This window comes from Arvicola amphibius, chromosome 7 (assembly GCF_903992535.2).
Source record: "Arvicola amphibius chromosome 7, mArvAmp1.2, whole genome shotgun sequence".
Classification (NCBI taxonomy): Eukaryota; Metazoa; Chordata; class Mammalia; order Rodentia; family Cricetidae; genus Arvicola; species Arvicola amphibius.
The window spans coordinates 17,706,386-17,850,564 of record NC_052053.1 but is presented as its reverse complement, the minus strand read 5'-3'; the positions used below and the strand labels follow the sequence as shown (position 1 = coordinate 17,850,564).

The 144,179-nt window shown below is 41.4% G+C and overlaps 2 protein-coding genes across 3 annotated transcripts in view; one reads left to right on the top strand and one right to left on the bottom strand.

Moving 5' to 3' along the window:
- The window catches only part of LOC119819248 (60S ribosomal protein L26), a 513-nt gene extending 470 nt beyond the window's left edge, over positions 1-43 (bottom strand). Inside the window, exon 1 of the mRNA XM_038337340.1 lies at positions 1-43. This exon is cut by the window's left edge and continues 470 nt beyond it. Coding sequence (XP_038193268.1) covers positions 1-14 — 14 coding nt within the window. The 5' untranslated portion in view covers positions 15-43.
- Positions 44-33,084: 33,041 nt separating this feature from the next.
- Csrnp3 (cysteine and serine rich nuclear protein 3) lies at positions 33,085-110,355 on the top strand. 2 transcript variants are annotated; one of them, XM_038337907.1, is made up of 4 exons: positions 33,085-33,262; positions 93,060-93,319; positions 106,656-106,952; positions 109,303-110,355. In XM_038337907.1, exons 1-4 carry the CDS (start codon positions 33,115-33,117, stop codon positions 110,353-110,355), a joined length of 1,758 nt encoding a protein of 585 aa, XP_038193835.1. In that variant the 5' UTR covers positions 33,085-33,114. The 2 variants fall into 2 exon arrangements, with proteins under 2 accessions (XP_038193835.1, XP_038193833.1); XM_038337905.1 differs by lacking the exon at positions 93,060-93,319 and having other exon boundaries at positions 33,146-33,262.
- Positions 110,356-144,179: the final 33,824 nt, after the last annotated feature.

The following is a 144,179-nucleotide window of genomic DNA, read 5'->3' as shown; positions in this document are numbered from 1 at the left end:
GGATTGAACTTCATTTTGGCGGCTGCGATCCAGCGATGGCCGCAAGAGGCTCCAGCTTTCTTTCTTCCAGCATTCAGTCTAATTCTCCCTGCCTACCTAAGTTCTGCCCTATCAACAGGCCAAGGCAGCTTCTTTATTCATTAATGGTAATCACAGCACATAGATGGAACTCCCACATCACCGAGATAGGGTTTCTCTGTCCTAGCTGTCCTGGAACTAGCTCTTATAGACCAGGCTGGCCTTGAACTCACCGAGCTCCACTTGCCTCTGCCTCCTGAGTGCTGGGATTAAAGGCATGCACCTGACTGAGGGAGACTCTTAATAGAGGGTTAGACATTAGTCAGACAAAGGAGATTGCCTTTTTAGGTAGTCGGAATAGCATGTGTGGTACCATGGAAGTCTACTGTTGACTCTTTAGTTCTCTATCACTTGGGAATAGGTTCTACAATGGTAAGACCGAGGCCAGAAATGGAGGCAGTATCGTAGAGGGCTGTGTGACTATGCTAACTACTCAAAGAAGGCTTCTCTCTGGTTGAGATTAGCTTTAGATCTCATCGCCACACACTGTGAATGTTGATCAAGGACTCAACCAGGGCCCTGATCCAGTTAAGCAAAGCAGGCTGGACTAGGCATTCTGTGAGACATGTACAAGTGAGAAACATTTGGAGGAAAAGTGATGATGGACAGTAAATAAGTCTAACTAGAGCCAGGGCTGGACAATGCTGGGAGTGGCTACCAGTATCTTAGGATCAGAAAATAGGGGTGATATTGCTGGACCAGGATGGGGTGCTACAACCAGTCATCTGGAATGACTTCAGGTCACTGTTTTGAATGCTGACTTTGAGATGCCCTAGGGAAACCCAGGTTGGTAAAAAGAAGTCTGCAAATCTAAAGAGCAGCAGAAAGGAGTATTCCTGGAATAGGAAGGAGTGAGTCCAGACTCACCAAAGCAACCAAGAATGAAAAGCTGGAAAAATAGAAGACAACTAAGGGAATTTAAGTGAATGAGGGACGGGAATGAAATATCAAGACGAGGTCTTCAGAAACAATAGAAAGACACAGTATGTACTCTGGGAACGTCAGAGTCAAAGGAATTGTGTTGGAGTCATTGTGTAATGAATAGGAGACAGGACATCACAAGTCTCAGGAACGTGGGATGTGCAGAGTAAAGAACAGAGCAATGCTGAGATAGCCACATAAGGAGAGCTTTGTTTTCCCTTCCAAACAAGACGAACAGATCTGCTGTGGATGCACTGAGACAGTCCCCTGGCTGCTCCCAGTGACCGGATTCCTAAAAATGCAGTTGCATTGACCGCTTTTTCTGTTCTTCGTAATTAGCATCCACTTCCTGGTCAGTGTTCAGTCATTGTTAAATGTTACTGCATACCTTGAGAGAGAGTAGGCTAGCAAAGAACAGTAGAAAACCTAGGGAAACATGACGACCTTTTAAAGCAAGGATCAGCAGCTCTGGTGTGTGGCCCAAATGTGTCTTCCCTATGCTTTTGTATGTTTAGTCAAAATGAAATGGTTTTTAAAACAAAACAGAGGACATTTCATGACAAATGAAATTTGAATGAAATTCGAATTTTATTGTGTTTACATGAAAGTTTACTCGAAGCTGGTCGTATCCATTTATATACATAATCTGCATATTTGTACATTTGTTTACATATACCTACTTTGGCATTACCCCAGAATTAGGTGGTCACAACAACTGCTGTATGCCTTTTAAAAGTCTAAACTGTTACCTATCTGTCTTATTACAATACAACACCTGTGAAAGGAGAGGGAGGGGTGGTTCCAGAAAACAGACGGAGGTGGTACCAAAGGTGTGCAAGGGAAGCTTAGCTGTGATTGCAGAGGATGCTTCAGCCTAGGAAGCCAGAGGAAAGGCTGATGAGATTGTAGGTACCCAGGCAGGTTTATAGGTGCTGGAGGAGAAGGATGAGGAGGGCCCCTCCCCCACCCAAGTTGAGGTGTTGAGCTGTCGTTGATCATGTCCTTCTAGAGGACAAAAACGCTCCTGTTCTTCCCTGCCTTCCCACAGCCTTCAACACACGGACTTCCTTTCAGCCACTCTCGCTAAATATTTAATTGAATCCCAGGTGAAGCTCTATTATAAGCACATTCCTAGAAACCTCTGCCCTTAGGGCCTTGTATTGAATTCTCTTATTAGCTAGGTTCACATTTATTAAAGTTTGATGTTATGTTTAGAGGAGTAAAGAAAATGGAAGCTGGCTTCTTATATAGTTAAGTTTCCTTTCACTAAATGGAGTCAATATAGTCACAGAGAGTTAATATTCTTATTAAAATTGACCATTTTTTTCAGTATAAATGGTTTTGTAAGTCATCAAGAGTTTAGGAAGCAGGTGATATCAAAATAGAAAGCATTAGTGCAGATTCTCTTTAAAGATCACTGACGATGTAAATAAATCGGCACAAGGAGAGTTGCAAGCTTAAGAGGGGAGCAAAAAAAAAAAAAAAAAAAAAACCTGGTACAGAGCAGGAGGGACGAGAAAAACTCTTTTTTTGGGCCACATAGAATTCACTCTTAAGGTGTTCATTAAGGGATTGCATTTGCTCATTCTCTGAAGCACTAATCAGTGTCTTACTCTCCCATGTTAATCTATTACCAGTCTGGATCTTAAAAGTAGCTATTGCCTTATCTAAAAGTGTCACCGGGACTCTGAATGACCTGCTTGAGACTCACCTTGGGTCTCGGTACACAGCTTCTCAAAAGGCTTTACACAGCCATCAAACCATTTCTTCTGCCTCCAGGAATGATTATGTCTTCAAATACCCATTTAGAAATGGATGTTCACAGTAAACACTATCCAGGAAAGAAACCAATCATTTCATTGTTTAACAAAGGGGAAGTGTCCACATAAAATGATTGAGTTTGTAAGATACAAACACTAAATTATGTGGATATGGATATGTTCACCCCAGTTTCCTGACAACCACAATGCTTAGTTCCCTGAAACGAAAGCATTCTGTATTCACCCGAAGGTGCCAGTGATTTAAGTATTGCTCAGTCTTATGGTGAATTTGCTCATTAATTTCACACTCCTTTATTTGATGTCCATCATTCTCCCCAGTAAATCTTTTTATCTCCGAGGGAGTTGGCCCTGGATGACCTATAATGGCATTCATCTTAGCACACCTATCTTCAACACTAATCTGCTTGTAGACTTAGATTGCCGAAAGGAAAGCCTCTAGAGCAGTGATTCTCAACCTGTGGACCATGACCCTTTGGCAAACTTCCATCTTCAAAAGTGTTTGCATTACGATTCATAACAGTAACAAAATTACAGTTGTGAAGTAGCAACAGAAATAATTTTATGGTTGGGAGCTGTATTAAAAGGCCGCAGCATTTGGAAGGTTGAGAACCACTGATCTGAAGTGACTGATTAGAGTTTCACTTCCTTGTGGCAGATAATGTGTCTAAATAGTCTATAATAGTAGCCCAGCATACTACATAATAGTAACCAGGCACATTTCCACACCTCCACGTCTTAGCCTGTAATCCATAGGTTAAGTTTGTAATCCACAAACTCCTCTGTCTCTTCTACAGTATAACAAGATCTTGCAGTAAAGAAATGTGTTAGACAGGGGAGAAGGGAAGAAGGATGGGAAGGAGAGAGAGATAATAATTATAACTAAAAATTTATATAATCTAAATTAAAATTGTATTAGTTCTTTACTTATATCCTCTTTATGTTCTGCTTGTTGCATCGTGTGGCAAAAACTGTAGTAATATTTAAAATGGACAGTTTACTTTTTAAAACCAACCCAAGGTCAAAGGCCCAGAGGGGTTTTCTATTACTTGTCTTCAGAATCTCATAAACTCTCTTATTATTTTACACATAAATTTCCCTCACCTCCACAGTGCAGTAATGGAGCTTTCTCCTTAAACTACTCCAAAGTAGGACTATAGATGTAAATGGGTTATTGCAAGGTTTACTCCAGCAGAAAAAAAAAATTGCACACTCTTGTTTCTAAAGCAACATTGAACCAGCCTGCTGCTGGCCTCTGTAATGTAGGATGGAACAATTATTTTTTTCCCACCAGAATTCAAGTCAACCACTGTGTTCTGAACACCAAGGGCTACTTCTCTGTCCATCACCTTTCCTGTGCTTTGTCCTGTAATGTTCTGCAGCTCAGCCAAGCTGTACACCAGTCTCTGTCTGCCTGGAAGCCACTTGGCTCATCCTGAGCGCTTCTGTCTCTTTCCATCCCAGATGGCATCCACCAAGACTACAGAAAGCACAACTACAATTATGTAGCATTTGGTACCCAACAGAGCTTTCTATTTCAAATCCTTGTGACTTTCATTGAGAAAGAAAGAAACACAGAAGTAGGTATATCAGAAAGCGGGTCAGATATCTTTGTATAACATCATAAATTACTCCATCCCGTAGTTGATCCGTCTTTTTCTTCTCCTTCTGTACTTGGCTAAACAGTTACTTCTTTAATCATTTGTCTTTACTCTTTCAAAAAATCAGATTTATTTATTTTATTTTTATGTGTATGGATGCTTCGCTTACATGTATGTATTTGAGCCATGTACATCCTGGTGTCCATAAGGTCAGAAGAAGGTGTTAGATCCCCTGGAACTGAAGTTTTCAGATGGTTGTTAACTGACATGTGGGTGCTGGGAACCAAACCCTGGTCTTCTGCAATAGCAACAAGTGCTCTTAACTGCCAAGCCAACTGTCTGGGCCCATTGTTTTTAATCTTTGGGATGTTTATTTCAATAGTATTCACGAGGAGCCATTAGAAAGGCACATGGTGCTATAGTTCTTTTATTTAGGTAGAGTTGTCATCCAGTTGCGCGTACTATATTTAGGGACAGGAAACATGCCTTTAAGTACTGTATATGTGTCTCTCATAAAGCGAGTACTGTGATTCCTTTTCCTGGTGAGGATTTTTATCTGTCAGATTCTGTATTGAAAGAAACTTTGTTTCCTGTACTTGTTAAGAAGAAAGTCTACCCAGATTAAAAGAGCATTAGTTGCATCAGGGAATTGGTCACATGTAATCCCAGTACCTCACTTCCAGCTGTGAAAGCCCAATACACTTAAGAGTGGCTCTTCTACCCTGTAGGACTACTTAAGGACAGAGTAAATGTTTAAATCTCAAGGAAAAGTGGGGATCCATTGAAAGATGGGGCAATTCGTGTTAGGAAGCACACACCCTGTAAAACACTGCGTGAAATGGGACTCATAGAGACCGTGGTGGGCAACTCTTTTTTTTTCCTAAATTCTCTCCAGAAATAACTTTTACTTCTCCAATTCTGTAACCATTTTTTTTTATGTTCTAGATATTCTTCAAATGTCATTTCAACTTTAGCTGTTGGTTCACTGGGTCCAAGATAGACTGTTCATTTAGATTTCACTCTCCTTGCAGATACCCTCAAATCACATTTACTCCTACACATTATCTTCTAGGAGCGCAAGGCCAATGTTTACAAAATTATTGTAATTCATGCCACAGTGGAATGTCTGTTGTTCAAGACAATTTTCTCTAGCGCTGAACGACTTAATATAGTCTATATAGTACACCCTGTCCTTTGCTTCCGGAGAAAAGAATCAACAGCATGAATTACAGAAACAAAAACTTCTATTTTATAAAGTCCTTTCTTCTCCTGCTTTTCTGATCCAGCTCTTGCAGATATGCTTGAGGAGGGGATTCTCATTGTTAAGCAATGTCTCGGTGATATTAAATACCAGTAAACTCCATGGAAACTGATTCCAAGTGCGTCTGAAATATTGCTTTTCTCCGCGTAGGAGTCACCAACAGTTTTATTTAACGCATGCCATAAACTTAAAGGACACCTCCATTGACAGAACTACCAATGTTCTGAGTGACTTGCGTATTGGCAGGCGTGTTGCTCTACAGTGCGGAAGGCTTGTTAGAAAAGCCGGAACACCCCACGATGTGTGCATACCTCCACTCAATACCCAGTGACTCCAAAGAGCTTGTCAGGGAGTGATGTGCGCAAAGTCACAGGGACTGTTCACGGAATTGAGAGCAGGTTGAAACACATCTTTTCCTTATTTGAAAAAGAAAAGAAAAGAAAAAAAAAGGAAGGGGAAAAATGTTGACAGTCAGATTGGTGGTGATGACTGGTGCCCAAGACATATTGTCAGTAGGAAAATGTTTTTGCTGTTACCAGCTGCAGCATGGCTGTAGGAAGAAAAAAAACCGCAATGCAATTCTTGTAACCCTGTCCTTTGGAAGAAACAAGGGTTTGCAATGTCTCCAGCATTCCGTGTGTTTTCTTTAGACAAGTGTGGGATACACTGAACAGGGAGTCAGTGTGAAACAGTTCTGTCCTCTTAACAACCTGAAGCTTTCTGCCAGCAGTATCTAATATCCTAAAGACATCTGTCTCCATGTTGTTGTATGCCTTTTGTTTGTTTCAAAATAGAAGCTCCCAAGAACTTACTACTTAGTTTTCAGCACCTTTAACCGGCAAGTCTCAAGATGGTTTCTGTGTCTGCGAATACAGAGTCAGGCAGGTCCCTTGACATAGACACCCCTGTTTCTGAGTGTTTCTAGAAATATGAAATCATTTGCATATTGTGCAAAGGAAGAGTTCAATGAACGAAAGAAGAAACCATGAGAAATAGGACCAGTAAGTGCAGGAAATCAGATGATCATACATCTTATAGTACTGTTACCACTGTGCTGCCCCCTGACATGGCACTTCTAGGGGTCTCCCTCTTAGTTATAGCCGAAGATTGATTGAGCAATGCTAATCTAAAAATGTCTCTCATGCTGTTGCCTGGGAAACAGCCCCCAACTACGCAGCAACGATTGGTTCTTTTTTCAGTATCAATTAGTAACCGTAACTGAACTCACTGCTCATCACGTTCAGCTTCAGAAATCTTCAGCATCAGATCTCCCCGGACTAGACAGAAAGGAAAAGCTGACCCGAGGAACCTCAGCCTCCAGGGCACTCTCCAAGCACAATGGAGCCTTGGCAGGAAGACACTTTTTTTTCCCCAATTAGGCACTTTTACCCCGGGTCTTTTTTTTTTTTCAGCTGTTAAATTTTAACTGGAACTTTAAAATATCCAGCTGTAGATTATCTAAATTATCTAATTAATTCTCTACATTCTCAAGCTCTCCTTCTCCCTTAAATAAGTATCATACCCCCCCAGGTGCCCTGACCATTTCCCCCAACATTTTTTTGGCGAGTTCAACCTTTCTCCTTCTTAACTCAGGCAGATAAACTGCTTTATTATGATATTGTGGCCCCATAGCCGTCAGAAGTGCCACTCACTGAGTTTTTTGTATGCCATATCGGGTCACCCTTTTCATTCCTTGCAACTCCAGGAAGGAGGAGTGGGCGCTAACCTGCTCTGCAGCCCCTGTGAGGGGACCTTAGTGAGACACACTGGTGTTTGGTTCCTTGTAGAAAATGTTGAAGAGGAGTACTCATCAATCAAAAGCAATCTGGTCCTTAGGGAGCCTAGCAGACAGCTATAGTAAGCTTCCGATCTAGCCCAAGGGTAGAGTGTTGGCGTCAGGAATTAATTCCTTTCATTTCTAAAAGCTTAAATTCATAGCCATTGAAACTGTTTAAAGGCACATTCTGATTTTTTTTTTTTTTTTTTTGGTTTTTTGAGACAGGGTTTCCCTGTTTCTAGAGCCTGTCCTGGAACTAGCTCTTGTAGACCAGGCTGGCCTCGAACTCACAGAGATCCGCCTGCCTCTGCCTCCCGAGTGCTGGGATTAAAACATTCTGATTTTTAAATGCTTCTCTTGCTAAGATAATTTTAGTATAACTAACTTCAACACAATAACAATTTGAATACTGTTTCATCTTATATTGCATCACTAGCAGTAAAGCTAGGAAAATATAGAAAAGGTACAGGTAAGAAACACCAAAACCATCCATCACCTCATTCCAAGAGATTGCTGTTGTTTTAAAAAATGATTTTATTGGATTTTTTCATTTAGTTTATGGTTATATATTTAAAACACAGCAGTCTCTCGGTGTTAATGGAATGAAGATTCTGGGACCACACTTGGGACAGCAGGATGTGGGATGCTGTAGAACCTTGCCACTAATAAAATGGTGCTGTATTTGCACAGAGCCTTCCTCCTATGATATACTCGATCATTTCTAGATTTCTTATAATACCCAACACAATGTAATGCTATGCACATAGTATTTAGGGAGCAATTATGGAAAAAAAGAATCTGTCCAAGTTTAGTACAAATGAGTTTTTTCCTAAGTGTTTCTGTGTTTGGAAGGCGTCTGTAATTGGGAACCAGTGAATACAGAGAGCCAATTGTACTATGACCACAGTGTGTATATTGTTTTATTCTCATTCATAATCACTAATTCTTTTATGTTTCTCTCCAGTTTTCTTTTATGCACACTAGTTGCAATTACATCTACTGTATTTATTTTGACATTAATTTTATTCTATAAACATTTTTATTATATTTGCATCCTCATAGCTGTGGTTTTAATGGCTATCTGATAGTCTACAGTATGGAGACTATATTTTAAATATATTTGCATGCTTCCAATTTTTAGCTATTATAAATGTGCTGTATTCAAATACCTTTGTATTCAAAACTACATTCTTTTTGTCCATTATATCTTGCTGTCCCATGATTCCAGATTTCTAAACTGTCATAATTGGACTGATATATGTAAGCATAAGCTTCCACAGGTCGAAGACATATGTATGAATATAACAAATTTGTTAAACTGTGAGTGGCCATGAACAGTAGCAATTGTTAAGCCTAATATTATCTTACCCATTTTTATTACATGTTCCATAGATAGCCATCAGGAATTAAAGAGGTAAAGATGGCCAACAAACAGTGGTCAGCTAAATTTACCGAGGTCATAATATTCTAGTACAACATAGTCCTCTAGGAAGTTTCTCTTCTGCTTTCATGGTCTACACATGTGACTCTGTATTTCCATATATACTCTAGGAACCGCACATGAGTGAAGACATGGGATAATTGTCTCTCTATGGCTGGCTCAGTTTAGTCACCAAGATTATCTCGAGTGGCTTCCGTTTTCCAACAGCCAATATAATTTTGTCTTTATGGCAAAAATAATCTATTGAGTATCTAGCACATTTGTTTTCTAACCATTCCTCTTGGACCCCCTAGGCTGGTCCCGTGACTCAGCTTCTGTGAATAGTGCTGTAGTAATAGCATTGATGTGATGTACTGTGATATTTGTGATATGCTGATGTGGAATCCTTCAGGTAAATATCCAGGAGTGCTAGAGGCATGTCATATAGTAGATCTATTTTTTTCTTTTGCATTTCTGAGGGCCCTCTATACTGAGTACCCAAAGAGCTGGACTGGTTTGCATTTTCGTTAGTAATATATGAGGGCTCCCTCTTGCCAACATCTTCACCAGTATTTATTGTTAAAATGAATACATTTTATCAGTTTGTTTATAAGGTTATTTTTCTTCAATGTCTTGCTGGTTTCCCAAATTAATACAAGTGAAAAAAGAAATCTGTGGTTTAGACAGATTTCCTAAATTAAACACTACACGATCCAACCTTAAGGAGCAGACATATTCCTTTACCCATATGTAGCATATTTGTGACTCTAACAGACACACCCCAGTATCAGAAGGATGCATAATTTCTTCCCCCCATAAATAAAACCGAGAGCCAAATATGCTTGGATTGTGGTTTCATGTAATGGTGCTCTCTGATAAAAATAGACATGAATAATGAATACTAAATAGGAACCTGACTTTATGAAGAAGAAAGAAAGAGCATGCTTCATACCAAGCAGCCTGCCACTAGCGCAGCCACGGAGGCAAGCTCATTAGTACATTTGCCTAAAGGAGAAATCTAATTTACTTCTTGCATTTATTCAGCTTGTATGTTAACGTAAAGCATGGAGATGGATTTCTTGATCAGGAGTATGGTTTTAATCTGCCTGAGCTACTCTTATATAATGGTGTCTTATATACTCATCCCAGTTGCATTTAGTTGATGACATTCTAGATGTGAAGTGTTGTGGAAAAGGCAGCCTTGCTTTGTTCATTTTTTAATCCTTAATAAAGTCACTAAGAGAAAGTCTGTATTCTTAAAAGTTAGTTGTGATGGAGCCACTTGGTGTCTAAGTAATAGATTTTTCTCTGCAGGCTTCCTCTGCTGTGCCTGTGCACTGAGAGACAAAAATGGTGTCTTCTATTCCTTATAAGCCTGTCCTTGCCTGATGCATGAAAATGACTTAAGAATAGCATTGAATATGTCTCCATCTAAGTGTCTTGTATTTTTAGCCTTGGTTCATGTTACCATCTTTCTTTTCCCTAAATTAAAAACCCTGCTCATTGAGTTTTCTTTCCTTCCGCCCAGTTTGTCTGCCAAGTTCATTGCCTAGTCTTCTTCTCTACCCCAAGACTACCACCCTATTCATTCAGAGCTTTATATCTTTTTTTTCTGAAATAATTTAACAATCTCTCAGGTCCTTTCTATAATTCATTCTTTGAAGAGTTTCCAGAGCCTCGTAAAAACAGATGTAACCAAGCCCCCTTCGCTATCTTGTATGGTGCAGATCTGTGCGAAGAGGGGCTCTAAGAATCCCGATGGCAAAGGCTTGGTCCCGCCAGCCCGACCATCCTTGGACTGCCTTCCCCAGTGTTCTCCACAGGTGTATCAGTCATTCCTCATGATTTTGTTACGTCTTCTGCAAAGCCTGTCATCACAACAGGGTACCGTGCCCCGAGCCAGGCTGGATTGAAACTCAAGTTAGGCTTCCTGGACTGACTGTGCTACTTACCTAGCCTGAGACCCAGTCATGTCATCTATAAAAAAGAGAGATCAAGAAAACCCTATCGTAGACTTGTTTCAATGATTTATGTGAATTAATTATTAGTCATAAAACAGTCATTATTTGTTAACTATGCAAATTAGGTGAATTTGGATACTGTTGTCCACTCTTGTCTTTATGTTCTCATGCGTTCTTCAGTTATAAAATGTCTCCATCGTCCGTCTACTGATCCTTCGTATCTGGTTCTGTACGTAGATGGAAAAATCACTGGGTCACTGGCTACACTGTTTATCTCTCTTAACATGCCAGAAAATAAAACTCGTTCCAAACATTGATAGTCAGTAAATATAAAATAGATGCTGCCATCAAATCTACATCTGCTTATGTACTTGCATTAATGATTCCATATAAATAATAATCCAAGGCTGTTTCTGTATGTACTCATTTTATATACAAAAACAATTTATTTGATTGGTCAGGTATTTGTGGGTTTGTGTTAAAGAAAACCAAAATAACAACAACAAAAACCATCTTTCTCTTAGTCTTGTCTCCAAAGCAGTCTGGGGTATCTTTAGTTACGGAATATAATGACCTCATCGACTTGAAAAATTCATCCATTCTATTCCGTTCTTCCTTTTGTTTTCTCTGAACTGTTCAGTTCGTGGTTGATTTTAGGTTGTCCCATTTAATTCCATATTTTGTTTTGTCCCAAGTTAGATATGTAAATCAGCCTGAGAAGAGATTGCTATTACCCTTGCTGATGCCACTACGACATAAGTGTATCCTTTGTGTTCCTGGGAGGTTTGCTTCATTTGGTCTTTTCTCTTAACAAATGTTGTTTTCTAATGCCTTTGCGAGAGTAGAAGGAAGGATCAGAGCAAATCTGGACACTTCATTCTTTGCGCCACTTTGCATACGGATTTCCTTGCAGCCAGGTTCGGATGATTTATGTTCGTATTGTAGCTGCTGTGGTTGGAGCTATAGAGCAGTTCCAGCCATTTAACCTATGCCCTTCAGAGCGTCCATTCACTGACTGCTAAATTCAACATCTGCTGCTTTCATAGTCTAATGTCCAAACAGAAGGCAAAGCTACAAGGATAAACTCTACGTTTCTTTGCTTTGACAGGTAGCAGTGGGTGGAGTGTGTGTTAGCCGGTATTTCTGAGAATATGTTAACCCTAACGCTACATTATCAACATTACATTTTTCTTTTCTGCCGAGCCAGAATGTATTCTTTTCCCTCCCTTAGCCTCTCCCTGGGTGATAGAATCAGACATAAAAAAATTAATGTAAATACTATTCTGTGCAGTTTTTATTCAAAGAAGGTTGTTTTGGCCTCCCAAACACGATAGTAATATTTGACATGAAATATTTTCAGATTATTTGAAAGTTGACCCTCTGAGGGCAGTACAAATCAAAATACGTGCAAAATTACCGAACATGATAAAGTTAGCTTAATTAATGTTCTCTAGTCTGGTTACGACCTGTAGCTTAGCCTTTGAACCCTTAGCCTTTGGAGCCATCAGTGAGGTCAAGGCCAGTTTATCTTACCAGGTTTAAGATTCCACTGTGCTAGACTCTTGCCTCAGGTAGCACCTTTAGTTCAAGCTCACTGTTTCTGCCCATGTCTTCCAAGACTTGGTTGCTGGTCCAGTACTCCATCGAGCTACCCAATGGCAAGCCGTCTTCTTTGCCTGTCGCTCTGAACTTACCTCTCTCTCCTCCTCTGCTCACCTCACATCGGCGTGTACACACCAGAAATACCCTCCTCTCAAGCTTCATGCTGCTCAGAGGGGCCACCCCCTTGCTTCTTTGGTTTTAACTTTTGAACACGTGCCTGCATCTCCTATCTCACCAAGTCATCTCCAATTTCCTTGTATTATAGTTTATAAAGCTGTGCCCTTGTCTCTGTGTATTCTCCAAGGTGACATTTATGTTGTAATTCCTTTTCCCCTATAGGGCCTCTGGGTGGCTTCCTAATCATCCTAATGGTAGACTTGGGGTAAGCAATCCCTGTACATAGTAGCTCAGAGAACTTGGGAGTTAAGTGTTTCCAATTGAAGCCAGGGGTTTTTGAAGATCTATCCTTACAATGTTCAGACTGATGGAAAGGAATTCAGTAGAGGCAGCCACAAGGGAAGGGGAGGGAGTTACGCTGTACTTATTCACTAAAGAATAGCAAAAAATTTGCAACCATCATACACATACACAATTTTATTATGAAAGATTTGCTTTCTCTTTTAGATTATGATATCCGAAAGGGAAATTTTCAATAGATTACTCAATAAATTATTTTATATTGCATCAATGTTTTTCTGATTTTAATAAGAGTATCTACATACATAAATTATACTGATTTGACATAAAGTACATATTGAATTGATAAGATGTTTGGAATTGAAATAGTGTTCCTGTGTCTCAGCCTATCATATTCTCTACAGCAATTTTCTTATTGACTTTTTTTTTAAAGATAGAAAGACTCTGATCTTCTGGAGAACAGTTAATAGTTCATTTTCATATGCCTAGCAACTGTCTCAGAGTGTGAGACATGGTGCCTTCCAATAAATGTTTGTCGAATTGAACTCACTTATTCCTGGATTTTTAAGTTGATATGGTGAACTTACTGACTTCCCAGAACAGACTGGGAGGAGACACAGGGCAACTGCATCAAGGGAGAAATCAACAGGAGGTGTTGGGGTAGATGCCAGGGTAATGCAGCCTCGAAACCCAGACACTTGGGGAGATAACCTTCCTTCTCAGCGGATGATCCTTTTAGCAGAACTTGACGCCTGTGTTACATTGGAAGCCAGAAACAAGCGTCTTAGATTTCCATTGATAACCTCTGCCGATTTTGAAGGAAAAAGTATGAAACCAATTGATTCTATGATTTCGATTTGCCCCCAGAGGAAAATGAACCTAGTAAGAATTAATAGCAAGAGTTGAACTCTCTTTTCCAGTCCACAACTTTCAATATCATGAATTAAGACACCCCTTTAATCTTGGATGCAGTGTACTGTTTTAAGCTGTGAGCTTGTGTTTCTCTGTCAATTTCAAATCTGAAGAACTCTTGGCTGGTGGAAGCGTTACACAAGCAGAAGCGCCGTTGTTGATTGTGTGATGTGAGCATCTCTGCTGCAGGTCTCTTGCCATGCTGCAGACAGAGAATTCCAGAGTTTTGATTGTAATGATATGCTTGGTTTGTGACTTGTTTTAATCATGAGGCAAGTTTCTGAGGTTCCAAATTACCTCTTAAATGTCTCCCATTTTTTTTATACATTAGACAAAGGATGATCTCTTCTTCCAAAAGTCCCCTTTGTACTTGATGTAAAAATAATTTATTGTAATTATTGCAATCAGTTGTTAAAATTTTATGACCTATGTTTTCTTATTATTAATATTTAACCAGTGCTTGCTTAAATCCAACTTAGAGAGTTGAAACATAGAAGTATTACTGTATATTTCAAAACTCGCTCACCAAAAAGGTGCTTTTTCCTGCTTTCTAGACTTGAAAATTGGGTCCAAGAGCTTCAGTAACTTACCAAGGCCATTTAAGACAATAGCAACCTGGGTTATTACTATTGTGTGAGCCAGTCTTCCTCTTTCTAGATCTCCGTGGCTCTGGCATCTACCTTTAATTTTCTTATTTTTTTATTTTTCACATTTAACATATTTTACATTTTTACATTTAACATATTGTGTTGATAGTCTTCCTCCCAGCGAGTCTTCTTTTTTCCCTAGGAATTTATTTGTAGCTATTTTTATATTGATTTCTCTTATTTTTAGTTCTCACATTAAATTATTTCTTTTCATTACCTGTACACTAAATTCAGACACAGACAGATTTTTTTCCCTCCTCCTTCTCACCCTCAGACCCCCCCCCCCCCCCCCCGCCCCGGGGAACACCGAAGGAACTCTGAGGTAATTTGATTTTTTTAAACAGGTTCTCTCATTGCACTTAGCAACCATTTTATCGCACTGTTTTGAAGTGATGCAGTAAAAGAAGAAATGGCTGCCTTTTGTTTATTTCCTTGTACGTCCACATGACGCCATTAAAGGTGTTCATATGATGCCACAGGAGCCTTTTGTTTGCATTTTTGCTTATGACCCCAGGTTCTGTATGTTTAGTGTTGCTCTTGTTGTACACAGGAAGATGAACATGGGTGATCTGGGACAAATCCTTGAAAATGGTGGCACTTGAGTGTTTCTTTCATGCTAAGAACAACCTATTACTTAAGCCATGAGACATTCCAGATCAGTAATCACCCTTCAAATAATATAAAAAATGTTAAAAATTGTTTTACTTAAGTACTAATTTTTAACCACCCTACTTATTCTGCATTGTTTTTTTTTTTTTTTAATTAGCTGACAGAATGTTCACACTGCAATGTTCTTCTCTTAGGACCTAAGAGTCTATTGATTGAAGTTAATGTGAATGTGTGTATATTGATAAACATATGAACATATGCATGTGTGTACCTTCATTCTTTTTAAGATTCAAGGCTGACATTTTTATTAGGGTCATGACAATGCCCTGTATATCCATATACTGGTGCAGGAAACTTTTTATGATTATTTTATGGTGCTTCTGGCATTTCCTTCTGTGATCTTCATTGAATTTTCATGTATTTGCCATAAGATAATCACTGACATTTGTGACTGAAAAGCTTTCAAATATCAATTCAAGTTAGACAGACTACCAATAAACTGTCTCATAAATGTGTGGAATGTTTAATCAAATCCTGTCAACTAAGCAGGCTTTTGTTTGTTTGTTTGAAGATCTGTAATTGATTTTCAAGTTTTGAGAATTTATTTTTGGGAAGCTAGTGTGATTGTGTGCAGACATACACAGTATACACGCATTAAAACAACATCGGAGCCGCTAAAGGTTCCTGTAAATGCTGAGCCATCCTCTCCAGAAGTACTCGTTAGCACTAAAATCAGAAAAGGTAAACCATATGCTTTATGGAGGTAAGCTGTCTAAAATAAGTTACTGCCATCTTAAGAATTAGTATGAACCATCTGTTCTTTGACTTGAGATCTTCATTGTTCGTTGTAGTCAGCTGTTCTAGGGATGTGTCATCTTTTGCGAAGATAAATTAATTACCTACCTCATTTATATCCTTCAATAAAAAGACCCTAACCCTCTCATCTTCCTTATCAAAAAGAATTGGCATCTATTTTTATTCACATATAATATCGTTTAGAGATGGGGATTTTACTAAAAGAAATTCTCAGGGAACCAGCGTCCAGCCTTTTAGTGGGGGTTGTGGGACCAAGAAAAGAAATGGTTGCTATTAAAGGGTTAAACTGTACTGTAACTTGGTTCTTTAGAACAGGACTCTTCAGTAATATTAATGCAACAGTATTCTCAGAAACGGAAGGTAGGAAAAGGCTTGAGCAAGTTTGCTTCCCATAAACTCTTACTCAACCTCCAATTAGCATAAAATCTAGCCCCCCCCCCCCTTTTTTAATGGCTGGCGAATAATTTTCAATACTAATAAAATGTCGTGTAGGGATTTCCCTAAATTGTGCTGCATGAATGTCTTAGGGCAGTTCCCTAATCTGTTATTTCTTCCTCCTAGTCGAGTCAGCTGATAAAAATATCCATAGGCACAGTGAAGTCAGTGGCAAGCCTGGCTTTCTCAGGCAGAAAGAACTCCATGTGATCACATCTAGGCAGCCTCACCGAGGCTGAGGCCGAGCGTGCAGCAGGAGGTAATGGGTCTTTGTGCGAGCAAAGCTCTTGTCTCGGAACAATAAAGCATATGGTACCGGCAATAAAACACGGGGCTGGGAAATGTAAGAAGATTCCACTGAACCAGGAAGAGCGATGCCTTCTGTGATGCTGACACGTACTATAAAATGATAATCGATTTATTTGGATTCTAATGAATAGAGAGTGCCAGGACTCGCTCGACTACGGCTGTTTGAACAGGTCGGTGACTTTTATAAATCCTCCCCTCTCCCCCTCTCTTGTATGTGATTGCATTTAAATTAGGTTGGGCTGATGTGTGTTCTGCCTTAAACAGCAACTTTACAAGGTATTTGCAATGTGTAATAGGAGGGATGCACTTGAACTGATCCAGCAAGACTGAATTTTTGATGAAGTCAAATATAACAGAAATGCTGATATTATTATATTGAACTGAAGAGTTATTCTATTTAAAGATTGATAGGTTAGAAAATTTTCATTTAATAATTTCTAATACTTTAGGGATGCAGAAATATATAAAACAGAATGGCTAATACATAGCTGCTATAAAAAAGCTTCACTTTTTCATGTTAAAAATTCCTTATTGCCGTAGTTTATATTTATTGTAGAAGACGAATCATTCAGAATTTGCTAGTGTTTTTCAATATACTGCATGATATTTATATAAAATGTATAATTTTTTAAATAAAAATTTTAAAAGAAAAAATTGCAAATGTTATTTAAAGATATTTATACCTTAGTAATATATCCACACTAATATTTGCTTTTTCTAAAACCTTTTATATATTAAAAATCTTTTATATAATAGATATTAGTTATAAATATGTGAAGAAAAGCAAATTAACTTAATTTTAAAAACAGGATTGAATTAATCATTTGATTATCAGTATTTCCATTGATTCACCATTTCAGAAAAGGAAATCTATGCCTTTGTGGGTATTTATAAAATATCTGCACACATAATGTTTATCTGGAGAATAACTAGATCTTGGGTTTATGAGTAATTAAGAAGTTTGTATTTCAAATAGACAGATTGCTCTGTGTATGAATTTGAGGCCAGGAGTAAACTCTAGCAGATAACAGCTCACCACTCAAAATCACTGGAAAAGACCAGCCATACCTTGAGGTGACTCTTCGAGCTGAAATATGCAGTTTAACTTTGTCCTACGTTTTTACCGCTGTGTCGTTTAAAGGCATCCTGGGACCTAAATTCCTTACAATTAATATTTGGGTTCCATTTAGGCTGATGATCTCTAACGCACTTAGGCACATTTAACATTTTTCCGAATTACTAAAGTGACTGCATCTATGTGTATATAGTAAATTGATGTCTGTAAATGTTGTTTAAACCACAACAACAACAACAAAAAAAAAACCGCCCCATATGCCGGATTATGCATGCGATACATATTACACTTAAAAAAAAAAAAGAGCCATGTCTCCAAAACAAGCGAAGTTAATGACAATTTAAAATTGGCCCACTACACGTATTTAAATGAAGTATTTGACTATTTGGGTTTCCTTGGTTACCAGAGTCGCTGCAGACAGCTTATGGTGGGGAGACGGTAAACAAGTAGCATAAGACAGAAACAACCACTAAAATCTTTCATCCATTAATGGACCTAGGGGCTGTGATGTTGACAGCCTGGTGAAGCATGCCCACTCCCAATTGCGGGTCCCGGTGCTCGGGGATGCAGGTACCCTGGCTGAACCGCAGCTCCACAATTCCTTACCCAGCATTCCGCTCTGGCTGCTGGAGCATTGCTGGAGCCTTATGCAAATGAGACCAGCGCAGGCTTTGACTGCAGAAGAGGTGGGGGCAGAAGGGAGTTCAAAGGTCACGGGGCTGGCTGAAAGCTGGATCAGTTGCCCGGAAAAAAAAAAAAAAAAAAAAAAAAAAAAATGATCCTGGGCTTCTGCAGCCGTGTTTTGCAGCTGTTAAAGGAAGTGCGCTTTATTTCTGAAGATTTTACAGCGTGTGCCGTAGTCATTTAAAGTACATGCAGGTACGGTGACATTTCGTGATGCGCCTGATTTTATTTCTTTTAAAGACACTGATGGTGATTGGTTATTTAAATTCTCTGTGGCAGTTGGCAGGATGTTGCTGGTTTTCAGGCACCCTTGCTAGTTCCTTCTTTTTATTATCATTATTGTTTTTTTTTCCTCCTAGTGTTTCTCAATTTGGGGGTTTTTTGTTCTGATAGACTATTTCATGAGAGAAACAGGCTTGGGTTTCTAAATAATCTGCCTTTTGGGTATGTGTTAATTTTGGAGAGCTAGCTGGTTGAAATATCTAGATACATAATAACGCTTAAAACTTTCAGTGGATTTTTTTAATTTTAAGGAAATATATTTTAAATAAGAACTGAGCTCCAGCCTAAGATTTTTGTGAGGTATGTGGAATTAAATAATGAAGTTCTTTTGTTCATAGCTGCAAAACACCATGAGGATAATTTAAGAAGTTATGTTTTAATTTTAATACAGGGTTTGGTTTTAAGAATCTTTACTCTGTTGCATTGTTAAAAATATTACTAGAGAAGTGATTACTAATTTTTGGTTTAAGTTCCCGTGATCCTTTTCATTTTTTAATTGTTATTAGATTTCTTTGGACTTTTCAGACAATGTTGCTTATATTTAACACATTCCACTGCCTATGACTTTGCCTTTTAGTTAAATCAGGATCCTAAGGGGATCCTCATGAGTGTCATAGCAGGATGAATCCCGCCTCCCCTCCACTAATATCACACTTTTGTAGAATGTGTGATTACATCATAGTAAATCTGCCCCACACCAAACAAGTGTGTAGTCACATTCCTTGTTCACACTGCTCTTTAATTTTCACACCATATTTTAAAGTAAATTTAAAACAGCACAATCCAACTATGCTCATTCACTTCGTTAAAAAAATATACATGTATCGGTTCAATAGCTGCAATGTTGATGAGGAAAGTATGTTATTTTCATTTGTGTTGACTGCGCGTCTGTCTCTATTACAGGTCTATTTATTACATTGTGTGTGTGCGTGTGTGTGTGTGCGCGCACACACATGCATGCATGCATGCATTGTGCATGCTGGGTATATGAAGGTACAAAATAGGCATTTAGCCATGAAACTACTGCTTTACACATTACACATCCACATTTATGTAAAAAGTTTTAAGATGAAATTTATACTGCTTACCTCTAAGGAACTAGTACATATTTAGAAAGACAATTATTGTTCTTATACCTAGAATAGGGAGTTAGTTTTATTGTAAAGATTGAAATGGGGTAGTTTGATAACAGCACCTTCCAACTAAAATTAAGAGAGGTTTGAGTGGAGCACACAAGCAGGATGTATGGACATTTAATCAGTGAAGGACAGTTATTTCAAATATTTATGAAATTCACAGTGTAGTGATTATTCATTGCCAGATTCTCACCCTTTATCACTCACTGGGGACAGTGTGACATTTGTCCAGGACACTTAGTTAAGTTTATGAAATGGAATTCACGTTTTCATTTTTAAAAGTGCAAAAATTGCAGGTTCTTTTTTTCTCCTGAATACTTCTTATTGTGAAACTTTTCGATAGCTTAAGCTACAGGAAATACATTTTAAGTAAATTACTTCCTTTTTTCCATTGACCAGAATATGCTGACCTCTGATCTCAACATCATTTACAGATGTTTATGAAAATTACTAAACACTGCATGTATACATGTATGGATTCTATGCACTATAGTACACATATATCTATTACTTGTATCATTTTGTGTGTGTGTGTGTGTATATATATATATATATATTACCTAATGAAGAAGCTAAACAGAATCTTTCAGAAAGTTTAGGCATACTTGACGGACAATTTAAAAAATTTTGTTAATTTAGATAGTGCCAGTAGTTTGGTGCCTACACACCCTGTGTGTGTTATAGGCAGAGGAAAGAAGGAAAGAAATAAGGTTAATATTAATATAGGCAGTGAAATGCCTTTAACTTTGGGCCTGTAGCAGTTACCAGTGAGCATATTTTGACTATAGAAATAAAAATACAGTGTGGGCAAAGAAACAGAGCCCATGAAGCGTCTTCGAGAAAACATGATAATAGATATATGAGGATTAAAGAGAATTGTTGTGCTTCTGTGAGCCACGAGAGAGCTATTTATGTCCTGCAGCTAATTTATGGCTTTGAATATCCTGGGTAATTTATGTCTCAATGCAAATTCGCTCTAAACTTTGAAGTCTTTTTGCATTGGCTAATCCATCCTACTTCCATATTGATCCCAGCAGCTTGCATGTAGTATGCTCACGGTCTAGGCTTCTAAATGTATATAGAAAAATGTATTTATGTAAATACAATTCAGATTAAACTTGAGAAGTAGATGAGTAAAGAGAGGAGTCTAAACACAAACCCTTGGGGGTAGATAGGTAGTGTGTGTGACGAAGCAATGTCATATCCAACTTCAAAGGAATCTTTAAAGATTTTTTTTTTCCAAAAAACAGATTTTTTTTTCCTGATTTCTGACCCCAAGTCTGTCTTTGTCATTGAAACTAGAGACCGTATTGTAAAAGGTTTTAGGGCAAACATGTGCTCAGTCTAGGAGCATGGAGCAGAGCCTAAGAATCTACAAATAGCTGTTGTCTCTCAAAATCGGGTGTGTAGGTGTTCAGTTTTATGATCCCCGTGTTTGTCCAGTCCTTGAACTGCCGTCTTTGAAATGGAAAGAACAAAGTGACTTAGCACCCATAGGGAAGTATTCAACATCATTACTGAGTGTTCAAAGCAACCACATTATTTTAACATGGCAGTTCTTAAGAAGCAATCAAAACAAGAGATTGCCTTTTGATTGCCTCTTTTAGAATTTAAATAAAATTGAATCATTTTGTTGAAAAATATAAGCTCAATGCAATTATATAAGGATTTTAAGGGTCTTATTAGAACCATAGCAATATTACAGAGACATCTTATGTAGATGGAAATGAGACTATTTTCCAAATAACAGGAGTTCATAACTCTCAGGGTCTGTTTTTTTGTTTTTTTTTCTTTCCAGCACTAATAGCTTTTGTGGAAACAAACACAATACACATCATTCTGCTTGTTGAGCAAAATAAAAATAAGTCTGAACTTTTCCTCCTGATATCAGGACAATTAGTTCATAGCCTTTATCTATTCACCTGCTCTGAAACACAAAACTGCAGCCTGATTGTCCTCCAGCACCAAGTTGCTTCCTAGCAGTATACTCTTACATTCATATTTTGATACTCTTGTGAATTGTATTGTCCCTGTACCAGGTTAATTTTTATTTTAAACATAATAATTATTCCACAAGGCAACCATTCAAAAATGAGCCCTGTGGTCAATTTCTTTGTGGTTTTACACTAAGTTCTCAAGTGTAGAGACTTTGTTGAGTAAGGAAAGGAAATTAACATCTCACCATACTCCCATGTCCCATATCCCATGTACTGATATTCCTACACAAACATACTCACACAAATGTACACACACACTTATATGCACACACACAGTATAATAGGCACAGAATATAGAGAATAAGCAAATTTGTTTTTATTTTGTTCTCGGGGTAATTTTTTAATAAATGAGAAGCTACTCCTGTCGTTATAGAAGGCTGTCATATTAGACTATTGACAATAACTCGACAGTATTTTATATCTAACAGGGAATGAGTGCTCTTAAGTACATAATAAAAACATAAAGACCAATTTTTATTGCCATTGACTCGTTATTAGAGCCAGATGTACCTCTGTTACCAGTTTTTGGAGCTGCGTTTTCCAAGTCTGGTGACATATTCACAGACATCTCACCAATGGGATGGAGGAGGTTGCTTGGCGACCTCCATGCAAGCTTAGGAATCCATCCATACATTGAGTTGCCCTTGAACCTGTTGAGGCTCACTTTGTTCTAGTCTGAAGGAACAGCTGACGACAAGCCATTTAAAAGTTAATACAGCTGAACCGGAATATGGGTTATGTTATTTACTACTCTTTTTCTAGATATGTAAATACACCCTCCAGAAATGTGTGAATCTGAAAGAACATGGATGCTGTGAGCTTACTGTGGAAACAAATATTTAAGAATGAAAATAGGCCGGACATTTGCAGCTTAGGGCTGAAAGCCAGTTGTTCCTTGGTAGAGAGCAAAGATCCCTATCTCACCTGAGGTGGTGAGTCACTTTAAAGACTGGCCAGAGTCCTTTCTCTTATCCGGATGTTTGAAATTCCCTTTCTTTTCTGTGTAGTCTTGCTGATCCATTACCAGGGCATGGATGGGTGTGACCCTGAAGCCCGGCCTTGTCTGTTTCTCAGACCTATTTTAGATTCTGAGGAAAACGGTGTTGATTTTAAATTCTGTTCTTTCATACTTGTCTGATAATTCTTCTGAAAGAAAACACTTTCAGAGCTCTTAGGTACTCTTTATCTACACAGGTTCATCTATTTTATTATTCTGTTAGAAACTTTCTAAAAACTGAGGGAAATTTTCAAATGCTAAGTAGGAAAAGTAGAGTTGGATTTCAGTGCCAAGATAATAATAATTCTAAATTACGCCATGCCTGTGTGGTAATTTATTTTTTCTTCTTAATATTCTTAGTCTTCACAGTTGCTCAAGACATTAGGCTGAGTACTGGTCCTTGGTCCTAATAGCAAGCATTGAAAATCAATTTTTTATTGACTTCACTTGATACGTTTGCTGTTAGAATGGAAAAATTAGCTGACAACAGGCAGATGAACATTTTTCAACAGTTTTAAAAGCCTCTCATTTTCTTGGTTGGTTCTCTCTGCCCTTGCTAACTAAAACGTCAAACACTTTTTAAAAGGTTGGCTTTGGAGAAAGAGTTTTGACTCTTAGACCAGCATCTGATCAACTAAACTAATTTCCTAAAGAACGGATGGTCAAATCTTGAGGGAAAAGCCTTGAAAAACCGTGGTCTGGAAGGCCAGCAACCTCAGTGGCACACAAAGGCAGGTAACATGGGGAGCTTCTTAGACAAGTGTTCCAGGCACAGTCAAGGAAACAAGTCAATGAGACATTTGTTCTGCTCATTGAAAAGAAAGGCAATGTGAAGAGTTAGACACCAGCTCTTCCTTGGAGGCCACAGCCTTTGTCATTTAGGCCTAAGCCGTGGAAGTGACTGTCTCAGAACCTCTTCCTAGTCCCACCATGCCCTTTATTTTTGATAGAACTGTTAACTACACTTGACAAGTAACACTCAAAATTATGCCACTTGTTAACAGTTGACCCAGATATGATAGTCCACATGCTGAGAGCACCGGAGTACATATTAGTCCACAGCAGCTTGTAATTCAGGTGTGATCTGGTGTCAGGTGAGCAGCAGTTATAACAGTGTTCGTCCTGCTCAGGTCCTGGCAGCACAAAGAAGTCCCTTCAACTCAGTTTGCTACTGACTAAGGAATGTTTTGTTTTGTTTTGTTTTTTCTGAGAACAACAGACTCTGTTCTAAAATTTTGAGCAAATGATCTATAGAGATGTCTGAAAACTTGGTGTCCGTTATTAAAACTACCTAGTGGAGTTGGAAGGAAGGCTATGGAAGAGGCATACAAATAGTCCGTTTGGTTTATGGTAGATGTGCAATGAATTCCGACTGGAATTATTTTATGTGGAACGAGACAACATAAGCATAACCATCTCTTAGGAAAGGCAGATGTTTGGGGAATAATACTTCAATCTAGAACATTCTTTTTTTAAAAAATATTTTATTTATTATGTATACAGTATTCTGTCTGCGTGTATGTCTGCAGGCCAGAAGAGGGCACCAGATGTCATTATAGATGGTTCTGAGCCACCATGTGGTTGCCGGGAATTGAACTCAGGACCTTTGGAAGAGCAGGCAATGCTCTTAACCTCTGAGCCATCTCTCCAGCCCCCAATCTAGAACATTCTTATCCCTAAACCAAAAATTTATAGACTCATAAATGTATAAACACCGGTCTGGGGGTGGTTGGTTAAGAATGCTGTGGGCCGATGAGACAATAATGAAATCCAAGGAATATTCTGGGAGATATAGCAGGCTCTTTCCATGCATGCCAGGAGCTATGATATAAGGCTGTAGTGCTAGGCTATGGTTCAGTGGTAGAACACTTGCTTAGTTCACATGAAGCACTGGCTTTGATCCCCAGCTCCCCCTCCAGAGCACAGCAACTTGAGGGAGCTGCCCAGAGCTTGTCCCACAGATTGAATAACTCACTAACCTGGCAAAGCAAATGGGGACAAAGGATTCTCAAACTTCTTTTGACTCTGTGAGCCAATGTGTTCATTTCTCCAAGTTTATTATTCATCAAAGTAGACGGAAAGAGGGTTAATAACCATAGCACAGCTTGCTAACCTGGGAACCCATGAATAGATGTCATGCATGTTTGTGCTTCTATGCACTTTTCCTCCGAAAGTAGGGCCCATTGCTTCCTTTACATTCTTTAACTTCACATTATCAGATGGCAAAAATGTTGATGTAAAGATGTCGATCAGCATAAGAACTAAAATCTTGAACTCAAAGTCACAGACAACTCTGGCTCGGGGGTTCCTACATAACTGGGGAACCCCACAATCGTTTCTCTAGCAAAAATATTTATTAGGCAGGAGTGTTGCCAGAGTTCTTGGCTTACACAGACACCTGGGCAAGAGAGGTGTTGGCTGACTTGTGTTGCTCACGCTGGCAACTCACCAGCAGCATTTTTCACATTGGTAGTGCCCCCACAGAAACACCTACAGGGTTTTACCTTAGCAAAGTGCTGCCAAAGCCTGCTCCTCTTGGCAACACATAAGCTGTTTTCTTGCCAAATGGGCTCAGACAGAAATGGCCCTTGGATCAGAGCGGAAAATAATTCTACTTTCTTAGGAAGGCACAGATATTTTCTCAAAATGTATAGAGTGATACGTGTCTAAGGCATCCTCATGCTCTTATAGTTATCACTGACAGAGTAGCCTAGAATGACGACACACGAAACCTAAATGTTGTTTCTGAAGAAGCATCCTCTGTGCACACATGTGCTTTCTTTCTTTTAATAAATGCTGATTCACGGTAGTCAACACATGGATGTTTGGAAAAGCAAGAAAGAGCACGGTGCAGACATACACTGAGTTCTAATCCCAGATGGTTGAGCATCCTCAAAAAGTAACTAATTTGGGGTCGCATGGCACAGTCAAGAAATTCAAATTGTCTTCATCTTTCCCTATTCCTTCATGCAACTGTTGTGCCTTACGTTTTCCCCCTAACTTACAGGTTTTGTACTTCTAAAAGAGAAACATAAATATGACGGGAAGAAATATCGCTAAACAGTAGACACAAAAATAAATAAAGCCAGCGCCCCCACCAACACTTCTCTACTGGGTTTATCAATGCCTTCAGCCACAGTGTAGACGCGTCTGTAGGGGAAGCATTGAGGCTGGGATATGGTGCCCATGAGAAGGTGAAGCATTGAGGCTGGGAAATGGTGCCCATGAGAAGGTGAAGCATTGAGGCTGGGAAATGGTGCCCATGAGAAGGTGAAGCATTGAGGCTGGGAAATGGTGCCCATGAGAAGGTGAAGCATTGAGGCTGGGAAATGGTGCCCATGAGAAGGTCTTCAAATCCCCAGCATTTGAGTGATGGTAGAGAAGGGTGGCGCCACCAAATTCTTGGTACTGAAGCAGTGGTTTCTGCTTTGTACTGATCTCAGATCTGCAGACCACTAATACAAGACCGTGAAAACCCAGTGAACAAGGAAAAGAAAGAGATGAGAAAAATTAATTTTTAAGATCCAAAGAAAATATTTTAGAACCAAATGAAAGACTTTGAAAAAGAAGGAGAAAAAAACATTTCCAGCTATTATGATTTTTGACAAAAAATAATTTCTTTTTAGATTAAATAATGATGATCTTATTTGACAGAAACTGAGGACTTTAGTCATTTTTGATTAATAGGATCACATAAGGGGAAAACATCAGAAATTAATTATAGTTCTAAAGATTAGGTGTGAAAAGGATTTGGTACAAACCAGCAGTTAAAAAGTTATCCACACATTTAGGACCATTTGGTGAAATGCAGCGATTACCTCAAAGAGTAATGTTACAGTAAAACCTTCACACGGAGAATTGAGTGAACCACTGTCAATGGGGTCCCGTGGACAGTCTGGTTGCTCGTGTGTCCTGGTGGCTCACTGCTTGTTTACTTCTTACTCGAGTTGTCCCTCTTTCTGTGACAAAGGAGCCTCTCCACCGTGTGAGCATCACTCACCGTGTTTGTGGTGTCTCTCACCCCATCCTTCGAACTGGCTGAGGCAACCAGAAGAAACATTAACATCACTATCATCCTGGGTCATGTTAAAGAACAGAATCTTGAACTGTAACTTCATCCAGGCCCTGTTTTCTGAACCCCACGGAAACTAGAGCAAGTACCCTCTCCTGACCAAGTTCGTTGAACGAGAACTTGGTTGTAGTGTCTAAGCATTTTGTATTTGTCAAAGAATTTGTTAAAAGAATGCAATGAAAAAAATTTGATTTGTTCTTTGACTAGTCCTGACCCAACCCCCCAAATAAAATAAAATAAAATAAAATAAAATAAAATAAAGCCCTTATTTACACACTGCAATGCAGGTCCTCTGACTGGTTCTGTCATTGCTGCTGCAGAAGAAAGAAAATGGATTTTTGTTATTAATCTTTGTGATTAAAGGTTACTTTCTTCTTTCAATTGTTTGCAAAATTAGCAGTGCAGAGATTCCAACACTCCCCCAGGTAAACATGAACAAAGGTTTCTAAATGACGGCCATTGTTCCTGATAAAGTGTTCCCTAAATATTAACCATGTTCTTAACCCTTTCATAGAACAAAGACTGACTCCATCAGATGAATCTGTTCCTCCTTGTCCTGCCCCTCCGTCCATCAGGACAGGCGAGAGACCGCTCAGTCTTCTCAACAGCCGCAGCTTTCAACATGCGGGGTCGAACCAACCTTTCACAGGGTTTACCTATCAGCTCTTCTTACATACAATTCATAATAGTAGCAAAAGTACAGTTATGAAGTAGCAACGGATTAATTTTAGAGGTGGGGGTCACCACAGCACCAGGAAGGGTATAAAAGGGTGGCAGCCTCGGGAAGGTTGAGGACCGCGGTGATAAAGAAACCCAGGCCAGGCCTCTGTTAGGTCACAGTTCATTTGTTCCTGCTGCAGTGACAGGCAGGCCTGCCCTACGCTGAGAACCAACATTCTCCTCGTCACTTCCCCCATCGTTTATAGATTGGTGATTCACCCTAATGCCTTTACCTTTTTTTTCCTGATGGATTCTGTCCTTGTTTGTGGAAGACAGGAGGACAGTGTTGCTGTAAAGGGTTCCATGCCTCAGCTCATGTTTCCTACATAGATAATTTTGGTTGGTTACACATTGTTTGCTTCCTTACCAGGAACAATTAGGATTGTCAGATTAAAATGCAGAAGGTTCAGTTAAGATGAATTTCAAATGAACAAAAATAATTTAGGCAAAAGTGTGTTTGAAATGCCGTCCATTTTCCTTTTTTGAAATTCAAGTAAAACTGGGCGTAATACATCTTTGCTTATTAAATCTGGCAATTTTAAATTCTAGAGTGCCACATTTGCAGATTAGATAGCCTGGTCCTCATTAGAATGGGGTTGATTTATTTATTGTTAAGGTATATCTTCTGGGTTTTTTTTTTTTCCCCTCTGATCTCCCCACGCTCTTTCTTATGTAAGTAAGTTAGAAATATGTTAAGGGTAATAACGTTTATTTTTTCTTCATTATTATTTCAGAGTGTGTTTTCATCAATGTGTTCATAGAAGTCTGAACAGTGCTTATATCGAATACAATGTGAAATAAATAGCTTATATAACTTAAGAACAGTATGCTAGTAAACATGTTTGTTAATGTTTTAACATAAAGCAGTTCTTAATTAGATTTGGGAGCAAAATAAGGGGTTGTTGCTGGATGTGATTGCATGAGACTTTAACCCACAGCACTTGGGAGGCAGAAGCAAGCGGATCTGTTGAGTTCTGAGTTAGCTGGGTAAAAGAGTTCGAGGTCAGCCAGGGCTATAGAGTGAGACCGTGTCAAAGATAAGAAGTTTTACAAATAGAGAATAGAGATATAGGTTAAGAATCTAGTCAGCTAAATTTCAGGCTTATGATGATAAATTAAAAAAAAATAGGGTAAGTGAAAAGAAGTATCAGATAGCAGAACACTGGCTTTCAGTCGGAGTTGCCTTCCACAGTGAGAGCTCCTGGATTAGTATCCATCCCCTTTCTGCCAGCTGATCAAGAAATTGTCTGATTAGAGGGCAACATCCCTGACCCAGGAGATCCCCAAAATAAATCAGCTTTTAGCACATTGAATTCAAGCTACGAGACCTGCAGACAAGTTACTGGACCCTAGTCATGGTGACCGCAAAGCTTAGCCAAGGTATCAAAGACTTTCTGTAGCCCCGAGTCTGGTCATGCTCTGATCGCAAGTTTCCCTTTTCCGCATCTCATCTTGCATTGGTCATCTTACCACTGGTCCGGGAGATTTGAAAGTATCTTTTGCGCATTCCCGCTTATAATTGGCTTCATAAAGGGGGGCATTTTAATGTTGGTTTCATCTCATTTTGATATGCATTTAATCAAATATTGCAGGTGTGTTGTTACAGGACATGGAGCCATGAATTGGGTGAATACCTGTTTTCCCTTCCTGGAGTTTTCTGTCTAGAAGGGTAAACAGAGATGATGTAATTAAGGCTTAGAAGTGAGGAATTTCATTCAGACTCTGACCATGTATCCACTGTGCACCTGTCACATAGAAGGTACTCTTCTAACCTTGGAACATCAGTAAGGAAGCCAAGGATCCTCCCCTTCTCTCTGTTATCAGAGGCTACGATGCTAACATATGTAGAGACACATAGATACCAGTTAGAGATTTGGAGAAGTAGTAAATGCTGAAGAAAAAGACGAAAATGTAGTTAAGAGGACAATTATCCAAAGTAACTTAGAAGACAGAGAAGTACAAGGTTTAAGGCATTGAAACATCCTTAGAACTGAAATATCAGTGAAGCAGAGGCCCCCAAATCACTGACACAGCTGGTCAAGCTAGAAGGTTGAGTTTTTTTTTTTTTTTTATTTATTTATTATGTATACAATATTCTGTCTGTGTGTTTGTCTGCAGGCCAGAAGAGGGCACCAGTCCTCATTGTAGATGGTTGTGGGCCACCATGTGGTTGCTGGGAATTGAACTCAGGACCTTTGGAAGAGCAGGCAATGCTCTTAACCACTGAGCCATCTCTCCAGCCCGAAGGTTGAGTTTTTAAAGGCACTGGGGGGATTTGAACTTGTAAGATGACCTGAAGTCGTTTTAGAGTTTTAAGCCTCAGACTGGTATGATGATGGTTTTTGCTAGGAAAACATCTCAAATGCAAAGAAAACTCTCAAAGGAGAGGAGGATGATGGACATTTTCCCTAGTCCAAGTGTAGCGATAGTGCCTGAGACTGGCATGTCTCCTGAACTGGACAGAGATAGCTGAGAAAGACAGCTACTCTAGCTTCCCACGGTCTTATGTTCAGAATAAATCAGTGTCTGCCCAGCTGTTCTTTGGCATTTCCTTCTGTGTAAAACCTACTTAAAATGTCCATCCTTTCCTGTTTTGTGTCTCATCTTTTAAGGAAAACGTAGAGTATGTGCTTTTAGGGAGCAATGATAGGGGTAGGATGAACATCCATTGTATTCACCTGAATCTGTGCCTGTGCAGCCACGCATTGTTCTGAGATGGGCCATCTGGGAGATAACAAGTTGGCAGATAACACATGCTAACAATATCACCTCCCTAAATTCGTGTACTCTCCCTTCTAGTAAGATCAGAGAGTGAAAAAGGAGGTGACTGCATCCCCCTTTTCCACTCTATTAAATATGTCAGAGCTTATACACTAGAAAGGAGTGGACGATTCCTGTCCTTCCCATCTCATTTTCATAGTCTGATGTGCCCATATAGTGAGAGAAGAGAGATATCCCACCTCGTTGTTGCACAGCGGGACTGGGCCCTCAACCAGCTTCACAGGTCTGTGTAATGAAGATGCTGCCCCACTAAGCCACCTGTTGCCCATGTCCTCTGTGTTTTGTTCAGCAGGGGCCCTTCCGGTTCCCAGACTCTAGACAGAAACTGCATCCAGCCCTTAACTTAACTCCATCACTGCGGGGCTTGTCTGAAATGAACTAACAAAGAAAGACAAAACTGGAGATCTTCATCTTACCAACAATTCCTGCTTGAGGGACTGAGATAGGAGAGCTGAGCGCCAAGGGCCAACCTAGGTGACGCTTGCGCCCTGCTCCCTGTTGAGAGATTTCCTGCTCCTAGACTTTGGGAAATCCATCCTGATTAAGAAGCTGGGGGTGACGGGAGTAAAACTCAGCAGTGATGCTGTAATGGCTTCCATTGCTGTATCTTGTCACAGAAATGTGTGTCTTGACCGTAGCTTTCCATCTCATATTATTTTGTGTCTTGGAGTCTCTCCCTCATGAATTGCTTTGCATCTTGCTTGAAGTGAAGTCATTTTAAAATTTATATCCTGTCCTACTTTTATTTCAAGACTCCACTTAAAATATCCTCTCCCCCCCCTGTCTTCGCTGGCTCAGATACGCATGAACATTTTATGCTTTCACACCCTTTAAGATGAAGAAAATAATAGGCTAATCTGAATAGTGCTAAAATGAGAGAAGAAAAGAGATTTTATTCTCAGGAGAATGGACAGAGATAGATTTTCCTGTGGCTATCAGCTATCTCCCTAGCTAATTCAGTCAGGCATCTGAACATTTAATAAAGCTGTTAACTAATTTTGAGGTGTTTTGTTACTTGAGGAAGACAATCAGAGCAGTCCCTAGCTCTGATGGCAGGTAGCTTGCATTTAACTTTTTTAAAAAATCCATTGCTCCACTCAATATAAATATATCAGCTACTCAGCACTTTCCTAGAAGGATTAAATTGAAATTAAGAAAAAAAGACATGATGCATCTAACGTCAATGTTTGATCTTCTTAAAAGTCACCCCAGAGCTGGCCAGAGAATTGACCTGAAATTGGGCACCGAGTTGTGTCCAACACATTCATGGAGAGAAAAATCTAAGAAGGAAGATGCCGGAACGCAAAGTGAACATTTGGCAAGGGTTTCTCTGTTTGGGGATGTCTCAGAGATGCCCGCCTGTTGCTTCCCAAAAGACTCTAATGCCTGCGTCTTTCTGAGCTGGTAGATCTGGCTCGGACATTGAAAGATGCATTGTTAAGCGCCTCTTTCCCAGGTTGCACTGCTGCTACTGATTCAGCTAGAGCGCTTTGAGAACACAGATCTGACTGACGCGAGCCGCAGATCTGACTGACGCGAGCCTCAGATCTGACTGACGAGAGCCGGACCAGACCAGGGGATTTGAGCAGGCGCTTATGCTGTGATCTGCACAGGCGAAGCGTGGTTTTCCGAGATTTCTGAGAGAAATTCTGAGATCACGTAACTGAGTGGTTTTTAAATAATTTTAAGGGACTCGTTCCCTCTTGATCTACCAGACTGACTGATGGCTGTGTGTGGTGGGGAGAACTTACCCCAGAGTTCAAATGTCTCAAATCAGCTTGCAATATTTTGGGCTAAGTTAAGTCTTAATATCTCAAAGGGAGATCGTACTGAAATACCTGAGCTAATATATTTCCTAAACTATCACTATATTGAGAAGGAAGTTGGTGTCCTTTAACTGGTTGTCAGGGTAAAACAGGTATGATGAGGACTAAGCAGGCACCCGGAAAAGAGAAAATTCTTTCATGCGAAGCAAATGATTTAGAAGAAGACATGTCTGCTGGTCACTCTTTGGCTCCACTCTGTTCATTCGCCAGCCTCAGAGCCTCAGGAAATTTCTGGAAAGGTAACAGCAGCTTCAACAATCAGGTAGCATGGGGACAAAGTTCATCTTGCAGCAGCGTTAAAATGGAAACCATCTAAAATTCAGAAATGATTTCATATGCTTCCTTATGCTTTGCTAACTAAGATCCTTGAATTTGAAATTTTCTAAATATAAAAATTTGCATCCTACTTTCAGTGTTTCTCCTAGATGAATTTTGCACAGCACGGTAATCATTTCTGACTTTGGGGGCATTGCCATTTTATTTATTTATTTTTTTTTTATAGCAGAATTCCATGAACTCAAGTTGATTTTCTTATTTTGCGAACAAAAAGACAAATGGTACTGCGTTAAGCTGAACTCTTTCGTTCTTTCTTGTTTCTTTCTTTTTTTTCAAGATATGGTTTCTCCGTAGCTTTGGAGACCAGGCTGGCCTCAAACTCACAGAGATCCGTCTGCCTCTGCCTCCCGAGTGCTGGGTGCGCCACTGCTGCCTGCCTGAACTATTTCTTAAAGGCATTAGAAAACCATTGAAATGTTGGACTAACTGAAGTGTCAAGGACTCCTATTAATTTTCATTCTGTATTTTGTTAACTTGAAATAAAAAAAAGAAATCTGCTTCGTGATACTTTCATGGGACAGCTACAGCTCAGCTCATGTATCCAAGTCACATGAGTAAGTTATGGGAAACGTTGGCCCCACAGTCCGCAGTCAGATTGCCACAGTCACATTTCAATGCTTGGCTGCTCCTTCCCGCTCCAGGTACATGTGACAACGCCGCAGCTATGAGTGGAATCTTAAAGAGGAAGTTTGAAGATGTGGACGCCTCCTCGCCCTGCTCCTCTGCCCGGGAATCAGATGACGAAGTCTCCAGCAGTGAGAGCGCTGACAGCGGGGACAGTGTCAACCCGTCCACCTCTAATCACTTCACCCGTGAGTACCGTGGGTACCCTGAGTACCGGAAACGCATCCGGAGCCGCTATCAGGGTCTGCCGAGGGGGCGGGGCGGCGGGGGCTGGGGAGGAAATCATTTGTAGTATTGGTCATTTTCATCTTTACCTTTATGGCTAGCCATGTGTTTTTAAATTTCAATCATCAGTGAAATAGAAAAATCAAATAAAAACGAGATAGTTTTGAGACACCTCAGTGGATCCCAGTATGTAAGCAGAGTTAGCAGTGTTTTTTTTTCGGTCCTGTTAGCCCACTGAGTTGGCAAAAGTAGGCATTTTATTCCTCCAGTGCTTCAAGGAAGCTTATAGTACACAGGGCACAGATGGGAAATATGGAGTAAGGCATGAACTGACCGTAGGGAAGCCCTGTAGCTGAAATGATCTGGGAGGAAAGGAAAGGCTGCGTTTTGCGTTTGCTCGTGGAAAGTGTTGGCAGTGATAGGAAACAGTTTGATTGGCCACACACTGAAGCATGAGAGGCTCCAAGTTCTCCCTAGCTGCAGCCCCTTTCCAGGTTCTTCTCTGGCCACCCAGTGTGTTACAGAGTCCACCGAGGTGAAAATAAGAATGTGTGCTGTGCTGTCCTTTCCTTTCTCCGCAAGGCTGTCGCGTTAGCCACTCTCGCCAGCCACAGTAATGTGAGGTTTAAAGAAGAGCTGTGAAAAAAAATTGGGAAGCTCTTGCAATCTAAGCACAAGAAACTGACATGGAATAGCTACATAAGCAAGGGACTTATGTTTCTAAAACAAAGAGATTTCCATGTGAGCCAGGCTGTGGTGGCACACGCCTTTAATCCCAGCACGGGGTGGGGGGCAGAGGCAGGCAGATCTCTGAGTTCAAGGCCAAACTGGTCTACAGAGCTAGTTCCAGGACAGGCTCCAAAGCTACAGAGAAACCCTGTCTCGAAAAACCAACCAAACCAAAACAACAACAAAACAATATGATAGACAGCTGGGCTTTTGTAAAACTGTTTTCTGAGATTACAATATAATTACATCATTTCCCTCTTCCTTTTCCTCCCTCCAAACTTCCCATGAACTCCTCCTTGTTCTCTTTCAAATGCATGGCCTTTTGGTTTTTGTTTTGTTAAGCTGCATTTTTTTGGTTATTACATGTATGTATTACTGGCTCTGTATACAGTGAGGGGGCAGCGTGTGCGTGAAGCCTTGCACAGGTGGAGGACAGAGAACAATTTGTGGGAGTTGGTTCTCACCTTTCACCCTGTGGATTTCAGGGGTCAAATTCAGGTCCTCATGCTTGGCGCTTTGCACCTTTACCCACTAAGCCATCTTGCCAGCCCTGGATTGTTTTATTAGCTGATTTTATTAATATATGAATCTCAAACATCTTGCTTTTTGAATGGTGGCAACCTCCATTAGAAAAAAAACCAATGATTCAAACTTTCAAAAGAGACCATAAAGAGCTCCATAAACATTGAGCCTGAGGTGTACATGCTGTAATCGGCACTATTCCTCCGAGCAATCTGAAATAAATGGAAAGTCAGAAAAGATGTTACAACTGTTAAAGCAGAAAAGCAATAAACCGTGGGGACAGCACACATGGTTTGTATATATTGTGAGGTTACGAGGTGAGCTTGTGCTTCAGATGTGAAAGAGGTATGTGGACCTTTTGGCTTTGAGATCAGTGACGAGGGCAGCATCAGCTCCATCAAACACGGCAGGTGAGGTGTTCATATCATGCATGTGCTGTGTCATGGATTCTGATATTACCTAACCTTTGCTGGAGACGTGGTCACGGTACTGGAGACGGAGCTAAGAGAGTCCACGACTTGAGCTTAGCTGTTTGCACGCGTCTCATGGCATAGTTTCTATCTTTCCCGTTATCTCTCTCAGCTCCTTCACTATACAATATTACAAATGTCATCTTTAAAAATAGTATTGATTGTGTATTACAAAAGGTTTAATCAAGATGCCTATTATATCTTTGTATATAAAGTTATATATGCCCTCTGGATTGGTTTATGATAACAGAGTTCAAGTCCCGATTAACCGTCAAGTAGGTTGTTTTAAGAGCTGAAATGAGCCAGGCGGTGGTGGCGCACACCTTTAACCCAGCACTGATGTGGGGGCTGGTGGGTCTCTGAGTTCGAGGCCAGCCTGGTCTACAGAGTGAATTTCAGGACAGCCAGGAAATTACTGAGAAACCCTGTCTCAAAAAGAAAACAAAAAAGATATATTGAGAAATAAGTTAATTATAAGAGGATATTTTTTAAAAAGAAGGCATAGCCCAGGATTGACAGTGTGACAGAAACCAGAGGCCTCAAACCAGACCAATGACTCATTGTAATGAACACAAATAAAGAGAAGACCTAATGTTGAAAACCCATTCCAGATATCCAATTATCATAGCAATAGAGTTGGGTTTTTTCCTATGATGTTTTATCTAGCAAAGTATAGAGAATTCTGGCTTTGTAGATGCAAGAAATTAATATAAAGAAAATAACTGATATCAAATGCTAAGGAGGAGGATTTTAATAAATGTTCATACAATTAACAATATTTATTTATTTATTTATTTATTTATTTATTTATTTATTATGTATACAATGTTCTGTCTGTGTATATGCCTGCAGGCCAGAAGAGGGCACCAGACCTCGTTACAGATGGTTGTGAGCCACCATGTGGTTGTTGGGAATTGAACTCAGGACCTTTGGAAGAGCAGGAAATGCTATGCTCTTAACCACTGAGCCATCTCTCCAGCCCCAATTAACAATTTTTAAAATGAAGCAATATAAGCTCTCTTCTCATGCTATGACAAAGTGTGCTCCATATTGGCTAAATAAAAAATTGAATGATAATGAATCATGAATTTGCATCTATAAAACATTTGGTAGGATTGCTGTGTGTTTTGAAGGAATAGGAAGAATTCACATTGGTACACATTTAACATATTTAACGATATTGAATATCAAGCATATTTGCTATAAAATATCAAAGTAAAAAAGAAACAGCTTATATTAGAAATGTGTATTTAATAATGGATACAATTATTCTCTAGTGTATAAAAACACATGTATAAATACTTTTTGGAGGGACAGTTTCTAATGTATCCAAAGCTGGCCCCCAATTTGTCATGTAGCAGAAGAAAATAGTCTTCTTGAAATTCAGGTTCTGCTCCTCTGCCTTTACTTTCAAATGCCATAATTAGAGGCCTGTGTCTCCATGCCCTGTCTACGTTATGGTAGGGATTGAACCCAGAGCTTTGTGTATGCTAGGCAAGCCCTCTACCAACTGTGACACACCCCTGCCCTCACAAGAGCCACCAACTAAGGCATACCTCAGTGGTAATCCATAGTAGAAAATACAGTCACCTCCTACAGTAGAGCATTTAGCAATCATAGTAATAAAACGTAGATTAAAAGAGTATATATTTTATTAATATGAAATAATAAAGATTTCACCGCTGTGAAGCTAGTATTCCTTCCTGTAATAGAAAATGCTAATACCGAAATGCTGGCAGAAGCTGCGGTATACACTGTAGGTGTACATGTTGCTGTTAATGTCTGTGAAATTCAGAAAGTACTTTCTCCGTAGAAGATCCATGCAGATATTCCTGATTCCGTATTCAGCGAATACATGTGAAGGGGGAAACCTCAAAAGCAACAGAAAATTCTGTAAGTGAAAATGTCGCGCACGTGCATACCACTCATGTTCAGGTGCCTGGGACACCAAATAAGGCCTCTGATCATCTGAAGCTGGTGTCAAAGGTAGTTGTGAGCTGCCCCAGGTGGGTGCTGCGAACCATTGTTGGATCCTCTGGAAGAGCTGCAGATTCTCCTAATTACTGAGGCATTATTCCGGCTTTACAGATTCTAATTCTTAAAGGCAGTGCAGTTATTAATTTGTTGACAACACTCTTTCCAGATAGTCTGTTTTGCTTCCTGCTTTTATATTATGAGGGGTGGGAGATGAGCTGGTAGAAATAGCGTAGAATCAAATGACAGACTTCTACCCAAAATACGTAGGCTAAGAGCTTTTCAGCCAGTGTGAGAACAGCAGGGAAAGTTTTTGTTTCTTTCTTTTTAAATGGATTTTGGTGCTGTTGTAGTAACACACACTTTTCATCCAAGTCCTTGGTAAACATAGGCAGTTGGATCCTGATGAGTTTTAAGCCAGATTGGTCTCTATAATGAGTTCTAGGCCAGCCAGGGCTACATAATAAGACTTTGACTCAAAGAAAAATTAATGTTTACAATTATTTGCGACTCCTGGAAATCAATGTGTAACGTTTTAGAAAATATTTTCTTTACTATTTCAACTAGATTAGACAAAAGCGTATTAGCAGTATCTTCTTGATGGGAATCTATGACTGTAACCCTTTGGAGTCCTATTCTCCTACCTTGCTATTCTACCATCAAAAATTCAAAAATGAAGACGGCATCTTGTCTTGAAATAAGGAAGGATTATTTTGCTCTGTTTTGTTTTTTGAGACAGGGTTTCTCTTTAGCTTTGGAACCTGTCCTGAAACTAGCTCTTGTAGACCAGAGCTGGCCTCGAACTCAGAGAGATCCACCTACCTGTGCTTCCTGAGGTAGTGATTAAATGCAGTCCCACCCCTGCCCGGCTAGGAAAATTTAAGACTATTAAACCTGTGCAGCAATATGAAACATTTGGATTCGCACTGAGATTGTGAAAATGTGGTTACCCTTCTTTAAATTTCAGGCATCGTGGCTTCCTCCTTCCAGTTGAAATGAGCGGTGTGCTCTGCAATGCTTGCTCAGGAGCTCACTGTACATACACTACAGTGTTTTGTTGTTTTCTCAAATACAGAAATGAAAATAGGATTGGTCGGTCCATGTCAGCCGCCGAGGTAGTGCAAACGCCACCCTATTCTCAGCCTCCTGTTAAAGCACTCAATTTGTAGCATACCGCATTATGATAATGACAGCTTCAAAATGCAAATTAGGGAGAATGTGTTGGCTTTTTCCTTGAACTTCTAAATTTTGCTAGGCAACTAGCACACTTTGCAGTGATCAACCAAGGTCGTATTTTGTACTCTCCTCGGAACAGAAGCAGCAGACTCCATAGGCCCGAGGAACCCTTTGTTCCACCAAATCCCGGTGACTCTTCGCCAGTCATCCTGTCGAGAAGAGAGCTTCAGGGAAAAGAGAAGCACGGCCTTTTTTTATGCCCTCTCAAGGTTCTTGGCACTTTGCATCAGCAACGAGAAGCTCCTAAAGGAGCACATCATTTCTCCTGCAGCCGTGTTCCAACAAATGAGTGCGTACCATACAGGCCGCAAATTGTGACAAGGTCAAGGGATGGCCGTCCTAAGCTGCACACAGGAGCCGGGAGTGGCTGTCTTTCACCGTGCTGACGTTTCCAAGTCACAGAAGGCTTCCACACTGTTGAGTTCTTTTCACATCCAACAACTGGTGTGCAATTAGGAGTTATTATAGCCGTAGCAAGTGGAAATTAATTATCACGATGTGTGTAGGCTTTTCCCAAGAGCTGAGAAGGTTGTCTTTCTTCCTCCTTCCCTCCCTCGTCCCACGGCCCACCTTTTCCTCTGAATCCTCCGTGCATAAACACGTGAGTCAGAGCTTTCATCCAGTTCTCCTCTCCCTCGTTCCCCGTTTCACAATAGGGTTTAATACGGAGAATCAGTAGAAAGTGGCCTTCAATGCCAGGCTTTCCTGGAAGTACAGCTGGGACACGTCTGCCATTTAATCTTTATTAAGCAGTTAAAGTACACTAAAGACTTGGATTTCACTTCAAAGAATGTAATAGAATTCATGTCACAGGCTCTGTGCTCGCAGCCACATGTGAGTGATGACTCCAGAGAGTAACTGTTCTGCAGTAAATAGCACGGGTGTTATTACCACCTTACGATATTTTGAAGGCTCATTTTGCAAAGGTAGTTGCAGCTGTCTAGCCCTTGATTTCATATATATATATATATATATATATATATATATATATATATATATATATATGAATGAGCAGGAGGTGAGACTCAGTGATACTAAAAATACCCTTCCTACTCTGTGATACTGACCCTAAAAACAAGATTCTAAGCTAGTTCTACATTTAATAAAATAGCAAAATATAAGCAGGATAAAGTCGCTCCTGAAATGTTACTGTTATATTAAGAGGTTCCCTCCCCCCCATATTTTGGGAAAATAACCAGTTAACATGAGCTTGTGAGAACAGACCGGAAGCCAGCAGTAGGCTACCTCTGGCATCATGAAGATCCCTGCCAGGTCACATACACATCTGGCTGTGTGATAGACCAGCCGAGTCCTTTGATGTTTGGTTTAGTTGTCAGAAGTGAGATGGTTAAAGCGTGCAGATAGATGAGAGGAGGAAGATAATATGAACGAGCAGTTATTTAGAAAATATTAACTTGAGTATTCTGTAAGGCTTATTGATTGGTGCGGGCGAACTGATATTGCATGCCTGAGAGAGGCTGTGAAAATCAATTGTGTGTTAGAAATAGCTACCCATACTATGTCCTCTGGCAACTTAGATTATATCCAGGCTGAAATGTGTGTCCTGTTGTCTTCCACTCTGAAATTATTTAAGTTCTCTATTTGCTAAAAGGCTCCTATAAAATATTTCCCCACCACGTCTCACCCTAGTCTTCCCTTTTACCACTTACTTGGACCATACTGGCGTTTGAGTAAATTTAAAAGCGTTAGCAATGGGATTGTCTCTCCTTCTGCTCTGTGTATACTGGCAGGCAGCCATGATGTCTGCAACGTGCAATGGTTCACTGATGGCTTGCAGTCTTCCATCATGACCCCTTTACTTCTGTTGCTTTCCTGACCCCCATTTAGCACCCAGAGAGCTCCTCTGGAAACCCCTGGAATATAAAATTCCTGTACTCCAAACATAGACTGTAGCCCCTTTATTCAGCTTGCCTCTGTATAACCTCAGTCTCTTGGTTTCCCATAGAGCATTGTGCCCATCACTTGGCTCTTTCCTTTTTAGTCCTGTGGTTAAACCAGGGTCTCACACCCTCTTCACACCTTCTAGGAAGCAAGTAAACCATCAAGCTGTACCCAGGCCCATAGCGTTTAGTAATCTTTCCATACTCTGTCCTTGGCTCCCTTACGTCCATCTACTCTTTCATTGGGGCTCATTAGATGGTCCTGATCCCATACCAGTTTTTTTCATTTGGAACACCTGAAATTTTTCAGTATTTTTGAGAAAATAAAAAAATAACATTTTCCAAATCAGTTTCTCATTAGTGCATTATAGCCATCTTTCTAGGTGTCTAGAGGCAATTTTCTTTCTTAAATCTGTGTTTATCGTTCTCCCACCTCCTCCTCCCTCCACTCTCCCTTCACACATAGCATCTCTCCTTGCCTCCTCATCTTCCTGCAACCGTCCTCGACATCTGTCTTCCACTGTGTGTCCTTCCATTAGTAAGAAGGGTATCTCTTATGAGGTTTTAAGGAATGTGTGCATGCTCAGGCAAAGAAGGAGCAAGGTCCCGTGTGACCAGCAGCCAGTGAACACTTAAATATTTGTACGGTTTGGTGAGTATATGGACAACTGACTGGGCATACCTATCTGATGTTCACTTCGGTACCAGGAGGAGGTAGCAATATAAAAGCAAGTAGGACATAATCTGCTCTGTGAGGAATTCCCATTCAATGTCACTTTAACATCTTTTCAACACAATGTATTCTGTTTTTTACATCATTGCTATTGGTGCAAATGGCTCATCTTTTTTAGATATTTAAAGAACTTTACTGTTTATTATTGTTGCTATTTTTATTGGTTCTGATTCAGTTCTTGATAAATACCATTCTATTTTATATCAGTTTTTTTTTCCAGTAGCACTAAATCATAAAAGAATGATGCATTAATTTAGGACCTAATAGTGGCATGGACATTGGTGAAAATGCACGTGAATTCACATGTTATTAGTAATTTATGATTCGATGGATGTGGTTGCAAAGTATCAAGAGCCTGGTTTATCAGTTACCATATTCAAATATGCACGTAGTACTGAGCTGTGCTTTAAAAAGGATTCCACAATAATTATGTATTCACAGCATGTACCTTCCCCGTTTCGTTTGCTTATATATAGCTTTCCCGAGCAGAAGCATCTCTGCTTAATTGGCGGCTGAGCAGCTGTTTATGCAGTAGCAGTGCAACACATGGGAGGGAATGCATGTTACTTTCACCTCCACCAGCTTTCAGTCAGCTGGGGAAAAGGCATTACAAAGTCAGATCACTGGCATCCTATAAATACAGTTAATTTAGTTTTTATTCCGTTCCTTTGAAATTCGGGATGGGGAGCAAACATTTAGCCTCAATAAATAGTGACATTAGATTTAGCGTTTTATCTCAGGCTGCTAAGATTTATTTGGAGAGAGAGAGAGAGAGAGAGAGAGAGAGAGAGAGAGAGAGAGAGAGAGAGAGAGAGAGAACTACATTCTTTCTGTCCTGGATAATGGCTTCTTTTTCACAGTCATATTCTATACTAATGTACTTCAGCTACTCCCATTTACATCCCTTGTTGTTCCACTACCAAATCCCACATAGGTGTCATCTCTGTGCCCTCCTGTACAACCCTTCCGGACTCTCTCACCTGTGCCAGCCTCCACTCTTCCCTAGAAACGGTCATTCAAACTCTGCAGGCTCCGTGGCCTCCAATAGCACCCATTGATGGCATCTACACTCTTGCTTTCCCGTCACCCCCTAACTCCAGCCACAATGATCTTCAGTCACTTCTTTAAACAGAAAAGAAGCCTTATTATTTTGTACTCTGATTTTTTTAAAAAAGTATATTTTATTGATTTTATTTTAGTTTTTTATGAAATTAGTGAAATTTTCAGTTTTTATCTATCTTTGTTTTTTATTGATTTTTAAATTTTTTTTTGTTTTTGTTTTTGTTTTTGTTTTTCGAGACAGGGTTTCCCTGTAGTTTCTAGAGCCTGTCCTGGAACTAGCTCTTGTAGACCAGGCTGGCCTGGAACTCACAGAGATCCGCCTGCCTCTGCCTCCCGAGTGCTGGGATTAAAGGCGTGCGCCACCACCGCCTGGCTTGATTTTTAAAATTTTTATGTGATCTTTTATTTTATATTTGAGCTTCAGGGTCAGCCCATCTGAAGGCTACAGATCCACTGTCCTCATCTCTTGCAAGCATGGTTAAAAAGTGATGGCTGTCTTGGAAATTCTTTCAGGTAGTCCAGCAAAAAGGAAAAAAAAAAAAGAAAGAAATGATACTGAAAAATAGAAGCCTTGAGACTGTACGTTTATTATACTGTTCTCTGCATTTTGCATGACTTAACATTCTATAACATATAAAGTACATATGTGGGCACAGCTTGTTATAAAATTCCTACACATAAAAAGGGTTTTAAGAAAGGCCAAGCACAAATTTTAAAAAGAGTGAAAGGGAGGGCTATACGTTCCATAGCTGAGCTTGACAATTAAAATCCAAAGATGGTTTAAAATGCTGGATTAGCCCAAGTCTGTCCATGGAACAAACGGAGAGCTAAGAGAAAACCGCACATTTAAATGACAGAGTCATATGTGACTGGAGAAAGACTGTGGATGAATTGGGAAAGAAATGGCTACAGCAATACATCGCTTTTTAATTAAAAGATAACAGATTCCCACCTCATTTCCATATAGGAAAATAAGTTATCAGTGCAGTGAAGAACTAAATGTATAAATTTAAAAACTTTAAGATTTGAAAAAAGGAATGTCTTTTTATAGTAGAATAAGAGGAGGAAAGTATGAAAGAATGTTTTCTATGTGAGTACATCAAAACACAGTTATATGATTAAATCTACCTTCAAGAAAGCCAAGGGAAGAGCTGTGTATTAGAAGGAGATATTTGCAAGTTACTAACTGGTGAAGAACTGGTATTTGGATGACAGAAGCTCATCTTCAAAACAAAGGAAAAACTAACGCTGTTATGGACTATCTGTATAACACACATAAATGCTAATCCAATTTTAGCAAGTATGTTAGGAAACTGGTGAAATTAAAATTGAACGCAGTGCCATTTTTCATATATGATACTGTCACCTTAGCAGACTGTAAAGACCGCTGACACACTGTACTTACGAGAAGGCTGGAGACACGGCTTCCTGATGACCTGTGTGTGTAGGTGAAGCACCGAGAGGAACAGTGGGCTTCACAGAGTTAAAACCGTGCTTGAGAACAGAGGATGGCAAACCGTGGACACTAAAGTGGAGAAGGTTGGGCTAGGTGTCTGGTTGTGCTTTCCCACTTCCGTTCCTTGAGTAAAATTCTCTTTCATTCGAAATGAACCAACTTGAAGTAAGGAGGGCAAGCATGAACATTTATAAAATGCGGTTATTAAGTGATTTTTATTTTATGTACAACTTAGCAAATTTGTGCGTTTAAAATCTAAAGTTCGATCCTATTATATAATTTTAAAAGACTTTCTGTATCTTTTACAAAGATTTTTTGCATTTCTTGGAGGGGATGTCCAAAGATTAGCCCACCACTTTTGGTTTCTGTTTATTTTCTCTTTCAGTAACTTTCCCGTTGTTTCTTCACAGTGTATAGTTTGATATTTTATACTGTATTGGCTACTTTCAAGTTGTGTCTTGTTTACACTTTTATGGCCATTGTCGGAAGGTAGAGGTACCTATACCCAATGATACAATCCTCTATTACCATTATAGGAAGGTTGAGGGACCTATATAACCCAATTATACAATCCTCTATTGACATTATAGGAAGGTTGAGGGACCCATATAACCCAATTATACAATCCTCTATTGACATTATAGGAAGGTCGAGGTACCTATACCCAATGATACAATCCTTTATTCCCATTATAGGAAGGTAGAGAGAATTATACCCAATGACACAATCCTCTAAGCCACACTCATCATTCGTCAGAATTAACCTGTCACACATTTACTCCCAGTGATATTGTCAGATGTTCCCCCAACTGTAGCGATACTAAACGTGTTGCAGTGTTAGACCTTTGCCCTCACAGCCATTTGTAAAAGTCCCCAGTGGGCATTGCTACTGTGCTTCTGAAATACACCACACACTGCCGTATCGTATCTGCAGTACATACATGCAATCTGGTCTCCCCCACCACCTTCAGTGATTAAAACAGAATATTGCTTCCTTGGAGCATTGTCTGAAAACTAGCAGTCTCTTGAGAACCATTACATAGCTTTGCTGCAGTGTTGTTTCCCCGGGATGTCAGTTGAACTTGAGAGAATGACATTCTGCTGTATATTCATTTAATTTGACATAATGGAGAAAATCCACAAGTGAAGACTGTAGTTTTTGCTCTGTGGCTAGAGTTAAAATTTTAGCCTTCGATTTGTTAAGATTAATCTTTATAGTGATGAAACGGTTTCACATATTTTGCTTACAAGATGTAAGACTAGGTTGATCTTGAAGTTAGTACAGGAGCCCGCTAATGCCCTTTCCCACCAACTATAGTACACTGTTCATTTCTCATATCTGAATTATTTGTAGTACGATATTTGAGGGAAAATGTATGCGTTCGGTGTTTATTTCTGTGTGCCTGTGGGTATTATTTGCATGTACTGAAGTTTTAGTGATCATTTCCTTTTGCTTTCAGCTTGTAGACTCCACTAAAAGTAAGAATCATATAAATATTGTAGTAAGAATCATATAAATATTGTAGTAAGAATCATATAAATATTGTAGTGGATTTTGTTTTGAGCTGCCTTAGTATAAACAGCTATGGACTTCAAGTGTGGTGCATTAGAACAGAGCAGAAGAGTTTAATATGAATCTGGACCAAATTAAGGGGAGCTGGTTGGAACAAGGAGCTGGAACTGTTTGTTAGACCACTGCAAGCAATGTTCTGCTAATTGAATGGAATAGTCAGCATGTTCTCAATGATTTCTCAGCTGTCTTCAAGGCTGCCTGAAATCATGATGGGGCATTAACTGACAACAAAGTAATATGTTAATTAAAATTCCCGAAGAGAAGTCACAAAAGAATGAAGAACTAGAAGAAATGAAACATCACTTGGAAAATCAAATGGATGTTTGCGGTCTAGGTCAGAGGTGCTTGCCTGCCAAGTGCAAGGCTCTGGGTCTGTTCCTAGACCCAAGTGGGCATGTCCCATGGAAACAGATGTGTTGTTTACGTACTAATTGTGTCTGAATATTTCTCAATTAAATGTGTCAGCCCAACATATAGGCATTTAACCAGCATATTTTTCAGAGTTTTAAGGGTCATAAAGAACCCTTGGTCACATGACTGAGAATCTTACCATTAATATAACCCACGTGGGATAACCCTGCTGTATGATGAGTGTTAATACTCACACATAAAGTATCCTGTCATTCAAAATGTTGTGTCATGTTGCACAAATTCTAATGAAAGATTGTCTACTTAGACACAAGAATTATAACACCTATGACCCTAGGTTTGTTCATCTGTAAATACTAATAAGGATTGGTGCCTTTGTCATAAGCTAAAATAATTAAGTTAAAATGGCTTAAACGGTACCTATATTCAGTAACACACCAAAAGGTTAAAGTAAAATGGATTAAGCGGTACATATATTCAGTAACACCCCAAAAAGTTGCTATGGTGATAACAGCAGTGGTGATGGTGATAATGTCTATGTGAAGGGCAACAAGAATTTTGTTAGTAGTTAATATGAAAAACTAACTTAAGAGAGAGTAAATATTTAGTTAAGACACATGTTTTTTTTTTTTTTCTGCCTGTTTCTTTTGGCTTTTTGTGCAGTGAGAGAGAAGCCTGGGAAAAGACCTGGGTCAAGAGCTCAATGCAAATGCCCCTGAGTACAAGGAGATCCTGTTAGAATGTGAGTCAGGTGGGATAAGATGGAATACACCAAGCAGCAGCAGAAATATATATCTCCAGAGTGTGCTCTTTCTACTTTTGCTGGCTTTCGTCTTTTAAAAAATCATTAATTTGTACAATAATCACAGTAGTAAAAGCTTTTAAAGAGGTTCTATGCAGACATCTTATGTGCATCATCTTAGCACTTCTGTGGGTATATTAAGACAGTTAAGCATCCTCACAGAGTTCCAGCAACAGTGAGCAACTTGTCTGGCTTTTCGTCCTGCACACATCTGACTGAATCCCGGTTTTAATATTCTTACATCGCTTCCCACAGTGATGACTGGAAATAACTGTATTGCTCATTCTTCATCTAGCATTAAGTTTCAAACTTCAGAAACATCTCTTGGTGTTTTAGCCCCAATTCCCAAAATATAGTATAGTCTACTATTAATAAAGTGACCCACAGATTCCATTCTCAATGAGACATCCAACAGGTATTCCACGAACTGCATTCAAATGGAATGTTCTGTATTTGCTCACTGGCTGTTTGAAATCTGCTGGTATCAGCCTCCTGAATGTCTGTATTCCCGGACTGTGTCTCATAGAACGTAGATGAGTTTTGACTTCTTGGATGGTCCTGAAGCTGAAACTCTGTTTTTAAAGCATTATTTAAAGGAAGCATTATTTAAAGGAAGGATTGTGGATACTGTCGTGAGTGACTGGGCAGAGAAGCCTGGGCTTTGGGAAACCCTGAGCTGGCCCTGTCTCCTTGTTAGAAGTGCTCCAGGGATGCTGAAGCAAGGGTGCTTTGGCAACTGCCTCCCTCTTGATTGACTGCATCAGGCTTTGAAACTAGCTATGTGTTTATTAGCGCTTGTGCAGGGTTCTTAATGGGCACCTGGGAGGGCTGAAGAGCGCTCTCCAAGGCACGGTTTATGGGAGACAGTCACAGCAAGTGTTTGCTTGGTGTCATTTAGACTCGGTTCCCTGAATTCTCGACACATCTGAGTATCAATAAAATGTGACTTTTCAGAAGATGCCAGGACAGAGAAGTAAGTGGTGGCCCAGGTTATTTCTTTTTTTTTTTCCCGTAATACTTATCCAGTGAGGTTTGCTGGAAGAAATCGATGCCCAGAAAATCAAAGATGAAAGGAGGGAGAGTGAAGATGATAGAGTTGCTCGGACAAAAAAAATGTGTGTACTTAAAATACTCAAAAATAGGAGATTGGGAAAGGATAAGGGATAAGAAGACAAGGGAGGGAGTCCTGCTTGGCTCCGGCACAGCACACACACAGCCCAGGAGGAGGGGGTGATGACTGAGGAATGGAGTGCTGAAGCTAGCTGCTGCTGTTGCTGTTAGCAGCTCCCAAGCTCCAGCATGAAGACAAGATCTCTTCATTTCAACTCACAAGCAGGATGGCCTTTTATCTTATAATGATAAAATGGTAATAAGAAATATGTATATGCTTATCTTTTACATGCCTTAATATGTTTAATTACTACTCCAGCACTATGACATGGGTACTGATTTTGCAGATGCTAAAACTGGGATTTCAAGAAGTTAGGTTGTTAGTGCTTTCTCCGCACCCTTCTGTTGGTAAACTGTGGAGCCAGGTTGACGTCCTACCCATCTTCACTTAGCATTTGCACTATTCATCTTCAAAATAGTTGGTCAGTTGGACCCTTTATTTGTTTACTGATATGATATTTCTTATTGAGGTACTATTTTAACAGTTGCAGAATTCTATGTAGGCATGATTTAATTTTTAAATATAAAATAAAATAATTATTGAATTACAAAATTCAAGAGAGTTGCTATTACACAGATTTTATTTATGTTGCCAGAAAATAAAAACACATACTTCAACACATTAGCTCTTACCTTCAATTTGTTTTAAAGGCTTACTTTTCATCTGGGCGGTGGCAGAGCATGCCTTTAATCCCAGCATTTTGAGAAGGAGAGGCAAGTAGATCTCAGTGAGTTCAAGGCCAGTCTAGTCTACATAGCAAGTTCCAGGGCAGCCAGGACTGTTACACAGAAACCCTGTCTTGAAAAACAAAAACAAACAAAACAAACAAACAAAAAAAAACAAAGACTGACTTTTCTATAAAGATTTATTGTTGTGGGCGGTCCTTCTGCCTATGTGGTTTTGTATTGGTTAATGAATAAAGAAACTGGCTTGACCTGATAGGGTAGAACTTAACTAGGTGGGGGAAACTAAACTGAATGCTGGGAGAAAGAAGGTGGAGTGAGAGAGAAGCTATGTAGTCCCACTGGAGACAGACACCCTGAAACTTTACCCGGTAAGCCACAGCCTCATGGCAATACACAGATTAATAGAAATGGGTTAAATTTATATGTAAGAGTTAGCCAGTAAGATACTAGAGCTAATGGGCCAAGGAGAGATTTAATGAGCTGCTGGGCAGTCGGGAAATGAACAAGCAGCTTCCAACAACAATTTAGCATTCTTTAGTGAAGATAATATGTAAATCCACAATAAAATACATGCCACAATAATAAAAAACTTTTTACCACACTGAGCAGTCCCCTTAGGACATTATTTACTGTGTTTATTTGTTGGTGGAGGCTGTTCATTCATTCCCAGCTGCCCAGACACAAAATAATCACACAGAAACTATATTATTTGTAATACTCATTGGCTAATAGTGTAAGCATATTTCTCACTAGCTCTTATATTCTAAATTAATCCATCTCCATTAATCTGTGTATTTCCACGTGGCTGTGGCTTACTGGCAAGGTTCTGGCAGGCTCCAGCAGAGGCCTCTGTCTCCTGCAGGTGGCTACATGGCTTCTCTATGACTCTACCTTCTTTCTCCCAGCATTCTTTTTAGTTTTCCCCACCTAGTTCTACTCTCCTAAGCCACTGGCCAAAACAGATTTATTCACCAACCAATAAAAGCAACACATAAAAGGACTTCCACACCAGCTATTCTTGGCAACGGCCTAGTATCCCACCGTTTTCAAAACTGTACATTGAGTAGAGTAGCTATAAATTTGCCTTGTAGCTCTCAAAGAGCAGAACTGTATACACGTGAACAAACAGAGCCTCTGTGGCTTGGATAGGTTTCCCCCGAGCCCTGTGAGTTAAACATTTGGTTAGAGCCTGTAGCGCAAGTGGGAGGAATGGAACCTTTGAAAGAGCAGGGCCTTCTGTTAGGAAGTCAAGTCATCGACAAGCTCTTGAAGGACATATAGGCACCCATGATTCTAATCTCCTCTTCTTTTCCCTCTCCCCTTTTTTTCCTCTTTGGTTGACATGAGATGAGCAGGGTCTTCCCCCACGTGTTCCCAAAGGAAACACTGTGCAACCACTGCCCCAATGGCCAAAGTCACAGTGCCATAAGATTGGTGAGAGAAACCTCAGGAGCTATGAGACAAAACATTTTCCAGGATTAAGTTGTTTATTTCAGGCGTTATGTTATAGTAACTCAAAGCATACTAATAAAACTTGAGGACATAAAGTCTTTTTATCAGAGGCTTGAGGACATTTGAATTTAAGCATTTTAGAACTATCAAGTCAATCAACTTCTAAAAATATTACTTAAATATCTCAAATAGCCTTTTCTTCTTGTCTTTATGTTTATTTTGTTGGTTTTATACTTTGAGCCATTCTTTTAAAACATGCCACTAGCATGCCCAGTCTGATAGACCAGGAGTGTAGTGGAGTAGGCTGTGCTGGTTTGTACAAGCCGTTGTTTTATGTTCAAGGATGATGTGGGTTAAATTAAATTAAATTACATTAAATTAAGAGCACTGACTGCTCTTCCAGAGGTCGTGAGTTCAATTCCCCAAAACCACATGGTGGCTCACAACCATCTGTAATGAGATCTGGCGCCTTCTTCTGATGTGTGGGCATACATGGAGGCAGAATGTTGTATACATAATAAATAAATAACTCTTTTTTAAAAAAAAAAAAGAAAAAGAAAATTGCCTCCATCAGACTGGTCTGTGGGCATGTCTACAGGACATTTTCTTGATTGCTGACCAATGTTGGAGGGCCCTGCACACTGTGAGTGTCAGCATCCTTAGGCATTTGACTTAAGAAAAGAGCTGTTTTCAGAGCAGTAGCTGAAGAAGCTAGAGGGAGTGAGCCAGTGAGCAGCATTCCTCCATGTGATCAGCGCCAGTCTCTTGCCTTGTGTTCAGTCAGGCCTTGGCTTTCCTCTGTGCCAGACTGGAAAATAGACGTTGAAGTAAACCCCTTCTACTGCAAGTTGGTTTTGGTCATTGTTTTGTCACAGCCACAACAGAGAAAACCAGAGCATTAGAATATTAGTTATTCAGAAATAAGAATAAATCTATCAAACCCAATCACATAGACATCCGCTGTCACTGGAATCTCATATACTCTAACACTCAGCTGAATTTTTAATAATCAACAGTATGTAAGTTTTTGGTCTAAGAATTTTTACAAGGTTAATAGGATAAAAAAGATTCCTTTAACACTATTTGTTAAATATCACAGAATCACCTCTTTTGATACATTATAGCTGATTTTCCATTTTAGTCTACAATGCAAAGCCATAGAGGACAGGATTAAAATACCCTACCTATGCACTGCCACAAGGTGCCAGGGTGATGTCCAGCCCCAGACTGCAGCTGATGGCCATGTCTGCGTTCATGACCCCACAACAGCCAGGGTCTGTGTTGATTTCTGTTGCTCCTGATACCATCAAATGTCATGCTGATGCCAGGGGTCTGGGCCACCACCTGGGGCCATGTAGGTGTCTGAGGACCATGTTGCTGATGGAGCTATGCCTATCTGAGTGGCCTGTGCTGCCACCTGGGCCATTGTGACATCCAAGCCCAAGCTGCTACCAAGGACCATATCTGGGGCCCATGCTCCTACCACAGCCAGGTTCTGTGTTGATGTCCACATCCATGGTACCACCGAAGGCCACATGGATGCTGGAGTTCTATGCCACCACCAGGCCATGGTGATCCGGCTGGCCTGTGCTGCCACAGGAGGTCATGGCGTCATCCAGGCCCAGGCTGCTGCCATGGAACCTGCTGTTCCTATTGCCACAGGTTCCTGGGCAGATGCCCAGAGCCTCGACAACCACCCAAGACCATGTTGATGTCCCAGGGCCTTGCTTCACTGGGGCCATACTGATCCGTGTGGTTTATGTTGCCATCTGGGTCGTGGCGACATCCAGCTGGCCTCAGTGTCATGGTCCTCGGAGATCTGTCCCCGGGGCCCAGACTGACCAGCTAAGCTACCACCCAGTCCCTCATTCTGGGCATTGGGTTGGTCCACCCTAAAATCTATCCCTTCTCCTAGTGGCTAGATTTCATGAAGGGACTGGTTCTGCCAACAGTAACAGCAGGATCTCCATGGGGCATTTAGGTGAGGGCCCCATGGTGATGGTGTGCCAGAAGTCTTGAACTAGACCAGTGATTCATCGCCATGAACGTTGAGCAGGTAGGGCCGATTGGACAAAAGGATGCACTGTGTAACTCATCACAGCTCCTCTTGCCACTAGGCTGCAGGAAGAGGTGTTGGAAAGATGGAGTGATGTGACCTTTTTGTTTGCCTCTTTTGTTTTTAATTAATTGGGGGGGGGGTCTTTCGGGGATCATAAAGTGAGAGGCAGATACGAAAGGACTGGGAGGTAAGTGGGATTGAGGTGCATGATGTGAAATTCCCAAACCATCAATAAGGAATGATGTTTAAAACAATCGGAAGCGTTATAGGAAGGAAAAAAGAACAAATGATCCAATCCATCGATCGAGTATGGTTATACTCGTAACAATGAAATCAGCTTGTTTTCCTCTTAGCCTCCGTGTAGGGCCTCGAGTATTCTCACTCGTATGGCCCACTGTCCATCTTGGCAGTGTCTCCCCCTGTACCCTGCTCTATCGCTCTGCTCTGAAGAAGGTTTTCTTTTTGCTTCTGTGAAAAAAAAAAAAAAAAAAAAAAGCAGTCCTATAGTGCAGGGCTAATACTAATAGTACACCGCTATTGGTAACGTGTCTCTTTGTGCAACAGATTCTCATATATTTTGCTATCCAACCTTGAATGTGTAACTAGTTGTCCATCAGACGCCTTTCTAGTCTGCTTCTCACCTCTTCCCAGTGTCTTCGTTGTAAAAGGGCATGAGATGATCCCGCTGTGGTGTGGCTTAAGCTTAAGACACAAACTACAGCAGGGACAGTCCCTGGTGAAGATAAGCACGCCCGCATCACCGCAGTCTGGGCGCTGTGTTGTGGTTTCTCACAGCTGTCCTTGGCAGGGTTTCCTGCAGGCATCCTCCCAAGATATTGTTTGCATTCTGCTTTCTGCCTCGGTCTTTCTCTTCCTTAAAGCCACTGCTGCCGATTCCTCTTTTCTTCTCATTCTTCTCCCAGCAGGGACAATTGTATCTATTTTTCTATTTGGCAAGCGAAGGTGGGAGCTCAAGGAAATAAAGCAGCCTGGCCCTTAAAGGAACTCCCAGTTTTATTGAACGGAAATGGAGACAAACATCGCCTTTCTAACACAGCATAAAAATAAGTCAGCAGACAAAGAAAAATGCACGAAAGAGCAGTTAGGTTGTTTAGGGGGTGTGGACTTACAGATGGGGATTTGGAGTGCTTTTGTTCTTGGTCAATCGCAAAAAATGATATAGCTTTAAAAATGGAAATACTACTTAGAGAGACATATATTTATGTTATAGTTAAATAGCACGAAAGAATTTAGTTCAGGTTCTCGTTGCCTTGTTGTCTTACGGTTCTTGATAAATTTATCCTAGAGAAAAACACAGTGGATTTTATTATTATTTTTTTAACACAGTGGATTTTAAATAGTCTTATATTTTAATCTATGCTTAGATTTATGTGCACACCTGTGCATGTACAAGCACATAGACACACACACGCACACACACAGAGACACACAGGCGCACACACACACCTCTCCAGCACTTAAGCATTCCTAGTTCTCCCTGCCTGCCTGAGCCTTGCGTCCTGCCTCCTGTTTCGATTCCCACTTGATCTCTCTCCCTGTGTGTGCTCTTCAGTGTTTCTAAGAGGAGAATGTTTGCTTTGCTCTTAGAGCCTTCAGCTTTCTCCCTTGGAGAATCCTCTACAGGTCGTTTACCTGGTGCTGCTCCTCTCGCCACCTTTGAAAGGCAGACAGGCCTTTCTCTTTGTGCTCTTCTGTCTTGAGATGTTTCCTTTCCACTACACGTGGTTCTGCATATTTTCTCTACTTTTAAGACACCGTGATTTCTGAGTTACTAAGTCAATTAAAAAAAAAGTATCCCTCAAATGAAATTAAAATCTTCTGCCTTATGGATAAATATTTTTAATTTTAGCTGTTTGTATTTCTTCTTTGGTAAATGTTATATCACCAAGTTGTCCCATCATATTATTATGTACCTGGGCCTGTTGTATGAGTGAGTTTTCTTTGCTGAGACAAAATGCCCAGAGTAGAGAACTGGTGGAAAGATTTGTTTTGGCTCACAAGGTCAGAGATTCAGTTCATGGTCACCTGGCTCCTGGAGTGAGGCATCAGGGTGTGGAACACGTGACAGAGGGGATCTATTTATCTCACGGTAACCAAAAAGTAGAAAGAAAGAGAGAGACAGAGACAGACAGCAGACAGGCACACACACGCGGGGGCATGGGCAGGGACTGGTATATTCTCCAAGTTTATCCCATTCCTTACTCCTGCCATCTAGACCCTGACCTCTTAATGTTCTGTTGTTTCCACAGCTCCATCATGAGCTATTGTGAGGCATTTAAGATCCAAGCTGCAACACTCCCTAATTCTCATTTGTCTTTTGGTATGTTGATTCTAGGCACATACATTTTTATGAGTCAGATTATTCATGTTGAGAGGGAGATAGGTTAGGGAGGGACTAGAGAGAGTTTGAGGCAAATCAAAATTATTTACATTACATAAATGGATGAAAGTTTCAAGAACTACATAAAAGTATTAAAAAGGTGCTCCAGAGATGGCTCAGCAATGAAGAACACCTACTGTTCTCAAACGACCTGAGTTCAGTTCCCTGAATAGTGCAGGACTCCAATTTCGGGAGCTCTGATGCCTTCTCCTGGTTTCTGAGGGTACTAGACATGCAGGCAGTGCACATACATCCAGGAGGACGTGTGCATATGCTCACAAAATAAAATAAACAAACAAGAGTTGGAGGAAGGAGATGTGGGCAAGGCTGAACATAAGAAAAGGGAAGGGGAAAGGTGATGCCTATAATTTAATTAACATGTATAAAATTGCAGGCAATATACATAATAAAGATAAGCATACATTTTCATAGTTTTTTACTTTGGGTGTAATAGCAGAACAGTGGTAGTTTTAACTATATTAAGGGATGTATGTTTGTGTGAGTGGACTATGCATGTGGAGGTGTAGGTGAATTAAGCCAAGCTGCAGTTTTCGTCTCTAGATGTAGAAGGCAAGTCATAAGCAGTCTTCTTTTGGGAACCTCCATTACTTTTCTCCCCATCCACCTCCTGAGTTGGACTGTGGCTAAGTGAGCTCCTCCCACGTTCCTATCTCCAGGGCAGGTGGGGAAGATGGAGGCAATTAAGAGAACCGTGACTTTCTAAACAAGCCCTGGACGTTGCTATGTGATTTTTTTTTTTTTTATTGACATCCACCGGGCAGGAGATGGTCACATGATCTTTCTTCCCTGCAAAGGAGTGTGAGGGGTTAGCAGAAAATTACATAGCCATAAAGTAAGTGAGGGTCTGGGGATCTGAATGCTATGACCCTGAACCCTTGAATGTGCCGAGCTTTTCTGCCAACTCCCAACCAGCCAAGCTCCTTTCAGGGCTCTTTTAGCCTTTGTGAAGAGATTATTCACTCAGGCTTTTGAAATAGCTAGCGAAGTATAATAAATACATTTACATAATGATTTTTAATCTTGATTTTTAAATTGAAAATAGTTTTTTTTTTCAGACAATATATTCTGACCACAGTTCCTCCTCCCTGACTTCCTCCCCCTCCTGGCCCACCCAAATCCTCACCCTTTCTTCCTCTATTTCTTTAGAAAACAAACAAGCGACTAAACAAACAAACCAGAATAAGACAAAACAAATAGTAAAGAGACACACAAAAGGCACAAGAAACGCAGATACACACACACAAACTGAAATCCAATAAAAACATAAAATCAGAAATCATATAAGGAAAAGACCTGTAAGATAAGAAAGGGCCAGGACAAGGCTTTATGTGACAAACAAAACAAAAGCAAACAAAACCAAAAAAAAAAAAAAAAAAAAAAAAAAAAAACCTTTCAAAAGGACCGTTGAGTACATTTCATGTTGAATGCCTATTGCTCCCTTAAGTGTGGTTTGTATACCCAGTGAGGCTTCTTTGGGGAAAAAAAAATAACTTGTCTTTTGTGAGTGGTTGTCAGTTGGAGATAGCCGCTGGATTAGCGAGGGCTTGTGCCTGCTTCTCTTCACTGTGCTGGAACTCCATCTGCTTAGACCTCACGTGTAGGCCCTGTGCACGCTGCCACAGTCTTTGAGCTCATATGTGTTGTGAGAAGGCCTCTTGGTCGTTACCGGCTGCTCAGCCCTCAAATAATCACACAAAAACTGTATTAATTAAAACACTACTAGACCTATTAGTTGTAGCTTCTTATTGGCGAATTCTTACATTAGTTTAACCCATTTCTATTCATCTGTATATTACCACGGGTCCGTGGCCTATCAGCAAAGTTTTAGCATGTCTGTCTCCGCAAGCGGCTCCATGGCATCTCCCCGACTCCTCCCTTCTCCTTCCATGCTATAGGCCAAGCCAGTTCTTTATTCATTAACCAATAAAAGCAACACACAGACAGAAGGACCTCCCACACCACATGTGCATCAGTTCTGCCCTATTGTATCAAAAGGCCTTATTTCCTTGGTGTTTTCCGTCCTTCCTGGCTTTTATACTCTTTCTGCCTACTCATCTGCAAAGTTCCCTGAGCCCTAATGGGAGGGATCTGATAGAGACATCTCATTTAGGACTGGGTGTTGGAGGAGGGGGCTGCTTGTTGGTTCCCGGCCACCTGGCTAGCTTAGACCCGAAATAATCACATGGAAACTGTATTAATTAAACCACTGCTTTGCCCACTAGCTTCTTATTGGCTCACTCTTATATTTTAATTTAACCCATTTTTATTAATCTGTGTATCACCATGAGGTTGTGACCTACAAGCAAAGTTTCAGCATGTCTGACTCTGGTGGTGGCTCCATGGTGGCTCCCTGACTCCACCCTTCTTTCTCCCAGCATTCAGCCTAGCTCTCCCTGCCTACCTAAGTTCTGCCTTGCTATAGGTCCAAAGCAGTTTCTTTATTTATTAATCGTAATCACAGCACACATCAACTGGGTCTCTCACTCTCTGCACATTCTCTACTTGTGAGTCTCTGTATTTGTTCCCACTTATAGCAGGAGGAAGCTTCTCCGATAATGACTGAACAAGACACTGATCTGTGAGTATAGCAAAAATGTTAAAGGATATTGTATTGCTGTTACTTTAGAAGAACGGTAGCGTTTCATTTTCTCCTAGGTTCGTAGCCTATCTAGTCTTAGGTTCTTGTCCACCTAAGTAGTGTAAGGCATGGTTTCCAACTCATGGAGTGAGCCTTAAATTCAAGCAGATAGTGGTTGGTTACACAACATCTGTGCTACTGTTGCACCAGTATAGCACGAAGATAGGTCACCACTGTAGATCAAAGACTTTGTAGCTAGGTTGGTGTTTACCTTTCTCCTCTCGTAGCATGCAGAGTACCTTCAGGTACTAGTTAGTAGGAGTTAAGGCTCTAGGTAGATACCAGCTTGACTTCTTCATGTTCAATAAGTTATGAAGGTGTTGGCTTCAGCAACAGGGGCTTACCATCAGTTTATTGAGAGCAGTCTTAGCAATAGCCTGGGTTGCTTAGGAGTTTTCAATGGACACTTTTTGACCAACAATTCAGTTAAATGTAAGCCATTACTGATACTGGAGTTTTCATCTGGTGGCAAGAGATGTCTAGTTGGGACCTTGTCTTCTCCATTATTTAGTGATTCCGTTTCGATTTCTGTCATATGTGTATATATTTTAAGAAGCTTCCATTACATTAGGTTTCTACATGACCCCTAAAATATCCCTGCTTTAGATGTCCCTCGCTTACCGCCACCACTACCCCTGTCTTCCCAGCCCTTCTCCATTTAATCCTCCTGTTCAGTCATCCACCCCTGTTCATCTATAACTATCTATATTTTATTTCCCTTTTCTGAGGAGAATCTTCCCTTTCCAGCCCTCATTCCCTATGATTATATGGAGTATAACCTGCTTATCAAAGACTTAAAAGCTAACATTCACATATAAGCAGATATATTCTATATTTGCCTTTTTGAGTCTAGGTTACCTCACTCGGGATGATTTTTTTTTCTAGCTCCATTCATTTACCTGTGAATTTCATGGTTTTGTTATTTTAACAGTTGAGTAGTGTTCCATTGTGTAAATGTGTCACCTTTTCTTTATCCGCTCTTCCATGGATAGAGTTTATGCATTTTCTAACTTTTGACTCATATGAATAGTGGTACAATGAACATGGATGAGCAGATGTCTCTCTAGTGGGGTGTAGAGTACTTTGGGTATATGCCCAAGAGTGCTATAGTTGGCTTTCTGAGGAACTACCACACTGATTTCTTTCTTTTTTTTTATATTTTTTATTTATTATGTATACAGTATTCTATCTGTGTGTATGCCTGCAGGCCATAAGAGGGCACCAGACCCCATTACAGATGGTTGTGAGCCACCATGTGGTTGCTGGGAATTGAACTCAGGACCTTTGGAAGAGCAGGTAATGCTCTTAACCGCTGAGCCATCTCTCCAGCCCCCCACACTGATTTCTATAGAACTTGTACTAGTTTGCATTCCAACCAGCGATGGAAGAGTGTGTCCCTTACCCAATATCCTAAGTAGCATGAGTTGTCACTTGTGTTAATGATCTTGGCCATTCTGACAGATGTAAGATGAAACTTCAAAGCAGTTCTGAAGTTCTCTGAAGACTAAGGCTGTTGAACATTTCTTTGAGTGTTTCTCAGCCATTTGTGTTTCATCTTTTGAGAACGCTCTGTTTATATTTGTTTGTTTTATTTTGGTGTAGTCTTTGATTTTTGGTTTTCCGAGACGGGGTTTCTCTGTGTAACAGTTCTAGCTGTCCAGGAACTAGCACTTGTAGACCAGGCTGGCCTTGAATTTATTGTTTGTTTTGAAAGTCCCTTTGAAGTGAAGTTTTTCACCATAAGATGTTTTGATGGTACATAGTGGTGATCTTTATGTCCCTTCAGGACTGCCCGCTGCAGAGACATGGGTTCCATAAAGGTGGCTGTTTGGGGCTCTTTGTTTCCCAGCATTCCCTTTTCTGACTCACTTCTCTTCCCCTTTCTTTTCTGCTGCCTTTGTCCAGAAAGCCTACTGTCTGCTCACTGGTCCCACTGCTGCGTTCCTTTAGTTTCTATGGTGCTTTCCCTTAATGCTTCCCACTCTGACAAGCTGGGGACGCAGGGTCCCAGCTTCCATGAGCTGTTGTTATTCCAGCCCAGCTATTTTGTTTCTTCTTTAATCTTGGTTCCAAAAAAAGGTCTTGGTGAAGCATGCAAGAATCCATTGGTGCAGAAAGCATTTGTAATTTGGTAGTTTTATTTAATAAATATTATTAAATATTTTATTGATTTTTTTTAAAAAAATAAAAAAATATATTAGCCAGGAGCTAATGGTAAAATAATCCTTATTATATGGTAGCTACAGACTTTAGGTTCTGAATATGTGTCCCCACCATGGCTTCACAGGGTGATGGAAAGGGAGATGACTGTTTCTGGTCAGTCCTTCTTCCTCTTTCTCCAAAGTTTATGCTTTATTTCCTTTGATGTAGGCTCACAATCTCCTCACTCTCGGGTATTTAAACCACTACATTACCCCAGGTTTGTTCATTTCTAGGTAGCAGAGTACCTTCCCAGGCCCTTTCTGGCCAGCTGCTCTCCTCCATTGTTAAAACACACGCCTCATTAATGTCCCTTGATGAGTCCTCCTTACTCACAAAAGCTGGTTGTTGCCTCCACCTCTACCCCTAACTAAGAAAAATGTCTTTCTTATACAGTCTACGAGGAACGCAAAACCCAGAGAGGTTGTCAGCTTTCCTTCCGGGCACCCCCCTCCTTCCTCCTTCCTGTTACTTCATTCTTTTGTTCCTCTACCCAGCAGTCTCTCCGTCATTCACGAGGGTTCTCCTAGACGTGGAAGTTGTCCTGGTTAGCCTGTCCAGCAGTAATTCTCATTTCACGAAGACGGAATGGCCTGTAGAGGTTGCGAAGGCTGCGGAAGGAGGGGCTCTAAAAAGTCGCTGAGCCAAGACGGAAATCCCAGCCTGACTCTCTGAAGCCAGCAGCATGTCACCCTGCTCTTCAGACATTCTTGTCACACACTGTGTCTGTAGAGAAGTGACAGAAAGCAGCTCAAACACTGGGGCGGCCTAAAAGATCCAAATCTGTGTCTTGATCCATCATCTGAGTTGTGTCCTAGGCAAGTCACTCAAGTCTGACATCGTTCCTGCGTCTGTGCAGTGTTGCCAGCCCAGTACATATGGGGCCAGATGGAGTTGCCAAGTCCCTCCCGTGGGTCAGGGACAATCACGGTTATGACAAGGGATAAGGCAACACATCCCTGTTTTCAAGGAGCCACTGTTTTATTGGAGGAAGGGGCATAAATACTTAAGTCGTGATCTTCCAGGTGCTCTGAGGAAAAATGAAAGTGTGAGAAAAGAAGGGAAGAAAGGAGGAATTGAAACTGTCCAACCTGAAAAAACATAAGCAGGGCAGGTAGAGTAAAGGAGTAAAGGAGCAACCATGTAGACAGCAGGGATTCCAAGGATTAGGAGAGGTGCTGAGGCCCCGTGTTGTACTTAATAGTAACCAATTCAAAGCCTATAAACAGTCATGTTACTTCTTTACATGGCTACTAAACAGGGTATTGCAGTAGGCAAACATCTTTCCCCATCAAAACACTGTTCACACTCAGTATTTCTTTCTCCAAAGCATAGGTGTCTTAGTTAGAGTTTCTGTTGCCGTGAAGAGACCATGACCGTGACACCTCTTACAAAGGAAATCATTTTACTGGGTGACTTACGGCTCAGAGGGTAAGTCTATTGTCATCATGGTGGGACATGGCAGTATGTAGGCAGACATGGTACTGGAGAAAGAGCTGAGAGTTCTACATTTGGACCTGCAGGCAACAGGAAGTGAACCGAGACACTGGGTGTTGCTTGAGCATACATGAGGCCTCAAAGCCCACCTCCACAGTGACATGCTTCCTTCAACAAAGCCACACCTATACCAGCAAAGCCACACATCCTAGTAGGACCATTCTGTAAGAGCTTATGGGGCCAATTAAGTTCAAACTACCCCAGTAGGGTAAGCATGCAAAAGACTAAGCACATCTAAACCTTCCACATTAATGCACTGTTACCATGGGAATTTCATTTGCTGTCCTGTAAGCAAGTCAGCTCAGATTGTCTGTTGTCACATTTCACTTCGCTGTCCTTTGTACCCAGTGGTCATATGGTCTTAAATGTTTCATGCTTTCTGCCTGGGATTATTTATGTTCTTTCTGAATTAGGGAGGATCTACATGTTGACCTTTATTTTCCACACCTTCCCATGTGTCCCAAATCTCCACAGACACAATGATCTTCTTCCTCTCTCTAGTGTGTCCCTCCCCATGGTGGCACATGTGCTGCTCTGTCCCTTCTGTTCTGTGACACAGCGTGTGGCGTGTACTCTCGTTTCATGTTTTATTTCTCATAGAAAGTCATCTCCTTTTCTTGTGAAACTTCTTCAGACTCCTGCTGACTGGATTCCTTTAGACTCTGCTACTGATCTTTTTAAATTCAATATTTTAATTTTAAAATCAATACTTGCATGTATGTCTGTGGGTATATACCATGTGTGTACAAGGGTCTATGGAGACCAGACAAGAGTATCAAATCCCTGGGTGCTAGAGTGATAGACAGGTTGTTGTGAATCACCTGTCATGGTTCCTGGGAATGGCATTCATGTGCTCTTCAGTACCAGAAGCTCTCTTAATGACTGAGTCATCTCCCCAGGATAGCAATTTACCTTGAATGTTCTTATCAATGGATCATTTTTTGCCCAATATTCAACTGTTTAGTGAACATGTGTGCATGTATTTAACATAGCTGTTGCATCTCCTCTCTATTTGCCACATCCTCCTTCAGCCTGAGAAGACTTCTATGTGTCAAGTATATCCTCCTGTCTCCTTTCTTGAGCAGGTTCAATGTCTTTCTGTCTCCCGAAAGCCTGCACTGTCCATGCTGGCTGGTTTATTTTCATTCTGTTCTCTTCCCATTTCCCGAAGCCCGTTCCCAGTGTCTTCCGGGAGGACTTTCATATTCACTGCTCTCTGCTAGAGCCATGGTGTCTCAGTCAGGGTCGCTATTGCTGCGATGAAACACCATGACCAAAACCAAACTGGGGCGGAAGGGGTTTATTTGGCTTACACTTCCACATCACTGTTCATCCTTGGAGGAAATCAGGACAGGAACTGAAACAAGGGAGAAACCCGAAGGTAGGAGCTGATGCAGAGGCCATGGAGGGGTGCTGTTTGCTGGCTTTCTCCCCATGGCTGGCTCATCCTGATTTCTGTAGAACCCAGGACAACCTGCCCAAGGCTGGTTCCACCCACAATAGTCAGGGTGTTCCCCCATCAATTACTAATTAAGGCCCTACAGGCCTGCCCCTATAGCCTGATCTTATGGAGGCATTGTCTCAGTTGAGACTCCCTCCCCTGCAGTGATGTTAGCTGGTGTCAAACGGACGTGAAACTACCTAGCACACATGGGTTGAATGTCTGTGATTGTCTTTCCCACTCTAGGCCTTTACCTGAGAAATCATGTGTGACAAGCAGCCCGCAAGGAATAGCCATTCCTTCATCTTCACCCTTGACATTGTCCCCGTTTTGCTTTCCTCTTATATGACTGATAATCACTCTCCAGCTAAAAAGAAGTCTCTGCCCAGTGATGAACAGTTTCTGCTTCTGCTACATGATCTCTCTTTTTCACACAAGTCTCCCATGCCCATTAGTAGCTGTGTTCACACTGATGTCCTTCCTTGCTCCTTGCCACACAGGGACACAGTCAGGGGGCACCATTTTTTCATTCAAGAACCAAGGGCTGCACCTTGCAGAGTTCACAGGTCACACTCTCTCCCACCAGCTCCATTATGAAGGAAGAGCTACTGCAAGGCCCTGTCATCAAGACTACGAGGCCGCTCTCTTACATCAGCCTGATTCATACTAGGCCATGAATGAGTATTTCCAAGAGTTCAAAAGGCAAATAAAAACGGTCCCTGAATGCTAGTAATGTATTTTGGAAACAAATGGGCAGGTTTTAACCTCTCCTTGCTTGGCAGAATTACTATGAAGTTATCTAATTAACTATGTTACCATTTTTTTAACCAAACCAAAATCAGACCTATCCTTGATTTCTTTTTTTTTTTTTATTTTTCCATTAAAGAAATTTACACTTCCTCCTCTCCTACCATTCCCCTCCCACTCCCCCACTCTCCCTCCTCCCTCCATCCTTAAGAGAGGGCAGGGAATCCTACCCTGTGGGAAGTCCAAGCCTCCCTCCCCATCCAGTCCTAGGAAGCTTTGCATCCAAATAGACAAAGAGACTACCGTCCCAAAAAGACAGTAGATGCAGTAGAAACAAGTCTCGGTGCTTTTATCAATGGCTTCTCAGTCAACCCCCCATTTTCAGCCACATTCAGAGAGTCCGATTTGATCGCATGCTCATTCAGACCTGGTCCCACTGGATTTGGTGAGCTCCCATTAGAACAGGCACACTGTCTCAGTGGGTTATTCTTGATTTCTTATACTTGTTTTGGGTGTTGTCACTTAGAATGAATGCACCTGGTTGGGAGGGAGTTCTCCAGAGACCAATGCATCACAACTAACATTCTTCCTTCAGGTTATTGTCCTGATAGCTTTGTATGGGCGTGCGTGCGCGTTACACACACACACACACACACACACACACACACACACACACACACACACATTTTCTATGTTCTTGACCCTGCTAACTGATCACAGTGCCACTGCTTTTCAATTTCTTTCTGTCCTCACTATCTCTAGAGTTTCTCCTCGTAGGCTATGGTTCTCAGAATGTGTTCCCTGAAATAGATCCATCAGCCATGTGAGAACTACCAATCAGAAAGCTGGGGATGGCGCCCAAAAACCTGTGCCTTTAACACGTCTCCAGGTGGTATTATATTGGGACCAGCTGGTCCCAGGCTCCTTATATCTTCCTCAAATCTGCATTCAGCGATTCTATGTTGGTAGCTTCAAATTGGTCGAATTGGGAATATTTACACCACAGAAATTGGCAAACACGACGAACCAGAACTTTCTGTTCTGAGAGACGTTCTCTAGCCCAGGACCACTGCCAATCGATTCTGATAGAAAGTTTGAGAACATTTTCATAAGTCATTTCTAGCACCCCACCTGTTCTAGTGAAATAGTCTATGTTCTGACTCCTCGGGCTTCTGCCACACTGCCTCAATATCCTCCCCTCCTTCACATTTCAGGCTGTGGGACAGAGAAGTGTGTGCGCTCATGGCTCTCCTGCTCTCGAGCTTTTAGGCTATAGCAATAGTACGGAACAGCTCTGGAGTCCACAGACATCCATTTCCCTCTCAGTGCTCATGCTCTCCTGTATCCTTGGGGCATCTCACACACAGAACAAGTGTCCATGATCTTCTCTCCAGTGCTAAGGGCTCTGGAGCACACCTGGGGTTGACCTTCCTGTTCTGTAAAGCCACTGATGCACTCTGAGTGTGTAACTAGTCCAGGGTCACTAGTTTCCAAGTCGAGAGAGAGTTCATTCAGCATGTTTTATGGAAACAGTCTACCAAGTGAGCAGTGAAGGTACCCAGGCATGTTTGCTGCAGAAATCACATTAGTAAATTTTAAGATCCAGGGCCACTGACTACCTAAAATAACACCCCGACATTAATTCCTCCCTCCTAATCCTGTCTTTCTCCCCATTTGAAAACTTCATCTTTATCTTCCTTTTGCACGTTCCCTTCCATTGACTCTCTTTTATTTCTGGCCACCCTGCCTGTGGAATTCATCAAGCCATGCCTTCCCTCAGATCTAGAGGACCCCAAGCTGACTTCCTGTGGTTCAGCTCTGACCACTTGAAAGAAAGGTTGCAGCTTTTCCTTTTGTGCTTGGTGAATCTGATTGTTTAAAACAAGCTCCCTTTCAAAGACTCAAGAAATCCTACAAAAGCTTCATCACTGTGTCTGTATATAGACTTAAATAAGGCCTAGGCACCATCTTAGGGTGTCAGTTCTTTGATTTTTGAAGAAATAGAAATCTTCTTTGTTGCCTCTTTTCTGCTCTGAAAAATTAAACTCTAGTGTTCTTGGTGAACAATGCATTAATCCTGAAGCCCATGTGTGTCTTTGGAATCGCTCTTTTCATTTTTTACAAAGGTGGCCTTTAGAATTTCGTTTTTTTCCCCCCTTCTATGCTTAAATCTGATTCTTTTTCTTCCAGGTTTTTATTTATTCCCAGTACTTTATTGCCCCTCTTTACCTTTTGGGGCTATCTATTTGTAGTGCTTTCTCTTTGATCACTTTGAAATATACTCTGTATTTCCTGTTTGTTGCGCCAGTTCCCTGTGGCATTAGCTGCAGTCAGTGGTAGACATATTGACACCCATTAGAACTATGCTGGATTTCAGTGGCTGTAGCAAGCCAATAATGACCCAGAGCCCGGGTCCATAGGAGCCTCTCCAGATCCACTCTGCTACGTTTTCTGTCCTTCTTCCTCAAATGAAAGGCTCACACAGCTCTCTTTCAAAATGAATTTAAGTGCTGTTTTAATAAACATTGCCCTTCTATAGCTATCAACTAGTAGAAAATTTTTTAGCAGAAATTCTTCTATTTCTCATATCACGAAGTTGATGATATTCAACGTTTCTGAAGTCAGCCCATTGATTCTTCAGGGCCAGTAGAGCGAAAGCCTATTGCCTTTACATATCCAACCAATGTTGACTGGAAGGCTCCCAAGAGACACACAGAAAGGATATATGAATGCCCTAGGGAGGCTAATTATTTGCTCAATGTTTTCTTATTGGGGCCGTGGTTTTCAATTATATGTATACCCGTTTCATTATGTTCAAAGTGAGAGATGTATTACCTGCATGAAACATTATAGGACATTAAAACTTGATCATAATTGCCTTGCTATGACACTTTCTGAAGCAGATAACTTCCGAGACAACGTATCAGAGGGTTTTACATTGAAGTGATAAAATCAGTCAGTCGTCCCCGATGAGCAATGGTTCCTCCATGCTTCCTGCAGCATCAGTGTTTTCTGCCCCCAGTGACTGCAGTTTCAAGCAGTTCGCTGGGGACTGGGAACCGTGCATGCGTAGACTAAATTGGCTCCGCCTGTACACTGAAAAGGGCAGCTTGGTGTATCCACAACTAGCCTGTCAGCACGGGTGAGAGTTGACTGGAAGGGCTTTTTATATTTTCACCCTTGGGAGCTTCTGCCTCTGGTTAAAACAAGACCAGTTTACAGCGTGCCCGTCTTCTATAGAAATCCGACTTCATTGACACATATATTCAGTTTGTTGCGTTGATATTCTGTAATCCCTTACGCATGGCCTCATGGAAAGCAGCCCTTGCCTGTCACTCAGTCTGTCCACCTATAAGTATTAGAAAAATTAAGAAAGAAAAACCACGAGGGACTGGCTAGAAATGTGGCCCACTGATATAACACGTGCGAGGTGCTGAGTTTAGTCCCCAAAACACCCTCTCCAAGAGAAGGAAAGCTAAACCGTATACATCAGGAGACTTAAATCTAGCAGAAGAGGCAGGAGCAGAAAGAGATAAGTTATGTGAACCAATAACTAGACAATCGAGATACGTCATTATGCTTCAATTATATTTCCATAGCTATTATCCAGTCTATAAATCATAGTTTATCAAACTATAGTCTGAGGTAAGCCAAACCCTTTCTGTCATTAGTTCTTCATAAGTAAAATTTTATTGAGTCTCAATCAACCTTATTCATTTACATATTGTCTGTGACTGTTTTTGCTCTGCAGTGACAGGAAATTGGACAGCCCACAAAGGCAAAATGCTTCATATCTGGCCTATTAAAAAGACTAGTTGGTTGTACATTAAAATATGTACTAACCTGCCTTAATAGATGACTTAAAATATGACTGCCACGTAAAGCATCAAGTGTACACTCAGGCCCGGTGTCTTCATGATTTCACTGCAGCATGGCCAGACCCCAAGTCAGGATATGATCATCAGCATCCGTGAACAGAAGCACTGAGTGTTTTCTATCATAGAATTTATACAGCCAACATGTTAAACCTGAATTTGAAGAGAAAAAAAAACTAATTTAAAATTTTCTTCTGTGCCATACAGTTGCCTTCTTATTAAGAAACAAAATCAAGGGAGCTGGTGAGATAGATGGTGACTCAGTGGTTAGAGCCTTGCTGCTCATCCAGAGGTCCTGGGTTTGATTCTCAGCACCCACATGGCAGCTCACAATTGCCTCATCCTCTCTTCTGGCCTCTGTGGGTACCAGGCACACACATGATGCACAGACATACATGCAGGTGTAACATCCATACACTTAAAATAGAAATAAATGCCCTTTTTAAAAAAATATTTATTTATTTATTATGTATACAATATTCTGTCTGTGTGTATGCCTGCAGGCCAGAAAGGGGCAGCAGACCCCATTACAGATGGTTATGAGCCACCATGTGGTTGCTGGGAATTGAACTCAGGACCTTTGGAAGAGCAGGCAATGCTCTTAACCTCTGAGCCATCTCTCCAGCCCCGAAATAAATGTCCTTTAAAAAAGAAGGTAACAAAAATCAGTCTATCTACTTGACCACACATCTTGCAAGTGAACTTTAGACTTACCATTCAAGGCAAAACCAAAATAGAAATCAACATTTTATCATTTGTGTTGAAGTATATTCTCTGTCAGTAATTTTACTTCAGTTCATAAAAACAGATTAAATGAATGTTTTTCCACAGCATGTCTCCACTAAGTGTGCCCTGCCCCATGACTCACCCCTGTGGTCATTGTACCCCTTTTTTGGAAGTCATAACTCTGTATGATAAAGTTTAGCTAATATAACACGTGCTACATGCCTTCCCAGACTTTGCATTTCTCACCTGCAGAGGAGAAACCTCTTGTAACCTTATTAAGGCATGAAATAATATAACCTGAAAATATTCAGTACTAGAATAGATGTGAAAAGTATCTTTTCCTTTGTGATATTTAAATTTTTTTTTCCATTTTGCACTTGACGCACATATTTCTTTCTCTATAACCATGGCAAAAGCAAAAAAGAAGCAAGCAATCAATCAAACAAACCAACCCCTTAGCAAAGTGCAGCAGCAGTGGTTAGGCAGTCAAGGCTTGTTGAACAGCTCCTAGAGGATTCACCCCGGTATTAGGGACAATACCAAGTCAAGTGACCCAATAGTACAGCCTATTCAAATGGGACCTGATAATGTAATCATCCCGGTGTCTAAGAAGACAGCCAAGATCAGCGCTAGGGTTTCTTTTTCTGTCTTCACTGGGAACAAGGTTGGGTCATGGCTCATTAGCCTCTTGGAATCATTAAGTCTGAGGTCTCCACGATTTAAAAAAAAAGTAATGTGATGGCCTATTGTGAAGCCAAACACGGTCATTAGTGATATTTTTATCTGTTGTGTTTTGTTAGGATTTGTTTAAAAGCCTATAGCAAAAATACTTAGGTACTTCTTAATTACGAAAAGAAAGAGGACTCTTTTAAGCCTCCCCACTGAGCATAGAATAAAATCCTACCTCTTGATACCAGCGTTTAAGCTTGAATCCAGGCTAACTTGTTACCTTTTCAGTGCCTCAACTGTGCTTATTTTGTTGTTCATTTCCTGGCACAGCGTATGCCTGGCAAATGTTACCAGAAACTAGTAACTTAAGTGTAGGAAGAATGCCCTCAGCCCCTACTGCATGCTGCTTTCTTTGTGTGTTCTGTTATTTACGGCCTCTGGGAATTTTCCAGAGCTGTCAAAATCATTCCTATACAAGACCACGCTGTATAAAACCTCTCCCAAACCTTCAGTAGCTATGCTTAATTTCTTTTTTTTTTATGCTTAATTTCTTTACAAGAATTTATAGCATTACCCGAATCGGTTACACTGTTTGACCAACCTATTAATTTTATTAAATATTACCTGAGTGAATACGTGGGTCATCTATTTCTTTCTGCAGTGTATGGATTTTAGCACTTAGGTTATAACGCCAGAATGCCAAGGGCCTTGCTCTCTCAAAGCTTGTCCTCTGGACAGGGTGCCTGATACACAGATCACTGTCTGATATGACGTGAGACTGTACTCTTCAAAATGTAAGGGAAGGAAAAGAACGAGAGAATGAACGGTGGAGAGGCTGTCCAGTGGAAACAGAGATGTTAGGGGAGGCCTCTCAGGGTAAAAGACGTGGGTAAGGTCCTGATTTACAGGAGGACGTTGCCTAGACCCTGTGTTATGCTTACGAACACAGAAAGATGGGAAGCACATTCCGTACTCGCAACCCACGTGAAGGCGCCAGCAGTTGCACTCAACGGCAAGCTCTGGAATAACCCACAGATGGAAGACATTTAGCATCGGTCTGGTTGCCTTGCAAGTTTTCTTCTGCTTCTGTGTTCCTTGCACCATTGTGACCGTATGCTCTGTTCATGCGGGCACTCCCAGAGTGTCTAACAGTCACTGAGCACAGAAGGCTCAGCAGGCTGCTGAATTCAACCAGCACTGTCCCGAGAGTCCTCCCAGACTTACTCTGCAGCTGGGAGAGCAGCCGCCCTGCAGCTCCTGTCTTGAAGCCCTCAGCTGAGCTAGCTGATTGCCCTCCCCCTGTGAATTGCTGTACATACTGAGCAGCCCCGCAGCATCCTGAGTGGGAGAGCTGCCAAAGCCTAGTAGCCAGGCTGGGCCCCTGGGGTGCCTGTGCAGTTGTATCTTCTGATCTGTTGAAATGGTTGCTGCCATCCTCCTGGAGATGACGGTGCAATCTGGACCAACTCATTTTTTTCCCTTGCTGTCTTTTAAAAACTGTACCAAACACCATCCAGAATAATTTGAGTCTAGCCGTACTAAAGACAACTGCCTGCTTCCATCTTCCTCCCCCGAAAAGAAAGCATTTTAAATGTAAGTGGCCTGCCTTTGCAGCATCCTCAGAAGCACACCTCAGACCGAGATGGTCAAGCACTGTCTCAGAAAGGCTGGCATCAGGAAATAGCAAGGGGGAATAACAGTCAACATGATTTTATTCAGGTAGGAGCAGTGCAGACTCTCTGTGAACACAAAGCTGCTGCCGATTGAGATTGCTAAGACTTGAAGCTCTGTGCTGTAGTCATAGTGGTCATTGCATGCTAAGTGGGCAGCCTTTCTGCATCTGCTCATCTACTCACGCTATTTCTTTGTTTCTCTCCCTCCTGAATTTCTCTCCCATTGTTGCGAATCTATCCCACTCCATCATGTAAAACCCCACAGGTCATAAGCTTCGGTAGCTAAACATAGGGTGGTGATTTGTTGACCAAGAGTAAAGAAGTCTATTCAATTTCACAAACCAATTTTCCAAACTTACACAAATATATATAAGGGCTCCAAAAGTCTTCTTATCACCATAAAGAGAAACAAAGGACTGACGTGAACATCCTTGCTCTTACAAGCTATGGCCAACGGCAGACTCCTTTGTAAAGAGATTGGCAACGTCTTCAGACACTTCTTGGAAATTGCCTAAGCGGGCAGGAGACAGGACTCTGGTTTAACAGCACACTGCCCTCCTGGCCGATCTGGGCTCTGTCCCTAGTACCTGCACATGTTGCACGTAACTGCCTGTAATTCCATCTCCTGGGGGTACCCAACACCTTCTGGCCTCTCAGTTGCATTAATAGTGCGTATACCTGTCTCTGTCCACCATAGACACATATGTGTACACATAGTTCAAAGTCAAACTAGATCATAAAAAATGAAATGCTTGAACCAAAGGTACTTAATATACTCTCTTCATGAGCAAATGAATAAGAACCCTTGTATGCTTAATTGGATGCAGGAATGAATGGGTGGATTAGTAGTGGATAGGTGAGGAACTGTTGGGATTTTGTAACCCAGGACGACTGTCAGTGTTTTCAGATTCTGCACATGAGAATAGCTCTTTCTGGTAATACGAATGGTTCATTCTGATCCATCTTTTCTCAGTTCTCATTACCAACCGCATCAACGTGAGAAATGCATTCTCACATATAACTTTGGCTTTATCAGAACCGAATTATAAAATCAACCCCATGTTTATCATCCGCAGATGGAAACTGTAATCATGATAATATTTATACATGTGATATAGTTACGTGCATACTTTAACTCAGAAGAAAAAAATACTTTCCACCAATTGCAAAATTTCATCTTGCTGCATTTGTTTTGCTTTCTAAGTAGATTATTAAATATTCATCAATTCGTTAGACAAAAGACTCTGAGTCTTTCTCCGTGATGGAGCATGCCACAGTTTGGGGTTATGAACACGGGCTTGAGGAAGAAAAACCCAGCAGACCCGTTCACGGGAACAGCACTGTGGACTCAACTCAGAACCAGGCCAAGTTCCCCTTGTTGCCGCTTTCTGTTTTGTTTTTATTTTTTAAGGCTCCATATCTAACACGATAGTGCTAAGTATGGCAGAAAATATTGCTAGACTGGGTCAGCATCTCAGAGAGCTGCGATTATGGGTTGACCCAATGAGGCCATGTTAGTGATACATTAAAAAATAAAGAAGCAAACCTAAATCCTGAATAACAGAAATGAGCTTTAGAAGACTAGGGTTCTGATTATGAGAACTTGGCATCTCAGAAAGAAATAAAGTGTAAATCTTGGACTCCAGTCGAGGCCCTGAACTGCTGGTCCTCACAGAGCCGGGTGGAGGAAATACTGTGGTCCCGTGGGTGTGAGCACAGCCCTGGTGTGAAGGAGCAGGCCACTGTTCGCCTGGCCGCTGCCAACAGACTTGAGCTGGCACTCATTCTTCTCCAGGCTCATTCTTCTTGGCTCGGAATTAGGGGAGATTAGTGCTCACGACTGGCTGTGATTGGGACAGGAAGGCAATGGCACTTTCATAACTATTATTAAGTGGTTTCCGTTCTTGAGAATAGCTGATGGATTCCATGAGTAAGTGCCGGTGCTTATGCTTAATGGGATTTTGAAAACGTAAAGCATATGGTCACGAGTGTCTGGGTATCAGATGACTCATTTGTCGTCCTGCCATTTCATGAGTGCATTAAACTGTATTGTTCGCAATCCCCAAAACTACAGAAGTCTTTCTTAACATACAAACTAGAGAAATGAAGGCTTGGTAAATTTGCATTTTGTGATATTCACTGCTTGGAAAGTTGGTACGATACAATGGAACAGACTGTTTTGAAAGTATGACTGTATCACTCCAAGACAAGCAACATTAACATTAAAATTTATTGTCTTTGAATTTTAAAATATGCATTATTATATAATTGTTATGTATTATTCAACACTTTTTCTCATTTGCCCTTTGTTTTGACTGAACATGAGAGAAGATTCTTTTAATAATATGGTTATAACATCTGCAAAGTCTTATTGGTTTTATAGGCTGCAAAAAAAAATCTCTATGTGTTAAGCAGATACACATATCCACACACATATTTCTGTAGCAGTGATTATTTAGATGGTTTCTAATTTGCCATTATTGGGCACAGACAAATAATGAACATATTTACATATAAAATTTACATTTTTTATGAATATTAATTCTTAGGTTAGAACTATTTCTTTAAAACAGATAAAAATTGCTAAGGTTAATGGTAAAGACAGAAAATATTTCTTATAGTAACAATAATATACCAATTAGTAATGCAGCAACAGACTCCTCTATGTTCATGCCACAACTGGTGATAAATGCATTTTTTATTATTTATATTTTATTATTAATTTATTTATTGTATTATTTTTATTAATTTATTTTTATTATTTTCTAGTTATAAGGGAGAAAGCTCTCTTTCGTCATTATTTTAATTATTTTATAATTCTCTTGTCTCTACCTCTCACGTACTGAAATTACACGTGTGAGTCACCACACTTGATTTCTTAATAACGTTCATTTCTCATGAAGTTCAGCAATTCCTTGTAAGCATCTAACACCTCTGTATACTCCTAATCAGCTTTCTATTCATGAACTTGGCTCATCCGTATATTTTTACCTCTAGCAAAAATATCTGATGTTCAGGGGAAGAAATTTACTGTCAGTGTATCAGTTACTTTTCGGTTGTCAGTTACTTTTCGGTTGTTGTGACAACTGTAACCAAGGTGACTTAGGAAAGAGCTTTTTTGGCTTATGGATAAAAGTCCGTTCTGGGTTGGAAGCATGACAGCAGGAAAGAGGCATGGCGGCAGGGGAAAAAGCTGAGAGCTCACATCTGAACACAGGCATGAAACATAGGAAGTGAATGAAAACGACTTGAGGCTTTGCTCTCAGAGTACACCTCCTTTGCCATACTTTCTGCAATAAGTCCATGCCTCTTAAACCTCCTTCAACAGTGCCACCAACTGGGCACCAAGTGCTCAAATACTGGAGTCTGTGAGGGACATTTCTCATTCAAACCACCACAATCGCCATTCTTTCTTGGTGGCCACGTTCTGTAAATACCCAGCAAATAATGAATTATCAAATAACGAGCTATTTTTTTCTATGTAATCTAAGAATTCAGGTCCCGTGAGCCTCTGGTCCTAACACTTTCATCTCTCAGTCATTTTGCTTCTTTGCCTTGTTCAAATGTCTGGTGTCTACCAGTGAACACTAAAATGAACGGCAACAATACTGAAACCTGCCTGCATATTTGTAATCTAATACAGTATCTAAACACAGCCTTCTGCTTTTAAGAATAAAGTAGGGTTAGCACTTCCTTATGTATTTTGGGGTATTTATTTATTTATTTTTTTTAGATAGCACAGTTACCAACAAAAAAAACCACAAAGATGGTTCAGCAGTTAAGTATAATGTCGCTCTTCCAGAGGACCCAGGTGTGGTTCCCAGCTTCCACATGGAGGCTCACATCCGTAACTCCAGTTCTGGGAGATCTGATGCTGTCACCTGATAGATGAGTGTAACAAGCATACATCTACTACACAAACACACATGCAGGCAAAGCATCATTCACACACACCAAATAAAAGTAAGGAAGCTCTGCTAGGCATGGTGTGCACCTTTAATCCCAGCACTTAGAAGGCAGATTTCTGTGAGTTTAAGGTCAGTGTATTATGTAGTGCGTTCTGCTAGGCCAAACAGAGCTACACAGTATCTCAGACACACAAATGAAAGGCACAGGATTCAAGGTGTATGGCACTAAGAACGGACAGGATTCACTGTAAGTATGTACCAGGGTTTTTCTTTTAGGACACTAACCAGCTTCCAAATCCTGACATGGAGGCTTATTATTAGTTTTGAATGCTTGACCGGTCTTAAGTTCATTTCTGGCTAGCTCTTTGAACTTAAATTATCCTGTTTCTCTTTTTCTACCCTTTGCCTCGGGGCCTTTTGCTTTTCTTTCCTTCTGTGTGTCTTTCTTTCGCTTCTTTTCATGTCTGGCTGGCTGATGGCTGCCTGCCTTCAGGCCCCGGGCATCTCCCTCATTCTCTCCGCCTCCTTCTCTTCTCATTCCTCCGCTGGAGCCTAGATATCTCCTGCCATTTGTTCCCTCTCACTGCCTACCCTTTTCTTGACTACCTATTGGTCATTCAATTTTCTATTAGATCAGTGAAGTTCCTTAGGCAGGCAAGATGAAACACACCTTTACATAATTAAAGGAATGCAGCATAAGTAGAAGTCACACACCTTTACACAGTTAGAGTAATATTCCACAGCATACACAAATGTAACACATCTTTGCCTAGTTAAAATAATAATCCACACATAGGAGAGCGAGAATGTGTGCATCTATGAGAGGGGAATTTGCTGTCTTCATAGATGTATGATGTGGCCCCAGAATGAATGGTGAGGTACACAGGTGAGAGAAGACACAGAAGGAGGGAGGGATGGATGGCTAGATAGGTGGATGGAGGGGTGGATGGATGGGTGGATGGATGGGTGGATGAATAGGTGGGTAGATGGGTGGGTGGATAGGTGGATGGATGGTTGGGTGGTTAGATTGACGCATGAATGTAAGTCTAGTCGTTTTAAAAGGATAAATCAAAATAAAAGTCCCATAAGTACTATCGTTCTAAATTATTAAGCAAGAGTCACTACAGCCTGCAGCAATAAAAGCACAAATCCGAGAATGCTGACGTCCTGACTGGCACCTAAGAAGCAGCAGTCAACAGGGAGATGGGAGGGCACAGCTGTGACGCTGGGTGATGCTGAACCTGTCTTACTAGCCTGGTGTGTGACTTTAGACAAGACCCGCTCTGGCTCCATTTCCTCCCCCACAGAGACATTGCTTTCTTAGACCAAATGTCTCTTTTGTCTGCTATTCATAGATACAGTCTGAGAACATGGCTTGGTTCTTACATATGTTTGTCAATTATAGTAGCATCTCTTCTCTTCCTTCCTCTCCCTCCTTCACTTCTTCCCTTTTAACACTTTGAAGTGTATCAGCTCATACTTAAAAACAAATTAAAATCCTCAAATAGATGGAAAAGATAAGAGGCCAGCTGGAATGACACAGATCTCCTCAAACACCATCACAAGGATTTAGGTGCCCTTTTCCTCCCTTAGGTGGATAATGACTGCACAGTGAGCTGACTACCTTAAAATATGGACAGTTCAGCAAACAAATGCAACTTCGTAACAACCACGAAAGTCAGTTATGAACATCACTCTGAAGGACTCTACACACCCTTTTTATATATAATTTTTATTAATTCTCTTCTTTGATAATTTTACATAGTGGTCTCCTTTATCCATGATTTGACCTTTGCAATTTCAATGGCCTGAGCTCAAAAAGGGCCCCCCAAAATACTAAAATGCAAAATTCCAAAACCGAGCTTTATAAGTTTTAAACCGTACATCATTCGGCCAAGCGTGATAGAGCCTCTCACCATCCTGCTGGCTTGCCTGGGGCATTAATGATCCAGTTTTCCCAGTGTGCCCCTGCTGTCTATGCACCTGCTAGTCAGGCACTTAGTAACCAGCATGGTCATCAGTTTGTCTGTCATAGATTGCAGTGTGTTTGTTCATCTAAGCCCCTAGAGGAATGAAGCAGGAGAGACACGGCGGCATAACCCATCGGAGGGCAGATTAATTTTGTTAGCATGTGGCCAGGCTAAAAGGCACCTCGAAGGTTCGGTACTGAAGCCATGGCTTGCCTTCCCTGTCAGCTTGACTGGCTTTTCGTCATCTGTGAAACACGTAAGCAGGTGTGTCTTTGAGGCTGTTTCCAGTAAAGCTTAAATGAGGAGGAGGGACCTGACCTGAATATAGGCAGCTCCATCAATGACTGGGGTCTCAGACTGAATCAGAAAGGTACAGCCGGCTGAGTACCTGCTTCCCTGCTTTCTTCTCCCTTACAGCCTCAGTGTTAGGGTTCCAGCCAGTTGGATGCTTCTACCTCCACAACTGCTTGAACTTCTCTGGCATGACGGAGGGAAGCCTCTTGAACTGTGAGCCTAACTATATGCTGCTTCCCTTACATTGGTCTTGTTGGGTGTTTGGCCACAGCAATCCGTACGGGTAGGTTCAGGCATCTGATGAGTATCTTAAAATTCATCCCCAGATACGGAGGTGCTGCTGTTCTTGTCCGCACATCCGTTACTTAGTCTCCATTATGTCTTATATAAGGGCAATAGTGGCGCATGCCTTTAATCCCAGTACTTGGGAGGCAGAAGCAGGCAGATCAATGTGAGTTCGAGTCCAGCCTGATCTAGAGAACTCGTTCCAGGACATCTAGGGCTGATACACAGAGAAACTCTGTCTCAAAAAAAAAAAAAAAAAAAAAAAAAAAAAAACCAGAAAAGAAACAAAAAACAAGACCAAATAAAAGAACTAAAAGAGGATTGGGGCAGTTAATAGCACTGACTGCTCTTCCAGAGGACTCTGGTTCAATTGCTAGCATCCACATGGCAGCTCACAACAGTCTGTCACTCCAGTTCCAAGGGATCTGACAGTCTCACATAGAAATACACATAGACAAAACACCAACATTGCACAATAAAAATAATAATATATCATTTAAAAAAAGAGTTAAAAGAAGTGTTTTTAAATTCCAGGATATCACATGTTTCAAAAGGACCAAATACGGGATATGATCTATCAACACCACATCATGGAAGCAGGGGAGGGACTCATGGACCCCACCCCTCCATGAGGATGTATACATCAAGGGTTAACAGAGAAAGCTGAGACATTTTCTGTAGTAGCATAGGCATTGATTGGTAAAGTGCCCACACTGGCGTAAACAAACTCTTCCATGCTATTGTAAGCAACCCTAGGGAAATTAATTGGTTACAAAAAGAAAAAAGAAAAGAAACTAGGAGGAAGAGAGCCAGCAAAGAAGAGGAAGGGATTTGTGGGAGCGGAGGGAGAAAACAAAGTTATACTTATTACAATGCACTTATGGACACATGTGGAGACGTCATAATGAAATTCATTAATATATACTACGAAAAAATGTTAAAAATAAAACCACCAAATAAAGCATTTTAATTACCAAGTCACTGTCCTGCAAGGCTAATTACTACCAATACATAATTAACATATTGACGGTTTAGAGTCAGGAATGCTGCAGCTTTAAATTACATAAACAGCTTATGGACTTCTTTGTTTTTATTTAACAGATACTTTCACAGTACTTACTATGTGCCAAACATGGTCCAATGCTTTACAGATATGAGTTTCTTCCTTGTAACTGCATTTTATGGTATTATAAAAGCTGTGAATGAATTAAGCAGTGTGTTCGACACCATTCAGTAAGTAAATACTATATTCAGGATATGAGCTAAATGGTTTTGTTCTAAAGTCCACGTCTATCACCATTCCATCCTCCTAGAAGGCCTAGCAGAGTTCACAAAAGGACTAGGCCTGAAGGAACTGAGCTAAGGTCACAGCGAACCTGTTTCTGATTCAGAGTCTGGGTCATTTGGCTTTATAGCTCAGGCCTCCAGGGGTCTGATAACTCAGCAGAAGCTCCCAGTGGCTTTCAACTTACACCTCTAAGAATCAGGCAGCTTGCTTTGTCTATTGTTTTCGTAATTATTTAGCATGATGATCATTCCGTAGTTCTAGAATGTGGGTGTAGGGGGGGCTCTCACATTCATGAGGTACAAGCAAGAGGAAAGAACATTAGATCATCCCAGAACCAAGCCAGCGAGTCAACATCCACGACGTCAGCAAAGGACTAGTGTGCTTAAACAAGGAGGCTGTGGTGCCGATTTGGTAATTTGACTTCACCTTACTGAACCTTAGTTTCCTTTATAAAGTTGTTATCCCCATCCTGTCCTTCCTGTTTAAACGATGATCACATTGCCTAGAACTCAATGAGTTCATTCTAATGAAGTGCAGAGTCGACTCAGGCCTGTGGCAAGCACCCAAGGAAAAGATTGCTAGGCCAATACTTAAGCCCATGCTAACTTTCCCTTCCCCCACTGTTACCTCCTCTGCACTCCACATTCCTGCTGCTGCATGCCTCCATCATTACAGTGCCTGGCCATCACACAGCGTCTTGATGTGATGTATACGGTATAAAAAAAAAGCATTGGGTGAGGAGCTGCACAGGGGTATAAGCCATATCACACGGTATTGACACTGTGAGTCGTTCCCGAGTATCGGTGAGTTATCCTGGTACCCTGGATTGTCATCACTCAGACTTTCCCTCATCTGGGAAGAGTTCTTGAGCTCCAAGGATCTGCCAGCCATCCTCAATTCCAGCATCTTACTAAACACCAAGAAGAACCCCTTTTGAATGACATAATGAAATGCATCATCTCTACGAACAGTAATGATCCTTGCATTTCCCCAGGATTACTCACATATTAAATATTTTTAAAAAATGAACATTGTTTTTGCTGAGAATCAAAGACCAATAGCCTGAGGACCAAGGCAGGTCAGCCTACATTCATTTCACTTCTCCCGTTTCTCTTTTGCCCAAGTCTTGAGTCCAAGTGGCCTTTGGTTAGTGAGTGGGTCTCAGGCAAGAAAGTGCTGCTCCTATAGTCACTGCTGATGGGCCCTAGACCATGCTCCTAAGAGGAACGTGGAGGAACTGGGAACCAGACTGCTGAAAACCAGTGTGGAAGTTCAGCTGTGTCAAATGATTAAAGGAGAAAGAAAATTGTTTGGAACTGATGCTATTTAAAAATACAAAGGTTGAATCATGCTTTATGAAATGTGCCTGTCGTTATCTGCCCGTTTTCTTACTTCTGTTCCAAGTAACATAAACTCCTAACATGTAGAAGGAAACATCTTTCAACTCCACTTTTCTTTTATCTTCCTTCCTTCCTTCCTTCCTTCTTTCTTTCTTTCTTTCTTTCTTTCTTTCTTTCTTTCCTTTTCCTTCCTTTCTTTTTTTCTTTATTTCTTATTTCTTTTTAGACAAAGCTTGAAGTTACATTTAGCTTTGAGAAAAAAATGTGTTCTTCTGACTGATACTCCATATGACATGGCAAATAGCATAGACAGCCATCCTAGAGCCTCTGAGATGGCTTCTGTGCATCAAGTGGTATTTGATAAGTGGCCTATGACCTCTTAGATATAAGAGCAGAGCTGTGGGTAATTCAGCTCTGTGGAGCTGCAGAAGTCATTGTAGAGGTCTTTGGGACTGATCCCCTTCAGTATGAGTGCAAAGCAAAACATCTGGGCACCTTTTAAAGACTATAGGGGGAAACCCTGCAGTTCATCAGCATAAAACACTTCGTTAAGCATTCTTTGGGAGAGTTTGTAGTCGGTAGATTTTCTGCCCCGCCGGGAAGATTGTTTCTTTACGTACTCCGAATACTTCTTTCACATCAGAAGCTCCTTGATGGCTGCATTCGAGATGTGCTTCTGTAATCGTCATTCTGTGAGAATTGTAGTAGTGAGCAGTAGAGAAAGTGGCCTTAAAACTGCAGTCTCAGTATGCATTGAGTCATGTTCTCAAATGGTGCTAGCTTTGGAAATTCCAGCAGGCATTTGATTTGGGGGAGAATAATGTGACTCAGGAAAGTTTCATTCCTTCTTAATTTTCTAGGAAATCTAAAAACCATCATGCATCTCTTTGAGAATATGAATAATACGACAAGGAAGTTTATTCTTCAAATTTGTTCTCTGTGAAATTTGTTGCATGCTAGAGAAAAAGAGAGGGTAGGATTAAAGAGAGAGATTCCACAGAAATTTCAGATTGTTCTATTATTTATTATTCTGATCTTCTATTATGAAGTAATTTTTAAAAGTGTTTTAATGTCATCCATTGAGTCAACAAATATACATTAAATATCTCCTGAATGCAAACCTTATTTTAAATGTTTGGGGTGTCTGAATGGATAAAATAATCAAAATAGTGCTGGGACATACTTTCTTATGAGTTTCTTACATTTTTGAAAAGTTCTTTTTAGAGCTTTTCCTTTTTTATTTTTGATGTGATGGAGTCTTCTATGTGTATATATGTACCATGCATAAATGTGGTGCCAGAAGAGGCCAAAAGACAGCATTGGATCCCTTGGAATTGGTGTTACAGATGCTCTCTGCCATGTAGGTGGAGTTAGCGTTGTAAATTTGGGCTGGGAATCAAACTCAGATGTTCTGCAGGAAAAGCCTGTGTTCCTCTGACCAGAGAGCCTCGGTTTTTTTGCACTTTTATATGTCTTTCTGAAAATAAAATACCTATACTTTCCTGACCTCCTTCAAATTTCCACATCAGGATTGTTCTAAACAACCCTGAGGTCTGAGGTCCTGCCTTCCATTAAGACAGAACAGGCTTGCTCACTGCTTGTTATGCCAGCCCCTAAGCTTGCTGCACCTGTGATTCACTTCAAACCTGCTGTCTATCTAGAATCTATTTGGCCCCTGCCAAGTAGAACTTCTGGTGCTGGAGTGGGAGAAACAAGGATCCCAAGGTGCTCCTGTAATGTGGCCCTTTGTTCTTGAGCCAGGAATCTTGATTTTTGATCCTTATCCTTTAAATATTAATAGGATATTTATGATGATGCTAGGCATTGAACCCAGGGCCTCAGGAATGCTAAGAGAGCCCTTTTCCCCTGTCCTATTTTCCAGTCTCAGACAATGTTTTAGTTGTAGAATAAAGTCAGTCCCAGAAAAAAAAAATAAAACAAAAAACCACCGACCCTCAACTTCCATTCTTGACTACACTGCTTCATTGGATGATGCTCTCAAACCATTTCACACTGCTTATTTATCTGCTCTGTCTCAAGTACTAGGTCTCATGTTTGTCTCATAAACAAGAAAACATATGTCTTAATCTCCTAAAATTTCATAGGGCATTAGCATATTTTTAAGCAGCATGATTTTTTTTTTAACATGGCAGTCTCTGCTCTAAGACACAGATGACAATTTAAATAGCAAGAGGCAAAAATCATTTCAAAAAACCCCATCGCTAATGGACTGCTAAAGGCAGGAACGTCAGTCATGTTTTTGCTGGAGGTCAATACCAATTAGTGATATGTTATCTGCAGGGTTTTGCTTTCAAAATCATTTCCATTCAAGTAACTCTCCATGCTACCAGCTCCTTGCTTCAGAGAGATGGACTTGCAAGCTCATTACCGATGGATTGTTTAGAGCCCAGGTTGGTTTTGTTATGTTTGATCTTCTGATATGTAAAATATAGCATCTTTCAAATGGGTTGTTAATGTAAAGTTATGTGTGCCCTGGAGCCATGAGGACAATGCGTCCTCTCTTCAACACAGGCTTTTTCTCCCTTTGGCAAATTACGCTGGGAAGTAGGTAAACCGGCTGGAGATTAATGAGGAAGGAAGACGTTGGCCACGAGGACCCCATTCAGAGCTGGTGGAGCTCATTTTTGTCTGAAAGTAAGGCGAAGCGGTTTAGAGGATTCTGGTGCTGGTGATTTTGTTCATTGTGCTGTCATCTGTTCCTGTAGTGTAGTTTAAAAGTTGTACTTACCAAGTGCTCCCTCTTGCCCCGCCCTCTGCTGTTTCCACAGGTCCCACACTGAGTGAGGTGCCTCCCACCGCCTTATGTTCTTGTCCGTAATGGCCAAAGGAGGGGCACAGGCTTTGTTTTTCGCTGCTGTTTATGAGGTGTTTGTTTGTTTGTGTTTTTGTTTTGTTTTTGCTATTGGATGGTAAAACTCTGTGTCAAACCCCATGCTCAATAAATTCTTTCACTCCTGGCTTTAAAGGGTGAGTCTTTGTCCTTGCTGTAACAAAACATTGTGACTTGGGTTACAGAAATTTATTCCTCCCAGGTGTAGGAACTGAGAAGCTGGCATACTATCAGCAGATATGGTGTCCCGTGAGGGTTTCATAGTTGCCACCTTTTTGCTATGAAGATACTGTGCTAGGAGCAAGGGTCTCGCTTGGTTTTTTTCTAGAAGAGCACTAATCTTGCTAGTTAGGGAGACACACCTACCTGCTGACCTTGCAAAGGTGACCATCTCACCCTTTTTCACACACACACACACACACACACACACACACACACTCTTTGCTTGTTGCTGAGAAAATGCCTAGTGATAGAGACTCAGGAGGAGGGTATTATAACTTGCAGTGGAGAGTGTACTTCATCACAGAGGCTAAGGGATGGTGGCAGGGACTCCATGGTGGCAGGGCTCTGAAGCTGAGTCTTCTCACTTCCTCACATCTTGATGGAACAACAAGCAGAGGACAGCAGGAACTGGGCCCTGATTATCAAATCCCAAAGCCTACCCAGAGTGCCTGACACCAACCAGTAAGACCCCGCCCACTGAAGATTCCACAGTACCCACCTTTCAAAACAGCACTTTCAGATGGGGACAGGTATCCTAACATTTGAGCCCCTGGCACATCTCTCATTCACATCACAGAATACTGTAACGCTAAATGTTAGGGTTTCAAGAAGTGAACTTTTGAACAACGTAAACATTCAACCATAATAGTTATGGGGAATTATGAAAACTGGAACCACAAGCTCAATAACACATACACACACACACACACACACACACACACACACACTCTTATAGAAAAGTCAATGTTGTTGTTTTGGATGTTTGAAACCTGGCCCCCATCCCTCGCTGCCAACCAGGAAGCAGAAGGTAGGCCAGCCGCCCCAGCTGTCCCCCCAGCTGCCCTTGTACTCCGAGCTTTAACTCTTCAGCTTCTCAGCATCCTTCAGAATTTCGTGACATATGTAGCCAGCAGAATCCCACTGATTAGTATCCTTCTATTATGCTCTTGAAAGTGATTTCCATTTTAATTTGGAGTACATGTAGCAAGGGCTCTTTTAGGTCTGAGGAGATTTTTTATTTTTGAATCCTGTTTTCATTTTTCATCATTCCTGACAGAGTTCAAAGCTCGGGGGTCTGGTCTTTGACTCGGCGGTCTGGCACTCCAGAATAAATTCCAAGTGATCTCAGAAGAATTTTCTTTCTTTTATTGCAGTGGAGATTTGTTGTGCTGTGTTCGTTGCTTTTAAGCACTGTTAGGACCTGGATTATTATGATGTCTAGGGCTTGACAGGGCTATATTGTTGGAGCAGATGAGAACCTGTTCAGGAAGTCATTGAGCAGGTGGGAAATGCTGTTTAATCCTTCTAACCGGAGCGGCTTATGGTGGTATTGAAAAAAATGTAAAACACAGTATAGCAGGTTAGCAGAGCTGCAGAATAGCAAATGCCTCCTTCGTTCATTGTGGGAGAACGCCTCGTGCATTCATTTTACACTGAGATAGTCCGTGTCCCCCAAATATTTCTCCAGTAGTGGTAATGAATTGCATTGCCCTCTTGGTTGTAAGAGCGCCGGTGTTCTGCTGAGGAGACATATGGTTTCCATTTATTTTAATGTGTCTTTGACATCAGGAGAATTGCTGAGACAGCAGAGGAAAGTACTTGCACCTTGGACTGCAGCCAGAGCTGTGATTATTTATGTGCAGTAAGGCCTACCCTTTCCCAGTAAGACGCGATGTGATCTCGAGTTTATGCATGTTGAGGTTCTAATGAAGCTAGAGCCAGAGGTTTATGTGTTTTGAAAAAAAAAAAATCACTGTTCCTTTAGTGGCTGCAAAATGTGTTTCCTGGGCACGAAGTTTTAATGCTTAATTGCACGTGTGAGAGATTAAGGAAGCCAGCTGGGGAAGAGGTGGTACTTGCTTGCTTTCTCCCTGGTAATAAAGAAGAGCATCACTGAGATAGTGCTGGGCAGATGCAATATTTTCCATCTGTGATTCGGGTTTCTCAAGAAAGTAATTATGTCTCATAATAGTCCTGTGAGGTAGATGAATGTAATTCTGATAATGTATTAATGAAGGAACTGAAGAATGCTGGTGCCCATTAATACAAGTCATGCAGTACGTCATCGCAGCTAGTATAACTCCGATTTCATCTCATTGACTGAATCGTTTGACCATATATGAGTTTGCAGATATTAGGAAAGGGATGCCTCTTCACATTTATTTCTGGTGCGGCTTGCTTACAATAAGGAAGCATCCTTTACAAACAGAAGGCAAATGGATCCATCGATGGCATGTGTTCCGTGTGTGATTGTTAGTATTGCTCTGAGAAATGTTGATTCCCTAGAAATTGATTGTGTCTTCTCAATAAATAGAGAGTAGAAAAAACTAAGAGCAGCGACTAAGATTCTGTAAAAAAAAAATGATTCTCAATGGAAATAATATCATGTGACTAGTTGAGTATATGAAATAGGAAAAAAATAATAACAAATTCCCAACCTCCGGTTAGCTTTGGGCAATTCTGAGCAGAATGGCACGGCCGGACTTTGCTAGTGACTTTAATAGTATACTGGGCATCAACTATTTTGCTTGACTATTTTAAAATATAAACTGCACTTAAGTGATTTATGGTGCAATAATAAAACCAGAGCAGAAGTAAGAGAATTGGAGTGTCAAAATTCCGGGTGCTTTGGACTAGAGACTAGGTAAATAAATTGATGCGAAAGGAAAAGCATGCCTCTAAGTGAGAACAAGAGGCTGTACACCACTGTTGGTGGCACAATTGAAACTTGCTTTATGTTATTAATTTGAGTCTCCAATATTAATAATATTTTAATGGTAGGGCATTTGGCACTCATACCACACCCATGGTGAAATCGAATCTATATTAAGGTGCTTCTCTATTTCGGCCTAATTATATTTAAATATGAGATAAAAGGGAGAAATTTGGATTTTTATTCAACCTTTTGCTCTTTTAATCTCCACTTAATAACCTTAAAGTGCGTATGTTGCTTTTGTCCCAGCAAGGATGATCAAAATATGCCTCACTTTTATGAATATTCGTAAGGATTATGAAGCAAGGAAGTGGTATCTTTAATAAAAGAAGTGTGTGGATGAAAATTAGCTGCTGAAATGTCACCGCCTCTTGTGGGTTAATCGTTTTAATTATGTGCGGCATGGAGGCTGGAAGGTCAACTTGACATTTGCTTGTTACCTGGAGTGTTTGGGGTTTCCATCAGAATCCCGGGCAGGAACGCTGTCTTTGGTACCAAGCTGAGAATATCAATAGATGACAGCTCCGTTGCTGCGTAAAGGAAAACGCAGTTTACAGAGTGCCGAACACCCTGGGCTCTGCCTGTCCAGAGAGACGGAGGCAAGCTGGCCCCTGCATGCAGATCTCCTGGCAGCCCGTGCGGATGGAGCTGGCAGGGTGAATGGATGAGGACGTGACGTGCATGCTCATGATCTTAAACAAAGGTTCTGTCAGGCAGCCTCAAGGGTCAGCTTTCCATATAATTTCTGTTCCTGCCACTTTTGTGTGTGTGTGTGTGTGTGTGTGTGTGTGTGTTTGCATGTATATGCAGTGCCTTTGCCGGCCTTAAAGGGCACTTGTCTTTTTCATACGGTCTTATAGAAGCAGGTTATTTTTATCCTTCAGGTAAACGGATCAAACAAGAATCTCATCTTGAATGGTTTGACTTAGAAGCTACAATTCAGCAGCTTTTTATCTTGCAAGCATTAGAGTTAAATCATATGTGAATATTTTTAACTTAGTATTTAGCATGGGGCGGGAGGCAAACCGACCTTATGGCCAAGAGTCGTACCTAGTCCCATGTTTTAACTCTAAACCTTGTCCTGCAATGAACTGGCATTAAAATGCTAAGTGCTTTGTGGGTGTTTTTATATTGGTACGTGGTCTCATCTTTAAGGGATTTGAACTTCACTGATGATTCTAGAGAAAATATTCTCAATTAGTCTTTGCTTTCACATTACCTTTCGTGCAGCCAAACTTCTTGGTGCTTCCTCAGTAGTACTAGCCCTTTGGAATTGCCCTGAATACTGAGCTAAACAAATTTGAAAATATGACTGGAGCCCATATGTTAGGGAAGCTTCAAATGTGATCCAGGGGAATAAAGGGGGCACGTAGAACAAGGAAGCATTGCTTTTTGATACTAAATGTGCAGAGACTGTACTTTCATTTTCTGACTGCTTAGACCTGAATAATCACACAGAAACTATATTAGTTGCAACATTGTTTGGCCAATAGCTTAGGCATATTTCTAACTAGATCTTACATCTTCCATTAACCCATTTTTATTAATCTGTGTATCAGCACAAGGCTGTGGTTTACCAGTATAATTCTGGCATCTTTCTCCTTTAGCAGCTGACTCTGCCTTCTTTCTCCTTACATTTAGTTTAGTTTTTCTGCCTACCTATATATATGGCCCTACCATAGGCCAAAGCAGTTTCTTTATTAACCAGTGGTTAAACAAACAAACAAACAAACAACCACCCAACATATTCACAGCATACAGAAGGGCATCCCATATCATAATTGGGCCTCACTTTCAGGGGAATAAGTCTGTCTTGGTTACTGGACCTGTTTCCATTCCTCACTTGCGGTTAAGACTGAGGCCATGTATGGACATCCTGACCAACAGCTCAGTTCTAATAATCATTCTAGGTTGGAGAGAAAGAATGTAGTGTGAAGCGGCGGGGCTGTGTCCCGCCACCCGGCCCCCGGCTAGCTTTACACCCGAAATAATTACACGGAAACTGTATTCTTTTAAATACTGCCTGGCCCATAGTTTCAGCCTCTTATTGGCTAATTCTCACATCTTCCTTTAACCCATATTTAATAATCTGGGTAGCACCACGAGGTGTGGCTTACCAGGAGAGATCTTAACCTGCGTCCATCTCGGAGAGGAGCAGCATGGAGTCTCACTATGGTCACTGCCTGAAGCGTCTCTCCAACTCTACTTCCTTGTTCCCACAATTCTGTTCTGTCTACTCCACCTACCTAATTTTCTGTTCTTAAAGGGCCAAGGCAGTTTTCTTTATTAATTAACCAATGAAAGAAACATAGACAGATAACTCTCCTCCATCAAAAGAATATGTGATCGCAGGGAATCTGCAGGTGTTATTCATAAAGACCAAGTTAATCTGAACTTTATTGAACATTTTATCCATTACCTAATCTGTTAATTTCTACATGAAATTGTTTCTGGTGAAATTGGATTTTCTGTAAGCTAAGCTTCCCAGCTAGATATTGAGTCTTCCCTTCAAAAGGTAAAAACCAATGTTTACACATTAGTATCCCGCACTAATTTTACCTGTGTGATTTAAACACACACACACACACACACACACACACACACACACACACATTTCATTGTCTTGATTTTTCTAATAACAACAACAAACAAACAAGATGATTTTTTTTTCTACTAGATTTGTCCAAAACCCAAAAATAAACCCAACGTGTGGACTTAGCAAATTCAATGGTATGTTTCTTTTGAGTATCCAGCATAGGAGATAAAATTGTATTGTTGACATTGTACCTAAAAGATACAATTAAATTTCCCCTTTGTTTAACATAAGACTGGATTGCAAGCTTTCAACTTCCATGCACCAAATTTAATGTCAAACTACACAGCTCCACTTCCTGTTTCCGCCTCCAGCAAGACATCGTTGGTGGTTGTTGACACCAGAAGGAGAGTCTGATGATAGTGCCACCTTACTTTAAGAGCATTTGCTTCGTATAGCTGTCTGTGGTGGGTCCAGAGGTGTGTGCAGAAATCACCCGTGGAAGGACACATGCTAGTGGTGTTGACAAATTGATTAATTATAAATCAAATTAATCAGGAAAAAATAAAACTAAGCAGGTAAAAACTCTTGTAGTCTTGAGGCCGTATGCCAGTATAGAAGTACGAGTGGTTTTGACTTTTTTGAAAGTAAGGTCTTGATGAATTTTTTTGAGAATTTCATACAGGGATCATATTATCTTTCTTCCCAATGCCTTATAGATCCTCCCCCAGGTTCCCCACCCAACTATGTGGTCTGCCCTCACACAACTCACGGAGTTGAACAAAATCTGTTGAAATTTCTTAGAGCCTAATTTGATTCACTTTCTATCAATTTGATTGATTTACTAACTTTCATACATTGATTCACTCATCTTCTGACAAAATTATGTATTTCTAGTATGACTACAGACAATTTTTCTTTTTTCCTTCCTTCCTTCCTTCCTTCCTTCCTTCCTTCCTTCCTTCCTTCCTTCCTTCCTTCCTTCCTTCCTTCTTTTCCTTTCTTTCCTTCCTTCCTCCCTCCTACCCTCCCTCCCTTCCCCCTCTCTCCCTATTCCCCCCCTCTCTCTTTCTTTCTTTCTTTCTTTCTTTTTTTTTTCACATGTCCCTGGTCCTTTTTCTTTGAGGCAGGATCTCATTCTGGCCTGGAACTCACTATATAAAGCAGGGTAGCCTTGAACTTTTGCTACTATCTCTATCTCTTAAGTGCTGGGATTACCGGTATGTTCCATAAAGCCTAGTGTTTGTTTGTTTGTTTGCTTTAACTCATATTTTTTATGCAATCAGAAAATGGAGAATATTTTTCAGGGCATTTGCTTCTTTTAAACACGGTCAATTGTGATCTAATTCTTAGGTTTCGGTTTACATTTTCAATTCACCGCATTTATGAATTCTTCCTTTATATAGCACATTGTAGATTCCGTTACTTATCTGTATTCTTAGCTTGATGTTATGAGTTCAACCATTTTCCAGCCTTTGGGGTTTCATTGGTTTGGTTTTGAGAGTTCTCACTCTGTCACACAGGCCCTGGTGCTCCCAAGATCTGTTTCCTGAGAGGTAGATGTGGCATCATTGTGCTTTGATGCTTTTGTATTGGGGTAGGAATTGAGGTTGGATAAAAGGAAATAAATGGAAAGATGCTTCACATTGGTGTGGAATATGAAAACTACCGTTTTTAAAAGCAGTATTGAAAGCCACATTCTCATCTTTCTTTTTCTTGCTCTTGACCTCACGGCAGTAAAGCTTACACGACCACGGTAGACACGCAAAGTGGTGTTCATTCATTGTGTAAAGGGCACAAATGAGTATATAGGTCTATCAGGGATGTGCAGAGTCCCTAAGGGAGGTGTGCTGAGTGAGTCTAGTCTCTTTTTCCAGGCATGAAGAACACAGATACTTTCTTTTTTAATGATTCCATCTTGTGAAGTGTGTCACAGTGAAGCCTGGAGGCAAGTGATGTCTCCTGATGGCCCATGCTGGGGCTCTGATTTAATCATCAGGAGAGGGTCCTGGATGTCTCCTAACATTCGAGAAACCCACGGAAATCTCCATTAGACTGAATTTTGAGTGTTTCAAAGCCTTTGATATCCTCAGCTTTTCGATCGTTCTCTTTACAGTGCTGTTTATGATATTAAAGCAATCAACAGCACAGGTGTGCGTTGTCACCCCTTATGTGCTGTGGGCAGCACCTGTCCTACTGCACATTTTTATGGTGTTAGTCCTACCCAGGTCACAGCTGGAGAGTGTCTGCCCTCTCCCACATTGCCAGTCTCACAGCCATCTCCAAACAGAGTCGTTAATTTAGCTTTGGGGAAAGGGTAACAAAATAGGTTCATCCAAATGGGTTAAGAACACCATGCTAAAAAACAATTTGTCTAAAGAGCCACTGGTTTTCTAAACACATAAGCCACAAATTGTCAGAAGTATTTATGGTAATAACCCCAATGAGTACATTAAACACTTCCCCCTGGCCGCTACAATTATGGCTCCTAAGGATAATGTCTTAAGGGTATTGTTTTAATGATAACTCCAGAGGGTCCTGCTTCACCTGCTGTCAGTAAGTGACAGATGAGGGCTTCTGATCTGGAGACAGAATTTTGCTTTATATGGGGATCTCTTACATCTCGACAGTCTTCTCTGTTTTGAGATGGTTTAAGCTTAGAGTTATGAAGCAGAGCAACATCTTTCAATCAAAGTTACAAACTGTCTCCACTGCCAGGCATACAAGGAAGTTGCAGTAAATAATTTGCAAGGATATACAAATAAGTATTTAAGTTACATACACGTGTGAAGGCATTGACTTTCTGGAAATTTTCTCTGAGAAGGTGAAATAAAAGAAAAGAAGGAAGGAGCACGAGAACCTTGCCACCAGCCTGACAAAAGCCTGTCAGCTGTCCACCCCACAAAATTAATAAAATGGTTTTTGTTGTTGTTGTTTTAAAGAAAAGAGAGTAGGTAGGAAAGTTGAATTTTCACAGCAAAACCATTCACGTACTGTCTAAACTTTGAGTCTCTTTGTTGCCTCGTGGCCAAGGTTTGTCCACAGGTGTATCCTATCTAGAAAGTGCTGGTACATTGTAGGCCCTCTGTCTAAATTTGTAGAAGGAACGGCGGGCCGCTCCCCGCCACCCGGCTAGCTTTACCCAAAATAATCACACGGAAACTGTATTCATTTAAACACTGCCTGGCCCGTTATCTGTAGCCTCTTATTGGCTAATTCTCATATCTTGCTTTAACCCATATTTAGTAATCTGTGTAGCACCACGAGGTGGTGTCTTACCAGGAAGGATCTTAGCCTGCGTCCATCTTGGAGAGGAGAGCTATGATGTCTGCCTCACTGCCTTCTTCCCAGCATTCTGTTCTGTCTATTCCGCCTACCTAATTTTCTGTCCTATTAAAGGGACAAGGCAGTTTCTTTATTAACCAATGAAAGTAACACATAGACAGATGACTCTCCTCCATCATTTCCCCTTTTTCCATTTTAACAAAAAAGAAAGGCTTCCACTTTAACATAGTAAAATTACATATAGCAAAACAGTTATCAAGCAAGAATTACAGTTACAATATTTAAATCTACTTTATCTTTTATAATAACTAGGAAAACTATAACTATTTATACTTCAACTCCATCAAAGACTCCAGAAGGATATACTACCTAAGTAAACAAGAAATAAGCAACTTCCAAAACTCTAGACATCTCGCTGCCTGAACAGTCACCCGAAGTTCTTTTGTACTGTTGGGGCATCCATCTTTGGCCTACAGGCCCATAGTACCCAGCAGACATTTCCATGAAGCAGGAAATTTCAAAGGCAGTTCAGTGACTTTCTGCTGTGTCCTGCAGAATGTCTTGCAGACTCTTTCATGAGTCAGGAATCCCGAAGGATCATCTCACCTTTAGGCAAGTTCAGCAGTCCTCTCTCTGTGGGTTCTGTGTGTCCAGTTTATGCAACAGTCCAGGCAAGAGCAGTTTCTTGCCCAAATGGCTATCAAACTCCATAAGGAGCCTCTTCGATGCCCATCTTCCTCTCGAAGTAGATTGGTTCTGCCAGGAGCAGACGTGTCTCATTGTCATGAAAAGCCCTAAGTTATTAAAACATTAAATGCCATATTCTGTAGTCTTTGAAAGATATGAAGAATGCCTATTTAACTAAAATATCTCTATATATCTAGAAAATCTAACTAACATGACTACAAGCTTGACTATTATCGATGATTATCTATTAACCTATATTTTTTAATTATACACTATATTTTTAAATGAACTACACAATCACAATACCTTAATCAAGAGCAGAAATACATATACATATAACAAAATTGACCTTAAAGTCCATACCAATGCAAATTATTCATAGCTCTATCATAAATTCATTATGGAAATAAACCTACACGATGAGAAGCATCCTACCAGGCTTCCTGTAAATGTGCACCGATGTAATCTTGCTGTCTGAGGCCTTCTCACTTCCCATCTGCTATTCTTCATGAGCATCCATGCTTTCCCGCAGCTCCCATAAAAATGCCCCATGAAGAGGGTGACTGAGAACCACACAGATCTCGTGACTGAGAACCACTCAGATCTCTTTTCTTACGATTCTGGAGGTCAAATTGCTGGCTGGATGGCAGTCCCTCTGAAACTCACAAGCAGGAGTTCTTCATTGCATATTCCTACTTCTGGTGGCATCTTTGACTGTTGGAGGTGGAGGTGTAACTCAGAGTCTGTGTCCACCTTCCTTTCTGTGTCTCTTCACTGTCTCCCTTCTTTCTAAATCTGTATCCTGATTTCACCTTTTGGTAAGGCCACTTGTCCTACTAGGTTAGGGGGACTAATGATTCCATTTTCATCTGACTATATCTGTAAGGATCCTGTTTCCAAAAGGATTATATTCTAAAGGACTTCAACAGATCTGAATGGGAAGGGCATAGATGTCAGACCTGGAACAGAATGAATGTGTTTCCTCTGAGTGATGTTCTTCCCTTCCAGATCATAAGCCAACTTATCAGATGACATAAAATTTGGGGTTTTTAGGTTTAAGCTTACTTTGTACATTAATTACATTCAACATAGTCACTTGGACTCCGTAAGCCTGGCTTTTCTCCCGTGGAATAAAAGAATTCAGGCAGATAGTCTATCCTGTCATCCAGCAGTGGGAGGTCCTGAAGATAGCATATGACTCTTTTGTGCTCAGTCTCAGTGTGTGTATAAGCTTTCCTCATGGCTCAGCCCATTCTTCTGTCTCCACAGCTAATAATAGGGTTTCTAATCTTCAACATATAAAAATAGGTAAGGATATGCATACATTAATTATTTTGATCTGGCAATTCCATGATATAACATCCCTGTTGTATATGAAAGCATGCAGATTTTGTTAAATAAAAATTTATATGAAAAGAAAGTGGCCCTGACATATTCTATGGGATTTTTAGTTATCTCAGTATTTGGATTTTAATACAATGTTTTAAAAGGGAATACTACTTTACCTAATGAAAGCTATGTTAGATTTAAGTTAAAATCTCTATACAGTGTCAATAAGCTATTTTTCATGGATTTTTGATTACTTTGGGTTAGTTTATCTTTTCAGTGTTATGAGCAATGCATTTCTCTGACATTTGACAATTGTATATACCCACAGTGCACAGCCAGCTCTTTTGATACATATATCTACATAGGATGCAATTATCCATTGACTATAAATAGCATTTCCATAAGTATTTGTCATTTTTTTTGGTTTGGAACCCTTTAGTGCCTTTATTTTTATTCTTTATAAAATATTAAATACGTTTTTCTGCCCTTTAACCACCTTTATTTTCTGCACAATAAGTGTTCTTTTCATTTATTTGATAGTTGATTTTTTTTTTAAAATTTAAGACATACTCTTAAAAATGAAACCCAAGGTATGGAAGGTTACATGTTCGGACTTTTCTGATCATAATATAACAGTACCTGTGTGAAATCCAGGAAACCAAAGCTCAAGGGATTCAAGGAAATGAGGAATTAAATTCTGCTGCTAATTCCAAAAATAACTGGCAACTCTCCAGAAGTTTGCTTCAACAGCCATTACAGAAACATTTAAAATCTACTCTACTGTGCCTAGAAAAAAAAAATGAATGTAAGAAAGGAAATCAAAAGGCCCTTTTGCCAACTCTGGGATTCAGTATTTTTCTAGCCGGCAAGGCTCCAAACATTCTGGTCGTCAACATACAGGATCCAGGATGTGTTCTTAGTATCACTGGGCACTGCTGCCCTGGGCTTCACTGACCTGCTTCTTTCCCTTCCAGCTTCTTCCATCCTCAAAAGAGAGAAACGGCTGAGGACGAAGAACGTGCATTTCAGCTGTGTTACCGTGTACTACTTCACCAGGAGACAGGGCTTCACCAGCGTGCCCAGCCAGGGGGGCAGCACTCTGGGCATGTCCAGTCGTCACAACAGCGTGCGCCAGTACACCCTGGGCGAGTTTGCGAGGGAGCAGGAACGGCTGCACCGAGAGATGCTGAGAGAACACCTCAGGGAGGAGAAGCTCAACTCTCTAAAGCTAAAGGTGAAACTTCAGTTCATTTTTTGCAAAAATCTTATATTCTCACATCATCTGAGCTAACCATTTTATTCACAGGCCAGACTGTGTTTTGCATGTCCACGGGGTCTTTTTCTTCTGTTTCCATTCTTTTCTTTCTTCTTTTTATAAAGCAGTAAGTATACTGTATTCATGGGGTGCTTATCCGACATTATTCATCCATTCTACAAATACTTACCTATTGGCTATTGCTACATCGTACACACCTTTATAAGAGTGTACTTGGGCTAGGGCCAGCAGGAAACTAAACACGGTTATGGTTTCCTGTCTATAGGAACTTGCCTTTCAGTAGGAGAGAAAAATATCAATCAAGTGGTCAAAAGGAAATTGAATCGAAATTTCATTCAGGGCTATGCAAGAAAGTTGTAAGCTGTTATGGAAATCTTTGACGGGAAACAGATGTGGACAGGAAGTCAAGAAATGTGCCTGAGAGAAGGGACAGGAAGATCTGAGATAGCAACTAGGCCCATAAGATGCCATGGGGTGTCTGCTGAACCTGAGGCAGGGGAGTTACATGAAGGAGGCTGGGGTGCCACGTTAAAGTGTTTGTCTCTCTTCATCCTCAGGGACTCAAAAGTTATCCTAAATCTTAAGCACAGGTTGGAACTGTTAGGACCGTCATGTATTTTATGTGATAAGAGTTTGAGGGTGTAGAAGGCCACGGGAAAAGAGAAGCGGTGTCCTGTCAGACCAGGGAAGGGGCTCTTAGAGCTGGCCCGGGGAGAGGTGAGTGTAGGGTAAATCGGACTGAATATAAGAAGAGGAAAAGAAATGTAAAAGAGGAGACAGGAACTTAGGAGAGAAGATGGGCAGTGCTGGGTAGGGAGCTGAATTTACGAGGACAGAGAGATAGTTGGAAACCATGGGGGTCTGCTGTAGGATGAGTGACTGTAGGTGGTATACTATTGCTTGCTTGCTTGCTTGCTTGCTTGCTTGCTTGCTTGCTTGCTTGCTATGACATGGCCAAAAAGCATAGGAAAAGCTACGTGTTGTGGTGAGGGTAGACTTCCATTATGGGGGTTGGAGGACTTTTATGTGGTCAAGAGGTATGGGGACAGCATCTAAGTTGGAGAAAAACAAAATGCAGAAAATGCCTTGACCTACCACTTATTAATGTCTAGAAACATTCTCCCATTGATATCTAATGACAAAGAGAATACTTTGGGAGGAGTCCCCATACACCCTCTCATTAAATTCCTGAACCACTATAAGAATCTTTGTTACCTTTACCTTCAATTTATTGAAATCAGTCAGCAGAGATGTGGCATGTGCTTCAAAATATCTTCTTTTCTCTAGTTCGGTGTTCGTTTATATGTTCATTCCCAGTTGCGTGTGAAGACAGTAAGTTAAACTGAGCTGGACATAACTCAGTCTCCATGAAGTTTCACATTCCTTTTGTCGATATCTTTGGCAAGTTTCATTGACAGTTTCTTCTCATGGTTGTTTTTGTCTTTCTGACTGATTTTTGTGTACCTAATTCGGCAATGATTTTTAACTTTGCTTCTGAATTCCAGCCTTTCTTTGAAAACTAACTCCCCTTCCTCCCCAGAGATGACATCGTTCTCCAAGTTCAAATATTAGTAAGTCAGTGGTAATGGCTGTCAATCACTAGGTGATTTTTATTTGCTAAGCATTTTATACATGTGATCGAATGAATCCTCACAAAGACCCAATGGGATAAAATCATCAGAACATAGCTGAGATTTAAAAAAAAAAAGTCCACAGGCAGCAGAAAAACACTCACCAAGTAGGAAACTGGTTGATATTATTTTGGTTCTTAGTATTAAATTAATTGATTACCCAGTATAGGATCAGGGAAGACACTCTGTTCTTTTTCAGGTCTTGGTGATGTGTGCAATAGATTCTAACAGCTAAGCGACTGTAAACCATCTGAGAGCCAGACGACTTTCAATGATGGCCGTGCGCGCATTTCTTTGAAGGAACCGCACGCCACAGCAGCCTTCCCCTTGTGAGACAGAGAGCTACTCTCATGCTGTAATTCCTACACCTCTTTCTGTAGATGAACACGATAAAGTAGTCCCACATTGGCTCAGAATGGAGTATAATAAAGGGTTCTTTATTCAGGAGTAGATTCTCAGATCACAGTCCTCTGCACGAGCAGAAAACAGGAACCAAATCCAGAGAGTGGGAGAGAGAGAGAGAGAGAGGAGAGAGAGAGAGAGAGAGAGAGAGAGAGAGCCCTGTGGAGCTCTGTGCAGTCTTTATATATGCATTTATAGTGCAAGAGACCACGCCCAAGTGGGCTGGTATCTTAAAGGCTATTGGCTGAAAGGGCTCCCACTGCATCTTTTCACACTACTTTCTGGCAAGCAGAACAGCAAAAAAAAAAAAAAAAAAAAAAATAGAAGTGAGAAAAGCGCCATTGGTGACTCGTTAGTAAAATTGTGCTTAGGGGAAGGTTTGGACAAGCCAGCAGGTGTCGTGCTTAGGGTTTCATTCTCCTGTGAAAACATGTAGCCTTTCCTTTGGTTGTAAACATATGGCATTTGGTTATCATCCCCTCTTCCAAATGAAGGTGAAGCTAAGGGGATTCCACAGTGATCTGAGCATAGCCTCTCTGGACTTAGTACTATGTACTCAGAAACACAGGTTACGTGAAGCTAAAACCTGACAGCACATATATTCACTAGAGTGATTTTATAAAATATATGAGAGGGAAAGTTTGTGTGTTTCCACTGAAGTTTTTCTAGCATTAGTTTTTACATTTAAAAAAAGTCATGAATTATACTTTGTCTAAGGTTTTTTTTTTTTTTTCTCTCGAGGCAGGGTTTCTCTGCAGCTTTAGAGCCTATCCTGGAGCTAGCTCTTGTAGACCAGGCTGGTCTCGAACTCACAGAGATCCTCCTGCCTCTGCCTCCCGAGTGCTGGGATTAAAGGCGTGCGCCACCACCGCCCGGCTTTGTCTAAGGTTTAATTATCCCCAAACTCGAATTAACTAGCCCAGAATGATATCTGTGCCAAAAATTTCACTCATACTAGGAATCTTTCTTTTAAATATATTTGTTTCCAAGTATAAATTCCCTTGTGGGGGAAATGTGGCAAAATTGTCTCAGTGGCGTTGGGTGGGAGCATCAGAGAAACCTTGCTGCAGAAGGGCGGTCCAGAGAGGAGAGAAAGAATTGTTAATGATAAGCTTTGCTGCTGGACACGGTGACACACACCCGTGTTCCTGGCACTCCAGAGGCAGAAGCAGGCTTGTCGGCTCCAAGTGGAGTAGGGCTATTAATAAAGCCTTGTTGAGACAGGAGTCGGGCAGGGAGAGGAGGAGAGAGAGAAACGGAGTCCAAATGGATTTTTTCCTGAGATGGTTTTCTGGGAGTGTCAGTAAACTCCCTGCAGAGTAGCGACAGACAGCGTCTGGCACTATGAACCTTCCCCAAACCCTCATGTTGGAGTCACAGTAACACACTGGGCTCTCACTCTCCTTATTTGAAAAGGCAGTGACCTCATGCAGCATTGATTAAAGTCCTCATACACAATGCCTCTGATTTTCCCAGGGCATCTGCTGAGTTCCGAACAGAGGTTCTAGTTATACAAGCTTCTAGAGATTTCCTTAAAATTACAAATTGGAAGTAAATCAAGAGTGGAAATTTAGGTTTTGACTATAAAATTGCTTTTAATTTATTTGGTCATTCATTTCCTGTGTTATGAGTTATATAGATGTCAATCAATTATATAGATATAGACACAGACTTGTAGAACAAATCTAATTTATTGGAGGATTTCAAGTATATCTTTCTTGTTGGCACCAAGGATGTTTCACACATCGACTATAAATAAGTAATGGAGAAAACTAATTGGATAAAACGCGTGTTTCTAGAAGAAATAAGTAGCTTTAGGCTTCTAAATTACAGAGTACAGTATTCCCTTTCCTGTCAAACCCATTCAGATGTCACACACTTCGTGGTAATCAATACAGTCATTGTAATACTATGCTCCTTTGCAAATTAAGTGCTTAGATTTAGTAATCTGCAGCACGCGGTAGAACAATTGCATTGGCCTTTCTTCCCATCTCTCTTGTTTCTGGGCAACACATTCAGCAGCTGTTTGCCGGTTCCACGGAGACTTGTTGTCCTAGCTGCCTCTCTTTTCATCCTAGAGGATTCTACTGCATTGTTCTGAGAAACCGAGTGTAGCTTGTGCAGATGTGACCTCCCTCTCTTCACCAGTGTTTCTACAATCAAATCGTCCTTCCTTTACTTCCCGGGGGTCAAAGTTCCAGTCTTCCACATTTGGTTACCATCTCTAGCTGCTCTCCTGAGTTACATACCCATCTCAGTTTCTTCTGTGTCTTCATGGGTCGTGCTTGGTTACTGGCTCCTCTTTCCGAACTTGAAGCAAAGAGAGCAGCTAGCTTTTAATTATGAAGCCCCTAAAAAAAATATCTACAGCAATCTTCTTCACTCAAAATCTCTAAGTGCTGAGTACTCTGGTCAACCTTCTCCATCACCTCCAGGTCAGCTCTCTACATCTCTTCAACAGCCTTGGGATTAATGATCCAGGGAAAGAATTTAAATGTTCTTAGAAATACATGAAATACATTCACTTGGAAGGGATGGGTGAAATATCTCTCAAACCCCATAATTTCAACATTTTTAGCTTTGGTTTTAATTTTCTTCCTTATGCTGCAGCTTGTCTTTAGATATAGCATATTGTGTTGGTCATGGTGCTGCTGAGAGCTAATTACTGTACAGAACCTCCCTGTTAAACTCTGCTTCAGAACATTCTAAGTAGCAAAGCTCTTATAATGCATCTTAAACAGAGGCAAGTTTCAGCACCAAATGGAAAACATTGCCGTGCCAAGTACCTGCTCTGTCTTGTGCACATATACACAGCCTATTTTGACAAGGACAGGAAAATTTACCTAAGCAAAGTGATAGAGACTGACAGGGTGGGTTTCTACCCGGTGTGTGTGTAATGTATTTAAGAATATGTTCTTTCAAAATATTGTAGTATTTTAGCTGACAGGGAACAATTAAGCATATGTAATCAAATCTTTACATTTTTCCTGTGCAAGAAATGTTACTTTTTGGATCTAGGAAAAATTTTTGTGGGGTACACTCAATGATGTTGCTCACTGGAATAAATTCTGTTTTCATTCTTCCCCACTGTGTCTCAGAATTAGCTAGGAAGGAATAGTGAAGCCCCAGAACTTGTTAACCACGAGCAATGATAACTATGTCTTGACAGTGTCAAATGCTTAAGTATTTACCAGCGTGCTGCTGGATGCATCTTGGCCTATGATTTGCCACTGGAAGAGACAATATTGACCTAACCCAGAAGGAATGAAGCATTTTAGAAAAGATATGTTTTGTATGTTAACACTATTCTTTCTGGTGATTTTCATGGTAATGTGGATCCCAAAGACATCTTATAATTTTAGATGACTTATTTATTGACCAGGAAGGCTTCATTATGTGGCATAAGCGCTCATTGAAGTGATTAAATTGGTTTTAATTTGCCACCTGAAGGTCATAGTAAATAAGACCTGTGCTATGAATGTTTTCTTCAGTTTGCCAAAGACCTTATAAACTGGGTCATCCTTCTTAATTCAGACCACACAACCAGGAATTCTTTTATTCAATGCATGTCTTGTACATGCCAAACTAAATTACCTATCTCTGGTTACCCAGAGTACATTACTTCGTTAAAATAGTGTATTCCATCTTTACAGCTTTAAGGGGGAGCTCTTCCTTCCACGGAGAAACCTACTACCCTATTCCATACCCTCCACCCCACATCTGCACTGTAGAACACAAATGTATTTATTTTCTGAACTCCTAATGAATAAAAACAGTACTTGTAGACATACACATACCTGAACATACTTTATGGCATCTATGTAGATGTATTTCTGCTCTATAGTGTTCAACATTCCCAATTCTTCCCACTGAGGATTCTGGGGCAGGGACATTTTTGCCCTGGATTCCCCACCCCATACAATCCTGTTTATGAGTACCCATACAGCAGATGTCCCAGTGGACAGATCCATCCAGTGTGCAGGAGTATGCTGCGTTATCCACTCTCAGCTCACATGTGTCCCCAGATGCACATGAAGATGGCATTAGCTTTGGGGAATCTTGATTGGTCTGTTCATATTAAGTAAATAGAACAAAGAAGACAGTAAAAGGAGAGATAAACAAGCAAACAACTTTTTAAAATCAAACATGCATCATGATATAAACAAAAAAATACAAGGTTTTAGTATCTCCAGGTATAGAGTGCTCTTTAATGCCAGACATAAAGGGATTGGCAGGGTTTGGTTGTTATTTTAACAATCATTCCTGCCCTTATCCAGGTCTTGATTTGAAAACTGTGTTTTGCAAGGCTGAGCTAAGTTTGGGAAATCCTGTCAGAGCAGTGATCCTTAGGAGGATTGGGGGAATGGCTTCAGCATCGCCCCACGATGCCCACTATTCCCACCAGTAATCCTTGCCAGGAAGAGCCACTGTCACTGATGGGCGTAAACGATGCCAGACTCATCCCTGGACACACTGAAGGTGCAACAGAAGCGGGGTCCCCATTTGCAGAGCTGCGTTCACTCTCCGACCACACTCACTAAAGAGATAGTGCTGTTTCCTGTGAAGAGTGTGTGTGGAACCTTCTCTGAGCCTCCAGATGAGTTCTTAGGACTGTACAAGAACAGCGAATTCCCAAGACAATAGCACTGGGCTTCCCAGCTGTGCTGTGTGGGTTGTGGGAACAGGGGCCAGCAGAGCAGAGGACCAAGGCCTTGGTGTACCTCGCTCTTTAGCTTTCCTACAGTGTGCTTTTGCATAGAGCTCATTTGAAACATGAACTCTATATTGGTTTTCTCTCTCAGGAACTCTGTCAGTAGTTTAGTATTCAACGCTCTCATTTATCCCTTCTACTGAGACCATCTGTTTAAATCATCCTTTTTAGAATATTGTTTTCCAGAATTAGCATTTTTTTAAAAAAAAACAATTCATTCCCATTTTGATCATCATTTAATTTCTTCCCCCATGAGTTCTCACAGATGTTAGAATGAGCAATCATAACTTAGGCTTTTTCATTACCATGAGGCATAAATTGTCTGGGCCTGGGGATTGGCACACAAAGCCACTGAGCGCTCTTCCACGGCGCCGCTCCCTCCTATTTGTGCAAATCCTTCCTGGCATGTCTGCTCTCCCATTCCTGGCTTGAGCATCACTCTCTGCTAGGACATTATGAATTCAGGAACACAAGTAAATAATTCTGCTTTATATCTCACCTTCCTTTCATCCTGTCCTTCCGTTTCCCTTTTACTTCGACCGTGTGCATGTCTGTTTTAGTGCATCTATTATGCTGTATCATGTTTATTACATTCTTTTCCCCCAGCTGACTCGGAGGTTTTTAGATGAAAAAACTTCTGTCCATTCTAACGCCGCCACATTGACTGAAGGAACTGGTAACAATAGCATAGCGATTAAAAAAAATCTATTCATTTATTAAAACAAGTTTATTAACCAATTATATGAGACGGCGCGTTATCAAGGTGCCAGGAGTAGAGGAGATGAAGACAGAGGCTTTGCTCACTATGTATACATAGTATGATAGGAGACACATATATGACATCAACCAGCAAAACTAATGTAGTATGACTACATTAGGGAACAGACTGCATTGGTTAGAGGCAACCCAGAATAAATGACGAAGTTGAGAAAATCAGGACCGACCACGTTAGGTCACCCACCTTTGGCCAGTTTCTCCTAATAACACCCACATCAGAAAGACCACCTCCACATGCAAAAGATACAGATACCCTCCCTCCCCCCTCCCAAGCTTTGTTTTCTTCTGTATTCTTTGTTCTCTCTGTCTGGTGCATACCCTGTTTTTCTGAAGGAGCTTATCTGATGGAAGCACGGACCATGTTTTGTCTCCTGCCTCACTCTTGTACTGAGGTCAGCTCTTGGATCATAGCTCTTAGCCAGTGATCTCATGCCTGCTTGGTTTTTGTTGTTGTTGTTGTTAGTTAGTTAGTTAGTTAGTTAGTTTAGTTTAGTTTGTTTTTAAACTCTGCTGTAAACATTTTCTACCATTACTCTAAAAGATTTTCTCTCTAACCTAGTCTTGACGATCTGGAAAGATTTTGGGGTCGAATAACCCCCCAGGTTGGTTGTGAATAACATCAGTCATTCAGCTAGACTCAGACAAACCACCTTTTACAAGCACCTGATTGTCCCAGCTCTAAAATAATTACTTTTGTTGTCCATGAATTGAGATAATTATGGAATTCCATATTTGATGCTGAACATGCAGCAGCTCAGCTCAGTCCCAGGAACAGCATCCTTAATGTGCTGGACGGCAATTGGTGCTTTAGAACAGAAGGAGTTTCCAGTCATATTCCCGCTGTAATCTTTATATGTGTTAGTAGTTTTCTAAGGATGAGAACATTCTATTGCTAGACAAACCATTTAAGCGCTTTATTGAAGTGATCTTATTTTCAGTTTTTTCAACATTTGAATTCATCCATATTTTCATCATTTCTTCTCACCATACCCATTTTGCATTGAATTGGTTGTTTGGTGTGCTCACTGACACCAATAATTTTAACTCTACATTTCCTAGAGCCCAGTGCATTCATTAGCCTACATATTGTCCAGATTATTGGAATCGTGGACTCAACCTTTGTCTTGGTTATAAACAATGAAGTTGAATGGAAATAAATGGCAATTAAAGGTAGAGATTTCCCTACTGCCTTTGATGTGATGAGTAATTGACCTGTAATTTGATACGATGATTTTTCTTTTACATTATATATTTTTTTAATTTGTATGTATGTATCTGCATCATACTGCCTGGACTATAAAATGCATTGACAGTAGAATATATCTGCTTTTGGAATGAGGTGAAGTAAAGTTGAAAGGCTGCTGGTAATTGTACACCCATGCATGATTGTACACCCGTGCATGTACATGCTGAAGTAAATGGGCTTAGTGGGTTTAAGAGAAAAAGGCAGAAGAATTACATGAAGTTGGAAAGGGAAAGGTCTTGAGATAGAGAAGGAGTTGGTGGGGCAAGGATGGGGATGGATATGTTCAAAACCTATTATATACATGGAAATATCAATAATTTCAAATCATCAATATGAAACTCTCAATAATAAAAACAAAGTAAGCTGTGAGGAAACGAAAATTTAAATCAACATTTAAGATGGAAGAAGAAAAGAAACTGAATGTTATTTTTTCCTTTGAGCACTCTGATTTGACTCAAAGATTGCAAAACCACCCTCTGATTCTCCCGCTACTGTGTCTCTGGTGTGTCTCAATGTGCAGAATGCCCTCCTGAAATGACTTACTGATACCAGTCAGTGGGTCCACACTTGTAAAACTAAAATGCTTGGATTCTATCATTCTAAGGCAGGTGTAGTGCTTTTATTCCCACAGTGAGTGTGAACACATTTACACAGTTGCTCAAGAGGAAAGTCTTATGCTCACACTTGTCAGTGACAGAACTCAGGGCCACATTTTACAGTACAAACAGCATGAAACACACAAATGCATAGACGTAGAAGAAGAGTATAAAACTAAAACAATGGTATCAAATCACAAATAAATTACTCATCAGCCGAGGCAGAATAGAAGCTTCTGTTTAAAGACTGACGTTTATTTCCATGTTTTCATTGCTCCCAAACCAAGAATAGGAGCGATTCCACAAGTCCAATCATCTGGAGAGCATACAAGTTAACAGAGGCATCACCTTCAATTCTGTCTCAGTCTTTGGAAAGCACTATTGCTGAGTGGGTGGAGTTTCTGCATAAGATGTGGCAATGTGACGACCCATGGGTCGCTTACTCTCACTATGCGCATGTGCTATACCCCCTTTTAGAAAGCAAGCACCTTCCCTCCCAGTTCTCTCTTCCTTCTGCTCTAGCTCAGAGGTCACCTCTGCATCCCTCCTCCTCCCCAATAAACCTCTAATATGAGCCCTGTTGCATGGTGTGACTTTGTGGCGCCCCTTGGCTCCAACCCACCAAGCCTTCTGCCATTAAATTATTACACACCTGACAATTTTCATTTTTCACAACTGTGCCAGGACCCCCCCCCCCTCACCCCCCGCCTACATGTGTCTACTGTGTGTTCTCGGGTGTTGTGCTAACCCTTGCTCAGAAATCCTTCTGAATGGAATTAAAAAGTATTAGATTCCTTGTCTGTTTATTCCAGTCTAATGTGATTGGGTTATGTGCCAGCATACACAATGACTTAGTGGGACATGCCTGTCCTGAAATTATTAATTATGCAAAATGTGTGCCTATATGCAAGTTGTATGTAGTTAGACATTTAGGATCATGACCTAGGGCCCTTGTGATCTTGGGCAAATTATCTATCATTCCTGTGCCTCAGTTTTCTTATGAGGTAAACAGATCTAGCGATAATGTCTGCATTCTGAGGCTTTGTGATGCTGAATGCGCTAATGCAGGTGAAAGGCATGGCTAAGCTTCTGACCTGCAGATCCCACAGCTTGCTCTGCAATACCACTGCTCTTTCACCTCCACTGCTAATTTCTCTTTCTTTTACATGCAAACCAGAGAAATAAAGGCCAAGATCCTTGATAGTGCTTAAATCTTAAACTTTTGTGTGTGCATTTGTGTGCACCCGTGAGTGCATGTGTGTGTGTGTGTGTGTGTGTGTGTGTGTTGCTAGTTAAATGCTCTGTCACTAAGGTACGTCTCTACCCCTTGGTTTTTGAAACAGGTTATTTTATATATATCTGGGGCTGACCTCAAGTCTACAATCACCTTGCTTTTACTCCCCAGATACTGGAATTATAGGTGTGTACCACGCCTGGCCTTTTTTTTTTTTAATGATTTCTTTTCAGTTAGTGTAAACATAGTAGGTTTCACCATAACATTTCCATACATGTTTATCATCGAGCTTTGATTATCTGCCTCTCATCGTTGCCCTTTCTGGTGTCCTTCATTTTTTCAAAAAGCCCGTCTTCTGCTTTTGTGTCATTTATATAGAGATAGATGATAGATAGATAATACATGGAAGATAGATAGATAGATAGATAGATAGATAGATAGATAGAGGATGCATGGATAGATAAATAGATGATAGATAGATAATACATGGATGATAGATAAAGAGAGATAGATAGATAGATCCATCTATCTATCTACCTATCTACTTACCTATCATCTATCTATCCATCCATGTAAAGTAGCATTATAGTATAATATAAAGTGTGTGTATATATATATATATATGTATAATGCTAAACATTATATATATATATATAATGCTAAAACATGGAGATGACATGGAAATAATATACTGGAGTGAGTATCTACATATACTCTGCAGTCAGAAGCTTTCTGAGATTCACATAGGGCAAGCCAGGGAGTAACTAAAAGAGATCTCCGTGCCACTGAGGAACAGGAAGGGAAAGGGAGCATTCCAGCTCTCATGAAGGTTCACTCAGCAAAGACCCAGTGTGCCAGGTAGCTATGCGTTTGAATTTCTTAGAGAACTCAGATCTTCATACATGAGAACATGCAGCTTGCTAGTAAGTGAGGATGCACAGAAATGCTAACCGCATCCAAGGTAACACCTTGGTGTTGGGCGTCACAGTTTAACCAGTACATACCTAAGGGATGCCAGGCTTGGGAGAAGGCCCTGTCAGGAGGTCCCTGTGGCACAAGCCTAAGGACCTGAGTTTAGATCCCCAGCTCCTACAGAAATGGCCTGGGTATAGTGAGCAGAGACAGGGAGTTGAGGCAGACAGATCCTGGGGGTACATTATCCACTCAGTCTAATTGGAATGGGGAACTCTCCAGTTTCAGTGAGAGACCCGCGAAAACTAAGATGGTTGAGAGGTAGAGTAAGATCATCCAATCCCTGACTCACACACAGAGGCACCCTGCACAAACATCCAATCCCTGACTCACACACACAGGCACCCTGCACAAACATGTCACCATATGCACACTTTCTCACAAATGCCAGGGGAGGGAATAATGGATCCTACTAAGAAACAATGCCCAATAATAAGACCTTTGAGGGATCACAGGCTCAAGAGCTAAAATACAATACATAAAAATAGCTTAAGAAAACACGCCACGGGGACCCTTTGCAGTGTATCTTGGGGCACACTCATTTTTTTAGCGTTGCTCTGCGGTACACTCAGAGTTGGACAATTCAAGTCTGGGGTCCAATTGTAAATATTCCTCCCTAAATATGGACTCCTTCTATAAAGATGAAAGCATAATGCCTTATGTCTCTAGAGTATTTTCACTGTCTAATGGATGAGTTGTCAAGATCATCAGGCATAGTAATAGCCATAATTAATGAAATTTGGAAGGCAATAAATTAAATAATTAAAATACTCTCCATATTTAGAACTCTCATGGTTTATTTCTTATGAAGTTTCTGCCTTTGTTACTGGGCTGCCCACCCCCACCCTCACACACAAACACACAATATCTTGCTCATGAGTGAGGAAAACTTCTAAATGTTTTGTATGTAGGAAACAATCAGTGTTTTTATAATAATCGCAAATGAAATACATACCCAGAGCTTACTGATGGATGAGATTAATATAGAAAAGAAATATAAATAGGCACAGCCATCATGAGTAGCCAAGGAATGAGCGTGCACAAGAGCTGTTGCGCGGATTGCAAACCTTTGGTCTGAGGTTTGCATGCACTCCTGTGAGAACCCGGTCCATTGTCTCAGTGGCGGACTGATGAGACCTTGCCAGCACTAATCTATGTCCTTGTTTAACTGAGAGCATGCTGACCTGGGTCATTACGTCTGTCAAGCGTCTCTTCTTGGAGTGTTCTGGGTAATAACCAGTGTTTGTGACCCAGGCAGCACAGTGCAACCCTGGGTCCTGAATGCGCACTTTGCTGGGGCCTGGAAGACAGACATATTATTTCAAGGACATGATGTTTGCTGAGTAAGGTAGTCATGGCTCCCACTGAGATGCTGTCACCTGATCCAGGGCATATTTTCTCTGACATCGGAGATGTCACCATGAGCTGAGTATAAAAACAGCTTTTGGGCAGGGCTGTCTTGTAACCTCTGATGGGTTCACACTCTGGCCTCTCAAGCTGTAACTGCAGTCACTGATGTGAGGATATGAAGAGTTGCATTCAGCCATTGTCTGTGAGCAGAGCTTTTTAAAAAGCCAACTGTTTTGACATCCCTGTTCCCTTTCCTCTGACTTTCTGTGGTTGTAGACTCGGCGTGCGACAGCTCAGCTCATCCTCACCCACACTGAAGTGGGGATTTTGGCCTCTGCCCAAATGACATCCTTGTTTACTTCCTTCTGTCTCCAGATGACTAAAAATGGCACAGTGGAGTCTGAAGAAGCGAGCACTCTGACAGTCGATGACATTTCCGACGATGATATTGATTTAGACAACACAGAAGTAGACGAATACTTCTTCCTACAACCCCTGCCCACAAAAAAACGGAGAGCCCTGCTGCGTGCCTCTGGAGTGAAGAAGATCGACGTGGAAGAAAAACACGAACTGCGAGCCATCCGCCTGTCCCGGGAAGACTGTGGCTGCGACTGCAGAGTGTTCTGTGATCCAGAAACATGTACCTGCAGCCTGGCAGGCATCAAGTGTCAGGTAAGGATTGGCATTTCAGAGCATCTGAAGAAGTGATGTCCCATGTCACCCCAGAAAGAAGCAGTCATGTTGGGTATATTTAGGTTGTTTTTTTTTAATTATTATTATTTAGGAGAAGAATTGGGCTGGAAAGGAAAGACACATAATTCAAGGACAAAGAAACCCCAATTCAAGAGCATTCATAAAACGCTCATGCATACTGTGTATAGTGTAAATGGAAACTCAAACTGCAGCTGAGTTTGTTGAGACATTTCCTCCCAGATTCTGTCGTTACATCAGCTTATTTTAGCTCTTTTCTTACATAGGAGAGGACACCATCTGTTGCACTTGAGTGCATACTTTCTGGTCCATCCATGGGATATAAAATAATAATTCATCACCAGTGATATGGACTACTGGAGAAGTCCCTAGTCAGGCAGACCTTAAAAGACTAAACTGCAGGCTTACCTTGTCTGGAGTAGGGTTTCCGGGGAAACCCTGCGCTCCATGTCATTTCTACAGCGAACAGGTTGAGATGCTGTCGAACTCACAGTGGAATCTCACCAGACACGTTTTTGTCAACAAGGTTTACTGGGGCCCAGCCCTGTGTTTATCCATTACTTGTGATCAGTTTCAGTCTTCAAAGCACTGAGACGACAGAACTGCAAAACCCCAAATGGTCTCATGCTTATTCAATGAAAAATAAATCAAAGCTACCATGTACAGCATTTACTCAGGACCGCTAAGGTTTCCTTAATAAGAACAGGTGTCTGTCTTATTGTAGACACAAGATTGGCTTGCGGAATGTGAGAAAGAAGTGAGTAAGAGAGGACTTTTGCTCTCTGGGAATATCCTCCTGAACAGTGAAAAGCCTGTCTTGTTCCACAGAGCTTCAGACTTGACTTTTATGTGAACAACAGTGGGAAACAGCCTCACGAGCCTCACCTGGTGATTACACTTTTTAAAACCTCAAAGTTCAGCCTGATGAAAAAGAAAAGCAATAGCTTACCAACTCCTGGTCAAGGTGATTCTCTGCTCCTGTCCACCTACATTTCAGCAGAGCCCTGTGATTGGGTACTTGCTCTTATTTTATGCAGGAATAACTTTATTCCTTTAAAAGGAGAAAGTCACTTAAGCGGCTGAGAGCAAAGGACAGTTCTCTTCCCCTCAGCTGATGAAAACACATTTTCCCGTTCCATTCCCTCCCTCCATTTCCTTTCTCTGTTGAGGATGGTGCCTCGCAGACACAATAGGCAAGTGCTCTACCCCCACTAAGCACATGTTTGAAAACTATATTCTTTTAAGGAAGGGTTTTACTAAGTTGCCTGTGCTGGTCTTCAGCTTACAGGCCTTCTGAGTCCCTGCTGTTGCACTTGTTGGCACAAGGTAAGTCCATCTGAGTTGGGCTTCTAGTCTTAAGTGGGAAGCAGGTCAAGGGACCTGCATCCATGTGTCAAGGGTGTAGTCTGACTTTCCTTTGGGCCTCTAGCTCACAGATAACATCACGGAGATTTATTATTCATTATGAAATCTTGGCCTTAGCTTTGGCTTTTCCACCTAGTTCTTCTAACTTAACTAACCCATATTTTTAAATCTACATTCTGCCGTGTAGTCTACTTTACCGCTCTTGCTCCAACTTGCTCCAAGTTCGCTGGCAAATCCCGCACACATAGATTCCTCCTCTTCTTCCTCTCTCTCCTTGGCAGTCCTGCCTATCCTCTCCTGCCTAGCTATTGACCATTTGGCTTTTTATTACACCATTCACAGCAGCACATCTTCCCCACAGTGTACAAATATTCTGCAACCCAAGGACCCGTTGATAAGACAAAGCATTGAGACTATGGCGGGGTGGCATTGTGTGGCCCCGGGTAGTGTCATCCCAGATACCTGGAGTAGGGAAGGTCATCTCGTTAGATTCAAAGGAAAGAACATAGTGGCGTGGCAGTCCTGTCATGGATGTTAAATTAGACTAGCAGCCTAAAGAAGAGCCGTCTATGTGTGACTTAAAAGTGGGTGGACGCGTTGGCATGCAACAGAAGGGAACCAGGGTTGTGAAATGGAAATAAAATCAAATGTGAAAGAGAAGGAAAAGGAGAGAGTGCAAAATAAGCAAGCCCTGGAGGACACAATGAAATTTAAATTCTCACTTCTATCCTCAACCCACCGCTCTTTTTACATACGCATTTAAGAGCCGCTCATTGAAAAGTCTTCACTCTCCCTGCTCATTCTTTGCTTGCAGCTTATTCATCATCGGCTGTGGCACAAGCAGAGCTCGAGTGCATTACCTAATTCAGAGGAGTTGTTAGAAAGCCCGTGATTTTATTTGGTCTGTAATAATTCCATGGCGCTAATCCGTGTTCTTCCTCCCAAGGTGGATCGTATGTCTTTCCCATGCGGCTGCACTAAAGAAGGCTGTAGCAACACAGCAGGTAGAATTGAATTTAATCCTATCCGTGTCCGGACTCATTTTTTGCACACAATCATGAAACTTGAACTGGAGAAAAATCGCGAGCAGCAAATCCCCACGCTGAACGGCTGCCACGGTGAGATAAGCCCCCACGGTACTTCCATGGGCCCCGTCGCTCACTCGGTAGAATACGCCATCGCAGACAATTTCGAGATTGACACGGAACCCCAGGCTGCCGTGCTTCACCTGCAGGAGGAACTGGATGGCCAGGGAGAGGAGGAGGAAGAGGAGGAGGATGGAAGCAGCTTCTGCAGCGGAGTCACCGACTCCAGCACACAAAGCCTGGCCCCCAGTGAGTCGGATGAGGAGGAAGAGGAGGAGGAGGAGGAAGAAGAGGAGGAAGAAGATGACGATGAGGACAAGGGAGACAGCTTTGTAGAAGGGCTGGGAGCCCATGCCGAAGTCGTCCCTCTTCCTTCTGTTCTTTGTTACTCGGATGGCACCGCAGTTCATGAGAGCCACACAAAGAATGCTTCGTTTTATGCTAGCTCTTCAACCCTGTACTACCAAATAGATAGCCACATCCCAGGAACTCCTAGCCAGATCTCTGACAGCTATTCGGAAAGAGATACTGTCAAAAACGGTGCCCTGTCGCTGGTGCCTTACGCCATGACCCCAGAGCGATTTGTTGACTATGCCAGACAAGCGGAAGAGGCCTACGGGGCCTCCCACTACCCAGCTGCCAACCCTTCTGTCATTGTTTGCTGCCCCACTTCTGAAAATGATAGTGGGGTGCCCTGTAACACCTTATACCCTGAACACAGGCCCAGTCTTCCCCAAGTGGAATTTCACTCATACTTGAAAGGCCCTTCCCAGGAAGGGTTCGTCTCCGCGTTGAACGGCGGCGAAGGCCACATTTCCGAGCATCCAGCGGAGAATTCTCTGAGCCTTGCCGAAAAGAGCCGCCTGCACGAGGAGTGCATTAAGTCCCCCGTGGTGGAGACGGTCCCTGTTTAGTTGCCTAGATTATTCTATTAGAGTACCAAGTCTTCTAGTTAAGGCACTGTATTGCATTTGCTGGGCTCACCCTGGTTTAACTGGAAGACCAAGAAAATGTGGACTGTGATGACTTCCAGACAGGATTTCTTTCCCTCCTTTCTAGCTTCCCAACTATGGCGTGACACAAATAAAACACAGTCGCTATGGGGATTTTAAACGATTTTGAACTGTTTTTGATAAAAAAAAATGCTAAATTTAAAAAAAAATGCATATCTCACAGTTGCCTACCTGTCAAACTGGGCGAAACCTGCCAAGCTGTGCAGATCATAGCTCCACGTCTTAGATTGTCGGGCCTGTGCAAGATTGTTAACTAAGACTAGAAAAATAATCAGATTTAGAGACCTAATTTTCGATATATCTGAAGATGGTGGTGACTTTTTAATGTAAAAGTAATGATTGTCAGAAAAAAAAAGATTGAATCGTTTCTTGTGTATTTTCTTTCCGGTAGTTTAGAAGTCATGCTTTGAAGAAAATGAACAGCGTGCTCACTGAAGCTGCCGTTGCGTTAGCTAGCACCACAGAGCATGCCCATGAGGAGTGCACCTGGAATCCGCCCACGTTTTTATGATCCTGACTAAGCAGATTTGCAGATACTTTCTTAAGGATGAAATAGGCCTATTTTTGCTATGTGGGACAAATGAGTCTATATATATATGTGCAGGTCCTTACGCAGTTCTCTCAAAAGTTCAGAGTCAGGACAATCCTCTGGTGAGGGTCCAGTTCACTGCCCTCCCCTCGGCCGAGATTGATGGAATTGCCTTTCTTTTTTAAACAGTGTCATCTTGTTTATTAGCTTTGACTGCACCTTTAAACTCCACCCCCTCCGTCAAAATGCACTTTAGTGCCCCTTCCCGGTACCTCGCATGGGGTGGGGTCTCAGACCGCTCTGAAATCAAAACTTTTTTCTTATAAAAAAAAAGGTCGACTATTGTGAGGTTCATACAATTAGAGGTAGAGGATTCTTCCAGTTGCGTGAAGGAAAATGGCCTGTTTTTCTTCACCGCTCCGAGGACCTAACTCCGTAACACAGAGGAGGCCGGGGGAAAAAAAAAAAAACAGACGAGCACAGCCTCAGCAACCAATCTGTTCTACACCGTGATCAACCCATCTCTACAAAAGCAAAACCATGTCATGAGACTTCCACTTAGCCGCTAGCTGATCGAAGGCAGGCCTGCGCTCCTGCACTCATGAGGCCTGACTTTCCTGAAGCGTTTTTATTGGTCTTGCTGAGGACAGTTAGTCCCACAGCCCACAACGCATTGCAAAGGCAGCAACCTCGCGTTCTCTTGTTTAGTAAAGAGAAAGCATAGAAAAGAAACATTTACACTCACGTTCTCCTGCTTAGTAAAGACAAAGGACACATGCCCCGCCTTCCGCTGCATTGCCTACTTGGTGCCCGGGAGGACTCTGAGCAACCTCTTTTCCTGTAAGCTTACATAACTATAGCACAAGCGCTAGCGTTTTCCCCCAACGCAGTGGTTATGCTGAGTCCATTTCCCGGCTTTGACATCCTATTGCTGCATCATTTTACGTGTTTTACGACTATTTAAGATGGAGACACGCCCTGCTATGTACTATTTAAGATGGAGACACGCCCTGCTATGTAGTAGCTGCAACCCTAATGTTTTCCATGCCTCCTAGACTTGGGCATTTTAATATCTTAACAGATTTTAGTTCCTCACAACTTATTTCATTTGACCAAATGTTCAATGGGCTTCGGAGTCCTCCCGTGAGAAGTTTCTCTTTAAACTTGATATGGTGAAAGGGTGTTTGCTTCTGGAGTTGGTTCCTGCCCCACCTCTCCAACACCTCAAGGCCAAAGCAACACCAATTATTACTAACATTGGAAAGTCGTAGTGGGGGCAGGCGGCTCCTCGTGTTGGACTGGTGGGGCTGCTGTGATGGACGCATGCTCTGACTGTGCTAGTATGACCAGAATTATCTGTAGTGTTGCCTTTTGCAGTGTTTGATCTCCAGCCTCCCTGGCCTCTGCCTAAGCAATCTAAAGAGCAGGGACTCGGAGGGAATGACAATAGGCTATTGTTCTTCGTTCAAGCAAAGGAAGGAACTCCATGTTCCTTGTGTGCTTGACCATTCCAACTCTGGAAGTATTGACTGGTGAGGCACTCTCGGGCTGTTCTTAGGACAGAGCGGGGAGGCACAGGGCAACCCTGACTAGGGTGGAGTTGAAGGGGGTCATGGCAGTCCAATCCCTGAACCCTTAGATATACTTATTTCAGTCCAGCTTTGTTTTTTACAAGTCTTGAGTCCTGCCTTTGTGTATTTGGCTGGGTTTCTCTTCTGCAGCTTTATTTTCCCCAAAAGGACACTTCAAACACAGAGCTTTCTTCCTCTCTCTCTATTCATTTCGGATAGAAAGTCTCACTCTGCTAAGGATAATTACCTTTCTAAGCATGAGAGCCGCCATTCCAATTTTTCACATACCTACGTCATCCACTGACATCTCTTGCAAATCATAATAGGTACAGGTTACCTATTTTAACAACAACTAAAACCCGACATACTTTATCTGTGCTGCACACACACAAACACAGAATACACATGTCCCATACCCTAGAGTGGGACAGACTTCAGCCAGTAGCTAGTAAGGAATACTGGATAGTTTGTTCCTACAAACTACAGTACAATCAGGTTGCAGTTTATATAAAAATACAGAAGAAAAATTTGAAAGCAATCGATAGAAAATACTGGGTTAAAATTATAAATAACACTAGTGAGGGATTATCTCCTGTGTCTTCCTTTCCCAGTAAAAATTGAGAATACAATGATTCTTCTGGATCATTCTTCCCATTAGTAGACCTTCTGTTTGAGAAAAGCAGCCCCCGTGTGAGGCCAGTGCTGCAGTTCTTTCTGTTTCCTTAGGGGAGGATGCAGTTGGATGCAGCTGGGTTGAGCTTCTTAAGTCTTTGCACTGAAGCACAATGATAAGACCTACAACTCTGCGTTGCATGGTATTTCTAACCAATCAGAGTCTTTGTGTGCACAGCTCCCAGGCCATGCACTATCAATGGCAAAGCCCAATGCTCCAGACCCTACTGTTTTCAAGATTTGATTCCCAGCTGTATTCCTGGCCAAATTGATGTGTGAGTCAAGTGGCCCAATCAACCTCATCCCCTTTGTCTTTCTTTCTTTTTTTAATTTTCATTGATAAAAAGAAATCAAAGGCCATTTTAAGTCCCCCCCATCAATTATTTAAAATACAATTGTCTCTTTTCTTTTAGTAGATTGAAGAGTAGACTTTTTTGAAAATCAGTCTTTGTGGGAGAATGACGTTTTTCTCATCATGTCATGCCAAGCACATATACAATATCCAACATTTCCTCAAGGGATGAAATCCATGTAATCATATGACCCAGCAGTACCATCTCCTCTAGAATGCTCCTACACAACAGCAACAGTTATAGAAACATGCCACAATTCTTAAGGAATGCAGAGGTTATACTGATTACCTTCTAGGCAAAATTTTGATTTAGATTTCATTAAACAAGAATCTGTACCATAATTTATTTCCTAATTGATACCTCTCTTTTTAATTGTTACCTTGTACAAGTTCCTAAGGACTTAGTGTTGATCCTCAGAATGTATTAAATATCTGGGTTTTTTTTTCTTTTAACTTTTTTTTTTTTTTTTTTTTTTTTGAATACCTCCGATGTTTTAACAGCTGACTTGGCAACAAAAACAGCAGGGGAACTGGATATTTGGAAGGGTGGAGGACAACGGAGGGTGGCATGAGGTAGTCAAGCCTAGCCAGATCCTTTGACATGGAATCCTCCAGTGTCCCTTGGGAAACATCGACACCAACTCTTCTCATTCTGCCCAAACTGCTTCTAAAAGGAGCTGCTTTTCCCTATACTCATGGAACTTACTACATCCTCCTGAAACTTAGGAAGCAAATTTGGATTCAGGGAAAAGATATTCAGAGAGTTGCTTCTTGGATGCAGCGCTATCTAAGGAAATGTCAGCTGTATGCCAGTAAAGTCCCAGCAGTTTTGATTCCTACAGAACCCAGAGAACCTTAGAAGCAGTGTGGGACGTGACTCATTTTATAAACAGATTTAAACGGTAGAACCCTGCGTCAAAAGCATTGCCTAGAAGCAGATAGAAAATGAGGGAGGTCAGCTGTGGCTACAATCCAGCGCAGTTTACAGTAATTGTCGTCAACCTATAAGACGGAAAGTGTAAATGGGAGGCACCTTTATGCGTTCACGGTCAGAACAACGATAATTTGAAATTGTAACTATTTGTTGCATTGTGGCCATGGCCAATACCCAAAGTGCAAGGCTGGCTCCCTTTTTTACTCCTAATGTGAACCTGAATTTTCTTGTATCCTTTTCCCAAGAACTGTGAGCTTGCGCTGGAGACGCCGGGCTGTCACGGCTTTGCACCACCAGCTCTTCAGCTCTTCAGCCATGCTCTGTGGCATGACAATTAAACTGACTGAGAGCCACCATTTGAAGGCTCACTACAGTTTTGAAAGGGACAGGATAGGGGTTCCGACGGAATGTAAGTTTGGAACTGACAGGGCCTGCTAAGAACTGTCATTACATATTTCTCAGCAGAGTTGGGCCGGGGGTTAGTGAACTTGAGGGTCATAAGTGGCAGGCCCTCCAAAACCAGCAAAGTCACTGCTGATGTGGCTGACCTCAGAGCCCAGTTGGTAGTCCCATTTGCCGGCCAACATCCAAAGCAGTCGTGGTTCATTCTCTAAAACATAAGAACACCTACCTCCAGCAATCCGAAGAAAGTCTCTAAACATACATGCACGCACACTAAATGTTAAACGATTAAACAGCTAACGCTATTGACAAAAGTAAGGTTTGTTTGGAAGGAGAATTCTTCCTTAGCAAACGTGGCTCTGAATCAGTCTTTCGTAAGCTTTGCCAGTTCCTTCCGCGCCAGTACTCCTCAAGCCAGACTAGGAGACCCAATGTCTTCTAAGCAGCATGGGTGTCTTCCTCTTTTGTTGCTCGCCAGAAACTTAAACCTGAAAGCTTGGTACTGCCTGGGTGTTCCGGTAGTCCATAGTAGGGCAAGTGTAACTGTATGCTCTCTTGCCTGCCATGGGGTCATAGAAAGTCAGATAGAGTGAGGACCCCAAGGAGAGAGTAGCAATGAGCTCCAGAGCCCCAAACCGGGATCCTTGTCAGCATTGTGTTTACGGGATTTTAAAAAAATTTCTCTTTAAGAGCTGGAACATTAGTGCATGCAGAGATTTGTTACATATGGGAATAGAAATCACCCGAAGGTTTACGTCCTGCCGGTTGCTGTTTTCTTTCCTTACCATTGGCCTTCGCTATGCAGGACTACTGCTTGGCATCTGACCCTTCATGCTTGCTTACATTTTAAGAAAAGACAGTTTTATTGTTATTTTATTTCATCTTTCCCAGAAGCTGGCAGGACCAACCTTGTCAAGGAGGATGACCGATGTCGTTTTAAGCAGCCTTCCTGCTCAGCAGGCTTGCTGCAGCTCCCTGGACTATCTCATTAGCATACTGATCGCTAAGTCAGTTCAAACTGAACTTTTCTTCACGTGCGCAAGGTCGTCTACATATTTTTAAGGATAATGTATATTGATTAGAAAGGTCTGGGAGGAGATAAATTGGATAGAAATCAGCCTTGCTTTTGTCAAAATTGATTTACATGACTATTGATCTTTAGTTGGAGCATTAAATTAGCTTCACAGTTAAATGTCTTATTCCTTTTTAACCCTTTTTCCAATTTTTTTTTTTTTTTGGTCTGGCTTGGAATGAACCTGAAAGTTATTTATTAATGAGTTCTTGGAAGAAAACCGAACTTTTAAGGTGTCTCTTTAAAGATTATCTATCTGTGCCGAGCCTTACTGTGTAGGAAATGAGAATCCTTACCCTACTGTCTGAGTCATGTGCCCCTAAAGAGTTGGATTGTTACCACTCTGCTGGAGAGATATCAAGAGGGAATTTGTAGCACATTTTATCCAGTATTGCTTTGCTCTTTTTCATGTTAAACACCCATTTTCCTTCCCTTTTCTTAGAAATGCTATCAGTATTGAAAACAAATTCAAAGACCTATGTAAATTGTGAAAGTATTTAAATATGAAGAAGAGAAAATGCTCGATTTTAAATCTGAATTGCCCTAAAGAGGAAAAAAAATACCTAAAACTTGGGAATAAATTGTTGCCCTTAAAAAAAATAGTGTTTATACTTGAGTTCTGAAATGGTACCCAAGTGATGTCTGGGCTTGATAGATTTTAAATTTTAATAGCTAGAAAAGTCATCTTGGTTTTCTTTTTTTCTTTTTCTTTCTTTTTTTTGGCACCATTAATCACAGTCTACTGCCAGGATATACTATCTGAACTCTGATTTGTTGGGCTCTAGTCACACCTAACAGGCAACTTAGGACAGCTTAATCTTCTTCAAGATATTCACAGAGGCCAACTAAGCATGAGTAATGGGAGATTTGAGATTCTTCTATGTTATTCAGATTGTTTAGGCTTGAGCCCAAGAGAGCTTGCCAGAGGTCACATGACTCCTTCATCTACCTCTGGGGAGAACTGGTACTCAGGCATATCCAACAGGACAGATACCCATTTCTACTTGACGGTTTCCTAGGCAACACAGTCCAACTCTTTCAGGTTTTCCCATGATAAGAACCTATCTTGGTCCATCTTTGTGGATGAGGTATCTGGCAACGGTTGTGTACCGAAAGACTGGAGAAGTTGGGTTCTCTTTTTATTTTATGATCAGTATATAAGGCGATTCTCATCAAATGTCTTCAAAAATCAAATTCTAAAAGAAAATGACAGTACTCAAACATTAGTCATGTAGCCTGCTTTTGGAAAGGCTGTTATTCATTCATATTTACTTTCTAGAAATCACTGTCCTGTCCGTGCGAGTGACTGGTTTAGGTCCCAGCAGTGAGCATCAGAACTAAGGTCAAGTGATTTGACTTTTATACTGTTCAGTTCTCTGAAAAAAAAAAAAAAATGGGGGGGGGCATTTTTCTATGTGCTTGCTTGTGAACAAGTACCTTCTTGTTACCTGTTCCTTAGCATAAGTAATAAATAAGACTCTAGACTTTTTCTACTCCTTCTGGAGAACACGTGACTGTCTGTGAAGAATCTGATCCGGAATCAAATGTCTCCAAAGAATCACTCAGCCGCCATTTGATCCCAGCCTGTGTACGCGAGGATGTTGTGCAAACAATGGCCGCTTGCATTCTCAGGAATCAGGAAAGTGATTTTAAAAATTGTCTTCTTGAAAAGGCTTGTAAACTAAATGAGGCATTCTGGAAAAGGGTGATGTTTGATTTTGTTTCTGGTTTGTTTGGGTTTTTTTTTTTTCTCTTTTTTTCCTTTATCCCGATGACATCAATTGTCCCAGACACTCCATGCAGCTTTCAGAGCGTATCTGTTTGCCTGCAACTCAGAGAGAGCACCAACGGGAAGCTGAGGACCACCCTGGACATCAGGGTTGCCTTCTTCCGTGGATCTTGTCCAATCTCAATACGGCTGCTTTTCCCCACCTGGGTGCTCGTGTGAAATGGCAGTCACGTCGATGTACTTGGTCCCCATGAGTAACACTATGGGGAAGTGACCTAGTGACACTTTTAGTTTCCAAGAAAAAAAGAAAAAAGAAAAAAAAAAGAAGTTTCTGTAGAATGCTAATGTAATGAATGGTGAATAAAATTTGGCCGATGTTGGAATTGACTCAAGGCACCTTAACAGAAGTCTGAGGTGCCGTTTGTAAAACATGTTTCCAAGGTGTTTGATGCTGTATGATAAATACTAGACACGTACAGCACAGAAATAGTAAAAGAAAAACCTGAGCCTGTAGATTACATCTCTGTTCCTAAGAACTCAGCCTTCATTGTGTCTTAGTAACGTCTCTCTGCTTTTCCTTTAGTTCATTGCATTTTGGTATAATCGCCTAAGGTAGAGCTATTAACGCCTATGTACTGATGACTGCCTGGTAATGCAGAAAAGGCACTTTGTTATTTCAGTGTGTTTCCCTCAGCGTCACAGGGTATATGAATTTGATAGGGAAGGTCATTTGGCATTGGTCAGCAAAACGTTTTCCACATCTAAGACCCATGTACACAATTGCTTGTCACCGTTTGTAGTGTCTTTGTCTAGACCATAGTCTTAGACGTCAACCGTGTTTCCACTTGCAAGCTGCCATAGGAACTTGGTCCATTTGAAAACCCTGGTAAGCTGTAGTGAGCTGAATGTGTTAGGAGATCATGAGATCCCGAGGACTCATGTATCCTCCTGTGTTGAAGCACCCATGCATTAGGAATAGTCCTTAGACAAAGGCAGTCTATTGAGAGTATTTGTTTCGGGTGTTTGGTTTTTGGCCTGTTGGAAGCTAGCAGGGGGACATGCATCACTGAAAACTCAGAAAAGCCACAGAATCATAAAGTACATTTTGACATTGGTTGATTGAAGTTTCTCTTTCAACTGCCTTGTATCGTTGCTTTTACCCAATAGATCTTCATTAGCTACTTCACTGCTGTTATGTGCATTCTGATGACTTGTGGGGTCGAAAGGGAAGAAAATCAGACTGCCATCCATACAGTCATTTTACAGTATGATGTCATGCCGTGTGTCACAGTTTCTAAACTGATTTTTCTTGTGTGCAAGTTATGACATCAAAGATGCCAAAGGGGATATGAAATAAGCTACAATGATATTCAACAGAATTTATCCTGGATCTTACGTTGTAATAATTTATTCATATTAGCTGTAGTCCTCTGTATTTATATTTTCAGTATTTATTATGAATGACATGGAAATTCCTGTATTTATTGTGGCTTTTTGTTGCAGTGTGTGTATGTGTATATATATATATACATATATATATATTACAAATAAGCATTTTCAAGTCTGATCTTTAAGTTTCTTTTATTAGTGGCACTTGTATTGTGCTGTACTTTTTATTATATATTGTACAATAGCTTGTCCATTTGTTTGCAACAGAGTAAAACTGGTTTCTAAGTTGTAGCTCCTGTTGGGTTTTTATTGTTTGGGTAAAATGGATGCTCCTGTGTCCTGAGTGTCAGTGTCTTCCGCCTTCCTTCACACTCGTGTGCCTACCAGAACACCCACACTGGGCACTGGGCAGATAGCTTCGGTGGTAAAGTGCAAGCAAAAGGACCCAAGTTGATCCTCAGAACCCACATAAAAGAGCGAGGCCTGGTCCCCACGGTGGTCATGTCAGCCCTGCAAAGGCAACGACAGGCGGATCTCTGGGGTCACTGTGAGCCTGCTTGACATCTCACTGCTGTGGGCCAGTAAGAGATCTTTTCATTAGAAAATGAGTAAGCATAAATGAAGAATGACAGTGAAGGTTGTCTTCTGACACACACACGTGCAAGCACACACACACAAACACCCCCCGCCAGTGTCGCAGATAACATTCCTAAAAAGCTGTTTGAGAAGGCAGTTTCTACAAAATGGCTCATTACGTTATCATTTCAAAGATGTGTTAACTTTATTATGATTGATCCCAGAGTGTAGATGCTTACCACACTTTTCCTTCTCAGCTTCTCAACCCATTCATCAAGTAATGATGTGTAAACAAACATGAACACCAAAGGGAGCTCAACGTAAGTGAAATATCAGAGGATGTCGCTACAAAAACAAGCACACTGTCTTGGAACTAAGTGTCTTTTAATTCAACTGTATAGGATTTTTTCTTTAATTTTTATTTTTTGCTTTGCCAAAGTGGTGTGATATGATGTTGAGCGCATGCACACGCAAAGATTCTTATATATGCCTAACTGCTTAGAGGTGTTAGCTCAAGCAAGATAATCACAGCAGTTTTAGTAGGATCAGAACAAAGAAAGATCTCACTCTTTAAACTCCTGTCAAAGGCAGGGAATTGGCTCATATCTGGATACTAGATCTATAGTTTTGAGAGTTAAATTATATGAAGTTGTTTGAAAATACTCTAACTCCAGTTTGATCACATTATTTAAATATCTTCCATCCTTACTGACAATAGAATGAAATCTACCTTCTTTAAAATGCCTTACAAGGTATCCTGAGATTTGGACACAACCAACTCTTCCCAGCTGTTTTCTCTTCATCAGACTTCTTTGCCTGTCCTGATCCCCCTGACCCGCAAAATAGATTGCTTAGCTAGCACATGTAACCCAGCTTCCCACAGTCATCACGGCAGCCAGTGTAATTCAAATGACCTTCTACTTCATTGTCAACAGAAGACTCTAGTCTTCTCCCTTTTGTCATATTGTCACCCTGATTCTTCTCAGCATGGACAACCAGCTCTGCTGGGCTACAAACATGTTTATGGGAAACCTTTGAGTCTCATTGAACTTGTTTATAAACTTATTCCCTCCTCCAGAATCTCTTGGAACACACACACACACACACAGAGAGAGAGAGAGAGAGAGAGAGAGAGACAGAGAGAGAGACAGACAGAGAGAGACAGACAGAGAGAGAGAGTTAAACTTCAGGAAGAAAGATTTTTTTCTTCTGTGTATATCTCTTCGGTGCAAGGCAGCGGACTCTGTTAGGAACAGATCATTACAGGTCAGTGGCTAAATTCTTGTCCTACAAGTTCAAGAAGCTGCTTGTGATCCCCAGATATCGTATAAAGCCAGGATCAGTAGCATATGTCTGCAATCCCAGTGCTCCTACAGTGAGATAGGAGGCAGAGACAAGAGAATCACCAGAAGCCTCTAGGCCACCTACCCTGGAGTATTCATGAGCAGAAAGAAAAAAAACCCCGCCTGTCTCAAACAAGGTAGAAGCAAGAGGGGGAGGGAGGGAGAAAGAGGATCAAATGGAAGGAAGCCCTTCAGAAAAGAGGGACATGTCAGCTTTCAATATGAGCCCAACAAGTTCTAGCCAGGTGCGTGTGTGCGTGCGTGCGTGCGTGCGTGCGTGTGTGTGTGTGTGTGTGTGTGTGTGTGTGTGTAGAGCATTAGGGGAAAAATTGGTTCATGGAGTCATCCCTTGATAATCTGCAATGGCTAGGCCTCTCAAACCACCTCACAACTGTCCATTGAATGTCGCACAACAGTAAGAAAGGGGTCTTGGGTGACGTGGCACTTTGCTGCGGAGGACAAGTCTGTGACAAGCCGAAAGCTGAGGAGTTTGTGGGCAGCAATCTCAGAAGCTAGGACAGGTCCATCCTTGTAGGAGTGCCTAGGACTGTACCCCAGCTTTGTGTCTTTCCATCTATTCCCCAGATCTTAAATTTCAAGGAACACACCCCCATGGCTCTGTAAGTCTCTCTTCCTGGGAGATACTTAGAAGCATAGGAAGCAAAACTACAGCCTTTGCTGCTCTGGCTGTTTCTAGACCCACATCTGACACTCACATTTTTCTTTAATGGTTAGTTCCCACTCTCTCTCGTCTTCAGCTAACATGTCTTGCAGCCCTAATGACCTACCTGGTGACATGATCTATACCCAAAAGGCATCTACATGAACTGTTTTCCTGCTCCCATGTTGTGGGGAATCCCAAGATCCCCACGTATTTAAAACCAATATGATACTCAAGTGTCTTACATATAATGGAGGCGTGATATTGCATACCACCTATGTGCATTTTTTCATATATCATACAGCATCCTCAGATTACTTCTAATACATAACACAATGTAAATATTGTATAAATAGTAGCATGCTATATTGCTCAAGAAACAGTGACTAAAAAATTTCTCTAGGTAAGAGGTATTTTTGACAGATATTTTTCATCCATAATTAGTTGAATGCATGAATGTAACTGAGCAGATACGGAAGGCTGGCTGCATTACTTTACAAAGATTCTTTTTTTAATATTTATTTATTCATTCATTCATTCATTCATTTATTTATTTAGTATACAGTATTCTGTCTGCTTGTATGCATGCTGGCCGGAAGAGGGCACCAGACCTCATTACAGGTGGTTGTGAGCCACCATGTGGTTGCTGGGAATTTAACTCATGACCTTTGGAAGAGCAGGCAATGCTCTTAACGGCTGAGCCATCTCTCCAGCCCCTTTACAAAGATTCTTGACCCAGTCCACAAACTACACCCAGAGAATGAATAGTGCTTTGTTCTTACAGAGTGTTGTCCTGAATTCGCACCTCAACTGCACTATAACTACGAGTTATAGACTCAATTGCTTTGAAGCCAGTTTACGACTGATGGATCACATGATAGGATGTTCTGTTCTCACACCTCCTTTTCCGTGAGTCAGTTCTGTTCCAATGTGAGGCTCTGTGGGCTCCCATGTCAGAAGATCAAATCAGAGCAAGCTTCTGAGTTCTTACAGGTATGAATGACAAATTTATGCTTCGAATTATCTTTCTATTATTTAGAAATAGACCCCAAATAGTCCTGATCCTTCTAGAATATAAAGGGCCAGCATGATCCACTGCCCGCCTTGTATCTCATCAGACTTCAGAAAAATAACAGCATCCCAGGGCTGTGTCTGGAAATCTGTACAGTTGGCAGCAGCTGAAGTTTTATCCTCCCTGGTGAGAGGTAGGTCATAGTCACAGGCCAGGTTGTGTCTTCATGTTTCCCTGACACCCAATCCCTGAGCCTGCCATGGCAACACTGGGGAAGCCCAGGATCAGGGCCAGCTGCTGTCAGCAAGCCAAGATAGTCAGCCCATATCAGTACTACTGAAAACAGATGTAATATGAGCTACAAGGAGGCTGCACACCATTGTAAATTTTCTCGTAGACACATTGAAAAAGGAAATCAGCATTGATAACATCTTACCTAAACAAGTGTATATTTTCAATGTCTGATCAACATACGATTCTGAGAATGTTTTATCCACGTGTTACTATTTGGAATCCAGTGTGCATTTGATGCTTTGATATCTTTCAGCTTGGAGTCATCACATGTGGTTAGCTAGTGGATGCTCTGTTGGATATCACAGACTCAGAATGTGATTCATCTCCTGCAGTGTGTACTGTCTTGTCGTAGTTGACATTTGATGCAGATGTATTTACCCCATGGCCACTCTCAACTGGAAGACCCACGTCGTCCACACAACCTCGGTGTTCAGGTGCTCCACCAGAGCTGTGGGCTGAGTTTCCCTTGCCATTGTTTTTCTGAACTATTCCTGGATAAGGCTAGAATGTAACTTCTATGCATTTGGGGGGGAGGGTACACATGGGGGACTCGCATAAGAACGTCTTGTAAGCCAGTCCCTCAGTGAGGTGCAGTCAAATGCTTCTCCTCCGTCAATTGGCCATTCAAGACTGTCTGTATGGGATGTGGCACATGCGGAGGAAGAGGGGCCGGCACAAAGCGGTGAAGGCACAGAACCTGCACCCACTGATTGACTCTCCATGTGCCTCACAGCTTAGTTCATGCTGGACCCTTGCGTCTGGCTTGTAGGATGCAGCTGCGGATGGAGAGCTGTAAGGTCTGCATTTTCTTTTTGTGATGAAACTGCTTGCTTATTGCATGTAGGTGTATGTTTCTTGTATGTTTGTCTGTGGATGCGCACATGCCGTCACTGGTGTGGAGGTCCGAGGACAGCATGAGGAAGGCGGATTCTCTTTCCACCATGTGAGTGCCAGGGACTGAACTCGGGGCGTTGGGCCTGGCGGCAGGTGCCTTTACCTGCTGAGCCATCTAGCCAACTCTGTGTTTTCGTTAGACTCTGTAGCACTACGTGGCTCCAGAGGCACAGTCACACATGTAATCTCCACGAGGCCCTGGTGACGTGCTGCGGGCTGTTTTTCAAAAGATCAGTATGTCACTTGTCTCAGTGACTTTTCCCGTTGCTGTGACAAAAGAATTTGGCAAAAAAAAAAAAAAAAAAAAACATGGAAAGAAGGTAATAAGAAAAACAAAATCATAATCATTTCATTCTCTTTAGCATCTCTTTTCTACAGGTAGTGAGCGTGACTTGGTTGGGACAGCTATTTCTGTAAATTTTACATCCTCAAGGATATTCTTACTTCCCTCAATCACTTTGGGATGCAAACTTGAGCTGTACTTACAAACCTGCCTGGGGTAGTAGTGATGGATAGGAACAACTTCCACTTGTCTTTCCCCTCATTGTGGTTGATCTTTCTCTCACAAATGAAGTGTCCAATGTGGGACAACAGATACATGAAATATTCTAACCTCAAACACGTAGCGAAGGAAATGTTCACTGCAGAGGTCTGAAGACCCAACAGACTAGCTGTAAACTAGACCTTGACCAAGACTCAGTTTATCACCTGGTTCTCACATGACCCATTATCGATGGAATGACCCCAGTGACGATTCAAGTTCTTTAGCCAGAGTCAACATTGGTCAAGTGTCAATCAGCTTTTAAAATATTTGAGTGTTTCTCTTTTCTCTCCCTCTTTGTCAACCAAGAAAACAGTTGTGGCTTCCTTTTAGAAGGAACTGAAGTGACCATCACAGTGTCCACTCGCAGGCTTGATGTGAGTTGGTCTCTTCTCCTAGGAAACTGGCCTTTCCTTTGGCCAGTGAGTTCTGGTTATAAAAGCTAAATCATACCAGGAAAGGTGGAAAAGTTTACAACACCTTATTGGGGTGGTTACCTGGGTTAATAAATAGCTCTTGGTTATTTATGCTAATTTCTATTGGATTTAACTGAGAGATACCCGTTTTAAAATTATTGTACAAAATAACAAATTTCATTAAGATATTTTCATACATATATAGTCATTGTGCTACGCTCACCTTTCCCTCTCGTAACTCTGAATTGGCCACACCCCCACTGGTATAACCTTATACACACATGCATACACACATGTAAACACACATACATAACCAAACATGTACCATGTGTTTGCATGTTGACACAGTCTCTAGAGATGCCCGATTCTGGTAGCTACCTTCAAAATGCACTGTGTCTCAGGACCACTTTGTGGGCACTCTGGTTCACTACCATGGTGGCCTCCGCCCAGCTTTAGCAGTGAAATGCCACCATCTGTCCTCTGTTGATTGACATTCCTGCCGTACTCATCTGGAGCGCTGGTGCATTGCATACCATTGCAATGAGGTCCCCATTTCTAGCCAAGGAGCGAATGATGCAGTCACAAAAACTCCCTTCCAAACTGTGTTTAAGAGCCATTTCTGGCAGTACATGTTCTATGGCAAAGCCTGGAGACTCAGAAGTGTAGTATGACACGCAAGGGATTTATTTGATTCTAGCACCTGTACAAAGGGTGCCAGGGACATCGGGTCTGTTCTTGGGAGTTTAGTCTTGACTGAAGAACAGACTCACACAGAAGCTCAAGAACAATGCTATTAGAGGTTTAAAGAAAAACTCAAGGGCAGGCAAGCTGCTATCCTTGGCAGCTACCTGGGGAAGGAGAAAGAGAAGAGAAGGTGAAAACCCACGTCAGGTGAGTTAAGCCAGCACAAAGGTCAACCACGTGGTAGCAAGCAAGGACACAGCAGGGGGTGGAGCTTTAGAAAAAGAGGAAGGGTGCCAAAGTACTAGAGAAAGCAGGCTTAGGCTGTGGTGTGACCAGCTTGTGAGACAGTTAAAAAAAAAAGTAAGAGGAAAAGTAATTACAAACCCAATAGAACTTAAAGGTGGTTTATAGGGGCTTCAGTAATGGGTAGGATCCTGGGAAGAAAGGTAACTTACCTCATTGGAGAGGTAATTGTCCCTCTCATGTCTTTACCATGGCTCGGGATAATCCTGCTTTCCTGAGGGCTGGTTCCCTGTCCAGGTGATTGACCTGCTCTATCTCTAAGGAGGCCAGGGATTTCTTTCTCTTGGCCAGAAGGAAATAGTTCCCCTCTCAATGGCCTTCACTGCTGCTGTGACACTGACTGTGGAGGCAGAAAAGTTGCACCATGACCTAGGATTTCCAGATGTTCAGCTGATGCCTGGCGCCGTGAAAGCGGTTCCTCCGCAAGCCAAAGCTATATCATCACAGAGCTCTGACCTTAAACATCATTGCATGTGGGTGGCCAAAGAAAGGTTTATTCGTGAGCAGGACATTTCCCTACAGCTGAGACCATTTCCGAGGGTTAACATGTCAATCCTGGAAGGAATATTCCTGGCATATCTCTGTGTGATACCGCCTGGCTGTCACTCAAAAGAAAGAACAAAGACGTGACTTTATTTTAATCTAGGAAAATCCACTGTAAGAGTGAAGAAGCAAGGAGAACCTTGAACTTGGATTTGGAAAACTGAATGGGTGTATTTACTGGTGGGGGTTGGCCCTTCATGATGCTCAGACCCACATCGAATAGGGGGTTAAATTCTGATTGGTGCAATTTAAGAGGGAGTCACCTACTAGACTGTGTTCTGAAGAGAGCGATAAGAACAGGAAAGGAACTGAAAGTCCTGGTAAAAGAGGACTAGTTAAAAGAACTGACTTTTAGCACTGGGTAGTAGGTACCTAAAGGGTCACGAAATTATCCCCTGTGGAATTAAGGGATGAAATCCCTGGAATACAAAAGTTGCTCTAATGTCAGGGAACAGTTTTAATAATTAAAAACAAATAAAGCAATGCAGATATAAGGCTGGGTAAAGGCAGAAGGGGGCTTCTGTGATCAAAGCACCTATTACAGGCAACCCCGGAAATGTCCAATTAATTAGATGTAAGACCGCAAGAGGGCGACAAGAAAGAGACGGAATATGAAGCCAGCGCTGGCTCACCCAAGTCCTTCAAAGCCATACTTAGGGCTTTTGCTATTACATGGCGAAGCGGTGAGCACCGCTTGGTGTTTTCAGGGGTGAAGCTGCAGGAAGGTGAACGTGGTTTGGAGGTTGGATGTGAGACGTATCAATTGTGAGTAGCCAAGCCTGTCTATGTGGCTTTGCACCTGCATGGGGTTGCCCCAAGTCCAGATCAAATGCATGAACGCCAGCTAAAGCACCAATGGTTTTCTGAACAATGGCCTTGGGACTATAGTGGGACCGATGTCCCACTATAAAGATAAAGGTTGGACCAAAGGAAGGAGTCAAGGATGACAGATGGGTTGACCTCGTTTGTCCCCAGCGGTATGCTTGCTGCTGACCGGAAACATTAAAGGAGGAGGGACTGGTGGCTGAGGGGGGTGGGGGAAAGGACAGCAAGAGGCGATGAATTTAAAAGCCCCACTAATTACTGTCCCCAACCAGGCGCTGTCTGATGAAATTTCAATACAAAGTCTCCACTCATGTGCTTTCCGGTGCACGCGTTCTGGGGTTACCATTACCCTGCTCACGCGGAACTGCTTCTGTTTCTTTGTCGAGCTCTCTCCGAGAAAGCAAAGCAGTAAGCCAATTACCGAGATCATTCAGATGAAAATTTTACTTTTGCCTGAATTAGCCAGAGAATTGAAGCATAAATGGACCTTTTCACTTGACTGATTGAGATAATTGCTTCGTTTTGCTAGGGGAGACCTATCCTTGGAAGTCCATGTTTGGCCACCAAAACATGTTTGTAACATCCATTATCGACGTTTCTTGAAACAACCATGTGTGGCTAGTTGCCACCCTCAGATGCCTGTCTGCAGCTTTTTAGGTCGCTGGAACAATGCAGGAAACAACAGCACCTCTGAGAAGCTCAGTTGTTTGAATTATTTTATTTTTGATTATCTCTAAAACATGTCTGCTCAGTCCTGTAGAAGAGACCAAAGAGCAGCTAGGGAAGTTGGGGGAGGTGACTGGGCAAGGCAGGGCAGCGCAGTTCAGTGGAAACACACACACACACACCCACACACACACACACACACACACACACACACACACACACACACACACGCACACTGAGAATGACTTCCAGGTGCATGGGAACAAATGGCTGTTCCTGAAAGCCTGGTAGGCGGACTTGAAAGAAACATGTAATTTACATTTAATATTGGAGGAGTGAGAGGAGTTAATAAAGAAACCTGAGCAGAAGCAGACAATTAGAACAGCAGCGGGACCTAGCAGCGGAGCCTTTAGCCAGCGTCCTGGGGAATAGATGCTTTTGCTTAGCAGCGTGCAGCACTGGGAAAGAAGAAATCTAAAAGCTCAGTCTTGAGCTCCGCGGCAGCTTTTCCTACGGTGGCTGTGATGGGAGCCTGGAGGGTACATCGCTGTGGGCAATGGCCTAGAAATCCCACTGAACAAGATGGACATTAGAAAGGTCTCTCAAGCGGCTGGTCTCTGCAATCACTTTGTGATGGCGCCCCCTACTGGTCAAAAGGCAGAACACCCGAGTTCCAGATTCTGAATGGAAATGGAAGGCATTCACGGTTGATTCTAAATTGCTGTTTAAAACAACAACTTACTAGAGGAGACTTTATCATTTTCTGAATAATGAAAGAAAAGAAAACGACAGCTGTGGCACTTATAGAACCCATCAGTTTTATTCTTTGATTTGTGTATGTAAAGAGTTAAATGCTAGGTTTTAGGATTATAGAATAAGTGCTTTAAACTGTTTAATGTTACATCACACAGATTTTCAAAGCCATCTGAGGGTGGTGAATGAGACACGTATACACCACAGAACTGATTAATCCACCCTCTTTTCTCTTCTTCCCCTTCCCTCCCCTCCCTGCCCCTCCCCTCCTCTCCTATCTCAAAGGAGTCTGGAATAAGGAAGTTGACATTGTTTAAAATAGCCACTTTCTTTTTTGGTAGCTCTTGATTTATTGTTTGAAATATTGCTTTAATTATGACAACTATCAATGCTCCCAGAATGTGCCTGACATTTTGTAACCGTCACAAGTCGCTGAAAATCTGCTATATTGAAGCACAGATGAACCGCTGTATCTAAAGTAATAAAAACTGGGTGTCTTGCTTTCACGTTGCTCTGAAGGTCATTAAAATATCACATAATCCATCAAGTGTATCTCACTTATCTTTCCCCCAATCGAGTTATACATGTTGCCAGTGACTGAAAGTAAAACCTGGAATATTTGCCTCCATTAATGTATTATTGTTGTACTGGCAATATCTGATATTTTGTGTGTATTTTGTTATCAAGAATTCTTTGGAGATCAAGTGAGTTGCTAGTGCCAGAGCAATAGAAATCAATACTAAGCCATCTTACTGTGCAGAACTAATAGTGTCAGCATGAGAAATGTTTCCATCATTATGAGATTTCTTTTCAATTTCAGGAGACTCTGTACTAAGTCAACACTCTTAAAATAGTTTGTTTCAAGTTTTTCATTTTTGTATACTGTTTTACTTTATATTTTTAGTCTCAAGATTCTAGATTATTTTGTGGAAGCGGGAACTTCCATGGCCTCCAGTGCACCAGATCTGGCCTGCCTTCAGGCCTCCGCGGAATGGACAAAAACGGACTAGGTCTCATTCCTCTCAGACTCTGGGGTTCACAGAGGCTTTGCCTCTGCTGTCCCTCTCCCCCCACCCACCCACGGACATTGGGAGAGGCGGACATTCACGAGTTATTCCCTCAAGGTTTCTAGTTGGGAGTGACACATGTCCCTTCCGTTCAAGCACAGCAATGTGCAAAGTCAGCCGCACGGACCCAGAACTGGGTTTAAATTTCTATTATTTTAAGTGATCGCCTACAAATACACTCTAATCTTTCACAAAAAGCAAAGGCGAGAGGTAACCCTACCATACCACATGTTTGGAAAGAGGACAATGACCGGGAGCGGCACCAGTCGCTCCCACAGGAACCGAGTGCACTGATGGGAATGCGGTGCAATTTATGTTTTGATTAAAAAAATAAAAACAGAAAGAGGCCTAACAATTTATTTGCAGGTTAGATTTAATGTCTGAACTTCTTTCCATATCTTACGTTTTACTGAAATAAATCGCGCTTAAATTGTGCTCGTGGGAGATTTCACGGTGACTGACTGATGAGATTGTTAGGGCTACTCACGACAGATGTGAGGCACCGGGGCAATGGCATGGGAGCCGCTGCTTTCAGGTGTCTGGCCTCAGCTTGAGTGTTGTCATGGTGACAACTGCCAGCAGGAACCTACTGGGAGCACAGCGGATGCCTTGGCTGCCGGAGCTGTGTATCATCAGACAATGCGCCATTCCCAGCCTCCCAGAAATGAGCGGAGTGAACTCTTTAGCTGGGGTGCTCCGTGCTCGCTACCTAAGGGAAGATTTATTCTTGCTTGAACTACCAATCGCCCACTGTCAGTTCAGACAAAACAACTCTGTTTCCTCATTTTGCCTGTATGTTTCCTCTCCACTGATCTTTCCATACTATGCCGCCCTGTGTTCACGTTCCAAGACATACAACTGATGCAGTTAGTAGAGCAACCTCAACTCGTGATTCTAGGTGTATTAGAAACATCAAAGCATAAACGAGTCCTCTAGCATTGCACTGCCTATCAGACCACTTTATACATATCAGAGTATCTTATACTTTCAGACCATGGCCGTGTAAGTCAGTGTCTACACCCATATGGCACCCAACACACTTGCCGGCGGCTCCATGTGAGGGGTCCCTTGGTATCTGTCCAATAAAACCAAGTAACTGTATTTCCTGAGTTCTCTCTCTCTCTCTCTCTCTCTCTCTCTCTCTCTCTCTCTCTCTCTCCTTTCTTCCTTCCTTCCTTCCTTCCTATCTTTTTTTTTTATTTGCATGTAAGTAGCTACATGTAGCCAGGGCTATTGTATGGAAAGCCTAGTTTCAGAATTACACTCAGATTCAACTACCTAGCCATTGAGGAAGCAGAGTCAGTAGTGTCTCACACAAAATTGCGCACTTACTGCCTTCTCTAAGGCATACGGAGAGGTGTACCGTAGTATTCTCTAACTGGTCCTTGTAAATTTCACTTCTGACTGTTAATTACATAGCTAAAAGGGAGTAGCAGGAGGGAGGATCGCCTGAGTTGTGATGGGTCATAACCCTTCAGAAGCAAGCCTTAAATGGGAAAGACGCTGCTGCCTCTAAATAATTTATTAGGCGCACTATTGTGATTCTGCAGGGACGCCAGATCCCAGCTAGCCGATGACAGCTCTTTGCCCCTGTTTTGCTAGTCAACTGTTCTATTAGGGAGGATGCTCAGAAGGGCAAGTCGTTTCGTTTGGTTTCCGTTTGTTATTGTTGCTGGTGCTCATTTTGTGACTTTGCCGAAAATTCTGTTTCTGTATTTAAAGGGACATCATATTGAGTGTACTTACAATATGCTCATGCCTTACATAAATCTCATATGTGATTTTTTTAAACAGCCCCTAAATTAAGGGTTGTTTTGCACATGACAAAATTAAACTGAAGCTTAGAAAAGTTAAGTAGCTGAGAGTTCCTTCCCAGCTAATAACTGAAAGAACCCACATCCGTTCAAAGGGTCTCCAGAGCACAAATTCTTAGGAAATCCCATTCCAGAGGCTCTAGTATCTCTTCCAACTCTTAATTACCTCTTAAATGAGTGCCGTGAATTTAAAGTTGGAAATTCCTAACTACTCTCCATTTAAAAGTGCGAAAACAGCTCTAACTATTAGCCATGCCCTAACCTGTACCCACATAAGATGCTCCAATTCAGCCAGTGGCTTTTTATCTTTGCTTTGAATTAGAATAACCTTGGATGTTCAGAAAGCACAGATGCCAGGGACTTTCACATGTGCGTGAAATCAGAATCTCTGGGAATGGGCCAAGGAACCCATTTTGGTTGCCTTGGGCAGGTTAAAGTGAGAATAGCTCTAAGAATGGAGCTGCAGAAAGTTCCTGCCTCAAGCCACCTGTTGTAAATTCAGGAATCCTCGCCCAGGATAAAGGATTTAGATGTGGATTGATTCATTCTGTGCTGTTGATTGGTCCTGGAGAAGTTGCCCAGTTGCAGCAAGGGGGCCATCGCACCATGCAGACTGTCCCTGTTTCTGAAGGCTGACAATCCATGGTGCTAAAGAATGTTCCACTCTTTCTTACTCTGCCACGTGGGAAACAGGAAGAAACCGGCTGTGAAGAAGATGACGGACAGGAGAGAGCGGGTCTGGCACTCCTACTCAGCTTCCTTCCCGTGGTCTCGGGTGTTGTAACGGACGCTGTCCGTGTTCAGCAGGCAATGCGGTTTCAGAGGCTAGCCTGTGGTCACGGGTGTTGTGACGGACGCTGTCTGTGTTCAGGAGGCGATGCGGTTTCAGAGGCTAGCCTGTGGGCTGACAACCTGAGAGTGAGCTGAGAAGACTTGGGGCGGGCGCATTTCCTCAGGAAGTGAACAAGCTGCACAACTCCGGAAGACCACAGAGCAAAAGAGCACGGCAGTAATATGTTCATGGCTAACTCAGATTTCCTTTCGCTTTTTGGTTTTTGGTCCACATTTGAGGAACCAACCCCACCACCACCACCATCACACGCACCCATGGACCACTGCAGACCAGTACGTCAGAATCCCCTAATGCAGTGGATCTTTGACGTGATTCCAAAGACACCCCTGCTTATCTGAAAACACCATTGAATAGAACTTCATTTTCTTTCTAGGGTTTTATGGCTGTGCTGATTCCTACCTTCATCCTGATTACTTCCAGGATTCTCGCTAGGACTCGTTTGGTGGATATAAATTCTTTTAAACCGTTTGTAGAATCTCTTTTCTTCTTCTTCTTCTTCTTCTTCTTCTTCTTCTTCTTCTTCTTCTTCTTCTTCTTCTTCTTCTTCTTCTTCTTCTTCCTCCTCCTCCTCCTCCTCCTCTTCCTCCTCCTCCTTCTCTTCTCCTTCTTTTTCTTCTTCTTCTCCTCTCAACTGTGGCTGATAGTTTTTCTGGGTACAGTGGCCCAGGCTGACGTCCATGATATTTCGGACTGTGGAATACATTGCTCTAAGCTCATCTGGCTTTCAGAGTTTCCATTTGATTGTCCCCTACAGCGTAGATACTCTGCTAACAGCTTCGCTTCCCGCTTCTGCCCCATCGGTCTCTACAGTAACAGCGTGTGTGGTTTGAAATCACGGAGTGGGTGATGCTGTGGCAGAGCAATAATACAAAATGAACACTGTGGCCTTAGGAACAGAGGATTACCCCGAATGAAACACCTTCTTAGAAACAAGTTCCACTCCCCTTGTACTGAAAAGTAACCTCGAGCACATAGGGAAGCCATTATCCTACTTCACCCAGGGACTTGAAAAAGAGGCCCAGAAAAAAGTAGGATTCTATTCTGGCAAGTCATCTCACTCCGTCCCCCCCCCCCCCCCCACACACACACACATTATCCTGTGTTCCTGTCCCTAGCCCTCCGGATAAGCAAAATAGTAGGCACACTTTTTATTTGATTACAGCCCATTCATTTCAGTGCTGACCCTCCTAACTAAGTTCACACAGCGTTGAGTGCTAAGGTTGGTCAAGGCCTGACTCCCTTCAGGACATTGACCTTGGAACTCTGTGTCATTGCAGCTGCCCTGCAGTGACCTCAGTGAAGCCCGCCAGTGTATTCGTTCCTCAGCATGAAGATCTATTAGTTCCTCAGCTTGTGAGCACCCCCTAATGTAACATCAAGGATGAAGAAGATGACCTTAAAACCAAGCCAACTGTCTGGATTTTCAGGTTCTTCTTATGAACTAGGTTTCCACATCTCTGTAAAAAATAAATACTCAGTGAAATTTGTTTACTTAATTTGTGAGTTTAGAGAGTGTATCAGTCAGTTTTCCGTTACCAAAATGAAATATTTTAGGCCATCGCTGGGTCATTGGGCCCTAGTGCTGTAGAGGGTCCCATGCATGCTCTATTGGTCAATGAGTTTGGGCCTCTAGCAAGACGGGTTAGGGTACAGGAGAATGGAGAGGCAAACTGCTCACCTCATGACCAGAAGTAAAGAGAAGAGCAAAAACAAGGTCCCATAATTCACTCCGGGTCCACCACCACAATGACGTAAGAATTTCTTTTAGTCTCCACATCTCCTCTTAACAGGTCAACCTTCAGGAAAAGCCTTGGTAACTCATGGGCCAATAGGTGCCATTCCATGTCTAAGCTAGAGTAGATACTTGTCTTCATTATTAACTGTTAAAGTTTCTTTGATTAATTTGAAGATGATGATAATATCTATGCCTCAATAGAATAATACAGCCCTTTAAAATATATTTTTTAACTGACATTTAACAAGCACACTGTAAAAATATCATGTTGAAGTGAGTTATTTAATAGGTCTAGTATATTCACAGTCATGTATAATCATTAATGTTCATCTGTTTTCAAATGCTTTCGCTATTCCAAAAAAAATTGTCATTTCTTCCATTCACCCTTGCCCAAGCAACTAGCAATTGCTAATCTAATATCTCATTTCATAGACTTGTTTGATTCTGGATATTTTATTTACACTAAATCATTGACAAAAAAGAACATCTGTGGCTTTCTTCTCTCACTTATTTAACTGCTCCCAAAGCTCATTTGTGTTGCAACATGCAGTAGCACCGTTGTGACTAGATAATATTCTGCGGTCTGGGTGTGCATGCTGTACATTCACCCCTTGCAAAACCCTTGAATACGTCCCATCTTCCACCGAATATGGATATAACGCTGCTAAAAGAATTTCTGAAATCATTTTTATTGTGGGAGATACATTAATATGTTTTTGGTTTTATTGGATATACACTTAAGAGTATAATTGTTGGGTCAAATGGTAATCTCTGTGTTAAAATTTCTTTGTTCCCTTATCATGAAGGTTATTATAGCCATACTACTGGGTTATCTATCTCACTGAGTGTTGACTTACATTTCTGTAATCAATAATGATATCGGACATCTTTTCACATACAATATTGATTATTTATAGGTCTGTTTTAGAGAGAGATCTCTTCGAATTTTTAATCATTTTTAAGGTTGCAGAGAATTTATGACTAAATAACAGTCTAGGAACTGGATATACCTAAAAGTACTAGGCAGAGTCTTGTCTCATTTTTTTTTTTTTTTTTTTTTTTTTTTTTTGGTTTTTCGAGACAGGGTTTCTCTGTGGCTTTGGAGCCTGTCCTGGAACTAGCTCTTGTAGACCAGGCTGGTCTCGAACTCACAGAGATCCGCCTGCCTCTGCCTCCCGAGTGCTGGGATTAAAGGCGTGCGCCACCACCGCCCGGCTTGTCTCATTTTTTTATACTAACTTATTTCCAATCATCAAGCCCTCTAGGGCATCTCTTGACTCACAACAGTCAAATTTAGGACTTGACCAGGAACTGCATGGTGAGATCACTCTCTGTCCCTGAATGCTTCTGAGGGGCAGCATGCTGAAAGGACTGCTCTTGTTCACTCAGATCTCTAAGTCAGTGATTGACATTCAATCTGTGGCATCCATTTACTTTCTGCTGTATTACTGTTGTACTATTGCATAGTTTTGTAATTATTATCTGACACATTTCATTTGCTTGTTAATTATGTCTTTTTTTGGAAATACAAAGTCCACAAAGCAAAGCCATTGCCGATTATCACTGTATGATAAGTGTTAGCATGGTGCCTGCCATGTGCTAGACTGGACGTGAGTTTCAGGCACACAGGATTTGTTCCTTGGAATGCAGAATGGTCAAAGAAATGTGTGACATAGGGAAGAATATTCTAGAAGACTGATAGATTTTCTAGTGTCAAAAAGCACTAAGGGGCAAAAAAGGAGGAGATAAAAGGATCTGCCACAAGGGAAATACCACTGTGGTTTTCAATGCTGTTTCTACATTCTTTTTTCCTGGTACATAGCATATTCTCACTTCAGTACCACATGAAGCTCAGACGAACCCCCAATAAAGCACTCCTTTATAAACCGGCCATTTCTCCAACACTGCAAAATCAAGCTCAGCTTAGGGGGAAAGGCTTGTTCTCCTTGCTACCTTGTTATAGTCTAATGAAGCCTACTTTGTTTAATAGAAGCTGTTATCTATCATTAGAGGGTTGATAGATAAGTGATAGAAAGATAGATACATAAATACAAACATACATGGATATATATGTACATATATACATAGATATACAGATGGACAGATCACTGATAGACATATATAGACAGATACGTAGATAGATACATAGATGGATCACTGATAGATACATAGATATCTCACCATCAAAGTTAAACACTACCTTAGGGTGAGAGAATGATCAAAGGTTTTTCACACAAATTGAACCAGGAAAGAAGCAGTAATCACTATTTTAATCTCTGAAAAAAATGGATGTCAACCAAGACCAGTAAGAAGAAATAAAGAAGGTAACTTTATAATGATTAAGGGAATAATTTATCAAGAGAACATTATAATTTTAAACATTTACATACTAAACATAGATATACCTGATTTTATCAAACAAATATTACTATATATAAAGTCATATATTAACCCCAACATAGTCATGGAAGGTGGCAGAAAAATGAATACAGAAACACTAGAGTTAAATGGCATCATAGATCCAAAGGATTTAATGGACATCTGCAGTTCATTCAAATGCTACAAGATGCATATTTTTCTCAGCAACCCAGGGACTCACTCTAGAATAGCTCACATACTGGGGCACAAAGCTGGTTTCCACAAGGACAGGAAAATGGAAATAATTTTCTGTATTCTATCTGACTACAATGAAACCAAGCTAGAAATCACTAAAAGAGAAACGAGAGAAGATACATAGACTCACGGTGACTAACCATTACCCTTGACTAAGGACTGGATCACCAAAGAAATCAAGAAGGAAAGCTGCAAGTTCCTAGAATCAAACGACAATGCAAATGCCACATATCAAAACCCACGAGCAACAACAGTGAAAGCAATTCTAAGAGGAAATCTTAAGTTCCTAAATGCCCAAATTACAAAAATTAGATAGATCTCAAATTAATAACTTAAAGATACATGTTAAGACCTTTGAAAAACAATAACAAATCAAATCCAAAACTAATAGACAGAAGAATATTGTAATATCAGGACAGAAATAAATGAAATAGAGCTGGGTGGTGGTGGTGCACAGCTTTAGTCCCAGCACCCTGGCAGTAGATACAGGCAGAGCTCTGAGTTCAAGTCAGAACACAGAAAGAGTTCTAGGACAGTCAGACCTACACAAAAAAACCCTGTCTCAAAAAAAAAAAAAACCCAAAACTAGCATCAATGGAAAAAAATTAAATAGAACTTAAATAAAAAGAAAAGAATTGATGAACATAAAGTTGGTTCTTTGAAAGAAAAAAAAAGAAAAGTTTGGCAAACTCTTAGTCAAATTAGCTGCCCAAGCCCTTGGTGGCCTAGATCATGGTGAATCTCAGATATCAGATATCAAGCCACGGAAGTCTGTACTGCTGGACTCTGGTTTCATTTTACTGTGGTTGTGTTTATGCCCTGGATCCTCTCTTTGGGAATGTAAGCTTCTAACTTTTTATAAGGTTTTATTTTATAGGAACACACAGTTAAGAGACCGTGGATCCTCTAAAAGAGACCGAACTCCTATGTAGTAGTTCTGTTTGGGTTGTGGTGTCGGGAATCGAACCCATGGCCTTGTGCATGCTGAGAGATCCCTAGCACTGAGTAACATCTCTAACCACACCTTGAATGTGTGGAGTGAGAGTTTGCATCTTTTTAAAAGACTATGGGACTTTAAAAAAATGGGGCTATGTTTTATATTGTTATATTAACATGAGATTTTGGCGACAAGACATGAGAAGGTTATGGATAGTAGTGTTGTATTTTTGTGTCAAACAGACAAGGAGTCAGCTTCGCTGCTTAATGTTTGTCAACACAACCTGAGGCAGGAGCATATCAACTGAGGAACTGTCTTAATCAGCTGAGCCAGTGGTCATATCTATAGAAGCATTTTCTTGATTGATGATTGATGTGGGAAGGCCCAGTCAAATGTGGGCATTATGAAAGCCGACCCAGCACAGGGGATCCTGGGTTATGTAAGAAAGCTAGCTGAGCAAGCAATGGACAGAAAACCAGCAAAGCAGTGTTTCTCCTTGGCCTTTTCTTCAGTTCCTGCCTCCAAGTTTCTTCCTGTGTTCCTGCACTGTTTTCCCTACATGATAGACTAACCTATAAGCCAGTATAGCCTTCTTTCCCAAATTGGTTTTGGTCAGTATTTTACCACAGCAACCTAAATCTAACTAGAACAGCACCTATAACCGGAGCACCAAGAGTTTCATTCTGGCATTTGCATGCATGCACATAATGAACCCGAGTTCTCTTTACCGCCTCTCTCCCTCTTTCTTCCTCCTTCCTCCTTGCTCTCTCTTCTCTTTCTCTTCTACTTCTCCAGTGACACCCTTTGTCCTTTCAAGTCTTGTTTCTCCCTATGTATCTATGAGAGAAAAACTCTATGGAGCGGTTTTATTGCACATCTCCCTGCACAGGACATAATTGCAGTCTTCTTTAAGGTTGAGTAAAACTCCTTGTTGTGCTTATAACACGTTCTCTTTATTCACTCGGAATTCATGGGCTTCTATACTGATTCCATAATTTGGCTATTGTGAATAGTGCAGAGATAAATGTGGGTGTGTGGTATCACTATGGCAACCCGATTTGATTCTTGGAGTATATACACAGAAATGGTGTCTGTCTGTATGTTCTATTTTCAGGTTTTTTTTTTTTTTTGAGCAGCCCCATACTGACTTCCCTAGCAACTATAACAATTTTTATTACCAATAGCAAAGAATAAGGTTCCTATTTTTTTCACATCTTCACTAACATTTATTGTCCTTTTGTCAATGGTAGACATTCTGGGGTGGGGTGATATCCTAATGTAGTGTTCATTTGCACTTGATGGCAAAGAGTATTGACATTTTTTCATGCATTTATTGGATGTTTATAAGTCATCATTTAACAAGTCTCTGTTCAGTTAAATTACTCAGTTATTGATAGGAAATCTTGTTCTTTTACTGTGTCATATTAGAGCATTAAGAGATGGGGCCACTGGGAGGTGATTAGGGCTGAAGAGTGAAATCCTCATGAGTGAGACCATTGCCTTTATAAAAAGGGACTCCAGAGAGTTCTCTTGACCTTTTAGACCGCATAAAAAGCAGTGGGAAGGTAGAAGTTAGCAACACAGGAAACAGCCGTTGCCAGAACCCGACCATGTTTGCACTCTGGTCTTCAAATTCCAGCTCTGTGAGCTCTGAAAGATGAATCCTTTTATCCACAAATACCTCAAGTCAATAAGTTATTATCACAGAATTCACTCAGATTCTCACGCTATTCCATTTTTACATTTGCTTTCTCTCTCAAACCTTGTCTCCACTTGACTCAGTAGAGTATATGTAGAAACATGATGTCCCTTCCTCACTAAATCCTTCACCCCTGATTCAATCCATTCTGCTACCAGGGTGAGCCTTAAACCTCTGCAAAATATGGAGAATGGTGTGATAAACTATTGTCAACTGTCAACTTGACATAAATTATAATTGCAAGGGAGGTGAGCCTCTGGGCGTGTCTGTGGGAATTTATCTTGACTACATACACTAATTGAAATGAGAAGACCCACCCACTGTGGGTGGCACCATCCCCTATGCTGCAGATTCTGGACTGGGTAAGAGCGGAGGCAGTGAGCTAGCTGCACGCTAGAATCTATCATCTATATATGCATTCCTTGCTCTCTGCTTCTTAACTGGGCATGCTATGTGACTTGCTGCCTCATGCTCCTGCTGCGACTTCTGCATGCAAAGACAGCCTGAGACAAACGGAGAGCCGAAACAAATCCTGTCCCCCTTGTGTTGCTTTCATCTGAGCCTTGTATTGCAGCAACAGGAAAAGAAACAAAATCAGATGAAGATTCATAAACTCCTTGAGCTTTCAAATTAACATCGGATTCAGGTTTCAACTGGTTGGAACATCCTTTCAAGACTTTGAAGCAGTTTTTGGACTCACCTTAAAAAAATACAGCAGAAAAATGAGCAGTAATAATTGTTAACCTCGTCAGGTGTTTCTTTTTCCCTGATGCTTTTCAACATTTGAAGCTGCTCCACTATGAAAAAAAAAATGTATTTCCTCTCATCTTAGTTGCTGACCTAATTCAGCAGAGCATACCCTATTAAATATTTATTAAACGTCAGTTCATGGAAGCACTATATCAAATGAGTCCACAAGGTAATGCACGGTGGGCAGGTTTCCCGTTCCTAAAGACGTATAGCTTTGAGTCAGGAGAGAGGCTGATGCTCAAAAAGGGGTAAATACAACATGAACTCGACTATTTGGAAAAAAAAAAGCATATTAGCGCCGTTGCCTCTACAACAGCAACATAGTATAGAGGGATAGATTAACATGCGAAGTCAGAGAGGCAGTGTGCACAGGACCGAAGAAGCGCCTTCCCCTTGTCACTCGGCCTCAGCTTACAGCTGTGTGTTCCTTTCATCAGGAAAGTGCAGCTCTGAGGGCGGGAGCTGACACTTGTCTCTTCTGAGAGCATCTCAACAAGAAAGTAAAACGAACTGAGGAATGCAAAATAAAGGAGAAGACTAAAGCCTTATGTATTATGAATACTTACATCAAAATGAGTCTTGATTGCTAAAAATAAAGCACAGAATCAACAAAGTGAGGTTTCTTCTGTGGAGCTGGCAAGCCAGGGCCGCGTCTTTCTCTGCATTTGAACAAATCTGAATAATTTAAAATAGAGCACAGAAAAATAATTCCACCCTATGTCTAGTATCTTAACTAATATTTATAGCAACAATCTGATTCCTTTTTTTTTTTTTTTTGGTAGGGCTAATTTTAAGCAATTGCTTTAAACGTCCCCTTTTAGCCGCTACCTAGATCCTGTGACACTGCAGGAGGAAATTCCCGATTGCCTTCTCAGAGAGCTGATCACTGATCATTCCAAAGGTGAATTGTGCTCTAGAGAAGAGCCAGAGGACCCCGGGGACACTGGGGAGAGACAGCAAAAATGAGAGAGAGCAGTGGCAACAGAAGAGGAAACCAGAAGTGAGCTGTTGGACTGACCCTGATGAACGTTGGCCTGTGGGTATTGGTAACTTGCTCTCTTCTCCCATCAAGTATGAAATAAATCTGAATGCCAAGAGGCAGCCCCACTTTCCACTGTTGAAGAAACAGATCTAAAAATAAGCAGCAAGCCGATGAGAAGGACCAGCGTGAGGCGATCCGCTTTTAGGTTGACTGGAAAGAGGCAAGCACAGATGGAGGATGTTAGTTTATCTTTGCTTCAAAAACAGAGACCAGAAAATATAAATGTCATCAATGGTTGACTATTCTCAAACCAAAATTTCTGGTTTCATATTTAAGACCGTGCCCATTTAGAACAAAACACATTCATTTGGGTTTCGTGGTTTGGAAAAAGGATGGCCGGGAGGAGGTGGAAGCCACGGTGGAGAATTCCTGGGCCATCTGTTGCAGGCCTCTGAAGATCACCATGTAGGCAGCTCTTGCACCATCGTAGTGAAAATTGCAACACGACCACAAACAATTCAAAGCCGGAAGCATTTTCCCCCACCAGTTCAAACTGGTTCTCTCTGATTCTCTCAGACGGACCAGGCAGCTCTCCCGCCCCCCTTTCAGGTCTTTCCTTTGCTGAAGCAGTGGCAGTTGCCTTTGCTCTCTATCTGATAGAAACACACAGTTCCCACGGTTCCCCTAGGGCTCCAGTAAATGGCCCCTCAGCTTAAACACAATGCAGGTCCTTCTGGGCTGCTTGTTTGATGTTTGCTGCTTTCGCTGTTCACCTTCATACCCGGTGGGTTCTCCTAATTCAATGTAAATTCCACATCTAACTCAAAGGCCTGTTGTTACTGAGCAAAAAAATCCTATCCTACTAGAGAAGGGTTTGTCGGTGATAACGCTAAGACAAGTTCGAGAAAGTGAGAACCAAGTGATGGCCAATGTTGTACCCTCTTGGTACACGTGCTTGCTGGCTTCTCCTCCATATCATCTCTCGGACATTTCAGGCACACCCGGGACCAGCCTCAGCAGTCCAGATAACCCTTATTCCTCTTTCAGGAAATGTCCTGTCTCCTTTATCTGCTTTTCCATGTCTAATCACGGCGTGTTTTGTGTGTCGGGGAGGCAGCATAAAATACACCTACACTTTAAGCAATAGAAAACAATAAACCCGTGTGCATCCACTTTGAGAACTAGAACCAAGGGCAGTTGGGCCTGGGCTAGCACCTACCAGGTGGCTCACAACTGCCTGTGACTACCTGCAAGGGTCTGATGCTCCAACTTCCTCAAGGGCGCGTGCGAACACACACACACACACACACACACACACACAATTAAAACCAAATCTTAGAAGAATCCACAATTATTTAAAGAGACAGAATTATAGATCCTGGGGTGTCTGTTCCCAATCCCATGCCCACTCTTCCACATTCCCAGCTAACCATGATCCCTACTTCTGGGTTATGCTCACCTCAAGTGTGGCCGCTGGAAGCTTCCCTGCCCTTGCTTTACCTTAACATCATTTCGTTTTTACCACTCAGTACAACCACAGGCCAGATGGAGGAAAAGTCAGTTCTCCCCTGTGAGAGGAGACAAGGCCTCAGAGGAAATGAGCTGAGCAGGGTGCTTGGGCTTGGGAGGGCTTCACAGTCCCCCCGCAATTTGCTTAAGTCTATGGTAGGGAAGGGAGGCAAAGATGGAAGGAGGTACGACCAGGCTAACTAGAGCATGGGGCTGGGCTGGAGCTGGAGGCCAGGTGGCTGCAAGGTCAGGATCGCAGTTCTCCTTCCGAGTGAGGGCAGGTGCAAGATCACCCTATTAACCTGGGAGACCCCGTAGCGTTAGATCACTGCGGGGGACCTGAAGGGCAGTCCAGCGACCTGGCCCCATCATGCTCTTCGAAACGGAATCCAGTGGGTGTCATCTTCCGCTACAGCCCCGACACCCACACAGGAGACCCTATGCCCCAGGGTCAACTTTTCCCACCCTTTGCACCCTGCGCTTACCTCATTATCCCTCCTGGCCCAGCTAGACGGTCTCTTCCTTGTCAAACTGGGTGTTTTCCGAGGGAGTGGATTATCTTAATCATTTTTAATAGGTCAGCTGATGTTTGTTTGAGTACATAAATTTGTACAAATCCCAGTCTCTTGAAATGTAAAATCTGAAGAATTATGAGGTGAAATTTGTGTTCTTGGTTCACTGGCTTTATTAGGAAGGGAACGTTCTGAGTCTCCCTTGGGTCAAGTTGGTTCTCCGAGTTCTCTGGCATCCTCTGTGCTTTTTTGGCCTGGCAGACCTCACCACAGTTCAGGTTCTGTGTCATTCCACAAGTCGGGAGACCTTCGCAACAACAGGGCAGAGAAAAGAAGTGGCATGCGAAAGGAAATTTTCACTTACTAATTTGTGTATATTGTAGGCAATAAATTGCGTTTTAATAATTTTCTTCTACTCTTTATGATAAAACCCATTGGAAGTGAGCAGCCACAGAATTAAGAACAGAAAAGACTGCAATCAATTAAACATTTTCAGCCTTAGCTTTCTTCAAAAAAATACCTTTGCTGCTTTAAGTTACCCTTAAAGTAAAAGGTAACAGAAATGCATGAAAATGTCAGGTATTACCCCATTCAGATGGATGATACTGCTCTGCCAATATTTTCTCTCACTGACGGATAGAATCATTATAGAGGTGATGGATTTGAGCTTTGGACCTGAGACTTGCACTTTAGACCTTGGCCATCAGTATGTACTGTACAGCTGAGCAATGATCCTAGCTGGATTTTGCTTCTGTTTGTCTATTCATATACTTATGTGTATGGATGTTTTGACTTCATCTATGTCTGTGCACTGCTGTGTGCCTGGTGCCTGCAGAGGCCAGGAAGAGGGTATTGGATGCTCTGGAACTGGAGTTACAGATGGTTGTGATCCACTATGTAGGTGCTGAGAATTAAACCTGGGTCCTCTGAAGGAGTAGCCAGCATTCATAGCCAGTGAGACCCTTCTCTACCTGCCGTATTACTTCTTAACGAGATGTTTTTATGCGGTGTTTCCCAAGGATCTTCCTATTTCAGTAAGTATTCTTTTAAATCTCTGCAGTTTTACCTGTACATATAGAGTAAAACTGAAATA

Bases quoted from the DNA above. Each gene is read 5' to 3' on its own strand.
- Csrnp3 (XM_038337907.1), top strand. From the start codon at position 33,115: ATGAGTGGAATCTTAAAGAGGAAGTTTGAAGATGTGGACGCCTCCTCG. The intron at 93,320-106,655 runs GTGAAACTTCAG...TTCTGTCTCCAG, and splicing joins TCAACTCTCTAAAGCTAAAG to ATGACTAAAAATGGCACAGT. The intron at 106,953-109,302 runs GTAAGGATTGGC...CTTCCTCCCAAG, and splicing joins TGGCAGGCATCAAGTGTCAG to GTGGATCGTATGTCTTTCCC.